The sequence below is a fragment of the Cryptomeria japonica genome, chromosome 8 (assembly GCF_030272615.1).
Source record: "Cryptomeria japonica chromosome 8, Sugi_1.0, whole genome shotgun sequence".
Lineage (NCBI taxonomy): Eukaryota > Viridiplantae > Streptophyta > Pinopsida > Cupressales > Cupressaceae > Cryptomeria > Cryptomeria japonica.
The window spans coordinates 360,344,824-360,489,002 of NC_081412.1; the positions used below are offsets into that span (position 1 = coordinate 360,344,824).

At 37.1% G+C, this 144,179-nt stretch overlaps 1 protein-coding gene across 1 annotated transcript; it reads left to right on the plus strand.

The window, feature by feature from the left end:
• Window positions 1-22,871: 22,871 nt before the first annotated feature.
• Window positions 22,872-112,374, plus strand: LOC131066305 (uncharacterized). Its single transcript, XM_058001035.2, has 9 exons — window positions 22,872-23,393; window positions 77,110-77,223; window positions 77,378-77,446; window positions 77,700-77,719; window positions 77,822-77,874; window positions 78,126-78,156; window positions 78,277-78,352; window positions 111,622-111,761; window positions 111,894-112,374. The coding sequence occupies exons 1-9, from the start codon at window positions 23,180-23,182 to the stop codon at window positions 111,936-111,938; spliced, it is 762 nt and encodes a 253-aa protein (XP_057857018.1). The 5' UTR covers window positions 22,872-23,179; the 3' UTR covers window positions 111,939-112,374.
• Window positions 112,375-144,179: the final 31,805 nt, after the last annotated feature.

Sequence of the window (144,179 nt, forward strand, 5' to 3'; positions counted from 1 at the left end):
GCCAATCAATAGTCGGTGATCTCCTATTATTCTTCAATGTCTTCAAAGCTCCTAATTGGAGTTGAGTATGATTGATGAAGCCTTGATAAATACTTGATTTGTTGATTGTAGACTCCACATAACATGCACTTTCACTTCATAAGAAGCTCCTTCAATTGCTTGTAAATGGATCCCTCAAATGATGAAAGGAAAGGCTATATGTATGAAGCCCTAACTTTGTTTTTGATCATAGGTGGACTTATAATCAATATAATTTCACAATTCTCTAGATTCAAACTTTAAAATATCGCCAGAATATGCTCTCGAAATTCGGGGAGAAAATGTCGGGACCAAGAGGCCGCCTCTTGGTCCGACCAACTTTTTGTCAAATTTTTGGGGAAGCAAGATATTGTGATTCTAAAGTCAATTCCAGGAGAATGTGGAGATTCGAGGTGTCTAGATATGTGAAATCGGGCCTTGAAGGTTGAAATAGGACTTAATTAGGGTTTTTGATGAAATAATTAATTGGAAGAATAAAGTTAAAGGCCCAATTTTATGATATGTAGAGTGATAAAAGAAGACTTTGGATTAAATTAAATTAATTAATTAAATGCTTAAAGGAAATTTGAAATGAGAGATGCAAACACACTAAGGCGAGTACTAACCTAAGCGTGAAATCATACCACCCAATTAAGGGTGTACAATTTATGACGCTATAGTTCTCCTTCGTCACCAAGAAACCCACCCCTGTAGTAGCCCTTTCCAACACAGATTGGAGTTCATACAACCAATATTTTGACACACACCCCTTTAAAACCCATTCTACATCTTCTTTCATTCCCACCTCTACTCCCTATGCCACCACCATTGAAATGATATCAACAATTGTTTGATATATATGCTCAATTGTCATGAAATATTCACGAGGTAAAACCTCCATAATTTGCAAAAAAGTGTGATCATCAAATTTCAATAGGTTCTTCATTCTCTTCTCATTGATTTCCCCATAAAAGCTAACTATTGTCATGGTGTAACTAAAGAATAGGTGGCATGTATTCTGATTTACATTTGCCACCCATCAGGTCCACAATGAACACTAGAACACCATTCACAGGCTTTAATACCAATTTGACACCTATCACATCAATCAATTGCCACTTATTTCCATAAAGGACATTCTAAAATGGTGGCATTACACCTCACTTCACATTGAGCTCCAAATTACAAAGATCTTCCAACGTACCCTTCATACCATCATCAAAATGTCCAATTTTGAAATCTTCAAAGGTTTCTAAAATTTGGTTGGCAACAAAAATGAACTTGTTTAATTTCGATGCATCAATTTATCCTTTCTTAATACATTTATGATAATCAAAAAATCTCCCTCTTGGTAAATTTTTGAAAGGCCCAATTTTTTCCATATTTTCAAAGCTTCAATCATCGCCTGGGCCTCGAACTCATTATTTGTGCCCTTCGCAAGCTTCAAGGCACCAAAGGCTACAATATTTCCCTTCCAATATCTCACCACAAATCTTGCCCCCAACAGTTCAAGGTTGCCTTTTAAGGACCCATCAAAATTTAATTTATACTATCCTTCCCTCAGTTTAGTCCATTCCACCACCTTCACCTGATTAAATTTCAGATTAAATTGAATAGGCCCACTCACAAGCCGAACATGTTATTGATGTTATAAAGTGAGCATTTGGTTAAAACAAATTGGCCTCCGTGTTTAAATTGAGGCTTAGTAAAATATATCAAACATTGCACTTATAATATATAGGAAACATCATGCATTGATATCAAGAATCTATTTTTCAAGCACGTGCAAGTATGAAGCATAAACATATTAATGAAATTAAAGAGATCAATTCTCATATCATTCAAAACATAAAGAATAAAATGATAACCACAAAGATCAACATGTATGCTAACTTACCATATAATTTAAATGTGAGTTCTATATGAACTAAGTGGTGTGTGTTTAAGGTTATCATCATGACCATCCTTTACCAAATGGCTAGATCTCTTCTCTTCAACCATGTCCCCATCTTCAACTCTCATTTACACTCAATCGAACTTAGTTGCATGTTAATAGGTTAGTCCAAAAATCATAGTTGAAACATGTTGAGATAATGATAACATCATAATTAATTCATCTTTTCATTTGGATATACATTGCTGTGTCATAATCAAATAATCTAAAGATAATTACCTAATAATATATTCCAATTTTTTACATTATTAAATAAAGTAAAAGATGAGATCTAACAATAACATAGTAATTAAATTACATGCATTTATGAAATAAATCCACACATTATTTTTTTTTAACTTTAGTTATTGAGAATAAGAAAATTATCTCTTTTTTTAGATTAGTTTTTTGTCATTCTTTCAAAAATCTTACATGCTTTTTATTAATTTTTCTCTATATTTTATTTATTTTCCTACATCATGGTTCATATGGTCTATGCTATAGGTTTGATCTATTTTCTTGTGTACACACAATGATAAGAAAAGGGATGGTCTCAGAATTTGATAACAAGGAAAAGTGATTTTGAACTAGAAAATGTGAATATCTAGAATTTTGATTTCCCACTCATTTAAAATTTTGATCATAAAGAAATAATGGAAGAAGTCTACCTGTTTGGAAACGTTATTAAATCCTTTTTTGGGTAGTTTTATGATGAGATTAACCCATAAATGCCTTGATATTGACCCACTCTTTTGAGTCCTCTTCCTCGCCTTTGCTAACCTACTCTTTACTTCATGTGTTGACTTTTCCCTTTACCCAAGCCTTTTATTAATTTTATTTTAATTAAAGAAATAAAATTGAAAAACATCTCCATTATTTACTCATCTCATTAGTGGAGGAATAAATTAAATCAAAAAATAAATTCAATTCTATCTCCACATGTCTAATAAATCAAGAGTGTTAATTTAGGAGTGAACGATAATTGAGTTATCTCCCTCCTTTGCCTCCCCAATTGATTAAGAGATTAAAATTAAGATAAATAAAAAATTATTTTCATGCAACTCAATAGTTTGATTTAGTTTGCTAATATTTACCTTATAAAAATCCCCAATTTAACTCAAACAACAAAATAATATTTATTTTCTTTTAGATAAGCACTAAAAGGGAGTAGATCCCTATATTGATTAAAAAAAGAAGTTAAATTATATGTGATATGGTAACTATCCCATTTTCCAGTGTGTTTCTATGCTCGAGTTGTTGAGTAGGAATAAGATCCCTTAATACACTTAGATAGTTTGCAAAGGGAGTCATCTCACAATTCTCAATACATTCCCTATATATTTATAAGGCTTTGACAATGACCTACTTCTTGGAAACAACTTTAGCATCAAAGATCTCAACAATGTAACCACACTTGAAGGTTGCATTAACTTTTCTAGTAGCCAACATTAACCCACATGAATATTCTCCCTGACTAAAAGATTAGAAAACTTGGTTTGTGGCTATGAGAACCAGTAGCTTGTTGAATATTTGTAAACATGACTTCCATGATAGCTCTATCATGGGCATGATTGCTATTTGCTTCAATTTGCCCAAGAATGGAGTAGATGACACCCTAGACTTCATCATATTCTTCTTTGAAGAGTCGTTTGGTTTGTTATTCGAGGGTCTTCTCTAGACAATTGGATTTCACCTCGAAGGTCTTGTGTCTTTCCATATTGCCTTGTTGATCCTCTCCAACTCAATTGGTTATCTAACTCCTAAGTGTTTTCTGTACTATTTATTTTATGAACTCGACTTGTTTATATAGAGGAACCCACTTCTAATGTCTTGTTAACAATGCCAACAACATGTACATTTCCCATAAGTAAGAAAAAATTCCTTATCATTTCAGGAGATTGTGTCTCAGAAAATAGATCTTATTTGAAACCCAACAAGGGTGACAATGTAGGCGAGAATCTAATCTCCCGTTCATTTCCTTGTCCTAATTGTCAAGCCTTTTTCACTTTTGTCACCTCTATTTGTAGCCTTATCAAATCATCTAGACATGGCTTGTCAACAAAGTGCAAAAAAATATCCTAATGAACAACCTTTTAGAATGAACCTTTGGAAAATAATATCTTCACCTTATACGCCCTCCCTTGTGAATCCCAACAATATGGTTTGGTATGTTTGATGACACACTCAATCGTCATAATATGTTTCATTCAATTTTGTACTGGTGAATGTTAATCTCATCCAAGTCCATCACATGGGTGATCTAAAGGGACAACTTGATCTTGTTCAATGATTCACATTAAGTCAGCCCATGATGTTGGAGAATTTGTTATTAACTCTCAATAACTTGCATCAACTCCAACACTAGCAATGAAATTTGTAGCCTTATTTGACTCACTGTATACATTCGTAATACTATAATCCTAATTAAAGTCAAAGATCTTTTTTATTTTTGATATTCAAGGTTTTAATTTCAAATTTGAGATGTTTCATTTTGTCACCACATTCACACAAATTTGGGAATCATCTTCAATATCAACCATGCGAATTGCTTTCTCTTTGCACAAACACAATCCTCTGGTCAAAGCCTCGATCTCTGCCTAGTTGTTAGTTGTGATTCAAATTGATTTGAGAAGGATCTAAATATAGTTCCCATTGCAGTCTTGAATGATACTTACAATCCCAACTGCCCCCAAGTTTCCTTTAGCGGTACCGTCAACATTTAATTTATATCTTCCCTCTTGGGGAGCACCCCAGTGTGTCACCAACCTTTTATTTGGCTTCCTAAAGATATTCCTAGTCAAGGGCTTTAGTTTAGTCCATGCATTTTGAATCTCTCCATCCCATCTAGAAACATATTTTATTTTCCTATTATATTTATTTTAGCATTGACTACCTCACAGATTTCATCCTCAATTTTTGAGATTATTGATTATATTGGCAATGCTTTGTCACTATTTACTCTATTGTTCCTTTCCTTCCATATTTGCCAAATTGTCATTGAAAGAGGTACATAACTGATTTTCCCCCCACAATAAATTTTGTCCAATGTAGGGTTATCCATTCAAAAAGTTGATAAGTGTTTTATTCTTCATCGTAGAGCATACAATTGAGGAAATTAGCCAATTCCAGCATCAGGTTGTGAATAGGCATCATAGTAGCAAATTGTTGGAGTTTTCCTCATTGGATAAACACACTGGACATACACTAGGGCTATCCCCACAATATTCAATCTATCCCCCGTCAATATGCGACCATGAAGAGCTATCCACATGAATACCCATGCTTGGGGAGCAACACTTGTGTACAAGCAAAGTCCCGTCGGCTAGTCCTTTCTATCCATATGTTTCATTTGTACCATATACCCCAATCTTATCGTGTACTCTGTTGACTTGGAGACATACCAAATGATCTCATCCTCTTTTGATGATAGAGATAATTTCCTTTTTTCTTCAAAATTTCTATCAAGGTTGGTCCCACATCTTTTGGAATGTTTAGCTCTATGACCGATCAACACTCAAAGGAATTGATACCCACATTTAATACTTTTACATGGTCCACCATGTATTTTTTGTTGCATCTTACTTCATCCATTATCCAATCATGATTTTTGAACATGTTAATGATGGCCTCCTCCCCATTTCACAAATCGTGTCAAAATCTAGCATGCTTACCATTACCAACCTTCTAAGATAGGTGTTCAATAATCAAGCTTCTACGCTCCCAAATAAACTTCCAGATAGCTAATCCACCAAAGGAATTAGCCATATTTAATATTTTTCTAACAACTTTACTATCCATATATTTCCTTCTCATTATTTTACACCACAACTTTTTTAGGTTCCTTGAAAATTTTCCAAGCTAGCTTCACTACTAAGGCTATATCCTGCTGCTTCATTCTCCTTAGGCATGTACCACCTTCTTCCTCTATCATACACACAATCTCCCAATTTATTAGTTGGATGTGTTTGTTCTCTTTTGCCCCTTCCCATAAAAACTTCTTCAAGAAACTCTCCAAATGTGTTGTGGCTTTGCTTGTAAGTTTGAAGCACAACATTATATATATCAAGATGGTGGAAAAAACTGTATTGATCATTAGAATTATACCTTCTTGTGAGAGCCACTTTTTCTCCATGCCATGACCTTTGTTTGACACCTGTTTATTACTTCTTATAGTATGAGGATTTGATAGCACTAGCGAATAGGGGCACTCCAAGATATTTAGATGGAAGTTGGGATATTGGACAACCAAGGATCTTGGCCATTTTCTTTTGATTGGATTTCTTGGTTTTAAAAAACAATACCTTTGATTTCTCCTTATTTAACAACTAGCTTGAAGCTACTACATAGTCATCTAGTGCTCCTCTAGTCACATCAACCTCCCTAATTGAAGCCTCTACATCAAAATGGTGTGATCAACAAAATGAGAATGCATGACAAGTTCCAAAGTTGCATCAACAATAATTCCCTTCTATAGTCTTTGAGATTGTAATTGTTTGATATGTCCCAATTGTTTCAACCATCATGAGAAATAAGAAAAGTGAAAATAGGATCTTCTTGGCATATACCATTTGTGGCCTCAAAAAAACTAAACATCGTTAGATTCACGACGACAAAAAATCTTGGTGTAGATATACAAGGATTGATTATTTAAATCTATTTAGTCCCAAAAGATGAACTTTTTCATTATCTTAAGTAAGAATTCCCAATTCACTTTATCATAGGATTTGCTTATTTCAAGTTTAACCACCATACCTTTGATTTTCTCCACTATGTATGGTTTCCGATGCAAGGATTGTGTTGTTGATTATGTGTCTTCCCAGAGTAAAGGCATTTTTCTCCTCTAATATTAGTTTCCCCAATACTTTTTTTAATCTGTTAGCTACCTCCTTTGAGATGATCTTATATATTATATTACATAGAGATATTGGTTGATAGTCTAACATGGTTTCACATTCTCTTCTTCAAAATTAAGACTATTATAATGTTATTTAGATCTCAAACAAATATATTGTTGTGCATATCATCGTCCACAAGTCTATGAATGTCACATCTGATGAAATGCCAACAAACTTGATAGAATTTGGTTGGAAATTCGTCTGGGCCAAGGGTCTTCCCTAGGTGGAGCTAGAAGGTGGCCTCCCAAATTTTGTCTGCTAAAAAAGGGTCCATCAACATTTTATTTTCATCCTCTATTATGACCTTAGGAATCAAATTCAATAGCTCCCCCCACAATTTTTTTCTATACATGATATGCCTCAATAAGAGCATGAAAATAACCAAAATTCTCCTTGATACTTAGTCTATCTTTGAATTAGGAGTCATCTATTGTTTTTTTTCCTTGATCTTATTCACTACTCATCTTGCTTTAACCGATGCATGAAAATATTTTGTATTCGAGTCTCTTACCTTGATCCAGTTTTCTCTAGCCTTATCACTCCAAAATATTTCTTCCCTTGCTAGCAATTTGGTCAACTTTTTCTTCAATTTTGTCTCCTTCATATAATCTTCTTTAAACATACCATCTCTAATGACTTTTTCATTTTATCAATTCAATCTCAATGAAATATATTCTTGAAAATCTCCTTATTCCAAATATGTAACTTGTTTTTGATGAATAACATTCTTTCATAAAATAATAACTTGTTGTACCTTTGTATATGTTGTTGTATTCCCACCACTTTCCTAAATTGTCTATCAATAAACTATTCATCCACCACATGTTTTCAAACTTGAAGTATCAATTCTTGAATTTGTGACTTTGTCCAACCTCCATTTGCACTAGATAGTGATCAAACACATGTATTGGTAGAATCAATGGCGCAAGCAACATCTTTACTCATCTAGAATGGTTCTAGAAGAAGTTGATCTGGTCTTTTAAAAATATTGGTAAAACCTATTTTTCGATTTGTCCAAGTAAATCTACCATAATTTTGGAACACAATCAATGACCTCAATCTCTTCAACAAACTTCCTAAAGTCTAACATAACTCTATTGAGTTTTGTTAACCACTACTTTTCTTCGAGAGATCCAAGATTGCATTGAATTCTTCCCATAGAATGTAATTTTAATAATTTAACAAATTGATTCTTCCTTTGATTTCCTCCCAAAGTGAGGCCTTTTCTTCCATTCGGGTGGGCCATAGATGTTGAATAAAGGGAATTCCAAATTGGTCATCTGACACCAAATTCTACACAGTATCCATCTTTTTCTTGATTCCATTAGAGAGGCATTGATGGATCCTATATTTTCTATAATTCCTAAGCCTATAGAGAGTCCATTCATATTTTGAAAAAAATCCCTTCTTAATTCTTGAAATACTTGAGAAATTTAGTTCCATCTTCAACACTTATCTTGGTTTCTTGAAATAAAACAATGTCTTCGAATATTTTTTTTAATTGATGCTTCACCAAGCACTATTTGTCAGGGGTCGAGAGGCCCCTAAAATTCCATATGAGGATCCTCATTTCTCCCCAAGGGAGGCCTTTTCTCCCTTGGTCTTTTTAAGAAAATTAGTTACATTGATCAAGCCTTTCTCTGATGTTTCATCTTCCCTCTTTTGTTTGTTTCACTTCTTGCCCCATCCCTTCTTTGCTTTCCTTAGGATCTTTTTCATAGATTGATTGATGTATTGGGGATCAATGGTCCCAAGTTCATCCTCACCTGAAAATTCACCATCGTAATCCCATTCTCCTTTTGGCCGACCCTTTGGGATTTCACCATCACGCTTCCCTACATTGACAGGTTTGCCACTATTTGGAATATCTGAAACTTGCACAATTATATTGTTATTGGAAAACATCTCATCTTTCCTTTTCTTTCCTGGTTTAATGATTCATTTATTTTGGTTCCATACATGTTCCTTTGGCTTGTTCTGATAACGGTAGTGCTTGTTTTGACATAGTCTTTTTACCAAAGATTATTTCAAGATCTTGTTCGTTCCATCTGTTATAAGTCAGTGACATGTTTTGGATTCCATTCTTCAATCTTCTTTGGTGGAATTCAAAAACTAATCTCCATGTGATCCCTCTTTTCTCGCCTTAGGTAAAAAAACTTCTCCTCTTCAATTTTGATTTTTTGTAACCAAAATTCTCCATCTCCGTAGAGCCTTATTTCTTTTGGTATTTTTCTAATAGCCATGAGTATGACTACAAATAAGAGTCACCATTCACAAGATCCACATTGATATCCATCAATGTTTCTATGGATCTTCCAATATTTTGCAAGCAATCTTCCAACCAATACTCAGTTGGCAAACTCTAAATTTTTATCCATATAGGTTTATCATATGGTTCCAAAATGGTTGAGTCAAAATTAGGACCTACCAATGTTGCATATATAAATATATTTTCCTAGACACCATAGACCACCTTGCAGGACTTTGTCCTTCTTGTCTTCATTTCTAAAGACAACTATGAAGAATCCTTTTGGTAAAAACTTCATAATTTTTTGTAGATTAGAAAATTGCAATGCTAAGATCATCCTAGGATAACCACCAAATCTTCAAACCATAGCCTAATCTAGCCTATCTGATGAAGAGCGTAATACGAGAGTAAGAAGCATGAGAACTTAAAATCTTCAAGCATATTTTTCTCGCACATCAAACATGATGATCATAATGAGAATAAGAGCATGATAAACAAAGTGAAATGAACACAAAACAATCTCTCACATTAAACATGAAGATCATAATGAGAATAAGAGCATGATAAGCAAAGTGAAATGAACACAAAACAATGAAATCTTAAGCATGAAACTATCAAAGCATTAATAAAAAACTCCCTCAAAGGTCTCAAGTCTCCTTCAAAATTTTGGTAGAGTTGCCCTTAGAAATTTGCAAGCACGAGACAAGATAAAAGAAGAGCTTAAGCATAGTGATTAACACAAAAAGGGAGACAAATATTTGAATATATAGACATGGAGGGAATTTAATCAATGTCTGAGTTCAAATTCAACTCGGAAGGAATGGATGGTTGAGATCACACAGGAGAAACCTTGCCAAAGATAGGGAGAGAGTGGAGAATCTGGTGGAAGGAATTGGAAGACAAGTGGCGGTGATTGTCAAAAAGTGGAGAGAGTGGGAAAATAGGATAATTAAATAATAAAATTATTTAATTTCATGAGAAAGGGTAATAGTAAACAAATATTGCAAATGTATAGAAGTGTAGTAGTTTTTGGCATTTTCTCATCTCAAACCTTTCGATTTCAGCAATGTATAAACTTTTATTATTAATATAATGGGTGTTGCCCCTCTGCAACTTTAACTATTAAAAACAAAAATGTAAACAAATATTCATCTTTTTACCAAACTAAGAAGTGAAAGGATGAATAGATTTATTTATTCGACCATAGAGGAATAGTTAGTTCATTAAATAATTAAAAATATTTAATCATAAAAGGACTTTATAATAAAATGATGGGAATAATTAATTCATTAAAAATCAATTAGTCATGGGATAAATGATAATTAATTAAATAATATAAAATTACTTAAGTAATGTGAAGAGGGAGGACGATTAGTATGTTTATTAAATAATGAAAAATAATTTAATTATGGAAGAAGATCAATGGTTAAGGAACACTAATTTTTTGGTGTCTACATTTTGCCCCTCTTTTAGGTGATGCGATTTTGAGCATTGTCTCAAAGAAGAAGAAAAGATTAAGAGGAATATGTCCCAGTGTGGCCCAAAGGATAAAGATAAGGAGATATAATTCCCCCTTGAGAGATTGGCTGAAAAATAAAATTTGAGGTTAATCTCTCGAAAGAAAAGAATGTTATATGAAAAATAGAAGAATGCTTAGCTCAATGAGATGCAAGGGTTTGATTAGTCATATGTGTTTGGTTGGATAGAAGAGATGGTTGGAGCGATTTTTAGATTGATTGATTGATTTGATTGAATTATGTGGATTTGTTGGACTGATTAGATTGGTTTATAATGATCAAGTTTGGTCTTGGGAAGGACACATCTTGTATAAGACAAATGATACATGAAAATGTCTGATTTCAGGGAAGACACATCCTGTATAAGACAAATGATATATGAAAACATCTAGTTTTAGGAAGGACACATCTTGTATAAGGTAAAAGATTAATGACAATCTAGTTTCAGGAAAGACACATCTTGTATAGGACAAAAGATAGATGATCAGATGAAAATAGTTGATAGGAAATATGAGCAAGTAGAAGAAGAATTAGTACTAATAGAAAAAGGTTAGAGAAAAATGGACAAATCAAGGGGATATGAAGAATAAATTAGAATAAAATATAGAATGGATTGATAGATGCAAATGAGATGGGCACATAGGGAAGATGGGGATTGTTAGCATTTTTATAAACATGCTTATTTTCATCATTGGGCATTTTTGGATTTTTGCAAATAGATAAATATACACCAAGGCATGAAATGACCTAGGTGAAGATGATATCACTTTACACAGACAAACACATAATAGGAAAGGAATGATTCCATCCACCTTGAGGCCTTAGTGTTTATGGTCGAGGTATGTGCAACGATAATAAAACATGATGATCCATGTGCAAAAATGCATTAGGTGACCTTTAATTTACAAAGGATATAAGACCATGTGAAATAAAATGTGCCAACACAAACAACAAGGACACTTGCCCCAAACTTATGAAAAACATCCCACAAATATAGCATATGAAAACCCATGCCAAGTTCCACCCAAGTGCTCCTCTAATCACGAGGATATCCTTGAGTAGCATAAAAACCTGACATGAAAAAGATCAAACAAAGAAAAGAATCAATTACCAAACAATTCAACAACCATTTAGATCGTCTTGCCAAAAATATATGTGCTTTAGATATATGCTTCAGATAGGTTAGGGCTAGATAGATTGATGTTTGGATAAGATGTTGATTGTTTGAATAATAGGATGATGATCGATAGGATGTTTGTTCTAGGATCGTGATATCTATAAAGGTTGATAGTGTGATCAATATGTAGGATAAATTCGATGAGGCAATTGATCAATTCAGGTTATAAGATAATTTGGCAGTTTGTTGCAGATAAAAATGTTGGAAAGTGATGCTTGTTTTAGCCCAAAATGTCACTATCGTAACAAAGAGATAATTTATTCTAGAGTGTGATGGTGATAAAGGGAATAATGCAAGTGTAGATTTATTACAATAGGCAAATAAGTATTACAATGATGTTTGATTGCATGGTGAAAGGATGTGGATTGAGAACTCTCTTTTTTTTTTTGAATTTTTTAGGAAATTTTCAGGACTTTTTTTTGCTTTTTTAGAATTTTTAAACATTTATCAAGATTTATTCTCAAGAAAGATTTATTTGTTTTCCCCCAGTGTATAGTTGAGAATGGAACATTATCAATGGATGAAGGAACTGGTGGGATGCAAATGGATAGCAGAAAGGTTGAAGCTAGGTTATTATGGAGTCAAAGAAAATTTGATTTTCTAGGACTAGCCAATAATTGGATAACACGTTTCAAAAGTATATGCCCCTACATTTTGATCAAGAATAAGAGAAGGATTTGGATGGGATGGGGATATGATGTGAGTAGGAGAAGAAAGATCAAGGTGGTAATGGATGATGGAAAGAAGAAATGAACAAGGTAAGGGATATGGATAGAAGGGTTGGGATAAGGTGAAGGAGATAGGATAAATGATGTTTTTGGAAACATTGGAATTGTCAAGATCAAAGGTTACAAAGGGAAAATGGATGTAGGTAGGATGATGGATAGTTGATGCAGAATAATGGCAGATGCAGTAGGTAAGATAGTATGGATGGAGCTTGCCCCCAAATGTAGAATGCAAGAGGATTATGGATTACTCATGACACTTTTTTTCCAAATTTTCATCATGGTACTCACCCAAGGCACCATCAAAGTGGTTTTCACCAGAGGATGAATTATTTCTCTTTACTTTTTTTATCTTTTTTTTTTCATTTTTTTCTTTTCTTTTGTTAATGTTTTTGCTTTTTTGCTTTATTTTTTATTTTTTGGGAATACTTTGGATGGAGAGGGATAAGGATAAGGATATGTATAAGTGGATTTGGAAGATAACATGACACATGATAGGAGATGGAGGAAGGACTCAAGAATCAAGTCCCTTGAATAGAATATTTGGAATATGTGCTAAAATGTACCATGGATATTAAAGGTATGCTCAAATACATTGGTAGGGAGATGAGATGGATGAGGAGATGTGAAGGGGGATATATTTATGCAAAGAATTGGATGAGAGGGATGGAAGGTTGCAAAATAGGTGTTGGATAGTGGATGGGGTGCTGGAAGAATTGTGTATGAGTGGATGAAAATGTCGGCAAGATCAACATTGGCACACACCTTGAGGATCATGGAGTGATGGAGAAAAAGTGGATTTTGAATTTTGAAGTGTTGATGGAGAAGTGGATGCAAATTTTGAAACATAAGGACTCAAGATGTATGAAGGGGATGGAGGAGGATTTTTAGATTTAGGAATGAAGGAAGCTTTTGAAATAGCAATTTTGGATGCCAACTTTGAATTTTTTCAGGATGTAATGCTTCTATGAGAAATTTGGGAATCCACATGGTTTTTGACTTTTCTTTTTGCCTGATGGATCTTTGTGGCCCTTTGAATTTTTATTTTTTCTTTATGGGCCTTTGTGGCCTTTTGGATTTTTATTTTTTATTTTGGATCATATTTTTCTTTATTTTTGCATGTCATTTAGATGGGACATGTGTGATCTTGATTGTATGTGGATTTTTAGACTTAGAGATTTTGTCTGGCATCCAAATTGCTTTCTAGAGGAAAGGTGTTCATGGATGGATAGGAGTGATGTGGAGGTCTTTTGGATGGATGGGTTGATGGGGGTAGAGGGTTGGAATGCTCTCAAATGTGTGCCTTTGTTGATCTTATTTAAGACAAGGTAAGTAAATTGCAAGCTAGGGGTGATATGGATAGTGGATGGAGGGATATAAGGACCCAAGATGGATGTAAGGGATGAAGGCTTCAATTTGGAGGATGGGGAGTGTGTATGCTTGAGTTTAAATAAAGGGATGTGGGATTTAGTAGGGATACCAATGTTGTTAGAGTGAGATATGTAGCCAAAGCCATGATAATTGGGATTTGCTTTGATATGAAAGAGGTTCTAATATAACTTGTTTATGGATGCCTACCCATTTTCTATGACAATGCATGCTTTGAAAGATATTTTTACCAATGGGATACTGATTTATTTTGAAACAAGATGCAAGTTCATTTTGAGAGGGATATGGTATGGAATGAATGATAAGCTTATGGAGGAAATCAGATTGGATAAAAGTGGAGGAACACATTTTACAAGTAAGGTGTTCATGAAAAGCTCAAGGGTAAAAGTGATGGGATCTTGAGGAATATTAGGATCATGAGTGGTATTTAGAGGTATGGTGGGATCTTGAGGTGGATACGAAGGATTATGACATGGAGATGAAGGGGTACTTTGAACTTGACATGGAAGTGAATCATTGGATGGAGTGAAAAGGGCACTTTGCTCTTGATTTTGAATGAGATCATTAGATGGGATGCAAGAGATACCATAATATTTCTTAGGAAGTGGATTATGAATAGGATTTGGATGGACAATTTTCTCTTGAGATGAAATGGGATCATATTGAATGGAATGACAAGTGGTAGTGGGTTCATTATGAGGTTTTGGGAAGATGGGATCTTGGTCAACAATTGGATGGATTGGAAAAGATTTGGGCTCTTGATCTTGGTTCATTTCAAAACTTATTTCTCTAGGGAATAGATCCGATTCCAACAATGGGGTATGAGTTTGGAAATGTATGGGGGATTCTTGAATGGAGTCAACATTTTTTCATGATAAGAATGGACTTTGAAGAGCGGGTTTGATTGGAGTATATGATGGCATTGGATCTAAATTTCTGAATCATAAAGGGGATTGGTTTCAAGAAAGGAATTTTGGAATGAGTCGTTGCTATACATAGGTATATTATTTTGATCATGCTTTGAAATGGTGTCTTGCTCATTTGGTGAATTATTTAGATGTTCTTTTATAGTAATGTCACCTTGATCAATAAGGTCTAGAATGAGGTTTTTTGATTTTATACAATTAGGAGTTACATGTCCTTTGGTCCTATTATATTCACAAAATAAATTTTGTATCTTTCCACCATGTTGGTTTGATACGAGGTTTGTAGTTCGGAACAATTTCAGGTAATGTAATGATGTTTACATCTTGACCAATTTTCTTAGGAAAGATTCAATCAGTTCTCGGAGATTCAATAAGGACCCAAGATGGATGTAAGGGATGAAGGATTCAATTTGGAGGATGAGGAGTGTGTATGCTTGAGTCTGAATAAGGGGATGTGGGATTTAGTAGGGATACCAATGTCGTTAGAGTGAGATATGTAGACAAGGCCATGATAATTAGGATTTGCTTTGATATGAAAGAGGTTCTAATATAACTTGTTTATGGATGCCTACCCATTTTCTATGATAATGCATGCTTTGAAAGATATTTTTACCAATGGGATACTGATTTATTTTGAAACAAGACGCAAGTTCATTTTGAGAGGGATATGGTATGGAAGGAATGATAAGCTTATGGAGGAAATCAGATTGGATAAAAGTGGAGGAACACATTTTACAAGTAAGGTGTTCATGAAAAGCTCAAGGGTAAAAGTGATGGGATCTTGAGGAATATTAGGATCATGAGTGGGATTTAGAGGTATGGTGGGATATTGAGGTGGATATGAAGGATTATGACATGGAGATGAAGGGGTACTTTGAACTTGACATGGAAGTGAATCATTGGATAGAGTGAAAAGGGCACTTTGCTCTTGATTTTGAATGAGAGCATTAGATGGGATGCAAGAGATACCATAATATTTCTTAGGAAGTGGATTATGAATAGGATTTGGATGGAAAATTTTCTCTTGAGATGAAATGGGATCATATTGAATGGAATGATAAGTGGTAGTGGGTTCATTATGAGGTTTTGGGAAGATGGGAACTTGGTCAACAATTGAATGGATTGGAAAAGATTTGGGCTCTTGATTGATTTATTTCAAAACTTATTTCTCTAGGGAATAGATCTGATTCCAACAATGGGGTATGAGTTTGGAAATGTATGGGGGATTCTTGAATGGAGTCGACATTTTTTCATGCTAGGAATGGACTTTGAAGAGCTGGTTTGATTGGAGTATATGATGGCATTGGATCTAAATTTTTGAATCATAGAGGGGATTGGTTTCAAGAAACGGATTTTGGAATGAGTCATTTCTATACATAGGTATATTATTTTGATCATGCTTTGAAATGGTGTCTTGCTCATTTGGTGAATTATTTAGATGTTCTTTAATAGTAATGTCACCTTGATCAATAAGGTCTAGAATGAGGTTTTTTGATTTTATACAATTAGGAGTTATACGTCCTTTGGTCCTATTGTATTCACAAAATAAATTTTGTATCTTTCCACCATGTTGGTTTGATACGAGGTTCATAGTTCAGAACAATTTCAGGTAATGTAATGATGTTTACATCTTGACCAATTTTCTTAGGAAAGATTCAATCAGTTCTCGAAGATTAGTGTATTTTTTGTGCTAATGTTTAGAGAAGATTTTCTATGGGTTTGTTGTAAATTTTTATTTCACTTGATTTGAGACCTAATGGAATGAGGCATAAAAGAGACTTAGAGGCCTTAGAGATGAGATGAAAGCTATAAGAAATCTAAAGACTATTTTTTGGATTTTGGAATGTTATGATGTTTTTGAGTTTTAGGGGATCTTTTCAAATGTTTTTGAGATTTTTGGGATTAGGAACATGCAAAAGCAAAGGAAACCTACGACTCTCAAAGGAATATCTAGACAATGGATAATGAAACTTGATAATGGTTGATTAGTCAAACTTACACTAGAATGATGAGTGTAAGCCCAACGAATATGATGATAAACTAGAATGAACCAAGATAGAGGCCAAATTGATTATGAGAAGGATTCAAGGTCTTTACAACAAATTATTAACCCAAGGTTTTGTTTAAGAAAATTGATCTATATGTGAGAAAGTTATGATTGATTCTAAATATGCAAGGAAAATGCAAGGAAATGAAAGGTGCAATCCTACTAGTCTCAATTAAGTCTGAATTTGAGATCAATTTTGGTCAATGTTTCAAAATCTTTTGGTACAAATTAATTTTGAAGCAAGAAGACACTTGACATGCATTAGAAGACAAAGACATTGTTTGACATGGACTAAAAAAACTCCATAATCTAGAGTTCACAAGAGGGGCCTAAAGGAGCCCACAATCTACTAATATATCATATCGAATTTGATAGATCCTCATAAGAAATCACTTTAATACTTAAGGCGACAAATGATACTACTTGATAGAGCTCGTGTTAAAATAAAATACCTATACACAACATACATATAAAGGTCTGATGGCAGGGGCCTGGCATCATATGCTCAACAAACACTGGTGAACCTTTCCTCTTACCCTAAAGATCTTATGAAATAAGGAATTTCTATTGTACTCTTGGAGGTACATCGAGATTATCTACGGGGTACGATCTACACTCCTTGAACTATCAAGTATAGGGTTGGCCTCTAATAACAAGGGTTCTTAGTAAGGGCTCCAATATTGCTAGCACTTGATATAATAATTGTTGAGACCTAGTTTTATGCTTTCACCATCAAAACTAGATCGTCACCCACATGTGTCTTGCATCACTAGGTAACACATAGAAAATGACTGATGGGTCTTCGCCTCCTTGACCTACAACTTTCACTCTTCATCCTTTCTATATCTCACTCTAGTTGTGTGCTTGAGGTTGAACCCTAGGGTGATGAGGTCCCCATAAAGGCCTCCTACTAAAAGAAAAAAAAGTGCCATTATGCATTTCTTGTGCACCCCCAATCCATGAAGGTAAGGCGAGAGGGTACATGCATAACAATGGCTCCACCCTAGACAAAAGCACAAGTGTGCAAACACATGGAAGACAAGGTTCATTTTAGAGCACCAAATCGAGATGTTTTATAATTTATGAAGCAAGCAAAGATAACAAAAAACAATATAAAACCCTACAAGACCACATATTAAAATTTTCAAATAAGAACCCCTTCCCACACTTTGGTCCTACAAAAATATTGTCAATAGTTTCAATAGGGGTCTTTGTGGAGCGAAACAAGAGTTACACCAACTCATTGGCACCAGATTCGGGTAACAAACAACTCTACCAAAAGCAGTAATCAAAATCCTAACTATAAGGCCAAAATGCAAGACTGAAATCAAGAACATAGGTATACCTTTAAAAGTTCCTCATTGCTTATTAGATGCACGATAATATTAATAAATAGTGATACATTATGCATCAATACCAACCTTCTTCATCAATAGTACCACTTTGCTAATCAGATGTGCCAAAATGCATATCGGAAGTGCCATAGTCCATCAAAAGCACCATTCTATTTCCAGAGAGCCATAAACCACTATTTCACAACCAAAGACCTGCAAATACATCAAAAACACAAAATAGATTAAATTTGGGACATGGGGTCCCACGGGGCATGCCAAAAATGTAGACCAAAAAATTGCAATGCTAAGATCGTCCTAGAATAACCAACAACTCCTTGAATCATAGCCTAATCTATCCTATCCTATGAATAATGTGATACGAGAGTAACAAGCATGAGAACTTCAAATCTTCAAGCATATCATTCTCACACATTAAACATGATGATCATAATGAGAATAAGAGGATGATAAGAAAAGAGAAATGAACACAAAACAATTAAATCATAAGCACGAAACTATCAAAGCATTAATAAAAAACTACCTTAAAGGTCTCCATAGTTATCAAGTCTCCTTCAAATTTTTGGTAGAGTTGCCCTTAAAAATTTGCAAGTACAAGACAAGATAAAAGAAGAAATCAAGCATATTGGTTAACACAAAAAGGGAGGCAAAGATTCAAATATATAGACATGGAGGGAATTTGATCAATGATCGAGTTCAAATTCATCCCAGAAGGGATGGATGGTTGAGGTCGCGTAGGAGAAACTCTACCAAAGATAGGGAGAGTGGAGAATATGGTGGAAGGAATTGGATGACAAGTGGCGGTGATTGCCAGAAAGTGGAGAGAGTGAGAAAATAGGATAATTAAACAATAAAATTATTTAATTTCATGAGCAAGGGGAGATAGTAAACAAATATTCATATTTTGATCGCACTGATGAGTGAAAGGATAAATGGATTTATTTATTCGACCATAGAGGAATAGCTAGTCAATTAAATAATAAAAATTATTTAATCATAAAAGGACTTTAGAAGAAAATTATGGGAACAATTAATTAATTAAAAATCAATTAATTATGGGATAAATGACAATTAATTTAAATAATCTAAAATTGCTTAATTAATGTGGAGAGGGGGGATGATTAGTAGGTTGATTAAATAATCAAATTTTTTTAACTATGGAAGAATATAAATGGTTAGAGGAACACTAATTTTTGGTGTCTACATTTTCCATGTATCTTGTTGGTTGAAAATTTTGTAAACTTTTTAGGATTACAAAATGATGGTTTTAGCGACAATGCAAGAGATTAAATCTCTCCTAATTATAAGGGAAGGCTCCCCCTTTTCTTATTAGTCTAACTTTTTTAAAACAAAATTCTATTTACTAATCCTATTCTAAGTTTGGGTGTTACTCCATCTCATTCTCGATCTTCAGAATATATGTTTATTCTTTTCTCTCTTTTCAGAAAGGATATTGCAATTTAGAGAAAGAATGATTTAAACAACTTCTAAGTTCCTAAGAAATAACTTAGGAGCACATATATGAAATTTACAAATAAAGAAGCAAAGTTTATATGAAAGCACAAAGTCTTTCGTTGCTTCTCGGGACGAGAAAATATTGATGAAGCTCAAAGTCTTCAACTCACTATAATCTTATCAACCTTTTTCTTTTCTTTGAGATAACAAAATAAAGCTCAAAGTCTGTATGATGCTATTTTTTTGTATACAAGTTTACAAACTAACACTTAAGTTCATATACTTGCTATAAGACAACAAAATAAAGTGCAAAGTCTTTATGTTGCTATTTTCCAATAAGTCTATTCTACCAATTTAGAAATGTAGCACGAAGTCTAGACAACCAAATTTATTCTACTCTTTCACAATATTTCTACAAACTGCTTTTACTCAATCAATTCAATTACCATAACAAAAGTGACATAAGAACACTCTCACCATAGAACACAATAAACTCAACACAAATTTTGAGTGCCAAAGATGTTTTTTTTATTGATTGAATCAACAAAATCACAAATGAACTCAAAGTTTCAGCTTGCTTTTCACTTCGACAAAGTCTAGTTGCATATAGATAAAATATGAAAATTACAATGAGCTCCCTCACATATATAGGAGAGTGGCTATGAGGAAAAATAGGAAAAGCTCAACTAACTACGACTAAGTCAAAAGTAGAGTTCTATTTGACTTAGGACTTGTGTAATCCTACATGTAAAACTATATATACCTAATGACAATTAAAGTGTCGATTGGAACTACAAAATGACACCAATCTAGAAATGCATAAAAATGGCCAAGTGTTTGGAGACACATCCTTCTTCAAAAAATCTTCATATTGTTTCAAGGTAGCTTGTATTTCAAAGTTATCTGGTTCTAATGTGCAAAATTCGGTGTCTGGAGTGAAATGCAGTACTAATTTGAAGAATACCCAGAGTTGGACAAAAAGGACCAAACATTGCAAATAGAGGTTACTTTGGTGTAATTCGGGGTTATAACTCCAATTTACACCAAAAGGGTGACTTTGGTGTAATTTGGGTTTATAAACCCGATTTACATAAAAAAGGTGACTTTGGTGCAATTCGGGTTTATAGACTTGATTTACACCAAAAAGGGTGACTTTGGTGCAATTCGGGTTTATAAAAAAATTAACTCCTAAAATATGATAATTTATCAATCTTTTAGATTGACAAATTGATACTCAAATCAAGACGATTTCTCGAGAGCTTGACTACACATGGGGGGGTTTGACAAGTGCCTCGACATGCATGCTTGGAGGGTGTGGGCTATGAAATGGAAAAATTTCGTAGGGGTTATCCCATGTTTTCGCTGAGTTTGAAATAGATATAACATATCCTCAATTCGCTTCTTGATTTTCGCCCATTCCATCTTAGGTCCAATCAATTTACAAATGATCATAAGTTCCTCTAAAAAGCCTAGATTAGGTTTGATTTCCTTTGTCAAATCTATTGTTTGTATTCCTTTACTGTATAATCTTGACGCCGTCTCTCCTTTCTTAGCATCTTCACAATTTTTTGCAATGTTTTTATTATTATTAAGATTCCTTGTAAATTCCTACTCTAATTTTTGGCTATCTCTCTACATTGTGCAAGCCTTTTGGTGGTTTAACATTTGATATTACTTCTAAATTTTAAATTTTGGGGTTTTTTTTCCTTTAAATTTTAATTTTAAACAACAAAACAAATTTATTAAATCATGAAAATTGATATATTAGTCAACTAAAAATCACAAGCCACTTAATTAATTGATCAAATTAGTTTAGTTGCTTCTAATTGTGACTTTGCCTAGTAATTATTTTAAATTTGGATAATTTATTTTTTTATTTAAATTTTGCATAGGAAAATTAATTAAAATACTATTATTATATTAATTTAGTTTGGTTTTTTTTTTTTTTTTACCATTTCTTATTTAATTAATTGAATACATACTATGGCTTATAGTTTATTCATTTTTGTTTAAATTTTGGATATGAAAATTAACTAAAATACTATTATTATATTAATTTATTTTATTTTTTCTATTTCTTTTTTAATTATTATTTAAAGACTACATTTAATAATTTAATAATACATACCTTAAATTATAATTTATAATTTCATTATTAATTTGATTTAATAAAGAGATTTCAATGTACCAAGAGAAGGAATCGTGATAAAAGTGTAATGGTGAAATATGCAAACCCATGTCCTTTGCCTATTAGTTTTGTGTCTATTTTGAGGTAATGCCTCAATAAATATACATAATGACAAATTACATGAAACTTTGCAAAGTTAAGCTCATTCCACTAGTTATTTTTTCTATTTACATTTCTTCATATGTTTAGCTCTACACCATTTATTCACACGTACATACTTATATATTTGTCTTGTGTACTTGCTCGTCACACCTAGCTTTGCACTTGCTTCCATTTAATCATTTGCTACTTGGATTTGACTATAATTCAACTCTAGGTGAGAACATAAATGTAGATATAAAATTTAAAATTTAAATTTAACCAACGTGCCTTTTTTACTATTTTACTTTGAGTTGACTTAATATACCCTTCAGCATGATTTGATATTATGTACTAGTATTTAAAGACATTGCATTTTAATAATTTATCATCCCAACATTTAAGCTATCAATAATTGTATAGAGCAATTAATAGTGACTCATTTCAATGTGATGTAGTAAAAAGAATACATAATCTACATCCTGAGTGCTTGCATATTATGTCTTATACTCTTCAATTTTAAAGGTGTTGATGAAGGCATAGTATCCTCACATCTTAATCATCAATAACCCTAACAAGATATCAAAACCATTATAGTCCCCAATTTTTAGAAAACAAAGAACAAAAAATAATACATTAGATAAAATTATAAGATATAACTATGAAAGTAGAAAACAAGCATATATTAATAAACCCACAAACTTATCCACATATACGTTAATCTAAATTAATTATACTTATTTACTTACATTGCTCATATAAGACAAAATATTTTCCTTTCTCATTATAATATTAATATTAAACAGAAAGTTTGAATTACTATCCTTAGATTTTGACCTTACAAGAAGCATTGTGAAGGAACAAAAACATCATTTTTAGGCATTTATGAGAAAGAAAAAGGTTAAGAAAGGTCCTTTTTATTTGGGTCTGCTGGTGGACTCACAGAATTGAAAAGAGTGTCAAATATTGTAAAAGAAGAAAATTGGCCATCAACGGTTACCAACCTAGTCCAGCACAGCAGAAGAGGCAACGAGAGACGTGTGTGTATCCAGAGTACGGGACAGAGTAGTTTCCCATTAAAAACAAAAAAGTACCAGGGAATAGCAATTGGGTGTAAGAAACGGCCACGCTGTATTAAAAAAAAAATATAGGGAGTAGTTCGAAGGTTTGAGAAGAGGAAGGGAAAATAATAAATCTGGGGCTGTTCTGGGAGGGGAAGAGGACGAGCAAAATGACACTGGGGAAGCAGAAGCAGAAGCAGAACCAGACCCAGAGCCTGAGCCATAATCCACAGGCGTACGGAGATGCAGCATATTGGGACAGGCGCTATAGGCAGGACAATGGGGCTTTCGACTGGTACCAACAATTCTCCGGCCTCGCCCCCCTTCTCCATCTCTATCTTCCCCACACTCATCGCATTCTCATGGTTGGCTGCGGGAATGCAGGTACATAAAACTTTAACAATCTCGACAGCAAAATTTATCAATTCTTCAGGAATGCAAGTTATATGTGTATACTGGTTGTATGATTTCAAAGTAAATGAGTTCTTTGCTAGTAGAGCTGTGGTTTCTGTTCAGAGAGAGAGACACCACCCATATAAAGTTTACTGCGCTGTCAATGCGATTCCCACCGATATAGGGCTGAGTATCAAAATGATTTTAGATCACACTGAAACTTTTGCTGAAGACTGTGTAGCAATTTTACATTTTGTTAAAAGTTAAAAACATTTTGGATCACATTCCATGATCCATCATCAGAATAGCTTAGGCAGTAGAATGTGAGGAGTGCAGATTCTAGCCAAACCTTAATAAAGTTCAGGTTGCTAAGGTGGGGTTTTCTTCTTGTTGCGCCTGTTATCAAACATGTACCACTCGAACTGTTCAGTCCAAGCGTGTCTTCAAATTGGAGAATATGTTAATTAACTTGGAATTTTCACGGATTCTAACCACTAATCTAGACCTGACTTACATTGAGGGCTCTATTTTTGAGGTAATCAGTGGTGAGGAATTTACACGAAGTGATCATATATGAATCCACTTTCTGTTTTTGAGTGCATATATAATAATCTAACATACACAATTGGTAGAATTTGAGTCAGAAGCATTTAACATTCTTCAATGCAAACGCGAAGGAACGTGAGTAGGCATTTTGTCCCTCCTATACTTTGTTCTTGTTCTACAGGAAGTTCAATTTTTAAGTGCCATTACTTCCGATCCCAATAGATATTTTGGGAAGAACGTATTGAATGAGAAGTGCCAATGTATTGATGGCAGAAGTGGGAGCATCCAACACACATACAATAGAAATTCACAGTTTGCAAAGTGACAAATAGAAAACAAAACTAGATTATAAGAATTATATTTCAGTAAACTGTTTATTGAACAAACCTTTAAGAAAAGGCGTCTGAATACCTCTGCTAATAGTAGAGTGGGATTTTGTCACAAAGTAATCTAAATTAATTGAGGTGTGTGCGTATATATAGTGCATATGATACACATAATGAAGAAAATTCGAATGGGTAGTTGTTATGGGTCAACTTTCATTTTTTACAGTTTTGAATTTGTAGTTGAGGTTTTGCCGTGCAAAATTCTAGTGCTAACTTAGAAAGCTATTGTTTGGTTTTCAAAGCACTTGACACAAAAAAATGAATTGGTGGGACAAATCAAATGTTTGACATTTGCTGTTGGGTGGAGTTAAACATAATTGTTACTGGTATGGATGTGTTTGGTGCTGTTGGCACTAACGTTGATGCTGTTTACATTATTGGCCTTGGCACTAGAAGGGCTTCTATAAGGACTTATGCCACCATTGATGATGGTGCTAAGACTTACAGTGAGATTGGGTGCTGCAACTGATGCCAATGAAAGAGATGTTGGATAAATGAGCCACATCTGCATAGTAATAATGAGCCTACCGTAAATCCTGAATCACAATGACAAACAGTAGCTAAATGGTAGAGCACCCCAGCATGCGGGAGGTCCTAGGTTCAAGTCTTAACCAGTCCATGAAAAATAACAATTTTAGTGCCGATGAGACTTAAGCATACAGATCATATCACTGGTGTTAAGATCACACCTTGATTTACCAACTTCTATTTTCTTGATTAATGGAACTTGGTTTATTACTTTTTTATATTACCTTAGAAGGTAGGTACTTGTCATAATTGTTTGGAGATTTATGTTCATAGTCATCAACAACCTTCACTATATTTATACTACATTTCAGCCCCTGTAAATATGGAAACTAATGTATTTCTTTCGTAAAGATATGGAGATCTTTATATAATGCACAGGCTTAAGTTAAATTGTTAATCTAACTCCTAGCACCTGTTCGTAGATAGGTTTTATGATGTTACCTTTATCTCATACTTGGGAATTGGAAGTGTATTTTTGATTCATTTTTTTCATGTTTCTTACAGACGTTTTATTTCAACAGAATTTTCTTGTACATGCTTTACACTTTTTAGATGTGTTCAAGAAATGTATGTGTTTACTATTTTTTTCATTTCATTAAGTTTCTTTGGTGTTGATAATTTTTCATTAACAATGGAGATTGTGATTAATAGCTTAACTCTTGCTTCGTAAGAAGACACTTAAAGAGATAATTTCTTATATGATTAGGACTTTTGGAGCTTGACCAATACTGATATTGAAGCCTCAATTTTGCTCTATATTCTGCATGCTATATTTTTTTAGTTCTTTAAAAATTGTAGAATTCGTCTCCAACTAATAGGTTTAGGTTGTAATTGCAAGACTTAATTTTTCTCTAGAAATTCTAAAATTTCTTGCCAACCACTAGTTCCATATTATAATGCCTTGATCTTTGTTGGGCATGCTAGTATCCAACCACAAAAATGATTGTCTTTTGGATACTATCAGCAATATAATTTGCAGCTTTTAGTGTGACACAAAATCAAATAGATGTGTGGTAAAACTGCTCTTAAAACTAGAAGAAGAATTCCCTTCCCTTATAAACAAAAACTAACACAGTCTAGATAATATGGACTTGCTTCTTGACAATCTTTAGTATTTTTTTGGGTGGTTGACAGTCATGCTAAATAAAATTAAATGTGTATTTTTTTGGTTCACTTAGAGAAAAAGATTGACATGCTTTTCAAGTCAAGGCAAAGGCTTTTTATATTTTGTGATTGAAACTAAATCCTTTGACTACATGATTGTGTTGTTCAGCTAAAAGCAAAGTTTGAATGCATGTTGAGATTAAACAGACTTAAGCACATGCATCAGATGTTAGAAGCTAAACATGATAGTTGCATTCAAAGCTACAAGAAACCGACCTAACACCCACTACGATATGAAGATTTTAATAGTTGTTGAGTTTCAATGGGAATGCTTCAATGGTAATTTAGAAGCAAAATAGGTTTACTAAATACTATTGAATGAATAATGAATTCTAGATTAATAAACATGAATAATTGGTGAACAACAATTCTAGCAAGAAGCAGGTTTGGGAGTTACCATTAGAAATCTAAGTGCAAATGACACACATTTATAATGTTTACAAAGTTGTTGCATGAAATTAAACAAAAAAGATAATTGCTACTTTTACTCTAGCTACTGACAAAATTTTGACTGGCAATTCACTAATAGTCTATAATACTATCCAATGCAATTTTTACAATAAAATCTTATCCTAATACTAAAACTTAAGTTTTACAATCTCAAGTTAAATCGTCTGTACAAATTATTACAAACTCAATTAAAGATCACCTTTTATATGGCAAGAGGTTTAAAGATAGATTAATTAACAATACTTAACTTAGGACTATAGATAGAGCATGCTAAAAATAGCTTTGGTTAAAAATAGCAAAACTCTAAATATGCTCTTCTCCTTGAAAATGATATGGGGAGATATTTTTAGAGCGGGCTAAAAATAGGTGGGTTTGAATGAATTTGATGAAGCTTTTTTCTATGTTGAGCATGGTAGAAATTTGAAAATCTTGATATTGTTTGATAATTTCCTTGATGCTTTGAATCCGAGCCTTTTTTTTCTTTGATTAACCCTTCAACAACCTAACTCAAATCTGTGAGTTGAATGATCTAAAATCTTTCTTTATCTAATGCCATCTTTGCTATAATTCCCCCACTTTGAAATATATTTTAATAATAAATAATAATAATATAATTAAAATACACGAGAATAAAAATAAAAATTATATAAAAATATAAAAAAAATGTAATTAAATACAATTAAAATTTGATTAAAATTAATGAATGGTCAAAAGGCATGAAATGATAAGTTGCGACTCCCCCAAATATGAGGTATAAAAGGGAGAAGAGAACTCATTTGAAGGGGGGATAATTTCGGAATTAGAAGTACAGATCTGATTTAAATTAGAAGTTCAGATTTGATTGTGAAAAGTTGTCTCTTTCAAAGGGCAGAAATATTGAAGAGTTGCACTCTTAAAAAAGGTGCTAATGGTGAAAGGGTGGTCTCTTGCCAAAGGGCATACATGATGAAGAGGTATGACCTCTCCCTCTCATTGAGAGATATAAATGAAAGGAATCAAAAGCCTCCAGTGATATCATCATCAATCAGATCAGATCAGAACTGTTATTAAGTTACAGGCAGTAACATCCTTGTTCATGGTGGTATGCATGGGGATGTGCTTAATATACGAAGCCTGATAATGTTCTTATGCAGATTTTAATAGTAATATTAATATAGACTGCAATATGTATGATAGTCATACTTAATTTCATATGCATTCATAATACATGAAAGATTATTATATTATTGGCCCAGTCTTAATTCATCTACTAAGTCCTATGAGGGGACAGGCTGGTGTGTGTAGGGAAAGGTGAGTAAAATCATCAGAAGTGATGGTGAGCCCAAGATGGGTAGGGATGTAGTCCTGGGCCTTGAGGGAGCCTCGTTGTAGCTGGTGTCAGCGCCCATGACAGTAAATCTCCATCCCTCATTAGGATTAGGAAAGAAGCTAAGATTGGATTTAATACAATGAATGTTGATTGTGTATTGAATACTAATTCATGTAATAGTTTAGGAAATATGAATTGAAGCATAATAGTGTATAGTAATGTGTGTTAATTCATTGGGAAATGGGCAGCCTCCTAGTAGGGGACATTATATTTGCAAATCTTGAAATACACCAATGACAACTTTTCACTTTTTGTTCCCAAAACCCTTGGTGACACCTTTTACAATGAAGGTTTGCTCAACACCCTATGTGCCGCCACTAATAAAATTTTGCATACAGTAGAAGCCAAGGATGCTTCACTGAGACTTCACTCTGCTCCCATGGATAGAAGGATGTCGCCCTTCACATAGTTGTGTTAATTTTTACTGATCAGATTAACAATTAATGAGCAGAAAACACTATGCACAGCAAGAAGAACACACAACACAAATATACCCTGGGAAAACCTCCCTCTTGGAGGAAAAACCCAGCAACTAATGTCTCAGATCAAAACTTTTATTATGAGCAGATTACAATAACAACATGGATCAGATTACTTATCTGATATAGCTCTCAACCTAGGGCAGAATTATGCCCAGTCAAACCTTTGATATGAAAACCCTAATTACTGAACTTGAGCTCAAGGATTTGCCATCATAATGGTGTATGATTGCTGCACTTGATTGCTGCTCTCAGTCGCACAGTTTCTTCCAGCAATTAGATCATCGAAGTTTGCTCAGATTTCTCAGCAAGACATGATCACAAGTTCGCATAAGTCTGCTGCAAATCAGGTTCAGATTTGGATCTGAAGTTAGGAGAATGGCTGCTTGGATTGAGCACAAAGTCGCCTGAACAATGATGATCAGATTCACACCATATGAGAGCAATTCGCTAGTGATAGCAAGGCATCATATTCTCTGAAGATGATAGTTCGCATGAGGCAGATTGCTTGTATGACTGAATTTGATTGCTTGATAATTTCACATGACAATGGAATGCTTGTTTTTGAATGTGTAGATTGAGTTTTGTTATATACAAGACTCGATCTCTCTTTCATGAGTTGGCTGGGCCTATAAGGCCGACTTCTAAATATTATCTTTTATTTTATTTCCTTGCTTTTGGCGCCACCTTTTAATTTACAAACACCTTTTAATTTACAAATAAGGTACAATTGGGGCCACACTTTACATAACATTGACTTAGGGCCCAATTTAAAATTACAATAGCTAATCGCTCACATATTACTTAAATTTTAATTGCCAATGGCAACATTAAAAGTTAGCATAGTAGACTACGATACCAGCTAGATATTTCAACAAGTTGCAGTACCCTACCCAACCATTTATTAAGTTCAAGGTTGCCCCTCAAAACACTTTCTCGACATTGGTTTTTGTAGTGTCAGCATGACATCTTCATTTAGAAAATTGTTGTTGTCATTCAACTACTGCAATATAAAATTTGTCAAAAAGAAATTGAGAAAATATATCTTAGATGTGTTGTGCGTTGCACACACTCCTCGTCCTCGACAGGGTCCCCCCTTTCTCTTTTCTGATTTTCGTCTTGCCCCGGTGTGGGATTTTGATTTTTTTTTTATCTGCCATTTGAGATGCATCAGGTAGTAGTGAGGAAATGATCCTGCAGGAGAGTGAGCCCGCCCTGTTCCTTAAGTCCTGAGGAGTTCGTAAGAGGTCAGGAGTGATCCCGTCCGTAATGAGAGGGTTGAATCAGGAGCCGTGCAAGGAGATGGGGCATCTGTTAATCTAAGTTGCAGGGCCAAGGGGTGAATTTGCAGAGTCTCTCAATTTTTAATTTTCAAAATTCTTCCAAGGGAGACTAAATTTTGCATATTTGAAAATCGGCTAAGTGGGCAAGAATGTCAGTTGTCCATGGGTTTGCAAAAAGGCCTTTTAGGTCGATTTTGTCTTTAACGTTAAACTTTTTGAAAATGCCTTCAGGCCGAATTTCAAAATATAAGGGAAGGCGTCATTTTAGAAGGTTTGCAAAGTGAGCCTTCGGGCCGAATTTCGAAATGTATAGTTAGGCGTCACCTTTTAAAAGTTACATTTTATGCTTTTGGCCCGAAAATGTCAAAACAAGTGAAGGGGCGTTTAAACTTAAAACTTTTGCAAAAATGGCCGAAACCTTGAAAATGCCAAAACAAGTGAAAGGCGTTAAATTTCAAAACTTTTGCAAAAATGGTCGAAACCCCGAAAATGATAGAAAGGCGTTAATCGTCAAAACTTTGCAAAAAGTCCTCCCAGCCCGAAAATGGGCAAGCAAGTAAAATCGCGCAAGAGAAGTAAAAGGGCGTTTTAACTTCTAACGTTTGCATTTAATGCTTTTGGCTCAAAAATGGGCAAGCAACTTGAAATCGCGCAAAAATATAGTGAAGACCTTTAAAGTTTGCATTTTGTTCTCCCAGCTCGAAATTGCGCAAAATGTATAGTGAAGGCGTTAAAAATAAAACTTTTCGTAAAGCCTTTTCTAGCCGAAAATGCCAGTATAGTTAAAAGGGCGTTGAACTAAAACATTTCCCAAAAGTCCTTTTTGCCCGAAAATAGGGAAAGGCGTTAATTTTTTTTAAGCTTGCAAAAAGTGCTTTTGGCTCAAAAATGGGCAAAAGTGAAAATCGCGCAACATGAGAAAAGGGCGTAAACTTAAAACACTTGCGAAAAGTCCTTTTTACCTGAAAATGAGGCAAAGCGTCATTTTTATAAACTTGCGAAAAATGCATTCAGCCCAAAAACAAGCAAACAGGAAAGTCATGCAAAATTTGGGTAAGGCGTTCAACTAGAAGGTTTGCTAAACCCTCTCCCAGCCCGAGATCGAGTGAAGAAGGGGTGTTTTTTTAACTTCTAAATTTGCAGATGCCTTTCTTTATGCCGAAATGCGAAGTTCAGATTGTAGTTGAAAGGCGTTAGATTTTGCATTCCCTTCCTTTTTGCCGAAATTCAAAATCGCGTGAAGAACAAGGTCGGGGTTTTCAAACATAAAAACTTTCCAAGCGCCTCTTCGTGCAGTCCGGTCGCCCGAGTTTTAGAAGAGTTGAAATGCGTTAAACCTGGCAAAAGGCCCTTGCACTCCGAAGTCGCGAAAAAAGAATGTAGTTGAAAGGCGTTAGACTTTGCAAAATCGCCCAAGTCTCCGAAATTTCAAGAATCGCAATTTGCAAAAGGTTGTTTTTGGCCGAAGATCATTCTACGTTGGGCAGTCCGCCAGGTAAGCTTCAATTCTCTCCTTCAAATCTATAATTATGCAAAATTGGTCATGATGTTTAACTAGATGATATACATGGGTGAAAAGTGAAGTTTTGTAGGTCATAATTTTTAAAACATCAAGCACAACATGCAATAACAAAGCCGGCTAGGGAAATTAACCGTTGAAATAAAAAAATTCAGACTTAGAGAAATTTTGAATATTTTAAATCTGAACTTAAGCAAAACTCTTTTCCAAGTGCGAAAGATTAGCAATCATTAAAACATCTGAACCTTGAGTCGCAAGATTGAACATTTGCCCTTGCTGCCGTAATCCCTCGGAAGCGGCGTTTTTGGAATCCGCTCCAAGCAGCGAAATTTAAACAAGACCGACTTAATTTCCTGTTTCATAGTATTTCATTTTCAAATAATCAAGCTCTTTTTATTGAAGTGTCATGCTTTTTCAAATTCGATGTTCCCATTGATCATTGGTTTTATGCGCTAATGTCGTCCTCTATCTTGGCTAACCCGTTCTGTTGCTTTATCTCGTCTCGTAATCCGTGTCCGATTGTGCAGGATAAATGCCTAGATTGACGGTTGTATCCTCAAAGACACCCGGTGCAACCGAAACATCACGGGTTTCCAAGTCTGACATTCCCCGAAGAGGCGAGAAAATGAAGTACCAATACCAAAGGGGAGGAGTTAGGGAGTCAAAGGTCCAGAGTGTATGGGAGAACATAGGTGACACGGATTTGGGCCACATAGATATTCAAGATTTCAGGAATAGGGTATACTCTCCAAACGCCTATGGCAAGCCCAGGCGGATGATGGAGAGTGGTATTGCTCAGGTAGCAGGTTTCCCTCCGGCCGTGCAGAATTATGAACTAGTGGTTGAGGCTGCTAGACATTATTAGCCAGAAACTAGATTAGTGGTGCTAGAGGGGATGGTGCTAGCTGATTTCACACCTGAAGCCATTGGGGAGGCATTTGATATCCCATTTCCCGATAATCCTATTGCTACAACTATTGATGAGGCGCAGGCCGCTTATGACATGAATCCTGCTAAATGCAAGACGTTGGTAAACGAAGAATGGTACAAAGAAAGAAGACCCCAAGCATTAGGATCAGTAAAAAGACCCCCAGAAGTGATTTTCATAACGAGTATGGTGATATGGTCACCTTACTCAGCCGGGTCATGGGACTCCCTCAATCTAATTTTTTTGAAGAATGGATGTTCTACTTTACCGAGTAGGTCTTTGCTGGGAAGTTCAAGTTCGACTGGGCTCAGATCATCAACGACAATATCCATACACAGCTGATCGAGCTTGAAGAAAATAAGTACTTTACCATGACTTCCTACTTGATTTACATGCTTGCCCGATACCAGCCACTGACAGGGTTAATCAAGAAAGGTGAGATCAGGAACGGGCCGAATCAGGTAAAGGTGTATGAATGCTACCCTCAACTGCATTATTATGACATTGCTCAAAGGGAAAAGAATAACATTGCATACGCAATTGGTCAGTATGAGCGTGTCAATGATGCCTTTACAATGCGCCTAGTTAGATTAATGCAAGGAGGATTGCACATTAGGCTCTTAGAACAGGCTATCATTTTGATCCAGAAATATGGTGCATGGTTTATCCAATTCCCTAGGTTCACTTACATCAGAATAGCAGGCTTTGAGGGAGCACCATTCCGGCTTCCACGTTATCCAACAAACAAAATAGTCCTCATGGAAGTTGCAAGACAGGCGCACCCAACAGGGAGCCTATTCAGAGATAAGAAGCAATCCGGGTTCACCTTCCCCATGATTTTGGGTACCCTTGATGTGCATTTAAAGAATTCGGTGCAAGCTGAGGAGTCGTTTGCTGAATTGGCGTCCTATGGCCTACAAGAACATTTCCCTAGGAAGTGCTTCGATCATGATAAATTGGTAAAAAGAGCCTATGGCAAGCGCTACAGGGCGAAGGCATCAATTGAGGATTATTAGAGCAACTGTTCCGATGACTTTGAGGTCCGACGGCGTGAGTATTCTAGGCTAAGTGTCCAGCAAATGCGGCTTTATGAGTACCGTCAGGTCCCAGATCAGGTGACAGATTATGGTAATTGCTTGCAAGTCTGAGAATTTGAGGCAGTTAAATACCTCTTGCCAGACATTGATTGGACTCAGGATCCAATCATTGATTTTGAGGCAGTCATGGAAGCTCCAAGGAGGTATACCGATTATTGGCTATCCCAACAAATTGAGAAACTGACCCATGAAGGGACCCAATTCATGTACAATTTGATGGGCAGTCTCGATTCCTAGTCTTCGGAGGATGAAGGAACCTCAAGTGCACCAAAGGAAGAGGTTGAGAAACCTAGAAAGAAGAGGAAGAAAGCCAGAGCCAATAGAGGGACTCGGACATCAAAAAGAACAAGGAGAGAAAAGATCCCTATCAGGAGGCCAAAAGTTAGTTCATCATCCAAAGACCCCAGTTCGGAGGATGATGTAGTTGAACTTGACTACATACCTGCTCCGCCTTCACAGAGTGATGTTGATGCATTCGAGGCAAATAATCCTCAGGCACAAGATGAACAAGATGCAGAGGTAAGGGTCGTTGGCCCTGATGAACCTAGAAATTAGGTTGAGGAGGGAGAGATTGCACCTAATCAAGAGGCTGGTAAGCATGAGCTCACACAGTGAAGTAGGCATGAATTGGAATTGAATTGCGGCGGTAAGGATGGCATCACCATTGAGGGAGAACAAAAGGAGGATGAGACTCAGGAGCCCGACAAAACTGAAGAGCAACCATCACCAGAGGATACCCGACAGTTGTTCAACGAGGTAGGAGAGAACTCAGCCATGAGTAAGGGATTGGATACTGCATCCATTCCTTCTATGACCGATCAATTGTAGGTAGGCAGTGAGCCAGTTGAAGCCTCCAAGGAACAGAGTGGGAATTTGGCAATTACATCTGGACAGACCATCCCTCAGGACTGGCTAATTGCTCGTGTGCAGCGAAAGGCAGCCGTCAAGCTACCTATCAACGTGGAGGATATCTTCTCTCGCATAGGAGAAATAAAATCCAAAGGTAAGAAAAAGCCCAAGACCTACTCCAGGATCACTAAGGATGAGCAAAGGAACCGCACCATTCATATTGCCACCCCATCTGCAAATAAACTAGCGGTTCGGATTGCATTAGCTGATTATAGTTTTGCGACCATCCCAATAGGGCGAGCCACTAAAGAGCAGGAAAGGGAAGAGTTCAAAGATTCTGTGTAGAATATGCTCAGACAGCTCGACGAAATGACCGCTGAGAGAGACATGTACCGAGTTCGTGCCGAGCAAGCTGAGGGGTACATTGATCACCTGCTGAGGCCGCTGCAACATGCCGCTGAATCCCATGTTCCCCCATTGGCATTAACACAAAGGACCACAACTGAATTTGACGGAGTGCGTGATACCGCCAAGGCCGTCAGGGAATGGATTCAAGGCATTAAGGAAAAGGGAGAACAAATCTTCAAAGATCTGCGAGAAATGGCTCTCCATAGGGAATCCACTCTTATCAAAATGTGTAAGCTGAGGAAGGAATGTTATAACACTCATGAGGTGATTGCCAAGGCATTGCCCCTCATAAGGGCTCTATTTTGGACCTGCTCTCAAATCCCCACACTTTATATTATCCTAGATCGCTATGATGTCAATACCTTCAAGGAATGGTATTGGATTCTTAGCATGAAGAACGACATGAAGGATAATATCAACAAAATGCAAGATAAGTGCGATGACGCTTTGTCAAACGTGAAGGATCTTGGTGAAAAGATCCTCAGATCAATGGTCCCTGGCTGGAAAAGTAGTATGATAGGCAATGAGGCGCAACCACAGTGGGAGGACAGGCTGAAAACCAAGATCACCTACTCCATGGAAGACCTGGAATTTGCTAGTGGGCTACAAGCAAATATATCGTGCTTTGAGAATCATAGATCATACTGGAGAGAAGAGTTGGAGAATGTAGATAGCCTCCATTATAAAATGTTTAATCCTCCTATGCCTCCAACAACCGAATTGTTCAAATTGTGCCTAAGATTCCACGACTACGTTCGGGTAGAGCGTGCAGCCGATTGGGATATCTGAGGAGAGTACTTGCGCGACGAGGTCGAATTTGTTGAAAAAGAGTCCACAACAAGAAAAGAAAAAGTGCTTTCCTAAAATATATGTTTCTTTTTAAATCTTAAAATGCACTTTTTCAGGCATAAAGTTCATTCCTAACTACCAAAGCTGATGTAAATTTTGAGCTCCGTGCATGTGCACTTTTTGGAGCAGCTTTTTGGGTAGTTATTGATTACCTTTTTGGTAGTTATTGTTTCCCCTTTTGTTGTTGTTGAAATTTTGTCTCCCATTTATGGGTATGGGTAGTTTTGATAGAGGATGAATCTGGCTTGCTTGTTTAAGTTTAATCTTGGCCATTCATCCATTTTTGGGAACTCTATATAAAGGAGTTAGTTTCTCCTTTATTTCAGGCAAAAAGTTAAAGATTGTTGCAAAAACACTGGCAAAATATATACAAAATTTAATGGATGTTAAAGCTATGTCTTTTTTACTGTGAGTGCATGGTCCTCTTCTCCATCTATTTTATATTTCTGCAACTGTATTTATTTTCAGACAGTTTATTTATGCATGTATTTGATGAGATCTTGGTTCATACCATTAGGAAATAGTTGATTATTATTCCCTCTGCATGGTTAGTCTGAGCCCCCTTTTGTGCTAAGTTCGGTTGTTAGATTTGAATGAATGGCTGTAAGAGTCCATCATTTGTATTTAGTAGCTTGAAAATTCAAAATCCTTAGATGATTGCACTAGTTTTTACCTAGTTGTGCTAATTAGCTGGCAAAGTAATTTTTAGTTATTTTAAGACTTCCGTCTATGTGTTCAAATATGCTGTCTTAGTTAAATTAGCTTGCTGTTCTTATTTACTCTTTATCCTTATCTCCCCGTTTTTTCCATTTTTATTAAAAGAAGCGCGCAAGTCAAGCTGAAGTAGCATCAATTAGAAGCAAATAAGATGAAATAGGATTGTAAGATTTTAGGGAACCTGTACGAAACCAATTCCATCTAATTGTAAGTCCCCTTTGTGTTTCCAACAAAACACATCAACTACTAAGCTATCCTGCAGTCAAGACTTGACAACCGAAACATTGAGGTCATCCCCATTGATCAAATTAACACAACATTAGGGATTTCCTTATCTCAAGAGAGGATAGGATTCTTATCATTTCTATTCTGTGTTGGCCGGATGAAGTTTTAGTTCCGCGACTTTAGACACCTCAACAAGATGCTATGATGAATCATCATGTTTGTATTGGGAATTGAGACCTTCTTCAAGGACATAATTGCCTTCTGGTATGAATGCTCTTGTTGAAAGATATTTTTGTACAGTAATGTTCTATTATTTAGTTTGATGGGCAACCTAATATGGAAGATAATGAATATTGAGGGCTTTTTTTTAAGCCGATGTTCATTTTTGAAACTGACATTAGTTCTATCAATAGCAGATTTCTCCTTCCATAGATGTTGGTCAGCCTCTTATATTTAGTACAATGTCCTGAATTTTAGCAATATAAAATTGTGAACTTTTAGCGAATTTCTGAGTTCTTCCAAAGGCTTCTTCATGTGTTGGCAAGAACTCCAAATATTCTTGGAGTGGTCAGGGATGGTCAACAGTGACTTTGGTTTATGGTAATAAGCTCAATTGGCCTTGATGAATCTAGTGATGCTTTCAAAATAAGTTTTTGACCTTTTGTGTCCTCTCCGAACTTCTTGGAGGAGTAGTCCATTTTTAGTAAGTCACCCGGTTGACCTTGATCATCATCTCAAGTCTTCAGAGTCACATTGGTATGATCAAAGTTTGTTTTTGATGCAGTTTTGGAGCTTTTTGTAACCTGGGTGAGTTATTAATTAATACTTCACCAATGTCTAATGTTGACAAATAATAGGACAACTTAGTGTAATAGCTTATTGGAAAGGTGATTAAGTGTTTTAAAAGTTGGATGCTGAGATAAGGGGGCCTTTGCACATGAAATGGTATTATTATTGTAAAAAAGGTCTTTGTGAGGGAAATAAAGTGCATTATTGCATTTTTAATTTGTATAATTCCCTTCAAAAATCATTTTGAAGATATACTTATGAATGATATTGTTATGCTATTGGAATTAACTTGAGTTCTTCCAAATCTTTTGAGGGCGAAAACCTCCTAGCAAGTTGGTGTGGTTTCATCCAGGAATCACCATTGCTACAAATTGAAGATTCAGTAGTTTGTAGTTGTGGAGATTTTTGACATGCAAATTTTAATTTTGTTTGTGATGAGATTGATGAAGTTCTTGAGGGTGAGTTGAAGGGTTTTTTTCGAGGTTGGCTATACCATTCCTCATGCTAGATCATAATATTCTTACTTGCGAGGCTGACAAACTTGGGATGCAAATAAGGGTGTTTTAATATAATTTCATTTATGTTTGGTTGCTATCATCCTTTCATTCATAGGTTGTATAGTATAAGGTAGAGTGCAGATTTATGGAGCTGTACCACATGCTGATTTTTGCTTGTAAGGGGGCACCTGGGTTTTGAGGCATCTATCATCTTGAATAGAGGAGCCTAGCTTGTTAGAAGACAATCCATTCAAATCTGAGCATTTCTTGTGGAGTTATCATGATTTTAGGAGGCCATACTTGAAATTGAAATAAACATTTCAGTATAAGTTTGTGTATCTATTTTCCTATAAATTATATTTCATATTTTGTGTGTTTGGTGGAGTTTGAAGTGATTTTCTAGTTGTATGCTTGTGGGTGTGTTTGTATGCTTCTTTTCTAAGTGTTGAGAGCATCAATAGCAGTTTGTCATTTCTGACTTGTCCAGTTTGGTGGACTTTGAAGTGATTTTCTAGTTGTATGGTCGTGGGTGTGTTTGTATGGTTCTTTTCTAAGTGTCGAGAGCATCAATAGTAGTTTGTCATTTCTGATTTGTCCAAAGTACAGCAACAAAAATGGAGTTTTCAGACCTGTACCAGCCTTTTATTTCATCCATTCAAGGTATCAAATTGTTTTTTATAGCTGGGTTATTGGGTAGATGTTATTTGGCACTATAGTGGGGTGTTTCTGCAGTTCATTTACACCAGCACTTCATATCAGCAGCTAATCCTCTTATTTGATATACACAATGCACATGTGCTAACTTGAAATGCTTCAGATGGTTATACCACTGAAAGCAACCATTTCTATGCACTTTATTTTGTAACCACTAGATGGTAGTACTGCCAGCAGGTTTAAATTTGTTATTTTGTATGCTTCGGATGGTTATACCACTGAAAGCTATCATATCTATGCGCTTTATTTTGTAAGCACTAGATGTTAGTACTGCCAGCGGCTTTAAATTTGTTATTGTTGATGTACTTACCCCATCGAACAAGTGGTTTGCTTGTATTAAGCTTTCCCATTGGATAAATGGATGTGTCAATGAGCTTTCCTGTTGAATAAGTGGATGTGCCCCTATGCTCACCACTAAATTAAGTGGAAGATGCTTATTTACATTTCTTGTAATGCATATGCACCCCACTTGATAAGTGGTTTTGGCTGGTTTTCTGTATGGTGCTTTCCTTGCAGCATTGCATTTTAGTTGATTGTAATTTAGAATGCTGTATGATCTAACCTTGCCCATATTGGGATCTTGGTGATCAAAAAGTGGAACAGATGTTGCATTGTAATCTCAATTCAGTTGATGTGATTTTCAAAAAGAAAAATCTAGGGTGGTTATTACATTTAGATGCCCGTTAATAGAAGAGTTAAACTAATTTTTGTTGGGAATCTGAGTTATGTTGTCGTTGATGTCAAACTTGTTGGTCCAGATGCGGATGTAGTCTTGGTTTGGATACAATCTTATCTTGTGCAAACTATTGTTGGTTACAGTTGGTGACAAGTGAGCTGTTATTATGTTGTCATGTAAGTATGAAGGTTATTCTATTTTGTATTGTTGGTTAAGAATGTCAGAAATTGGTGTTGTTGTTGTTGAGTTTGATTGGTGCCTCAGTTGAAGTTTGTTGTGGAGGATGATCAAAGATGTATGATGTCAATCTGTGTTGTTGTTGAGTTTGATTGGTGCCTCAATTGAAGTTTGTTGTGGAAGATGATCAAAGATGTATGATGTCAATATGTGTTGCCTAGTATTGCTATTGAGTTTGAGTTGAGGTTGTGTTGTCATTGATATTATAGTAAGTTATATAAAGTTGTAGGAAATGTCCAGTGGTATATTTGGTCTGGTATTAAGTGTTCAAAATCTCACATTGTCTAGTGAAGATGTTGTGCTTACATGAGGAAGTCTTCGGAAGATTAGTGTAGTAGAAGTTTCAATATGCAAGAAAGAGTTTTTAATGCCCGAGTGGAAGAATGTTTTTTTTTGGATTGTGAAGAGTATGGTGTGCGGATTTGGATATAATGTTAATGTTATGTGAATGGTGTATTATCAAGTTTGCAGGTCCTTTGGTTGCTCAGATGATGAGATTAGTTGTTGTTCTTTGACGCTTAGAGTGTCGTCATACTGGTCTGAAATTTGCTTGGTGGCTTTTGGATATGTGTACGTAGGTGTTGTAGTTTGGAGGACATGCTTATTTGGTTCGTATAGTGTTCCAGTTCGATTCTCTAGTGTTGCTTTTGTTTCGCATGTGAGTTATGCTGGTCTGTGCTTTGAATGATTAGTTGTGTTGGGTCTTAGTGTACCCAAATGGATTATCTTGTTTGGATCATGCTTTTTGGTCCGGATATGCATTGGAGCTTAAGTTGGAACATTGTTTTGTGTCTCACCATGGTGTGTGGAGATTCGCATTAGGTAATTTGCATTGAAAGATGTTTTTGGGCTGACTGATTGCTTAATTTTATTGTTTATTTACACTTTTCATTTGGAATTGGCTTTGGAAGATGTGTTAGGGTATGCAGCTTGTTGGAATCAACTTAGAGGGATGCGTGGTGCTGTTTTTAGGTCCTCTCTTTCTCCTGGAGTGGACCGCATTGGATATTATTGGTTTGGATGGCCTAATTCTATTTAAAATTTTTTCTATACTCTACTTTGGGCCCACTTAGTTGAGAGTTTTAATGAATATCTTTGTATATAAGGATGAGTATAGTGTATGTTGAGAAGTACAAAAGTTTGGGATGTGTTTGAATTGATGTGAAGTGGATGTGAATGATATACAAATAGATTTGATTGAAAACGTGTTCGATAGTCAGTTGAGAAGAGCCTTGGCAGTGTTCGGTAACAGTGTTTGATGTCAGATGTATTTGCCATGATATTGGACACTTGACACAGAGATTCAAGGTTAATTTCATGATCAGGAGATCTTATTCATTTTCAGTTCAACTATTCCTGCTGGAAGATAGTGTGTCTCTCTTGGCAGCTCTTTGTATCTTGTTCTGAAGTGGCGTGTTTCAATTGTGCAAGTCCTTTGTATCTTGCCCTATGATTGTACGCCTTAGCTTGCAAGTCCGGAGTAGTGAGCTCCCTGGCCTGTGGCCTAATCATTTGTAATCATTTATATCTATATTGTGAGTGTGCTTCTCATCGTGGCTTTTCCCTTCTTGGGTTTTCCACATAAATCTGGTGTTCATGAGTTAATTGTGTTTTATGTTTTCATGATTTCATTAGAGTGATATGTTGGTAGTGGTTTGATGTGATGTCTCCATCTAAACAATTAAAATACGATAATACCGCTCTAAAATAGAATTTAATAATAAATAATAATACAATTAAAATATAAAAATATATATATATAACACCAAATAAATGAATATAATGAATTAAATAAAATCGTAATAATAATAATAAACAAGATTTAATATATAATTTATAATTAATTTCATATTTGTCAAATAATAATATAAATTTTACAATATTATATTATTGACAAAATAACCATATAAATATTATAATAATACATTAGTGCAAAAATAGTATTATAAATACTGCAACAGATAATCAGGTCAGAAATAAAGTGTTAGTATTCAGTCCACTGTGCATCCTGGACCCACCAGCCTGAAAACAATGCTTTAGATTGTTAGTAATTGTTCACCACCGAAATATATTATGGAACATTAAAGGTAATTTCATCCTTTAAGTCCCTGCCTTCAGCAGACAGAGGATGTCAGAATGTCAGAATAGTGTCAGTTTTGGTCCCTTAAACTACATCAAACAATAAGATGTTACATCAGATTTGGGAAGCCTTAGGGAATAATTGTGGGAATTTGGAATTGCCTGGAGCGATAGTGAAATAGCAAACAGTTATCTATGTATGGTGAATCGATAAGAATGGTTAGGATTATTGGCTAGACAAAAGATAATAAACAATAATTGCAAACACAGCCATTTCAATGTTAAATTTCAATCCACAGAGATGGAGATATAATTGTGCAAGCAATGAAGTAAATCGATACCCTTTATCATAGATGCGATCTGTACACTAAAGCAATCTGTATATACAAACAGTCATATTATTACCAATGATAGTCAGCGATTATCATAAAGAAGGAAGCAGTAGAAATCTGGATGAATTAACAATAAATTATGAAGGGGTGCGATATTAGGAAATATTAATTAATCATTGGTCAAGGGTATGTCTATTCCCTATAAGATACAAGTATTCAAATGCACAGATGTAATTGGCCAAGTAAGGGAGATAATATTATCATCAGTCCAAATGGGTGATACAAAGAGGATTCAATGATTCATGATCAAACTAACCATCAATTGAATGAGTCAATGAACCTTGTCGAACAATAGTTAACATCCGATTTGACTTGATATTACAGCCAGTCAGAGATAACTATGATCCTTAAACTTGGCATAACGTGATTTCCTCAGCAGCATATCGAATCAATAAATCCTTAGATCATCGAGGCACAAGAAGATCGAACATGTCTATAAGCTAAAGCAAATCCGTATTTAGAAGTTGACTAGTTGAATGATTAATCATAAATAAGACAGCGATTTAGAATAGGTAATGTTGAATGGCGATTATGATAAACAAACTGTTTGAAAAGACTTGAACGGGAAGACACGATTTTGAGTGGTGACCTTTAGAAGTGAAAGGTATAAATAAAGGAGAAGAATAGTGGTAAGAGGAGATAGAGCATCGGATCTGACCTGGGCTTCAGAATTAAAGTAAGGGAATTAAGAGGAGGCTACAGCAGATATTTATGTCCAATACATGATCAGATATAATTATTCTATTTGACTCAATCAGCACTCAGAAAACATATATTAATTGAGAATCATTTATAATTACCTTGTGATGTGGAAGCAGGTTATAAAGGAAGGAATACGACGTGGGGGTCTCTGACAGCGTCTCTGAGCTGACAGAGATATCAGAATTAAGGAAAAAAAAAGGATTCAGTAGAAATTCAGAATTATTAATATTAGATTAAGCTTGCCAAAGTGCTTTGAGGGTCCCACACGATGAATATTTATATTCCTATAATAAAAGAATTCTAAAACAGTGTTTGCAGCATTTAGAAAAGGTTTTGGGGATTTCACAATTATTGATTGTGTTTTTAGCAGCAGCTCCACTATAGGGAATGGGATCCATTTGAAAGACTTTGGAATTTTGGTTGTGGTTTTTATTTCAACCTCACCTAAGCTTTGTAGATTATTGATTGTGATTTGAACAATCAGCATTACCAAAAGGTCAATGATGATCTAAGAGTAGTGAACAACATGTTGAAGATTGAAGATTTTGTTTGGGAAAAGTATTTGTGTTATTTTCCATTCTCTACTAATTGTGAGATATATCTCAAATCAGAAAATCTATCTCAAATCAGAAACATATATCTCAAATCAGAAAATCTATCAAGATAAGTACTACTTTTCCAAACTAGCCTAAAAACTTTAAGTCGAATATCATAATGAAATATACTCAAGTTTGATAAAATTATATTAATTAATGTATTACAACTCTCATATTAAGTTGGATTTATTGTCTCAGGACTAAATTACAGCAAATTCCAAAAGGGGACATTACATTTGAAGTTTAATAGATCAGAAATAAAGTTGAGTTAAGAGATCTGGATTGATTTCTTCCCAATTCAGGTGTGCATCAAGACAGCAGGGTTGCACCCTAAGACACTAGGTGCACATGCCCATGACTATAATGTTGTTTTTTTATAAGTGTGTCTGCCTTGATGCCACATGTGCATATAGAAATGAATTCTTTTTTCATTTTGCAACTGACTTCCTTTATTCGCATGTGCCACTATATGCCATAATTTTGTATAACAAAATCCTTTTTTTTGTGCCCTAACACTTTTGCATGCTTTTCTATATGACTCTGATTCTGTAAAACAGAATTCCTTTTATCCTTACAAACACTTGCATCTGAAGCATAGGTTTGGTTTATGCTTAAAGCTTTCAGTCATGATGCCCTTGTGCATGCATGTCAGACAGTATAAGTGCAATTTCAGCAAATAAAAGCATGTTTTCTGCCTTGCATTTTGCCTGCCCATGATAATATGCATTTGCTTTTGAAACATCACATCTCCTGTCTAGGGCATCTGACGACAAAAAAAGACCTGCAAATATGATGGAATTCCTGATCTCAAATTTTTATTCCTTCTCATTAATGTGTAGTTCTGATGCACACATGCCAGACCGTATAGGTCCAATTTGAGCAAATAAAACATGTTTTCCTGCCTTCTATTTTGCTTGTCCATAATAATATGCATTTGCTTATGAAACATCACATCTTCTGTCTAGGGCACAAGGTCTGCAAATACGACGATGAAAACAACATAGACCAACAGGAATACCTTTTTATTCTTCCTTGAATGAAATATAGTTTTGAACATTTTCCTTTAGTGCCTTTCTGCAAAACACTTCAATTCATCCACCATTTCTTGATTCAGAGGTTTCATTCTGAAACAAAGCTTTGTCCCCATACCTTACATTTTATTTCAGATCTTCTATTATGCTGGATGAATCTTTTTGGATAACCGGTGGACAACAGAGAGGGGGGGGGGGGTTGAATCAGTTGTCAACAGATTATAAAACTTTAAGCACATAAAACCTTTTACCGGAATGCATAAACCAAATACCGGAATAGCAGATATAACAATTAAGCATAAACATAAATCATAGAACAATTACCAACCATCCATAGCACATAACACTGAGATTTGTACGTGGAAAACCCTGTAAAGGGAAAAACCACGGTGGGAAGCCTACCCACAGTCAGACAATACTTCTGCAGCAAGTATGTGATTACAATAAGAGGGGCCTGCACATGCAGGAAGGCCAACAACCTAGAGCGCACTGCTCATCACAAAAAGAGCCTCACTAACTACAAAATAAATCTAGACTACAATCCGGAAAGATGAATGAACTGCAAGAATAGCATCTCCTATGCTTGAGTACAGTTCCGGTTAAGCTCAATATCGGAGGTCTTAAACCTCTTTCACAAACCCAATTCGATCAACTATGATCGACCAAAACCTCTGCATATGATTACAACTTTATTCGCACACAGATAATCCCATGACCTTGACCTACCACATGATCTACAAAGGGATCTTACATCATATTTATACCAACCCAGGACCTAAACAATTAGGTCAGCCACCTAAAAGATAATACAATAGATCCGTTACATAATCCCGCAAACTAATGATAAACCAAGTTTGTCTAAGACTGAAACAACATAAACCAAACAATAAATCCAACCGGTGACACATCGGGAGCATCAACCAACATGTTACATAAATCAGTCCATAACCTAGCAGAATTACCACTGAACCCAAAATAGGTTGCCATAAGCCAAATGAAACACCATGAACAACTGGAACACGAACATGATAACCATCAACATCCTGATAACCTTCTAGAAGCTGCACCAACACCACTTATCGGATTCACCAAAAGATTTTCATCAAAGCGCTGCCGGTAAAACCCTTACCGGTAACCAAAAGGCTTACTAGAACAAATGATAGCATTCAGATCATCAAATCCCGAACCAACTGAATGTGATACACATCAGGAACACATGAATAACCAATCCAAACCAATTCCAACAGCCGAACCAAACCCGGAGACAAATCTCCAGATCAACATGATAATCCAACCACTCTACCGGAAGCCGGTAGATAGCAAAACAGCTAGTGTTGACATCAATGATAAACATCAATGCAACACATAATCAATTCCTCCAAATTGCCAACAATCCCCCCCTTTAGCATTGATGGCAACACTAGATGTGAAAAACATCCAAGTGCCAAGAAGTGTCAAACAAGTCTCCCCCAATGGAAGAAATCCAACAATCTCTCCAAGATGATATGACAATGAAGTTCTGAACCAACAGACCAAACTAACCTTGTGAATGATATCCCTGTTAAGCTTTGTTTTTCACATAAATATCTCTCCCCCTTTGACATCAATGCCAGAAATCTGACATAAACATCAAAGAAAAGTCATAAAACCTCTGAACCACACAACTGACTACTCCCCTTGAGTAGTAGCACCAACACATCAATCCAGAATGAATGATAGCATTGATAAATGCATACCGGACTGATGCCAATCAGCATCACTCAAGTTTCTACTGGAGGGGCAGAAACTCCCAATCTGTCTCTGAAGTACTCAAATGATTCCTTAGGCAAAGGTTTAGTGAAGATATCTGCAATCTGTTTTTTAGTGGTCACATAAACCAGTTTGACTTCATTTGCTTCCACCTTCTCCTTTAGAAAATTATACTTGATAGAAATGTGCTTAGTCTTAGAATGAAATACCAGATTCTTTGATATGTCAATAGCAGCAAAGTTATCACAGTGAATAACTACTGATTCATTGCAATCTACCCTTATATCCTTCAACATTTGCTTCATCCATAGAACTTGTGTACAGTTTGTAGCGGCAACAACATACTCAGCTTCAACAGTAGATAAAGAAGTACATGACTGTTTTTTGCCGATCCATGAAACAAGTTTCTTTCCAAGAAAGAAAGCTCCACCGGATGTGCTCTTCCGGTCATCAACATCTCCAGCCCAATCAACATCTGTATATGCACATAGTGTAAAGTCATCATTTTTAGGATACCACAAACCATACTTAGTTGTTCCTTGTAAATACCTGAAAATTCTTTTCACCGCACTCTCATGATTCTTTGGATCACTCTGATATCTTGATACAATACAAACAACATTCATTATATCCGGTCTAGTCTGAGTCAGATATAAGAAACCTCCAATCATAGATTTATACCTTGTAGGATTTATTGGAGCTGATGCATCATTCTTTGTCAATTTTTCACTTGTAACCATAGGAGTACCAACCGGTTTGGAATTTTCCATACCAAATTTCTTCAACAACTCTCTAGCATACTTAGTTTGATAGATGAAAATACCTTTATCATTCTGAGTAATCTGCAAACCTAAGAAAAATTTCATTTCCCCAATCATAGACATCTCAAATTCATTCTTCATATTTTCAGAGAATTCCATACATAACTTATCCTTACCTCCAAAAATGATATCATCAACAAAGACTTCAACAATCAATGTCATCATCAGTGATCTTATAATATAAGTTACTGTCAACATTACCTTTAGTGAAACCAAGCTTCAAAAGATATTTGTCCAATCTAGCATACCAAGCTCTAGGGGCTTGTTTCAATCCATATAAAGCTTTCCTTAACCTGCAAACAATGTTTTTGTCATTTGAAAATGAAAATCCATCAGGTTGCTCAATGTAAACTTCCTCTTCAAGATTTCCATTAAAAAATGCACACTTAACATCCATCTGATAAACCTTGTATTTCTTATGGGCAACATAAGCAAGATATAATCTCACAGTTTCAATCCTAGCCACCGGAGCAAAAGTCTCATCATAATCAATTCCTTCCTTCTAAGAATATCCTTTACATACCAATCTAGCCTTATTCCTCATAACTTGTCCATCCTCATTCAATTTACTCCAAAAAACCCATTTAGTTCCAATAACATTCTTATTTTTAGGCCGGGGAACTAAAGTCCATGTGTTGTTCTTTTCAATTTGATCTAATTTCTCTTCCATAGCTCTCATCCAACATTCATTTTTACAAGCTTCAATAATTGATGCCAGTTCAACTTGAGAAATTAAACATACCTCATCAATTGCCAACCTTCTTCTTGTCATTACTCCTTTGTTCTTGTCTCCAATGATCCGATCTTCTGAATGATTTAACCTTACATACCTAGGAGTCTTCTGACTTTCTGTTTCTCTGCTTTGATCTTCAGTTACCGTTGAATTTTCTGATACTGCCGGGGTCACTGGTTCAACATTCTGTTATGGTACGAGTGCTACCGGTTTAGTTATGATCATCTCCACTTCCGGTTCTCTCTCATAAGTTCTGATTTGACCTTTGTACAACTCATCCACCTTGACATTAACACTTTCCACAATTCTCTGCAATCTTTTGTTATAACATGTATATGCTTTGCTTTCATTAGAATAACCAAGAAACATCCCTTCATGATATCTAGGATCAAACTTTCCAATGGAATCATCTCTTTTGATATAGCATTTACTACCAAAGATTTTGAAATACTTAATTGTAGGTGTATGACCAAACCATAACTCATAAGGTGTCTTACTGACGTCTCCTTTGATATAAACTTTGTTAAATGTGTATACTGTTGTGCTCATAGCTTCTTTCCAATAGATATGAGGCAAATTAGCTTCCATCATCATAGTTGTGGCCGCATCCAAGATAGTTCTGCTCTTTCTTTCCACAACACCATTCTACTGAGGTGTCCGGGGTGTAGACAACTGTCTCCTTATCCCATGCTTCTCACAACAACTGTTAAATTCACCGGATGTGAATTCACCACCCTGATCTGACCTTAAGCATTTAATCTTCAACCCTTTCTCTATCTCAACTTTAGCTTTAAAGATCTTAAACTTTTCAAAAGCTTCAGATTTCTCCCTTAGAAAAGTAACCCACATCATTCTAGAATAATCATCAATGATTAGCATGAAATATCTATCACCTTGAAAACTCTTTATTCTAGCAGGACCACACAAATTAGTATGAATAAGATCAAGGACATCATTAGATTTGTCTTGTATACTCTTAAAAGAAGTTCTGACTTGCTTTCCCATTTGACATTCCTTACATACTGGATTATAGGGCTTCACAATCTTAGGTATATCTCTAACAACCTTAGTTGAACTGATCTTTACAATGCAATCAAAATTCACACGAGACAACCTCTTATGCCATAGCCAACTCTCATCAACTTGTGCAATCAAACATGTCTTCTCACCTAAGTTCAAATGAAAGATGTTACCTTTAGTCTGAGTACCGGTTACAATCTTCAATCCAGATCTGTTAATGATTTTGTATTTTCCATCCTTGAACTGTAATTAAAATTTCTTATCCACCAACTGTCCTACACTCAAAAGATTATGCCTTAAACCTTCAATACAATAAACATTATCAGTGTTATGCTTACCATCCAATGATATAGGTCCTCTTCCTCTGATTATACATGCTTTGTCATCTCCAAATCTAACCAGACAACCATCAAATTCTTGCAATGATAGGAACTTCCTTTTATATCCAGTCATATGATGTGAACATCCACTGTCTATCAGCCATTCATCCATGTCTTCAATTTTAGCAGCAAGGGCCTTTTCGTCATTTTGAATAACAGGTGCCAGAGCATCTTCCTTGATAGCCAAAAATACCCATTCCTTTCCACTGCCAGATCCACTAGCCGAATCTTGTGTCAGTTCATCATCAGAATCAGTCACACCTTCCTCATCCGCATAGTAACATGATTTGTCTTTGTTTCTCCTGTATTTATGCTTGTTTTGATAATCATGGCTAGGCCTAAAAGATCTTCTAGCTTTCTCTTCAAATCTTTAATTCCTTTCAGGTTATCTAGATGCAAAATGACCTATCTTATTACATGCAAAACATTTAAAAGGTGATTTTCCTTCATACTTACTTCCAGCAGGACCTTTAGGTACTCTTCTAGCAAATAGCGCTTCAAGTTGCTCAAACTCATCATCTTCTTTCCTCATTTCCTCTAGTTCCTTCGTATATAAAGCTTTCCAATCACTCTTGTCAGTTGATGATGCAAATGTGTGAAAAACAGATTCAGTCTTTGCAGTTCCTTGAGGACCAAATTCTTCAAGCTCAAAAGTAGATAACTTTCCAACCAAAGTATCCCTGTTAACAGAAGTGTTAGCCATTGTTCTCAGGTCATTTATTGTAGTAGCCTTCATCTTGTAAGCCTGTGGCAAAGCTTTCAATACTTTAGAAACAATCTCATCTTCGCTCAGAGATCCACCACAACATTGAATTCCCATAACAATTTCATTAACTCTTTCCATAAAAGCAGTAATCCTTTCATTTTCTTCCATCTTCAGATTCTCATACCTCACCCGGTAACCATCAAGTTTAGCAATTTTAACAGTAGGGTCACTTTCATTCAGAGCCTCCAACTTATCCCATATAGCCTTCGTAGATGATTGGTCAGTTAATCCCATAATTTGCTGATCAGATAGTGCACTTAAGAGTGCTTCTCTAGCTCTACAATCATTCTCAATGTCCTTATCCAAGGTTGCTAGAGGAGGATTGCCAGATGGCGGATTATGAGGAGTATAACCTTTCTCCGTGACCTCCCAAATTTCTTTTCCAATAAATCTCAAAAGAGTCTCCATCCGAATCTTCCATACCCTGTAATTTGTCGAATCAAGCTTAGGGGTTTCTCTCCGGAAAACAGATGTAGTTGAATTATTAGTTGCCATAGGATCTTCCCCAAGCGGTTTAGCTTCTGCAGAGAGTACCAAGCTCTGATACCAATTGTTAGGATAACTGGTTTACAACTGAGAGGGGGGGGGGTGAATTAGTTGTCAACAGATTATAAAACTTTAAGCACACAAAGCTTTTTACCGGAATGCATAAACCAAATACCAGAATAGCAGATATAACAATTAAGCATAAACATAAATCATAGAACAATTACCAACCATCCATAACACATAACACCGAGATTTGTATGTGGCAAACCCGGTAAAGGGAAAAACCACGGTGGGAAGTCTACCCACAGTCAGATAATACTTTTGCAGCAAGTATGTGATTACAATAAGAGGGGCGTGCACATGCAAGAAGGCCAACAACCTAGAGCGCGCTACTCATCACAAAAAGAGCCTCACTGACTACAAAATAAATCCAGACTACAATCCGGAAAGGTGAATGAACTGCAAGAATAGCATCTCCTATGCCTGAGTACAGTTCTGGTTAAGCTCAATACCGAAGGTCTTAAGTCTCTTTCACAAACCCAATTCGATCACCTATGATCGACCAAAACCTCTGCATATGATTACAACTTTTTTCGCACACAGATAATCCCATGACCTTGACCTACCACATGATCTACAAAGGGATCTTACATCATATTTATACCAACCCGGTACCTAAACAATTAGGTTGGCCACCTAAAAGATAATACAATAGACCCGTTATATAATCTCGCAAACCAATGATAAACCAAGTCGGCCTAAGACCGAAACAACATAAACCAAAACAATAAATCCAACCGGTGACGCATCGGGAGCATCAACTAACACGTTACATAAATCGGTCCATAACCTAGCAGAATAACCATCGGACCCAAAATAGGTTGCCATAAGCCAAATGAAACACCACGAACAACTGGAACACGAACATGATAACCATCAACATCCTGATAACCTTCTAGAAGGTGCACCAACACCAGTTATCAGATTCACCAAAAGATTTTCATCAAAGCATTGCCGGTAAAACCCTTACCGGTAACCAAAAGGCTTTCTAGAACAAATGATAGCATCCGGATTATCAAATCCTTAACCAACTGAATGTGATATACATCAGGAACACATGAATAACCAATCCAAACCAATTCCAACAGCCGGACCAAACCTGGAGACAAATCTCCAGATCAACATGATAATCCAACCACTCTACCGGAAGCCGGTAGATAACAAAACAGCTAGTGTTGACATCAATGACAAACATCAATGCAACACATAATCAATTCCTCCAAATTGCCAACAGAATCTTCTTAGGAAGTTCCTAGCTAGAGAGTCAATGGGAGAATCTCAATAGTATTAATCATTTAGCATCCTGATTATCCAAGTATTTTGCTCTCAGCACCCTACTCTATAATATGTGTTTTCTTGTATAGTCTCTAAGTCTTTGGTTGTCTCTGAAACTTGGATGACACATAGTTTACGTTGCTAACATTTTTCTTCAAGCCCTTTCTGTAATAGTTTCTTTTTCAATCTTGTTCCCGCTTCTATTATTCTTGGATTCAATATACTCTTTGGACCAAATACAATACATGCATTGGGAGGGCTTGAAGACAAGCTTTATTAACTGGATTCTTCGTCTAAGTGAGCCACTTACCTTTCCATTTAGATAATTTTTCTTGAAGTTACTTGACCACTCCTTTCTGGAATTTCTTTTTCATTTTCCTCCCCATCTTAGGCATTCCTAGATAAGTACTTGCCAGGTCTACCTTTTTTGAATTCCATTATTCAAAGGTGGATTTGCTAATCATTTATCTAGGAATACCTAATTGAAAGATAAAATTAAACCACCTAGGTATTCAAGAACTAAGATTTCTTTCTGTATGTAATCCATACTAAATGGAATCCGTTTTACTTTATTTCAGAAATAGAAAACTATCTAATCTGATCTAGCATAGAAATACACAGAGCCGGAATAAAAAATAGAAAGAACTTGAGCTATGGAATGTACTAAGAAATGGCTAGAGGATTATCCATAGGATTTTGGGCTGTTGCATTCTAGCGGTGCTTGTGTTTGGGGATTTGATCCATAGGATTTTGAGCTGTTGCATACTAGTGGTGCTTGTGTTTGGGGATTTGGCATCCATGTTCGAGGTGTTGATGCTTATGCCCAGGGACCTACTTCTTGTGTCCACTCTGGGATCTTCCTCGTGGCCATACAGCGCTCACATTGGCCTTAATAAATTAAATTTTTGCAGCAGAAGTCTATGGGGAGAAAAATTGTTTGTGTGGTTTTGGGAAACTACCCTAACCAGTCCCCAGTTTTGGATTATTTCAGCCTCTATAGCAGCACGTTGAAAGGCTGGAGTGTGTAAGGTTGTAAGGTGTTGGAGTGGTGTGTGTAGAGATTGTGAACTCGAGAAAGGAAACCCTAGAAGGATTTGTACTCTAAGGTGGTATGTGTAATTGAATGGAGGGTAGATAGGAGATGAAATGTCACCAAAATATGCAAAGGGAAAGGCTAAGGGTGTGGGTAAAATATTGAGATTTGAGATAGGGAAGATGTAAATGATCTAGCAATGAAAGAGAGTTAGGGCATCAACAGGAGACTAAACAATGGAGGAATGGTACAGAGAAGCTAAGTCATGGAAAAATGGTGTGGAGAAGAGAAGAAATCCAACGGAGATGTTATGGAATGAGGCCAAGTAGAGCTCTCAATCCTGATCTTCAATGGTGTGCATTCCTATCCTTCCAACAATGGTGTATTCTGGAAAAACTTATTATGATTATGTGTGCCAAGAGAAAGGGTGCAAGGACAAGTGAACAAATGAGGGTTACACCAGGTTTAAGGGATATCTGGAGTGAATGAAAGTTAGAGAACAAGGTATGAATGAAAGTTAGAGAACAAGGGATATCAGTACCTAAATTTGAATTTTTAATAGAGACATGAGCACCCAAGGGCACTGTTGTCCTTGCAGGAACAGGTTTCTAGACTTTAGGAATTGGTAGAGGGAGGGATCCTAAGGCTTTTTGTCTGTTTTTTGCATATTTGTGGCATGTGTATATGTGGAAAAATGGGCTGAATGCTGCAGATTACAATTGCAAAGTAGCTAATTTTTTATCTTACACTAAAATGGATTTTGATGCAGATCTGAGCATATGTTGCTATAGATTTTTTCTTGGAAATACTAGCAATGCATACTAATTCCTCTATGATATACCAGTATTTTCTAGGATTGAATTGCTCCAAATTTATATTCAAAAACTAAGCAATCTAATTCAAATGAGATCTGATTATCATTTCTTTTCCTACCTGTTGACGTGTATTTTGTACACAATCAAACACAGAATAAAATACCCAAGGGTACCTTATCCTCTCTTGAATAAAGCCTCTGATTGCTGAAGATGTCGCAAAAAAGGATCAATCAGGATGACTCCAAGGTTCTTTGATGTAGGGTCTCTACGTGTGGATAAGCACCAGTGGTCGTTGTGAATGCTGTTTCATCAAGGGGCCTTACGTTTCCGTACAGGAACAGGATTTCCTAAAACTAACAAGTTCTCAAAAAGGATCAAAAGATAGGGTTTGCAAGAGATGAATTCTAATTTAATCCTAGGAATGACTCAATGTAGGCCAGACTTGGTAAGATTCTACCAATTTCAGTATTGCCAAGGAATAACAACTCTACTGAAGTTGATGCGATCTTCTAAGATGATTAATGATTTTCAATTCATCAAGAATCATAGACACTACCATGAAGGTACATATCAATAGTTCAATAATGACTGAAGGTTTAAGCAATCCAAATATCTCCAGTTGACCACACAAGGCGTCCTTACAATCAGCAAGAAGCTAGTGGTTTGGAACGTGAATCTCACCAAAGATCAAGCTCAACACTGAGTCCTTCAACTTCAAATACTACTTCGACCAAAAATGATTTAAGAAAGTAAGCAACCATGAAAGTAGCCACAAGAATTGCAATAAAACAGCATAACTTCAATATTTTATTGATCTCAAAGCCAAAAATAGACAACAATTGCTCAAAATCTTTTCTTCAAAACTCAATCTTGCTACAAAATAACTTCTAACTATCTGACTCTAATATCTATTTCTCCTCTTCTCTATCTATATTCTAATTTGCTAATGACAAAATGAAAATGAATGAGGGTATATATAGCATCCTCAATTACAATGAACGGCCCAGATCAAAAGAAGATCAATGGCTGAGATTTTGACACCTAAACCCTAATTAGGGTTTTATTACAAAAGTTCCCCTTTTATTGAACAATATTAAATGCATAGCCAAATATTTAATTGGCACAAAAATTTAGGAAACATAGACCAATGATAATTAAGGTGCCACATCATCTATAACAATCTCTCTTCTAGAACCTTGTTCCCTTTCCAATGCTCCTTCTTAGCATATGCAGTGAATCTAGACACAATTCCTTCGATCTCAGCAATAGGAATCTCTGGAAGATTCCTCATTCGTTCCTCCAAGTGGATGACCTGATCAAAAGCCTTGAGAAGGGTTGCATCCCATCCAGGCTCGAGTTCCTTGATTTTCTCAATCAGGAGCATAGTAGCGAACATTTGATCTCTTTGCTCATCTGTGATAACATTCTCATCTTTGCAAAAGATGACCTTGACCTTCTCCTCCAACTCTTGAAGATTCACGTCTGTCTCATCTTCAATCCTTCTGCCAAGAATAGAACATAACACCTCAAACACCTTGTCCTGAATTGGATGGATGACCTCCTCAACTTGATTGCATTTGGTACTAATGTCTTCGAAAAGAACTTCCTTCATCTGAAGTAGAGTTGACCACTGGAGTAAATTATGAGCTCCTCCATCCATTATCTTTTCTTGTGCTAAGATCTTCCTTGGTGTTTGCCTGATTACTTGCAAAACAGGAATGATAACATCTTTAGTGTGAGCAAAGGCGGCTACTGTTATCATTAGGTTGTGAATGATCTCAAGGACCTGGATAGCTCGATGGGTAGTCTGCATCATTCTTGTTGCGAACTCAATGGCCACGGTATGGGATTTGTCAATCCAAGAGCTCATAAGCTGGACCAAGCTCTTAACTCTTTCTGCCTCACCAACTGATTCAAGGGGGAGTGCTTGCACAGGAGATACTGCTGGATCCTGACGTCCCAAAGGCTGATTGAGATGGCTAAAGTAGCCTCTCCAAGCACCGACCTCTCGCTCAAGCTTTCTATTCTTTTCCATTTCTTCTCTAAGCTTGTCTTTAAGTGCCTCAAATGAATCAGTTGCCTCATCCAGTGTCTGCTCGGCTGTGAGCGGACCAAGTTCAAATGTTTCTACATCATACTCTTCTGCAAGGATTTCACCTTCGTACTTGTCCACTGCTGGTGTAGCTATCTGCAATTTCCTGGACCCTGTCTCATCTCTGATCATCTTGGACATTTTGGTGGCCTTCTTCCTTTCTGTTACTCCCTGAGAATTTCCAACAAGGCTTTCTAAATCAATCATATTATCTTCGTCTTCGATCACAATCACCCTTGTTAGCCTCTCCTTTAACCAATCTGGAATGGCGGACCTTGTCTCTCTGACTTGTATCTCTTTAGGCACTAGTCCCTCTTCTCGGAGAGGAGATGTCACTTCATCATCATTCTTGTCTTCATGTAGCTCATTGACTTGATGAACGTTGAGGTGCTTGCCTTTCTTCATGTTTATCATTCTGGACCATTGATTCCATAGATTCCTCAACTTCAAGTACCCTCTTCTCTTGTCCTTGACTTGTCCTTTTTTCATGTCGGGAAGATGTGCCAGATGAGTGATCTCGATGGGCCTCTTGCTTCTTCTTGGAGGGTTCCCTTTTCTCAGGTCTTTCTTTCCTCTTCGCGCTTCTAGGATGAGGATTGCCTTCACTTACGCATCTAGGGTGAGGATTGCCTTCACTTGTGCTCCTAGGATGAGGATTGCCTTCGCTTGTGTTTGCTCCCCCTTCCCCTGGCCTTTCCTCCAAAGTAAAAGTCATAGGTATGTTCTGTTCTCTCAACTTTTGATGTTGCACATCAACCCATCTGCGAGTACAAGACAAAACTGGAGCCATCAAAGCTTTTAAGTCAAAAACCTCAGGTTCATTCCAATCTATCTTTACTACTTTGTCTTCTCGGTCATAAGATGATTGGAGATGTCTGCCACTGTCCTGAGCTTGATCAGCCACTCTGTAAACTTTGCATTTTCTGATGAAATCCAAAGGTAACCTGGAATGCATCTTTCTTTTCACTTCTAAATCATCTGAGAGATTCATCAAAAAGTGCTCTATCTGAAATTCGTGCTTGTACTTTCTACCAACTGTTTCTTCTATATATCCATAAGGATCAAAGTTCTCTCTTAAGGCAAAGAACGAAAATGAATATAAGGCCAATTCTTTCTCTGCATCATCCATGGCTAGAGCATTAGGACATACCTCAACTGAATTCCCTAGTATGATAGGCACAGGAATTCCATTTCCATGCCTGTGTCTGAATGCCTTTGCATAAGCTGCCAACTGCCTAGTCACCTCCAGTAACACTATTCTGTCTGTCGGATATCTTGGCAACATATATGGAGGTGAAGGACACCCATGAACTCTAATATATGTAAACTTTTGGAATTGGATAAACCAAGCACCATACCTCTTTACAAGCTCTTGTGCATCTTGAGATATCCGATTGTGAATCCCACCTTGCAACATCCTAGTGATGTTCATCGTGAAGGTATCATTAACTAACTTGTAGTTACTTCCAGGTGGGTGATGCAAATGAACATAAGATTCACAAACTCTGACTTCCTCGGGCCCTCTTCCGATCACTCCTCTGTGAGGTAGTCCTGCATATTCAAAACTCCTGATCAAGGCATATATGATGTACGAGCTCATGTGGAATGATTTGGTAGCCTTTAGTCTTCTCAACTGCACGTCCAAGCAATGGCTAATAATTCTAGCCCAATGAATTGTTCCTTTCCCTTGAACTATCACTTGGATGAAGTAGAACATCCACTTCTCAAAATAGAAGGCTTGAAGAGCGCCTGTAACTCGATTGAGCAAAGTTATCAAATCTCTGTATTCCTCCTGGAAGTCGATCCTATGTGGTGTGTTGGGAATCTTGCTCAGGCGAGGACGACTTTTGAGTAACCAATTCTTATTGATGATGCTCAAGCAAGTGTCTGGATCATCTTCGTACATGGATCTAGCTCCTTTCAAGCTTTTGTAAATCATATCTTTATGTTCTGGCAGATGGAGAGCTTCACTGATAGCCTCTTCTGAAAGGTAAGCCAAAGTGTTTCCTTCCTTGGACACGATTGATCTTGATTGTGGGTCATAATGGCGGGCACACTCGATCATCAGCTCATGGCACTGGACTGCTGGAGGGAAGCCGGCTGCCTTGATAATGCCACTTTCAATTATTCTCTTTGCGACAGGTGATGGCTTTCCAATATAAGGGACCTCTCGAAACTTCTTCACACTGAAGTTTCCCAAGTTGGTATCTCCAATGTTGCTCCATTTTGACACGATCTTGGTCTCCAATTCTTCATTCCTTTGATCTTCCTTCATGAGAGCTGGACGACTAGTGGATGCTCCCGCCTTTGGGGTCGCCATCTTGACACCTACACAACATTTCATAATGAGTAATATATTTTGCAATTTAAACATATAGAGTAGAAAGGAGATTCAAAGATTTCAATTAGGAAACTTCATGATAAATCTTTGAATTATCATTTCCTAAATATGACTACGTAATTTGAAATTCAAAATTTCAACATTTGAACAAGGGAGATCTCGCCATACCTCTTCTTGAGAACTAACTAAAAAACGATGCAAAATAAGGAAATTCGCTAGGAAAAAGGTAGATCGAAGTCTTTTAGCAAAATGCGCCTCCCTTTTATCCTCACGTGCATCAACTCCACCACCTTTAGTCTTCAACGCCTTGAGGAAAATTCGCTCCAACTCTAACCTTCAATAAAATTCGCTCCTCTTAAATCAAACTTCGCACTCCTTCTTGTTCTTCCAAATCGCACTTTGAATGAATGGATAAATGATGGATTAACATCGCTCAAAATACCTCTCTTATATAGGCGCTCACCATTGCAATCTCATAGGCCGACTTGGAAAATAGGCCAAAAATAAATAAAAATTAATAAAAGGAGAAGGCCGACTTAGCAAAAAACATTAAAAAAGATACCTTAAGCGCTCCATTTTTAAATTCAATTTAATAAAAAAATTAATTTTAAATGCCTTTATAATTGAAAATTTCGATTTTTTAAGGCTTCAAAAATTAATTATTAAATGATATGCGCTTTTATTAAATGTCAATTTGATTTTAAAATATCTTGGAGTTTTAGCGAAATTGGCATTTAATGTGTCTTAGAGGACATTGGCGCCTAGGCATGGTAAAAATATCACTTTGTTAAGAACCTCGCTTTGGTCCCTGGGAGAGGGACAGGAGCGCCTTTTCGTTTTTGGCCTTGTATTTCTTGCTTTTCACGTTCAAAGTCTCTTCCTGGACGTCCAAAATAGCATTTTTATTGGGAGCCTTGAGTTTAATTCATTCCTTCTTTGGAAGGAGTGTGCCTTAAAGCACTTTCGCCCTGGTCCCTTGGTGAGGGACATGAGCGATCTTACCTTTTGTCCTTAGTCCTTGCCTTCCAAATCGCCAATTCATGTTGGGGGTAAACAATGATCTTCATTCGTCCCTTCAATGCATGTTTCACTCGCTTTCTCAAGACAAAATGAGCTCTTCCAAGGATTTTCGCCCTGGTCCTCCAGTGAAGGACAGGAGCGATTTTTGTTTTTGAGCCTAGGATTGTTGATTTTTGGGGTCAATTCCTTGTTCATCGTCCTTCGAAAGACATTTCCCATCTTGTATCACCTTGTCTTGGCGTGGCTTTGGAGGAAAATTGTTGATTTTATAGAAATCGCCCTGGTCCTCCAGTGAAGGACAGGAGCGATTTTTAGTCCATAGCACCATATCAATATCTAATTACCTTCAAGGCATAAAACAATCATTCCTTATTCCATCTTGAGTCTTGGAAACGAAAGTAGCATTCCAAAATGTTAGGCTATTAGGCAAATTTGAAGATTTCGCTCTGGTCCCTTGGTGAGGGACAGGAGCGCCCTAGCCATTTTTCATCGAATTTCGTGGTCTTTGCAACTTCATTCTTCCTTGAAGCACTTTAAATATCATTGCCATCTCGTGCCTTGGCCTGGATTCGTCCCAATTTGGGAAGGAAGACTTGATAATGTGTTTTTCGCCCTGGTCCCTTGGTGAGGGACAGGAGCGCCTTGGTCATTATGAGCTCACTTGTGTTTTGCTAACTTTCAAAATTATCTTCAATGGATCGATTACGCCTTCCTCCATTCATCTCAAACTTGAAACTCGCTTTACCTTTGCCAAAAATTTGTCTTGTGAGAAAATCGCTCTGGTCCCTTGGAGAGGGACAGGAGCGCCTATGGCAACTTGGGTTGATTCTCTCCTTTGTAGGCCACTCAAGTTATATTCAACGAATAAAACATACTTCTCTTGACCTCCTCAAATCGCGAAATCACTTAAATCTTGTGAGGATAATGCAAATTCGGAATTCAAGCTCCGGTCCTTCAGTGAGGGACAGGAGCGATTTTTGTCCTCAAGGCCAAATCATTACAATTTTCATCTCAAATTTCCTTTGCTGGGGAAGATATCATCTTTGTGCCATCTGTGAACGAGAGCCCAAGTCCAAAAAGGTCCAAGAAGGTGTGTACAAAGAAAATCGCTCTGGTCCCTTGGTGAGGGACAGGAGCGAATTCATCTTGCTAGACAAAAAGTTCAACCTTTCATCGCTTTTGACTAAGTCTGGGTGTTCTATCATGTTGATTTCATCCATCATTGTATCCTTGGCGCTTCAATTTGACCAATCAAGGCCAAGAATGACCTAAGTAAACCATTTCGCCTTGGTCTTTCAGTGGAGGACAGGAGCGAATTCACCTTAAACTTTCAAAATTTATCATTTTCGAGTCTTCAAAATCTTCAAAACCTTCAATTTACATCCAATTATATCCCCTGGAGACCCTGCACAAAACAATTAAAGGAAGTTAATAACCAATATGCACCAAATAACATTTTTGCCTTGGTCCCTGGGAGAGGGACAGGAGCGATTTCACCTCTATAAGCCAAAATATCCAAAATTTAGGTCTTCAATCACTTCACCAAGCAGGGTTAGGTCACCTTCGAGCCAGGGATCGGTTATCAAGCCTTCAAAAATTTGGTCCAAATTTACCCGGACAAAAATGCACAATTCCATCCTCAAAATGCTAACACTTAGACATAGCTTGAATTTTCCCTCAAAAAACCCTGATTAGACTTAACCTGAGACATATCTGACTTCCTGACAGGCTCATCCTATTTCAAAATTGCAAGCCTCGGGAGGATGCATAATAATCTTCAAAAATTTGACTGGACTCGGCTTAAAAACATCCAAAAGGAACCTCTAAGGCTTAACCCTAGTCCAGACAACTCACTCACTTACTCAAAACCCTAAAAGCAGAGAGAAGAACAGGCAAAACAAAAGCAAAAAGAGGGGTTCCCCATTTGTATGGGGCGATGTGTGAAATGGTCACAACACTACCTAGATCAAATTTCAGAATCCATGAATGTAGATATAGTCCTTCCCTGACAATTCCTTCCAAGGGCACTGTTCTTCTTTTAGGAACAGGTCTGTAGATTTCTGGGGTTGTTAGAGGGAGGAATCCTAAGGCTTTTGGTCTGTTTTTTTGTGTCTTTGATATTTAGGCTGGAAAAGTGTCTGAATGATGATTAAACATGAGTAATGGATTGGATGCCAAAATGAGTGCAGAAATATAAGATGAGAATTACAAAGAAGGTACTCTTTGATCTTACACTAAGATGGATAGATTGGTTACGATGCAGATCTGAGCATATGTTGACAGAGACTTTTTCTTGGAAGCACTAGCAATGTACTGATCCCCCTATGGTACACCAATACACCAATTATTTCTAGTATTGATTTGCTCCAAAACTAATAAATTGAGCAGTCTAATCCATATGAAATTTGATTAGCATTTCTTTTCCTGGATCAAATTGTAGAGTCCATAACTGTAGACAGTAGATATAGTCTTGCATTTTTCATAAACCATGGTCTTCCCTGAAAATCCCTATCTGTTTCCTTGGCAATTTTAAAATGACAAAGAACACCCCATTACTGGAAATCCTACTAATGCTTTTCTACTCAGAAATTTATTAGCCAAAATAAAATTATTACATAATTCAACCATCCCGAGTGAAAAATCTCAAAATTTGCCAACTGATGTTTTACTTGCTAGAGCTTTTACCTCGGTTTTAATCAGTTCATCATCAGAACTGTTGGGTCTTTAGACATTTTATCCCCCTTTAGATACTTCTCCCTCAGTCTTCACACTTTGAGCTTTCTGTTGACAATCTTTACTTTTTTTGAAGGCCTTCCTTTCCTTAATGGATCTTCCTGATATCCTCTTAACTCTAGGTGTGATGAGTTTTGCTCCAGTCCTTAGTATTCCTACATGATACTTCTCCCTCAGTCTTCACACTTTGAGCTTTCTGTTGACAATCTTTACTTTTTTTGAAGGCCTTTCTTTCCTTAAAGGATCTTCCTGAAATCCTCCTAACTCTAGGTGTGATGAGTTTTGCTCCAGTCCTTAGTATTCCCGCATGAGGTTTTCTGACTTCCCATTTTTTATTTCACCTTCTTAGCCCTTTTCTTTCTTCTCTCCCTGCGATTGAAGAATCTGTTTGTTCTATTTCTTATTTGCATATGCAGAGCTTCCTTTGATGCCCTAGGCAGATAAGGGTGGTGAAATCCCCATTTGGGATGTGGTAGGGAAGGAATGACAGTGTTCTCTCTTTTTGAGCCTTTTCCTCTACTACATGCAGCAAGACTTTGTTTCAATCACTTTCTTCACTGCTTGTCTCCTTTCACTCCCATCTCTTGTGTTCCCCAAAATGGATTAAAATCTAAATTGTTTTGTTGAATTGTCTTTACACTCTTGTTAGGGCTTTCCATGATGTAATCCAAATATAAAAAAATGGCTTGTAACTTCATGGCCCATCCGTAGCTTATTTTGAACAAATTGACATCGTTATTTTGAAATATCAAACAGGTTGAATTTCATCTTTGTTTTGGGTAAAAATTTCTATTGGGCAGGCCATTTAAACGGCAACCAAGGATGAGTTTTGAGGACATTTTGAGAAACTGTTACAGCAATGTCTTGTGGGGCCAATGTTTAATATAAAGTTTAAACAACTTATGCTCCATAAAATTCCTTTTGGTTGTATCATGTTGATAATTGTCATCTTAGTACTCTAGATAATAAATGTGTAGATATCCATCCGTGTTTATTTTGTTTGGAGTGACAATCTTTGATATGTTGTACAAAGGGTTAGATTTTTATATATCAAACATGAAGATGTGTAACGACCCCGAAACCTAAACTCATAGGAAGTAAATACTTCTACTTTTACACAAGATAAATTTCATTAAAGCAGTAAAAGCACGACAATTTTTTTTTCAAAACATAAAAATATTTCAAATAAAACACTTAAAACATTTTTGTCTGAGTACATTATGAAAGGAAATCTTTTTTTTTTTCATTACATTGAAAATTATGATACAAAACATGACATGAATAAAATTTAGCAAATATACCCGCTAGAAAAGTATTGTATTTGTCTTGCAAGCCTTAGCTAGTCAACTACAGGAGGGAGAGCATCATTCAGGCGCTACACCTCCAACCACAGACCAATGGTCTCCCACACATCTTCCTACTGGAAGTGGCCCTACCCTTCACGAGGAGTATAGACAAGTGGACCTATGTGGTGCTATATGAGTACTGGTGTCGTGTGCTACATATCTGAATCCGACCATACTACTATAGACTATCCTCTAACTAAGTATGACCAATCTAGATGATCTATGTTCAAGCGACACTTGTGAACTGACTTGTTGTATGCAGTGACTAATACGACACTTTGGCCAAAGTTTTATTTTTCATAAAAGTCATTGTTCACTCACCTCTTACTCGACTTGGAGACTATCTTCCTAGGGTTTGGTAAATATAAATAGCAAGATGTAATATCCCTACATAAATTTTGCTAGATTCCTAAATCTTCTCATTTTATCTTTTTGCACTTATTCTTAGTTTTTGTAAATAAATAACCTGTTATTATTTTTATTCATAACCTATTAGTTAATATCATGATTATTGTTTGATAAATTATAAATATTAAAATCACTTTATAATAAATTATCCATTGTAGTTGTTGGTTGAAAATTTTGTACACTTGGGGAATGTACAAAATTGTGGTTTCAGCCACAGTGTGTGAGTATGATACTCTCCTAATTAAGGGAAGGCTCCCCCTACCTATAAACTATTCTTAAACTAAAAACGGATGAGACAATAGTTTTTCTTGATTCTTCTTCACATAAAAGTGATAGCAATTGAAAATAACAGCAGTAACAACTTATAAAACAAAGTGAGAGAAAGGAAATGAAGTTTCTTGAAAGCACAAAGACTTCCGTCACTTCCTTCGGGACGGGACATCCTTCGGGACGGGACAACAATATCAAGCTCAAAGTCTTGAATACGTGAAATCCTATCTACCCTTTTCTATATTAATGATAACAAGAACAAAGTATGGCAACACAGTCTGGAATATCTTATTTTTCTCTACATAAAACAACAAGAACCAGTGTGAGCTCAAAGTCTCCCAACTATTTCTTATCACAAAATCTACTTCTACTTTCTCTCAAGAACAAGTGTAGACACAAAGTCCTACAACTTCTCTCAACAAAATATCTACTCTAACTAATACGAATCTCCAATACTTGCAACACAAAGTCTGCAAATCAAATTTGATTAAGCTCTTATAGAAACACTAGCAAGAAAGATAATATTGAACACAAGCTCAAAATATTTAGCACAAAGTCTCAATCCTTGAGCAATCTTCTTCTATTTCTTTCAACTTCAATTTACATATAAAAAGCACAAAGTTTTTCTTGCTGTAAATTTTAGCAGAGTTTACTTGCTTGCATTTCAAAAGATAAAGATTACAATAGACCCCCTCAAGTATTTATAGGAAGGAGTCTTGAGAAAAAGGTGGGAGGATCTCAACTAACTTGAGAAATTCTTTCAACCACCACGACTTACTCAACTACTAAGACTTATTCAAAATTACAAGTCCTATTCTAATTTGACTTGTAATCAACCAACTTGTAATTACAAAAATGCAAGTAATGACTTAGCTTGCAATTTACAAGATTGCTTTTACAAGTAAGCTTTGTCAACAAGAAAACTACAATACTAAAATTACAAATTTGAGACTACAACTAAGTGTTGAAAAACACTTATGTTACAGCATGTTTGGCCATGAACCCTTCAAACTTCTGGATGATCATTTGCAGTTCATCAGGATTCGGTTCGTGAGTAATCTTCGCAATGATCATGGTTTTCACAACAACATCGCTGCAATGAAAGATTGTGATGCTGTTCTTCTCAAGAGAAGACTGGATTTCTTGCAATAAGATTTGGTATTTCACCAAAGCTTGAATCGACACAGTTGAAAATTGTTCATTCCTCCATTCATGGTGAATCTTCATTTGTAGATATGAGAGAACTTTTTCTGGCAACAATTCTCCATTCCGATCCATAATATTACAAGAGGCTTTCTCACAACAAGAAACAACATCTCGCAACACTTTAGTGCGTAATTTCATGGCATCATCAATATCCTCAATGAGTGACTTGAGAACAAGGACTTTGTTCTCCAAGAGTTCTTCAATTTCTAGATACATGACTCTGGAAGGAATAATGTCATGTTCTGGAAGAACATTCAACTTTTCTTGAGGCATCTTGTGCCAAACTGTCAAATTGCCTTCAACTCTTTCCAGGTTCTGTTTGAAAACATCAGAAGGCTGGTTCAATTTTTCTTCAATGGTCTCCAACTTGATCATCATTTGGAACACATCTTTCAATACTTGAGTACATAAATCATGAAGCTGATTTACCCAAGAACCCAGCGCTTGTACCTTTTGAGCAGCTGTTTCAACTCCTTTGACCGATTCTTTTGCATTTGACGAAGTTGAAGGATTGTCCCCTTCATTAGAAGACTTGGTGATCCTTTGAATTGCGGCAACAAGTTGCACATTTTCCTCTTCTAGCTTATCCTTCTTCGCTAGAAGTTCATCATACCGCTGCACCAATGAGGGTACAGAATGTTGAGGATCATGTTTGACCACTTCATGCGTTTGTTTGCCCAACTACACCCTTGTGATCCTGTAATCAGCAGCTTGCATCTCTTCCCGTGGCTTGTCTACAATTGGCTCAACAATTTCAGCCACCTTCATTCTGTTACTATCCACTGTTACCCTTGAAATCGTCTTAGCTCTTTTGGCAACATTGGGTTTTGATTGCTTGAGATGCTGGAAATCAAAGATGTCAGGAGAGATTTCTTGCTTCTTTCTTTTAGGTGTAAAAGAACTAAGCCATGGAGGTAAAGCTATCAATTCTCCTTGAGCAACGATTGAAAGTGAGGGAGAAGCAGTTTCTGTTTGAACAATAGTCGTCATCCTGGGAGAAGTTACTGTTTGAACAACAACTATAGACTGCTTATTAACCAAAGGTCCTGATGACTGCATCATGAACTCATCAAAACTAGAAGCAGAAGTATCAATTTCTGACAAAGGGGCATATGCATTCTTCTCTGTGAGAGAAGTTTGAGGTATCCACCCTTGTTGTGCATTCTTCTCTTTGAGAGAAGTTTGAGGTTTCAGCCCTTGTTATGCATTCATCTCTGTGAGAGAAGTTTGAGGTATCAACCCTTGTTGTGCATTCTTCTCTGTGAGAGAAGTTTGAGGTTCCAACCCTTGTTCCAGCCTCTGCGAGTAGGTATGGTGGATCCACGCTCTGCGAGTAGGTATGGTGGATGTCATGTGAGAGACTCCATGACTTAGCATTTGTGTGTATTCACCCTCTGAGAGTAGCCATTGTGGTCAAACATGACGATTAGGTGATATGCTATCACAATGAGGTGATAAGCTTCTTTCATTCACATGAGTGTAGTCATTATGTTAGTGATCACGATGAGTGATGTGACTTTTAGAGATTAAGAAGGATTCCTCCCTAGCTAAGAGGGAGTGTTGATGATATAGCGTTGGTAGAAATCCTACAGGTCGACTCAGCAAGATCAAATGTGTGAATGGCCTATTGGCCTTACACATTTGATGAATCTATCAACTTATATTAATCCTTTAATATCTTTTTAAGTCACATATGCATTATCGGGTTTAATGATTGAACATACATTATTGAGTTTGACTTATCGGATTTGTTTCAAAGGGGCCGACTTTTGGTTAAAGTCCACCACTCCTCATTTGAAGGCATGCGATGCTTCATGAAGGTCATACCTCCTTGATGAGAGCCGACTCTTGGATATCTCCTTTCGACGGATATATATGGACGTGGTCTTCCCTCTTTGGAACAAAGATAAGATAGCAAGTTCGATCATAATCAGGCAGATCGAATTCATGTACAAGCAGATCAATTGATGGTGAGAAATTTATGTAACGTGCTCGGGGGTGACGATAAGAGCTTATCGTCTATGGCTGGGAAGGCAACAGATCTGATGTTTGCCTGTGGTTAACGAGCACTACCTTAAAATCAACACAAAGTAGTAAAAGACTTGTCTTTTCCATTTCGGGTTTTAAAGACCTGATTACAAGTGAAGGTTTTTCCCATTCCTTTGAGGTTAAAATGAAGATGATCATTCAAATTTTTTTCCTTATTCATCCGCATTCATTATCCTTGTTCACACTTTCCATTCTCATTATCTTTTCCATGTCAAAATTCCATTTTTCACACATCCTTTCATTTTTTGTATTACAAGTATACTTGCATTCGGGGTTTACAAACCCGATTGCGAATATGTTCTACCCCACTTGCATACTTGTAACACATCTCCCAAGATCTGAAATTGACCAAAAGCCAAGTTTCAAGTGTTCCTATTTATTCACCATTTTCCTCTCAAAAGGGATAGAGTTTTTCCCCATTGAAAATAAGAGATATGTTTCATTCGGTTTATCTTGATGTTGCTTTGACACTTCTAGATCTTTGTCGCAGCGCACCAGGTTCTTGTTCAATGATTGATTTATCGTCATCTTCCTCTCAAAAGAAGATGAAATATAAATATGATAAGTACCAAAACGAGATCTCTCCATCACAGAGAAAAATGCATTAACCGAATCTTCATGATGACGTGGCTCCCTTTGAAGCTGAAATGTTAGGCTCCCTTTGAAGCTGAAAAACAAGCTCCCTCTGAAGCAAATATCAACCTTTTGACCTCTTCGTCCAAGTTTACTGCTGACGATATGTTAGACTCCCTTTGAATGCTGATTCTTCCTCTGCGAAGAAATGCAAGCAATCTTCCTTCCTTGAATAGAGATTCGTCAGTGCCTGAATCTTGGGTAGAGTGACCACTAATGAAAAACATAATTCTAGCAGCAGTGCCAGGCACACAAGTCCCAACAAGCCCCGCGACCACGCTGAGAGCAGTGCCAGGCACACAAGTCCCAACAAGCCCCGCGACCATGCTGAGAGCAGTGCCAGGCACACAAGCCCCAACCAGCCCCATGGGCACACTGAGAGCAGTGCCAGTGCAATGTGCAGCTCTTGCATCTGTCTGCGCCGCCCACGGATCCTTCTGCAACTCTTCCAAAACCAAATTCAAAGTGAATTCACACTGGGAAGCTGGCAACAAGAATCGGGCGATGCTCTGAGCAGAGAGGCCGTCCTTGACGTTGATTACATCTTCAACAAACTTGCAGATAGCGTCAAGCGTTCTATCAATCTGCTGCCGCAAATTAGGATTGGGAGCAATACTAGACATACTGAGCCAATTATGCCCAACCATGCGACCCTCATTCGGATTGGCAATCTAACCAGCCTCAAACTCTTCCAAGGCCTTAAAAGCGCTTTGAAACTTGGGTTCCATTGCCTCGACGAATTCATCCATAAAACCCATTCGGTTGACATCGATATACAATCCGAGCTCCTTGTGCTGATAAAGCCAATCCAAGTACCAATTCCATAGGGCTGCGGGCTCCGTCTCTAGCCCTTTCTTCTTCTACAAAGAATTTGTATTAAGCATAGAAACCTTTCCAGCCACAGCAACTCAAGTTCGAGTCACAAGCTGACATCTTTCAACACTGACAATGCCGAGCTTTAAAATCTTGGACGAAATCCTGTGACTGGGCAGCAGACAACTTTTTGCACAGGTTGTTGTCTGCATTTTCCCATGGAATTTCAGACGCAAAGGATTTTGGGCCATCATACTTGTTCTCGAGGCCTGGGGAGATTCGATCCCCTGATTGCCACCTAATTTGTTTAGACGCCTGATCGACGCCACTGTGAAGGGCGAAGGTTAGCAAGTGTAATCGCTGCATTATCCTCTGTAGTCACCTTTCGATCTGGAAGAGATCTTAAATCTGCAATTGTTTGTGATTGAATTTCCCTTGAGAGCACAAGATCTACCTTCAAGTGGTTAGGCTCTATAGAAGGAACCCGCTTTGATACCATGTTGATTTTAAGGTAGTGCTCGTTAACCACATGCAAACATCAGATCTGTTGCCTTCCCAACCATAGACGATAAACTCTTATCGTCACCCCCGAGCACGTTACATAAATTTCTCACCATCAATTGATCTGCTTGTACATGAATTCGATCTGCCTGATTATGATCGAACTTGCTGTCTTATCTTTGTTCCAAAGAGGGAAGACCATGCCCATATATATCCGTCGAAAGGAGATATCCAAGAGTCGGCTCTCATCAAGGAGGTATGACCTTCATGAAGCATCGCATGCCTTCAAATGAGGAGTGGTGGACTTTAACCAAAAGTTGGCCCCTTTGAAACAAATCTGATAAGTGAAACTCAATAATGTATGTTTAATCATTAAACCCGATAATGCATATGTGACTTAATAAAGATATTAAAGGATTAATATAAGTTGATAGATTCATCAAATGTGTAAGGCCAATAGGCCATTCACACATTTGATCTTGCTGAGTCGGCCTGTAGGATTTCTACCAACGCTATATCATCAACACTTTGAAACTTCAACTTTTGGCAAAAGATGATGAAGTCTTTTCAGCCAAAGGGGAAAAACTCACTTTTTCATCTTACTTGCAATCGAATTCTAAAAACCCGAAGGCAAGTAAAGAGGGAAAAAATGGAAGGGGAAAGACAATGCAATTCTTAAATTACATTCAAGACTTGGATAGAAATAGGAAGATCTCTCTCAAACCCGAATTGAAACAAAAACAAAACAAACAACTTCATGATGATCAATCAAGGAATTTCAAAACAACAAAAATAAAATAAAGACAAAACTGAAAACAAAACATACCTTGCTTGATCAAGATGCCCTCCAAAGAGATGGAAAAACTTTGAAAGAAACAATCAACTCCTTAAATAGAAGGCAGAACCAAAACGTTGAAAGCCTAGCCACGTTTTTAACAAACTCGGATTTCAACAAAAATCACCAAAAAACAACATCCAAGGAGGAGGAGGAATGAGTCAAATCGCCTAGTAGACCACGTGTTGAAGCAAGGAGAAGAAACGTTTAGGTTAATGAGACCAAAATGCCTCCATACAAGCTGCAAAAACAACCATGAAGGGGAAAAAAGTGGCTCCAAAACCAGCAAAAACACCTTGCAAAAAGGGTAATACGTGGCACATAAACCAGCAAAAGAGGGATAAGAATCACCACGCCTCCTTCATGAATGCATTCTCCCACAAAAATCGGTTTGCAATTCCTCCAAAATTCGGATTCCTTGGAGAAAAACCAACTCGGGTTCTTGGAGAGAAGGAGCAAGTTTAAAATACAAGCAAAAGACATGAAATTGGGTTTTCAAATCCCCTTTACAAGTTTTAATTTGCTTCACTTTTAAACTCATAAGGCAAAATCGGGTTTGTGAGAGAAAAGAACAAAGAAGACATGTCAAAATAACTTGTAATAGGGAAATAAAATCCCCTTTACAAGTTTTAATGACTTAAAAAAAGAACTTGCCATAGGGAAATAAAATTCCTTTTACAAGTGACTAAAAACATTAAAACATGTAATAGGGAAATAAAATCCCTATTACATCTCAAAATCACTTAAGTAGGAACTTTTGAAAGAAATTACAAGTTCTTTTTAAACTTATAATTTTAAATTCACTTGTAATTTGTCCAAAAAGTTCCTACAACTTAAAAGACATAAAAAGAAAGGGGGAAATAAAAAGTAAGTTACAAGTTTTAAATAAAGTGTACTTGTAATTGTTTTAAAATTTTAAAATTTCCCTACAACACTAAAACAAGAGAAAAATAAAACTTGCAATCAAAGGAAAATTTTCCACCTACAGTCAGGAAGAAAAAACCCAAAATTGAAGAAAAAACATAGCAAACGAACTCAAAATGCGATGAAATATGAAACGTGGATCGAGGATGGACTGAGGATTAAGCTAGTCCAAGGGCGAAGCAAAATTTTGCCTCGGGAAGTGTGCCTCAGAGTAAAATTTTCTTTTTTAACAATTTTTTTTAAAGGGGTTGTCTATTTTTGTGAATACAAAAATACGGACAACAATAGTTATGTTTACATGAGTAATCTTTGATTGACTAAAAATGGGATAGTGATAATTCCTAATGTAAATGAAACCCAATGGAAAAAGGGAATTGGACTTCTTAATCACTTCACTAATTTAATAGTTACCTTAATGAATGTGACCGATTCATGGTCAAAAGACATGAGTAATAGTCACGGGTGTGTCTCTCCCAAAAGGTCACAAAGATTGGGAAGTTTAAATAGGCTGCAATCTCCCTTGGCAAAGGGACAGAGAAAATCAGAGGAAAAATGGAGCATATGGATAGGAGAAAAGAGACGTCAGTAGGTATGGTAATGGATGATAATATGGTCTGCTGTTAATACAATTTTAGCATTGTTAATTCAATCAATATTTTTGATATAACTTAATATCATTAATACAATTCAATGTAATTAATACTAATAATTTAAATTAATATGGTTATTACAATTAATACAGAGTATTCATACAAAGTTAATTCTATCAATAATATTAATGCTGGTATTTATAATACAGTTGATACAATTTAAGAATGTAAAATAATATTAATAAGACATGTTTTAGATAAGGATAAGTGGTTAACATAATCTAATATAACACTGCTAAACAATACATTACTAGTATAGCATGGATGATATAAGGTTGGTATTAAATATGATATAAAAAGGTTAATGGAATATATCATAATGATGTTAATAAATTTCTGTTTAAACTTATAAGGGAGAAGTGGGAGAGTTGTAGGAGGAGAATGGTGTATGAGCATTCTTCTAGATTCGCCACCTCAAAGTGGGACAAGATGAGCCCATAGAGGCCAAAGGAGTACAAAGGGTACGGTCTTTGGGTCTAGGAAGAGATGGTTTCTAGGGCACTCTTTGCAATCTTTTCCCTCTTCTCCACCATGACTCACAAATACAAGAAGTAAAATTGTTAAGTTATTAGGATGATGACTAGATGAGGGTCAAAGGCCACCTATAGTAGCTTCCCTACTATCTCCGCATGGATCAATTGTTGATGTGAATCAATCATAAGAGGTGAGAGGTTAATATGATGGAGGGGAATGGTTTAAAACCCTCACTAGGTACACCACCTCATGATGATGGTTAAGGACCATCGGTTAAGGACCACCTGAGGCCATAGAGGATAAGGTCCTGCAGTTGGGCGTAGGGTAGAGAATACTTGGGGCACCTCATCATATCTTCCAACTCAACCCCCGTTATGGTTGAGTTTCCATGTGATTGTTGATATTGGTTTATACATATCCTAACTCTAGATTTGGATTTATTTCATGAGTTATATCTACATTGTTGTCAAATCTCATTGCAGGTTTCGTAAAAGTAGGCTTATCTTATTCTTAAATGAAGATTATATCCCTAACTATGTTTGCCCTTGTTTCATTTTGGATTTGTGAATTTAGGACAAAAACTAGGGCATTTACAAAAAGGGACATTACACAAGACCAAAGACATGAAAGAACTTGCATACACAAATACTTAAAGGTATGGACTTTCCCTTTGCAACTATAACCTGGAATATAGAGTCACTACCCTAAGTCCATCTTAAGTTTGTTTTAGGTTTATCTTTTATGCATGTCTTAGAGTCTACAAGAAAATAATAATTCCTTGGCTAGGATTCTTTGACCCACTGGTCTCTTTAGAGCTCCTAGAAATACAATTGACATCCCTTGCCAAAACAAAGAACAACTACACACCCATAACATTTTTGCCATAAAATTACTTAATAATCTCATACTTTGCAAATATTTCAAATATCTCTAACTTTGTCTACCTATCAAAAACACTCTTACTGAGTTAATTACAATGGTATTCATTTCAAGAACGAGAATACACGTAATAATGAACTAAGAAAACACAAGCATAACTTAGGAATTTACACCAATCTCATTTCTTAATTATAACAAGCTTTCTCATCATGAACACTTCATAAAAATACGATTATCCTCACATTCCAAAAGTTGACATAACAAGTAAAAGATATAAGCTATCAAACAAAACATAGAACATGCCTGATTGCTTTGGAGACCAGCGAAGGAAAATGAATGAGAGTCTCAGAGTCCTTCCTTGAAATCTGCTTTACAAACTTTCCAAGACTTATCCAAACGAGAAAAAAACACCAATGAAACCCTCTTCTAATGTTTCTTCTCAAATGGAAGAGAAGTCCTCTCCCTCTCAAGACTACCCAAAAAGACCCTTTTAAAACCCAAGACTATTCTATTTACCGAAAAATTCTGATTTTAAAATTATCCTTTCCCTCCAAAAATGAGGGCAATTTAATCCCCATAACCAACTGATAACAAAAAGATGGTTATCACATTTAAAAACATAACCGAAAATATTAAATAGATTCCAACCAATAAAATTCAAAGTTAGAATTTAAATTAATATAATTTTCTTCCTAGTTATCTTGCCAAAATAATTGGCATTAAAAATTAAGATATTGAAAATACATACTAAAAACCCATTCCCTAATATGCGGGTTAATTACAACCAAAATAACCCCCACAATACTATAAAATAGGCTTATAATGCAATTCTAAAAGGTGCTATTAAAAAAGGTGGGGTGGTTTATTAGTTTTAACTCTCACCCCATGGGAGTAGGGTGTGCTTGATAAAGTCCCCACTCCCTTGTAAGTTGGGCACAAATAATAAAAATCAATTACCATGTGAGTAGGGTGCACCACCTATGGTCCCCCTCACACTTAACACATACCATGTACCTCTCACATAATTACTCACTTCTACCAAGGGTTGTTAGCGCATTTACCTAATACCACTACGTGGTATTTCCTGCATTACCTCACCACTTACGTGGTGTTGCCTTGGATGCCCCACCACTATGTGGTGGTCTAAGGACTTTAATATGCCCCCACCACTATGTGGTCAAAGTTATATTATGCGCCCCCCCCTTAAAACTGATTCATAATATATTTGATATATATATATATATATATATATAGATAGATAGATAGATAGATAGAGAGAGAGAGAGAGAGAGAGAGAGAGAGAGAGAGAGAGAGAGAGAGAGAGAGAGAGAGATGGTCTAAGGACTTTAATATGCCCCCACCACTATGTGGTCAAAGTTATATTATGCCCCCCCCCCCCCCTAAAACTGATTCATAATATATTTGATTTATATATATATATATAGAGAGAGAGAGAGAGAGAGAGAGAGAGAGAGAGAGATTCGGGACCAAGACCCTGTAGCTTTCCTAGTAGCACAGACAGAAGCACGAGCAGATCCATACTTTCATGATCCACAGCCAGTAGTAGCAGCAGTTCCACCGGTACGAGTAGCATACCTATGAGCATATCCAGATCTAGACCCAGTCCTTTCTTCTATAGATCCATCAGAACGTAGATCCATCAGTGGATCCAGTAGCATATAAGCTAGAAGCTAAGGGTGTAGTACCAGAAGCACCGATAGTAGATGCAGTGTTTGATCCAACATCAGCACTAGCCCTACTATTCTAAAGGGATCCAGCACCATAATAAGTAGAACCAATTATATATATATGCATGTAAAATAAACTATCAGTTTGATAAAAAACAATAATTTATATTATTAATTACTTACTCATAAATACATAAAAATATGTAAACATATACATATATATATGTAAAATAAACAATCAGTTTGATAAAAAACAATAATTTATATTATTGAATACTTATAAATACATAATTTACATTCATGTATTCTTACGTATGTATGCACGTGTTATTTATATATCTATTTGCTCACAATGTAATGTCACGTTCCTAAAAACATATACATATAACTATAGATTTATTTATTTTACGCATGAACATATACTTATTGCTCTTATTACTGAAACATCCAAACGGCGAAATAATCAAACTTACAACGACGATCTCACATCCTACACATTCTGACTCAAGATCGTCTTTAGGGTTTATGAAGACTTTAACCAAAATAAGGATAAAGACCTAAAACTAAAGACCAAAGTACTTTCTCGAACTCACTAGCAATTAAGTGCACAATGGACTAGAGATGGCATCGACACAATTCCCACTCATCTATATTCCTCTCCCTGTTCTTTTTCGGTGATGCTGACATGACAACCTCTTCTCCTGGATAGCACTTGGTCAATTCAAACATGTGATTAGACAACATTCAGTTTTAGGGTTAGGTAAGTAAAATTCATCTTGCGTAATCAAATATACATCCAAATAAGCATTTCTGAACTATGCCATTGCAACTTCAAGAACATAATTAGAATTAAATCGACATCTTAACTTGTCGTTAACAAACATTCATTCATAATCACGATTCACAACAATTACACACCATTTACCATGATAGTAAAAAGTAAAATTTTCCAAATTGGAATGAAATACTATGTAAAATTTGGGGATGTGACAAGATGAAAGTACTTAAAGGATGTTTGTTTTGGCGTTTCTGAAATATACATGGCAATTTACTATTTTTTAAATGATTCCATCTCAAAGTAATAGTTTTGCATTCTTACATTTCAATCTTCTATGGACATCATTGGAATTCAAAATTTTCCAGTCTTCTGTTTTCAAACACATTGTTATTTTGTCTCTTATGTAAGCATCAAAAGAAAAATGAGTGCAAATAATTGGCCTGTTCGTAACTAGTGTAGAGATCTCCAATGATTTTGGAGGAGTTCAAGTTTGATGAGATCTTGGGATATTTATGGTAGTGTTATGATTGATTCTACTTTCTACTCAATACTTTACTCAATGTGGATGATTAAACATATTTATGTATTCTTATAATGGTTTGGAGTTTATTGAGTATTCATTTGATTTTATGTTTAGTTCATCATCATCAACAATGTGGAATATCACAATGTTACTATCTTTTGTTTTATTTTATTTATTTGGCCAGGAAGAATATTATATTAATTTTGTTCGTGATAGTTTGGCACCCATTTAATTTCTTTAAATGAATATTTATTTTGGTGTTTCTGAAATAGACATGGTTTCTATAAAACTCCAGTATACAAATGAGAACAGCATTCCTCTTCCTGCACCCACAATTTCTGGTGACTACATTTAGATATAATATGGCGATAACCTTATTCATTTATTCACATATCCTAATTATAATTGCATCATCGTCTCTATGCTAGTAACCATACCCCCATGTCTCTAGGTACCTCTGCCTCTTCCTATCTTGTAGAGGAAAGGAAACCATCTCAAAGTGATCATAGTAATCAGAATGAGAAATGGAAACAGATTTATATAACACGCAATTTGAGAAATTTTAGAGTTTTTCAAAATTTCTTTTCATACATTAATTAAATTACCATAAAAATATAAAAATAATAAAAAAATTAACTAGAGTTATTTTAAATATAAAAGAGAAATCAATTATATGTATAATCCAATGTAACTGTTTTTAATACACACACACACACACACACACACACAGACAGATATATATATATATATATATATATATATATATATATATATATATATATATATATATATATATATATATACATGTATATGAAATATCATACTAAAAGCTAAACCTGTACATGTATATGAAATATCATACTAAAAGCTAAACCTAATAAAATCTCTACCAAATGCGTCTCAAATTTAAACAAATGAGTATATGCAACATTAAAGGACAATATGATGCAACAGGGTTTTTGGAAGGGCAAGCAATAGTTTAAAAGTTTTAAACTGTCAAAACAAAATGCAAAACAGGAGTACACCTCCACCCTCTAGAAGACAGCTTTCGATGGAGGTTTTGATGGGCATCCTTGCAGAAAGGGAAATTGCCACGAGAGGCCTAAAAATGGCTTTTAGGAATGGAGATGCCATTTCACCCATTAAAACAGGAAAGGGGGGCTTCCAGATTTTCCAGTCTCAATGTTGTCCAAAGACATTCTTTGCTAGTCCCTTATGCAGCACCGAAAGAAAGATGAATGCTAACGTTTGGCCTGTTTACAACTTAGTTAAATTTTGGAGGAGTTTAAGTTTTTATCAGATTGTTGCGATATTCATGGTAAGCTTATGATTGCTTCTATTCTCATATTTTACTCAATGGTGAATAAACATATTGATGTAGTTCTTATAATGGTTAGGAGTTTATTGTGTTTTCCTTTGACTTTACAGTTCATCACCACAAATAATCTGAAGTAGCACAAAGTTGCTAACTTCCATTTTGTTTTATTTCTTTGGTCAGCGAGAATATTATATTAATTATTCTGGTAATGATTTGACATCCATTTAATTTCCAAATTGTTTCTGAACATACAATAATATTCTATATTTCATATTATTTATGCAAATTGAATAGCCATACTTTTCCTTTGCTTTATACTTGTGGTATTCTGGTTATTATTTCTTTATGGAATCAATACTTGGTAGTCTTGGCGAATTGCTATCTGTGATTCTAAAAGCTTGTATGAGTTTATGTAGAATGTGTATGCCCTCTGTATTTTAAAAGTATGTTCTAATGTGTTTTCAGTTGTGTTCAATGCTTTGTGGAATTCCTTTGATCTTTCTTCCAAAGAACAATAATTCTTAATCATCTGTAAAATTTAACTTATATGCTATTATTTTTGGTGTTCAAAGCAGTGCTTTCAGAAGACATGGTTAATGATGGCTACAAGGAAATCGTAAACATTGATATTTCCTCTGTTGTTATTGAGGCTATGCAGAAAAAGTACCAGGATTATCCCCAGCTAAAATGTATCCTTTGCTTTCTTTCATAATATTTATATAAGTTTTTACCTGTCAGTCATCTATATTTTGTGTTTTGTGTATCTATGAAGATTTCCGAATGTGTATCCTCTCTTTAAAATGTTTCACTCACTCCACCATGCTTTCCTGAGTAGACACACAGATGCAACAATGGATGTCAGAGATATGTCAGCCTTTGGAAGTAGTTCTTTTGATTCTGTTATTGATAAAGGTATGGGCAGAGTTATGCTGTTGTAGCTTCTGTCTTCTTCGGAAAAAGGCTTGTACTGAAACTTCACTTCTCATTGTCAATGATTTGAATTCTCTTTTCTTTATGTATGTGCTTGAGCATTTTGTATATGCTCCTGCTAGTGGAGCTGAGTTAGGGAGAGTTTGAAGTTGAAGTTCATACTAGAACAATGTTCTGAATTGTCTTTTGTGTGATTATTATATTCAATGACATGTACGCGGCTCTTATTCACCAGGAATGTTAGATTCCCTCATGGTAAGCTTTTGGTTATCCCTGGCATTGTCTTGATTGGTTGTAAAAAAGGATAAAATGTTGATGAGAGATATCACTCTAAAATTCTTCTACTGCCTTCTGCAGTGTGGATCTAATGCTCAACAAAGTGCTAGGAAAATGCTTGAGGAGGTTCGCAGGTATGCATAGTGTAGAGTTTTTAAGTAAATAAAAAAATAAGTGATTAAAATGGCAAGAATTGCAAAATGATAAACCGGGAATAAAACAGGTTAAAACCAACAATTCTTTGAAAAAGCAAAATAAATACTTAGTGTGAATAATCATGATTGATCAGAAATTTTGGTAACATGGAGCATCATTATATTTTGATTTCACTGGAGTGCTTTTGTTTTGAATTTATAAATTTCTAAGTATATAATTATTGCTACAGGGTTTTGAAGCCAGGAGGTGTATATATTCTGGTAATTTGTGCTGTACAATTTTTTGGCAGGCAGTTAATTAGTTCTGTTAATGAATGTTTTCACTATCATTCTATAAAATGATAACCTGGAAAATTGATGCTTGATCTGCTATTTTTACAGATTACCTATGGTGGTCCTCATGTCCGAATTCCACATCTGAAATCACCATTGTGGAAGATAATTCTTCATGTTGTAGGTTTGTAAAATTGAACAAAGCTTCAGGATTGGCCATTTTTTTAAAATGAAAATATTGGAGTTAAACGATAATGGTATATAGTTATGTTGGATAGTACTGCTACTTAACATGTTCCTTGAGATGTCATGTTCGTTTTCTGTTTCCATCCTTATTTTCAATTGGTGAGTCAGGGGTTGCCAATGGTCACCCACTCATGGAAAGCAGTATAAGCAGCCACATCAAAAAACTATAAGTAACTTAATGAGTTAAAATAGCACCATCAAATACAGGATTGAACTCTATTTATGTGTTTTTAGTATCATATATAAGGTTTCCAGTTATATCTCTTCCAAAGGTCACTTTTGATTAATCTAACCCACATTTATCCTTTTAGACAAAATTGCAAACCCTTCATAATATTCCAGATTCATATATAGTTACTGTAAAATGAAGCATTTTTGTGCCAGACCTGATATTAACAATTTTTTTTCTTTTCTGCTAACCATACACAAGATTATAAATGGCAGATATAAACATAATGTTTCAGACCAGAAACAAATTTACATTGTTTTGATGTTGATGTAGGCCTTGGCCTTTGAGAATGCCAGTGAGGGAGATTAATTGCCCATTTATGTTGGTGCAGATACTAGACCTGCATTGCCTTGATATGCTCCTCTTCTGATAGCTGTGCAACCTTAGTGGAGAGTACCAATCCAGAGCCAACATAGTCTAGTATCTGGTTTGACATGCTTTGGAAGGGATTTGTAAGTGGCCTACAGTTTTTTAGAATTGGAAAAGGTAGAGAGCTAGACAAACTCCGCACTTTACAATGCAGAACCCTTAAATCTTTGACATTCTAAGTAAAGTCCACATTTTGGCACTGCCTTGCAAATACTTTTGTACCATTTGTATTCCATTCCTCAACAGATTCATCTCCTCTTCTGTGCAGAGCTCCCGAATCTCATAGGGGGGGGGGATTTTCATTCTTAGGATTGCATGTCTCACCCAAACCAAACTTTTCCATTATCCAATTACAAAATTCTGTGGTGTGTACTATGGCTGCCAGATTATTTGCTGTTTGAGATTCACCCAGGATGCTTCTAATCATTGCTTATGTGTCACTGCTGTCAATCCTGAATGATTTTCACTATCATCAATCTGAGACTGCTCTTGCTTATGTGGAGCACTGTAATCTATTCTATGCTATTGCTCTGCATATTCATAACTTCACACTTGACTTTGAATTCGCTTGTTTTACTTTGTTATTTACCATTTTTTTTTGGTAACCACAAGGTATCCCCGCAACCCAAGCCCAGTGCCCAACTTGCCTTACCTTGGGCTTCTTACTGCCAAGTTGGGGTTTAGGAGGGGGCGAGCTTGAGGCGAGACTAATCCCTGGGGATGAACCAAGCAGCCCGCCTGCCAAGCGAAATCCAGGCCTCGGAGTCGAACCTGGAACCAATGGGGAGCAAACCCATGGCCCAAGCCAACTCCGCTACCCGTGTGGACTTGTTAATTACCATTTATGTCCCTCTCAAAGGATTCATTTAATGACTGTCTATGTCGCAATAAGGGCCTCTTGAAATCTTCAATGGCATGCCGTGCCATTCTTGAAGTGGGTGGATTGATGGGAGGCCTTAGTCATTTTGATGATTGCCTTTGATGTCCCAAAAGCTTTGATTTTTCAATCACAACTCCTTACCCTCACCTTTCCTAATTGAATTCTCTCTCTCTCTCTCTCTCTCTCCTCTCCAAAATATTAATTTTCCATACCTCTAGTCCCCTTCAAATGCCTTTATGTGGAAAGACAGCTCTAGATAAAAAGTTTTTGCATTTTCTTCAATTATCCGAGCATGTTGTGAATAATCAATAGATCAATTGCATTTGTTGGAGTAATGTTGAAATATTTTACCTTAAAAGTTATATGCTTAGGCCCTAGTATCTTTGAGGACGAATTTGATCTTCCAACTAGGCAAATCTCCTTCTACAATGACCTTCCTTGCCTCTCCCAAAACTAGTTTTGATGCTTTGTACCAATGATATATTGTTGGATCTCTTGTTTGTTTCTTCTAGGATGAGGTAAGAGCTCCCCTTCAATGAAGATGCTGCTGATCTCTTAGCATGCATCCTGCCCCAACCATCCTTGGGTTCTCATGAGAAACCCCATTGGAGTTTATTTTGATTGTTCCCCTTGGCAGGGCTTTGCATATTGCTTTTCTTTGTTTGTCCTTTTGTTGCTTATCCCCTTAATTTGTCATTTGTTCCTACCCTTGATAATTATGAACAAGAAATTTGCTTGCCAATTCTTTTGTTATTGTTGTTAAATTGCTAATAATTTTATTGTTTATTTTTTAGTTTTATGATATTTTGAGAAGCATAACTGAGCTCGATTCTGGCATTTATGTTTCATTGATATCTTGGGAAAAGTAGGTATCTTCTAGAGTAAAGACATAAAAAGGTATTGTCTGCGCCTTCCACAGAAAAATGATATGTTTTTTTTCATGTTAACCCTACTTGTTCCTTGAAAGCCCAGGGTTGGATACAATTACATTTTGCTTGGTATTTATCATTTCCTGTTATAATTTTGGTCTATGCAGTGCAAAAGGAAATGATAATGATCATAGCAATTTGTTGCACTGGCACATCCAAATGATGTTCAGAGACACCCTGAAATATTTTTCTCACAATATAATATATATTTTAACACTCATACAATTTTGTACATATTTTCCACTAAAGATTGGAATGTAAAAGTGGGAAACTAAGACATACATTATCTTAGAATTGTTGTGCTTTTGTTCCAAGGAAGTAGTATGGAATCGCCTTGCTTCTTCATCAATCACTTTGCTATCCTCACCCATTCTGATCAACGTCCAGGTTGGTGCTCCTTTTCGTCCTATATATTCTTCTGAAACAAATGTTCCTTGGGTTTCTAAACTCAGATGGTTGCTTCAATTGCGTCAGAGAAGAGTCGTTGAAGAGTCTAACACTATTGGCAAGGATGTTGTTTGATGCAGGAGCATCCAAGGGGTTTAAGAGCAATCTTGCATCATCCAAATATGTTGTTTATAATTTAGTTAAGGTTTGGAGAATAAAATTTAATGCAAGCTACTGTAGGTCTCTATATACATAGGAAAGTGTTCAAGGACATAGGGGGTTGAAACTATTTAATATTTGTGGCCTATAGCTAAAGGAAAATGTCAAATATTTGTGGCCTATAGCCCTTCATCAAGTTCTATTGGAGTGGGAGTTCCTTGGTGTGTAGACAAAACGTCAAATGTGAGATAGCTTGGCACCTAGATTTGTGGGTAGAGTGTGTGACTAATGTTCCTGGCACCTAGATTTTTGGGTGGATTTGGGGAAGAGGAGTCAAGCTTCCACATGTATTGAGTGGTTACAAAGAGAATGGGAAAAGTCACCTCTTTACTTTGGAAAATTGAAGAGACACCACCATAGGTGCCCATTTGGGGAAGTTCAAGAACCATCTATTGGCTATGTTGATTTCCTTGATGGCCATGTGTTGATCTCCAAGAGGGGTGGTGGGATTTACTAGAGACACTCAAATGCTATATATTGGGGCTTGGGTGTCCTTCAATACAAGGCTCAAATAGCAAGGCTTGTAGCTCCAACTTGCAGATTTGTAAAGTCAATTTGGCTAATATTTTGTAAATTTTGAGATATGGTATTTCTTTATTTTTTTGGAGTAATAAGAGGCAAGTATTTCCTCTTGCATTTTCTATGTTGTTGTTGTGTTGTTGTTGGGTGGAGTAGCCCTTGATCAAGTGGTATCAGAGTGGGAGTTCCTAAATGTGTAGACAAAATGCTGAATGTGAGGCAACCTGGCACCAGGATTTGTGGATAGAGTGTGACTAATGTTCGCGAGCATGCAGATAGAGTGCTGAACGTGAATCAGTCTTGCACAAGGATTCAGAGTGAGTGAGGAGTTGTAGAGTATTGTTCCGGAGTGTGCAGACAGAGTGCTGAACATGAGGCAACCCTACACCAGGATTTGTGATGGAGTGTGTGTATGAGCAAGTTGCAAGAAGTGCTACGTAGAGAAGTTGTGGATCAAGTTTACTTGAGTGTGTAAATAGATAGCTGAAAGTGAGGCAGTTTGCATTAGGACTTGATAGCGTTGGTAAGAGGATTTGTGTAGAGGTTTCGAGAAGTTGAAGATGGAAGAGGAAGAAGAAAATGACATTTGTCATTGGATGGATTTCGAGGATTCCTGTGTGTTGACGTGGTTAAAATGGGATTGTTACGACTCTCTCCGGTCAATGCAGAATAGAATGTTGCTGAGTATCCTATCCTCTCTTGTGTAAGGAATTGTTCCCGGTTTGCATAAGGTTTCAGGAATATGTTCGGGCAAAGTGCGTGGCAAACCGGGACATCTGGAAAGATTACTTGGAAGGGGAAATTGAACTTTTAGAAAAAGAATCTACCTTGGGAAAAGAGAAAGTGCTTTCCTAGAGTTAGTTATTTCTTTTCAACTATCCAAGTTCATTGCAGATTTTGAGCTTTGTGCAAGTGCACTTTTTGGGTAGCAACTTTATGTTGGGTAGTTATTAGTTAGTTGGTAGTTGGGGATATATTTGTTCCTTATTAATAGGTATGGGCAGCCATGCCTTGGAGGATGAATCTGGGCCACTTGTAAGATTAAATCTAGGCCATTCATCCAATTTTGGAAATCTATATAAAGGACTATTTTTCCCTCTTTTTGTAAGAAGTTCTAAGATTGTTGTTGAAACTTTGACGAATTTTATACATAATTAATGGAAGTTAAAGCTGTCTTAATTTTATGTGAGTGCATGGTCTCCTTCTTCACTATTTAATTTTCTATTATGCATTTTGTTTTCAGATAGTATTTTCAGGTTAGTATTTGATAGAAACCTTGGAGTTCATACCATTAAGGACTGGCTGATTGCCATTCCCCCTGTATGGTTAGTTTGAACCCACTTATATGCTTAGTTCGGTTATTAAATATCAAATGGGTGGATGTAAAAGTTCTGCATTTATGTTTAATGGCATGAAAATATAACTCCCCTTGAAGATTGCATCAGATTTTATAGAATTGTGCTTTATTAGCTGGTAAAGTTGAATCTGGGTTTTGAAGGTTTCAGTCTATTTTCCTGAATATGCTGTCTTAGGTAGATTAATTAGCTGTTTTCTCTCTCTTTCTCCCTCTTTTTTCCTTTTTTTAATCTAAAACTTGAAGTCCAAAACAACATCATGTTAAAGAGAAATTCAATGAAGTCAAGACTGTAGAGTCTTAGGGAACCCATACAACCGAAATTGATTTTGTCTAACCACGTAAGTCCCCTTTGTGTTTCTAGCAAAACACATCAAACAACTGAGTTATCCTGAAGTCATGAACTGACAGTTGGAACCTTGAGGTAGTCCCCGTTGATCAATCAAAAACAGCATTAGGGATTCCTTACACAAGAGAGGATAGGATACTCAGCAACTTTCTATTTTGCATTGACCGGAGAGAGTCGTAGCAATCCGATTTTAGCCACGTCAACACAATTGGCGCTAGGAGGAGGGCCCAAGTTTAATAGAATCAAATCCTTCTCTCCGGAGAGGTTCGAAAGGGTTCTAAGATCCACCCTTGAACGAGAAAGATTTGCTGGATTTCAGTTCTACAAGCGTAAAAATTACCGCAGGGTTGCAGACCCAAGTGAACCCAGTTCGTCAAGCCAACAATTTGCTGTCCTAGTGAGCGTAGTTTATACAGTCCCAACATATACCGCTCAAATAGCCCCTCTAGTTCCACCCTTTCAGCCACAAATGACCCACCAACAGCCTGCTCCAAATGGTGCGACATGGTTGGTCGACAATCTGTCCCCATTAATTTTCACAAACTACCATGATATGCCCAAGAGCCCAGATAAGTTCTATTCGATCTTCCATCCAAATGACTTAAACAAAACCGTGGAGGAATACATAAAGATATTTGAAGATGCTCTCCGCAATAGGCAGATTGAATATGCAGATGTTGCATGTAGGCTTTTCCCTTACTCCTTAGGAGAAGACACTTTTTACTGGTTTATCCACCTACCGGTATCTTCCATTAACTCTTGGGAAAAGCTGAAAACAGCCTTCACCGGCAAATATGGGATCCCCATTACACCCATAGAGCTGTATAGACTGTTCGTAGAGGTAAAGAGGCAGGGGCATGAACCAATCAGCTCCTTTAACAACAAGTTTCACAAGGCCTTTACCCGGTTGCAAGATCCTTATGTGGTAAGTGATGCTTTAGCAAGGGAAATCTATTGTTCAGCCCTGGAGTACCTAACAACGATGTTTGTCCTACAATCGCAGCCTACCCCAACCACATTAACAAAATCATATGCTAAGGCCATGGAGATCAGTAAGAACTTAGGCCAGAATGTTGCGGGACCCTTACTCCAATTAGGAGCGCCTGCAATGCCCAACCAGATTCAGGGAATCAGTCAAGCTTTAGCTCACCAAGTGCCCATCATGAATCAAATCTCGCAACCAACATATCAACCCCCATAGCCTGCAAATCAATTGGTGCTCCATCCTAGACCACCTATATCTCAGATACCTCCCAGCCAGCCCGTGTATCTGCAAAACACTACTATATCCACCAGGACGCAGGAAGAGAAGGATGAGATGCGGGAGTTGACTGATCAGATGAAAAAGCTTTCTACTGAAGTCACTAACCTGCGCAATCAGAATAATCAGTTGCAGAATGCACAAAGGAATCAGCACCAAGACCAACACCAAAACCAGTACCAAAATCAGAATTATCAAAGGCCGAATAGGACATGGAATACCCGTCCTAATAATGGTGGAGTTCCTACGCCACTAGACAACCTGCCAACATCTGAAAACAGACCAACATACAAGGTGTTTCTGGGAGAGGCTGCTCTATCCAATTGGTGTAGGTTGCATAACACCAACCAACACTCAAAATTACAGTGTGACGAATTTCAGGTGGTAGCAAACATATTCCAGCGGGAAGTTGAAAATACAGCGTCTCAGTTGACACCTCCTCCTACTGGATATGAGATAGTTCCTTCACCTAGGTACGATACAAGCCTGGTTCTAGAGACCTATATCCCTCCCTTCTTCCCTAATCAGGAAGAAAATGAAGTGGCAGTGCAAGCCAACCCATAGATGTGAATGCATTCCAGCAGTACCAACGCGGCAACCGGGGGTACCATAACAACAACAATTAGAACAACAACAGTGGTCCATATGCCACCTCCACATCTCCAAAGGACATTCAAGTCCCTCCAGGCCAAAATGCAAATAATAACCTAGGTTATCCAAGGGTGCCACAACAATACGTAAACCAAGGTCCACCCCAGAAAGCGCAAGCTCCCCTTAAAGCACATATCTTCCCAAACCAGTCAACTACTGCCCCAAACTAGAATACAACCACTCAACCATCTCAAGTAGAGCAGCCTTCCGATAAGTCAAAAATCAATAGGCTGGGCCAACTGGTGGCTGAAGAGTTCAGGAAGGTCAAAATTAGTTTGTCGCTCGCTGAACTAATGAAGGTTTCTGAGGTAAGAGACGCAGTATTGGGCAGCCTTAGGAAAGGTTCGCCAGTTCAGACAAAAAAGGGTGATGAGAATTCAAGATAGAGAGCTCCATCGAAGCAAGTTGTGAAAATCAACAATGAAGTAAGAGAAAGAGGACCAACAAATGCTAGAGGTGCAACGGTGAATTATGTGGCATAAGTGGAATCTCTGGTTGATCAGTCCATAAGAACTGGTTTTGAAGCCAGAGCCCGGAGAAGAGCTCAAGATAACCCAGTGCCAGAAAATGATATAATCCCGATAGAACCCACCATTAATTTGTTTACAGAAAAGCTAGAACCCCCACCTTTCTTGTTGACGCTTAGGATTTTTGGTAAAAATCTGCATAACTGTTTAATAGATTCAAGACCTTCAACTAATGTTATGCCTCTATCTATATGCATTGCTTTAGGCCTAACCCCCACCAAGACCATCAAAAAAGTGACACAGTTAGACAAAACTAAAGTAAATGTGGTGGGTGAATTAAACAACATTCATATGTAGTTAACAACAGATCAATGCATATAGATGTACATTGATATCCAAGTGGTGGACATTCCTGGGGCATATGGTATGTTGTTGAGCAGAGATTGGACCCGAGTCCTCAATGACTGGCTGCACTCAAGCTTTACCCACATGTGGATGCCATGGAGAGGTGTGGCAAACCAAATCCGAATTGAGTTTGAACCCAGGCTTAAGCTAATGTTCATGGAATATAATCAGACCAATGAGACTCTATTTTTGGAGTTTGATATGGGAACCTACAGGCCTGATATGGGCCCCACAAATGAAATCTTGCTGGTTCAATGTTCAGGACCAATTCCAAATTTAGAAAGAATCACAGAAGACACTAAAGTGCAAATGGACATGATGATGTCTCATCATCAATTGAAGAAAATGAGTTGTTCAATAGCTTCAGAGACTTTTTGCAAATGCGCAAAGCAAACAAAGCACTTGAATCACGAAATTTCCGTTGAGGACCTGCTTCTACCTAATTGGTGTCGAGTTCATAATGCTGCACATTCTGAAATTACGTGCTCGTTGTGCAGAACCTCATTGAATCAAGTGCACAAGAGGCACTCAAATGTACTAAAAACTCATGTGCCACAACACAAACATGTTAGTCCGCCTAGAAGTCCCGAAGATGAGGTCCTCCAACGTAAACATGATGAAGTACAAAAGACGGAAACTCAAACCTGCGCATTAATGAATCCGAATCAAGGTTGGACACTAAGGTTTGACAGTTCAAAATCTAAACAAGCAGGGGCAAGATTAGAGTTGATAAGCCCCAGTGGTGAGACTTATTTGGCTGCCTACAGATTGCAGTTTCACTGTACCAATAAAATAGCAGAGTATGAATCCTTGGTTCATGGACTGTTACTGGCCATTAAAAAGGAAGCACACATATTGCATTGTTTCGGAGATTCAGAGGTGGTCGTCAGGCAGGTTAGAAAGCAGTACACGTGTCATGACAAGAGGCTAAATTGTCATCGCAACTGCGTCTGGGACATAATGGAAAGTTTTGATGCTTTCAACATCAAGACCATTCTTAGATCACAAAATCAGGTTGTTGATTCCTTGGCTCAGGCTGCAAGCTCATTGGAGCCATTAGCAATGCAAAGCTTGAAGAAGTTCACTGTTGAACTAACTTCAATTCCCTCCATCCCAGACAACACTAATTTTCAGGTTTTTGATGACAACAAACACATATTAGATTTCATCACAAGTTCAAATGTGTTTACAACACAAATTATTGATGAAGAGGAACCTCAAGAAGCGGAAATCGGCATTGAAGGTGTCCTCAACCTCAAGACAAACACTATTCCTCGAGGGATGGTAGAGTTGGAAATGATCTTTGACTGGGATCAGCTGAAGTCTCGTAAGGAAGGTGATTCTGAAGCGAGCATATGTGACAAGATCAACGTAGGCACAAGAGATAATTAGAAGAATGTGCTAATAGAGAAAGTATGCACGGCCCAAGAAAGAGAGGGAATTCTCAAAAACATGAGATAATTTTTGGATGTCATCGATTGGGGGTATGAAGACTTGAAAACTTATGATACCTCCATCATAACGCACACTATACCACTCGGACCGGATTCAAAACCATTTAGGTAGAGGCAGTGACCAATAAATGCTCTTTTGGAGCCTGTGATTTATCAGTAACTTTCCGGTAAGACATTCTACGTGGGTGGCAAACCTTGTCCCTTTAAGGAAGAAGAACTGTGAAATCAGATTGTGCATGGACTTCCGCAATCTGAACAAAGCATCAGAAAGAGATAACTACCCGCTGCCCTCCTTGGATGAGGTGTTGCAAATTGTCAACGGATCCCAAATGATGTCATTTCTGGATGGGTATTCCGGATACAACCAGGTAATGGTTGAGTACGAGGACAGATTGAAGACAACATTCACCACCAAGTGGGGAGTGTTTGCTTATCAATGAATGCCTTTTGGGTTGATCAATGCAGGTGCAACATTTCGGCGCGCCATGGACATCGCTTTCGAGGACCTGCTAGGCAAGTGTATAATCATTTACATGGATGATTTGATGGTATTTTCCAAGAAGAGGGAAGACCATGTAAGTGATCCGAGGAAAGTTTTTCAGCGATGTCAACAATTCGAGGTATCTCTAAACCCCCAAAAATGCATGTTTGGAGTAATTGAAGGCAAGTTGCTCGGTCATGTTATCTTAGATAGAGGGATCTCAATTGACCCTGACAAAATCAAGGCCATTTTACAGATCAACCTTCCCGCAAGTAAAAAGGAGCTGAAATAATATTTCGGGAAGATAAATTTTGTCAGAAAATTTATAACCGGATTTGCAGAAATAGTGCGGCCCCTCAATGACATGCTCAAGAAGGATGCCTAGATAGAACGGACCCCGGTGACCAAAAAGGCTTTTGAGGAGATCAAACAAACTATTGTCCAGGCACCAGTTTTGGTAAGCCCGGATTATTTACGACCCTTCTACATCTACTCTTTTGCTTCTGAGCATACCTGTGCCACAATTCTAACTCAGAGGAAAGACGAAGAAGGGGAACACCCAATAGCATTCATGAGTACCCCGTTGAAGGATGCAGAGCTGAGGTACCCCAATATAGAGAAGCATGCCTATGCATTGGTTAAGGCCATCAAGAAGTTCCGACACTATATATTGAGGAATAAGATACATGCCATAGTGTTGGATGTTGTTGTGAAGACATTGCTGATGCAAAATGAGCTGGGGGAAAGCAGAGGTAAATGGGTGACCATCATCCAAGAGTACGATATGGAAATCTAGCCCATGAAGTTAGTTAGAGGCCAGGCTTTAACACAGACCCTCGCGTCAGAATGTTCGAGGATCGTACATCAACAGTACCTACTTGAGCAAGTCTCGCCCAATGGATGGTATGATGACATCACGTTCTGTTTGCTTAATTAGAGGTGCCCATCACACCTCAATCCAGTGCAGAAAAGAGCTCTAAGGATGAAAAGCAGCCGCTTTATGCTGCAAGGAGTTGTCTTGTACCGGAAGAACCATGAGGAGATTTACCTAAGATGCATAAATTGAGGAGAAGCAAAGCATATCATGGAACAGTTCCACATGAAGTATGGAACTGGACATGGATTAGGTTTGGCAACAACCCACCACATATTAAGGGCAGGCTATTATTGGCCTACCCTATTCAGGGATACTCATGAACACGTGAAGACCTTTCACATTTGCCAAGTAGTTGCAACCAAGGAATGGACCCCAGCAATGCTGCTGCAGCTAGTCGTGGAGGTGAAGCCGTTGGCTCAATGGGCGCTCGACTTTATTGGTATGATCAATCCACCTTCCTCAGCGCAACACAGGTACATTCTAACCGCTTCCGATTAATATACGAGGTGGTCCGAGGCTCAATCTTTGAAACAATGCAATGTTGATGCTGTTATTAAATTTGTAGAGGAAAATATTATTACACGCTTTGGATATCCACATGCTTTAGTTTGTGATAATGGTCTTGCATTTGCATCATTAAAATTTTCCAACTGGGCTTTTGATTACGGGATTATGTTAAAATTTTCATCCAACTACTATCTCCAAGGGAACAGTCTAGCTAAGTCCACCAACAAGAACCTGCTATAGGTGATTAAAAAACTGCTTGACAAGAATCCTAAGGATTGGCATACCCAACTCAGGTTTGCCCTTTAGGCAGACCGCACGAGACTTAAGTCAGCCATCGGAACATCACCGTATCACTTGGTATATGGACTAGATCCCATTTTTCCCGTGCAATTGAGAATTCCCACCTTGCAGTTCATGCTAGTGTATCTAGGGATTGATAACAATGTTGAAGCCAGATTGTCCCAACTGTTATATTTGGAAGAGAAGAGGAACAATGCAATTGATAACTTCACCAAGCATCAGGAGGTGGTCAAATGCTGGTTTGATAGGAGAGCAAAGGTGAAAGCCTTCCACATTTATGACCTCGTCCTTTGCTGGGATAAAGCACGAGCGGAAAGGAGAGAACGAGAAATTTGATAATCTATGGCTCAGTCCTTTCCAGATTTCTGAAATTTTGGGAGAAAATGCATTCTGATTGAAGACCCTAACAAGTGAGGACGTTCCCTTGCCTGTAAACAGTTAATTCCTTAAGTATTACTTCCAACCTTAGGTTTCTTTTGAAGCCTTTCCTGTGTAAATATTAGAATAGTCTTTTCGTTTTCCTGCTCTAGTTTAGTTTTCTTTCTGCTTTAGTTTAGGTTTGCTTTTGAAAGGGGTTGGTCTTCTGTCATTTTGAAAGGAGAGTTTGCATTCGTTGTATGGCATTGGTGTAAAAAGTCAGAGTTTGGTGACCTATTGTTTCTTTGATCTTAGATCTGGTAAGACACTTAATCACCAAAACGCCCCATAGAGAGGTATGATCGATCTAGAAAACCTTTCATCTCAAAATCTTGTTTTTCGTCAAAATTTATCCTCAATATCATGATTATTGCACAATATACTTAACAATTTGCATGGAATGAGTTACTCGTCAAAAGGACACTGTGTCAATGTCAAAATCTGAAGCTCCGCTTCAGCGACCACTATTATGCTCAATCCCACGTAGGCTTCATTGCCTACAAAGCCGCAAAAGGTGAAAAGTGAAAAGAAAATCAACAGGAAGAAACCTGAAAAGCAATGAAATATCAAAAGAAGCTTGGCTTTGGGAGTGCAGACACCTTTGTCGGTATTGAAAAGAGAAAATCTACAGGAAACAGAGCAAAATCTCCGTGAGCTTACAGGCGATAACTCCGTCGGGGCTATGAACGCTTGCTAGCAGCGAGGCTCTATCCAAGTTGCTTTTGGAGTATGAGTCCCCAACGTAACTTGACACAGTGAAACATTAGTGCTTCAACTATTTCTAAGCTAGAATGAACCTCATTGCACACACTAGCTCATCCAATAACACATGATTTGATTTGACCTGCAACATCATTTAGTCTTGAAAGACTTTTCTCTTTGTTTTTCGTCCAACCTGTGGTGGCTAACGAAAGATTCTGGGTTCGATTCGGACTAACGTCTTTGAAATGATTGGAAACATTTCTCCAGCAGAGTCATCATTTGTTGTGCCTTGCACACACTCCCTATCGTCGACAGGGCCCCCCCTTTCTCGTCTTGTTACCTCGTTGAGGTCCTAAGTGAAAATTTTGTAGCTGAGCAGAGGAGTCGCAATAATGAAGGTTTTGAGCATTGGGAAGGTGATCAGACCTGAAGTTGAGCTAGCCTGAGTGCCTAAGATAAATCAAAAGATCTCACCTTTTAACCAAATAGGCCGAGATTTTGAAAATGTAAGATGAGGTTGAAATCTCTCAAAATGGTTAAATTGCAAAGGAGGTGTTTTAAAATGAAGATAACTTAAAGGACCTAGGCTCCTGAATTTCAAATCTAAATTCGCACAATTCGGCCAACTTACCTGAAAGTTTGAGGACAAAGGAAAAGGTGAAGGCGGCCTAAATTTGCGCAATCTCACTAAAATGGTCAAAGGAAGGCCTAAATTCGCGCAATCCCACCCAAATGGCCGAAAGAAGACAAGTTCGCAAATGGCCTCAATTAGTCGAAAACTAGAGCTAAGTCTAAACCACAAAAGGGGTCAATTAGCCGAAACTAGAGAAAAGTAAAAATCACGCTATTGAACTTGATTAGGTCGAAAATCATAAAACAACAAAAATCGTGCATAAAGGTCCATTTAGGCCGAAAAAGACTAAGTTCGCGCAATCTCTCATTTAGCCAAAAATGAACAAAACTAAGTTCGCGCAAAAGGCTCATTTAGGCCGAAAATAAGGAGACAAATCGCACAATCTCACCAAAAAGCCAGAAAGGATATAAAAGAGCTAAAGTTGCACTTTGACCTCAAAAGCCGAAAATGACAAAGGAGCTCCAATCGTGCAATTCGGCTCAATAAGCCGAAAATTCAAAGAGCTGAAAGTGAAAAGCAAGAGTCTAAATTGCACAAAAGAGGTCATTTAGCTGAAAATGTAAAGAAGAGTTAAAATCGCGCTATTGAACAGGTCAAAATTCTGAAAATCAAATGGCCAAAAAAGACTCATATTCGCGCAATAGGCTCTAAATCGGAAAATCAAAAGAAAGGAAGCTTCAAAGTCGCGCAAAGGGTAAACACTTCAATGTGTTTCATAAGCCGAACATATCAAAAGTCAAAAACGCCTTCCAAAGTTGGCCATTCTTAACTAGACGACCGATTTTATGCCAAATCGAAGGGCATTTTAACTTGTATGAAAGGAAGCAAAATCGTGCCCTTGTGCTTTCAAAACCACCACAACAATACCTAAACCAAAGCGCAAGATAGGAAGTTCGACATTTGCCTTAAAACTCTATGCAAGAAATCAAAACGCGCATTTCCTGAGAAAGTGTTGAGTTTTGCTCAAATTTCATTGCTAGGCATCAAGTCCATTCAGCATTTGCAATTGGCAAACTTCTTCAATTCGCTGCCAGGTATGCTGTAAATTCTACCCTCCAAATGGTTAAAATGTTGCAAAACTTCATGGTAATTAATCTAGGGTTAGAATATAAATGTAAATGCGAGAGACTGTGAAGAATATAACTTAAGAAAACATCATCACAACCCACAACATCTATCATTTGTCAAATTCGGCCTTCCATCCGAAAATTCAACCACAAGCTCATAATTTTGTATTGCCGGTGGGAAACCAGCAGCCTGCACGATGCCGCTTTCTACCATTCACTTGGGCTTTCCGTATGCATTTGGAGCATACACCCTTTCTCTGAAGTTTTGAATGTCTATGTGCCCAATGTCTGTATCCCCAACATTATCCCAATTGCTCTGGACCTTTGACTCCTTGATCACCCCCTGATACTGATATTTCATTTTTACAAGCTTGCGGGGAATTTCGGCTCTAGAAGTCTATGATGTCCTTGGTGCGTCAGGTGCCTTAGAAGATTTTGCCACCTGATTAGGCATCTATCCTGCACTTCCGAACACTCATTAGGAGGTGACTTTGATGCGAAAACACAAGTTAGCAGTGCGAGAAGACGGCGTTAGCGATAAAATTGATGATCAGCGAGATAATTTAAAACTTGAAAGCACGCTTAAAACAGGCTATTTAAATAATTTGAATTTTGCGTTTTAAATGCAATCTGGGTATTGAAGATCAGTTGGTTTTGGTTAGTTGTTGGTTTGAGCAAATTTTGAAAATGTGGTTCCCTATGTTGCTGACGATTGAAAGTTGTAAATGTTACGGTATGTGCGATTCAGCGTTTAAGTTTTCAATTTTGCTTGTGTTGATTTGAATGTGCGTTTTGAAAAGATGATTTTGTGTTTGGCAATTGGACAAAAATACCTAAATTTGCAATGAAAGGCCAAATTTGACAAATGATAGATGTTGTGGGTTGTGATGATGTTTTCTTAAGTTATATTCTTCATAGTCTCTCGCATTTACATTTATATTCTAACCCTAGGTTAATTACCATGAAGTTTTGCAACATTTTAACCATTTGGAGGGTGGAATTTACAACATACCTGGCAGCGAGTTGAAGAAGTTTGCCGATTGCAAATGCTGAATGGACTTGACACCTAGCAATGAAATTCGAGCTCTCCAATCCAACTGCGCAATTTTATCTCATTTCAGAATGCTAAGTTTGGGTTTTAAACGCTAAAGTTACTTAGCAAAACTCGACACTTTCTCACAAAATGTGCGATTTGATTTCTTGCATAGAGTTTTGAGGCAAATGCCGAACTTCCTATCTTGTGCTTTGGTTTAGGTATTGCTATGGCGGTTTTGAAAGCACAAGGGCACGATTTTGCTTCCTTTCATACAAGTTAAAATGCTGAAAAAAAATCGGCTGTTTGGTTAAGAATGCGTGACTTTGGAAGGCGTTTTTGACTTTTGATATGTTCAGCTTATGAAACACATTGAAGTGATTACCCTTTGCGCGACTTTGAAGCTTCCTTTCTTTTGATTTTCCGGTTTAGAGCCTATTGCACGAATATGAGTCTTTTTCAGGCATTTGATTTTCGGTTTTTTGACCTATTCAATAGCGTGATTTTAACTCTTGTTTTACATTTTCGGCTAAACGACCTCTTTTGTGCGATTTAGACTCTTGCTTTTCATTTTCGGCTTATTGAGCCAAATTGCACAACTGGAGCTCCTTTGTCATTTTCGGCTTTTGAGGTCGAAGTGCGACTTTAGCTCTTTTATATCCTTTTTGGCTTTTTGGTGAGATTGTACGATTTGTCTCCATATTTTTGGCCTAAATGAGCCTTTTGCGCGAACTTAGTTTTGTTCATTTTCGACTAAATGAGAGATTGTGCGAACTTAGTCTTTTTCAGCCTAAATGGACCTTTATGCGCGATTTTTACTTTTTTTATGATTCTCGGCCTAATCGGGTTCAATAGCGTGATTTTTACTTTTCTCTAGTTTCGGCTAATTGACCCCTTTTGTGATTTAGACTTAGCTCTAGTTTTCGACTAATTGAGGCCATTTGCGAACTTGTATTCTTTCGGCCATTTGGATGAGTTTGCACGAATTTAGGCCTTTTTTCGGCCATTTGAGTGAGATTGAGCAAATTTAGGCCTTCTTCACCTTTTCCTTTGTCCTCAAACTTTCGGGTAAGTTGGCCGAATTGTGCGAATTTAGATTTGAAATTCGGGGGCCTAAGTCCTTTAAGTGATCTATATGTTAAAACACCTCCATTGCAATTTAACCATTTTGAGAGATTTCAACCTGTTGACGTGTATTTTGTACACAACCTAACACAGAATAAAATACCTAAGGGTATCTTATCCTCTCTTGAGAAAAAGTCTCTAACTGCTGAAGATTCGCATAAAGGATCAGTTAGGATGACTCCAAGGTTCCTTTTAGTAGGGTCTCTACATGTGGATAAGCTCGCCGTGGTATGATGTGATTTGCTGGAATCACAAGGGGACTTACATTTGGTGATTGAATTTCCGATCTACTTTGCTAGAACACAAGCTCTCACTAACTTAGATTTGAAAAAAAATGAAAAAAGGATAAGGGCGAAGAGAGGATCTAATCCTAATACTAAGAATGTAGGAGCAATGACTTGATTTTTGATGAAACTCTAACTAGATCTTGTTTTGACATCAATGGAACATCTACACAAGACTAGTGCGATCTTCTAAGGGAAGCTTTATGATGTTCAAATCATCACCGCAGGCATAGATACCATCCAAGTTGATGCATATCAATGAAGAAGCGACAAATTGAAATTGAGCTTAAGCTGAACGATTCCAGTTGACTACACAAGGCGAGTCTGCAATCAACAAACTGCTAGTAGTATGGATATACAAATTCCACCATCAATCAATCACATTTCCTCCATTCATCTAATCATCTACCATCTAAGATTGAAGACTCAACAAGAAACCATGCAAATTGCAAGAAACGACACACTTCACCATTACTTCAATGAAAATGGAGTTTGTTTACAATCAATGGCAACAATTTCTTGCCTTGTCCTCCTATTCTACTCTAATTGCTATTCTATCAACTATATTCTAACTCTTCCAACTATTTACATGCTATCTCTAACTTATTGCTAATTAGCCTTTACAAATGAAATGCCTGGGCTTATATAGTACCCACAATACAATTTGATGGCTTAGATCAATTCAAGATCAATGGCCAAGATTTTACAATGAAAACCCTAATTAGGGTTTGTTACAACCATTACATAACATTTAATGCTTGACCAATGAAATAATTGTATTGCTTGGACACATGTCCCTTCTATAAAAATCGACCAATGGATAGCCGGGGTAGGTACATCGGAGTTTGTGCCACCTTCCATGAGTTAAGTACATTGAATCTGGACATGTTGAGGTGGACCACACTGACTGGAGGAGTGATGACTGGGATGCCACCTCATCTGACACTTGTAGCTTGCTAGATATTCAATTTGATGTCGTTGAGAGGCTATCTTTAATTAACTCTTGTCCTAACTCCTTGTGTCCTTGATGTGCAGGATGATGATGTACCTCGCCTTGGAATGCTGGATTGAAAGAGGTCGCCCATGTCCTGGCGAAGACCGTCCTGGCGAAGACCGTCCTTGATCCGGCTTGATTTTCCTTAATGAGATCTCCATTTGATGCCTACACAACATTTCAAAATTAGAAACATGATTTTGCAATATATAACATAGATTAGATTAATTTTTAGGAAACTTCATAATAAATCCTTGAGTTATTATTTCCTAAAAAAAACAATTGGGCTACTGGAATTCAAAATTTCAAAAATTCAAATTTTAAGGCAATGACGATCAAAATTCAAAACAAGGGATCACATCGCCATACCTCTTTTGAGAGCTTAACTCTAACATGCAAAACAAAGAATTTGCCTAGGCAAAATTAACGTTAGATGGCCTTGACGCGATCTTCAAGCAAATGTCCTTCCTATCAACTTCGCCACCCTTGGAGTCTTTGATGTGTTCTTCAATGTCTTTCGCCTTAATTCAAACTTCAAGTTCGCACTCCTTTGATGATGTTTGCGCCTTCCTTGGATAGAAACTCGCACTTTGAACACAATTTCGCACCTCCTTTGTATTCTCCAAATCGCATGCTAATGAAGGATGTTAAATGATGATTTGAAATGAATAAACCACCTTCCCTTTATAGGCGCTTACCTTCATATTGATCTTAGGCCGACTTTGGTAAATAAGACAAATTTAAAATAAACTTAAAAGGCCGACCCTTGTAAAATGAAACAAATTTTAAATCAAGCGCCCCATTTGATTTTTTATTAATTAATAATTAATTATTAAATGCCTTTATTATTTAAATTAATAAATTTTGATTTTTATAAAGGCAAAAATAATTAATAAATATCAAGCGCAAATTTTAAATGCCATTTTTAATTAAATTTGCAATCCATCGATTTTAGCATTTAAAATAAATTTAAAGAAATGTGTTTGAGTGCCAAATTTTTGAAAATGAAATAACACATACCTCATCGCCCTGGTCCCTGACTGAGGGACAGGAGCGATCCATCAATTTGGTCTTGATCCTTGCATCTTTGACGTCCAAAATCTTGATCCTTACGTTCAAATCGGCATTTTAGCTGGGTCCTTCAAGTTTGATTGACTTGTTTGTGCGAAGGAATGTCTTTAAGATGTGATATCGCCCTTGTCCCTTGGAGAGGGATAGGAGCGATCCATGTGTTCTAGCTAGAATTTGCCACCTTTCAACCTTTGTTCCTCGTTCATTATCTTTCAAATGGCGTCCTCGATCTTGCCCACCCTTGCATTGTCTTGATTTTGAAGGAGCATGAGTGTTTTAATAGAAATCGCTTTGGTCCTTGTCCAAAGGACAGGAGCGATATAGGCTCCTTGGCTCAATTGATAACATTTTGACGTTTGGAACCTTTGTAAATCACCTTCAAATGACACCTTAGACCTTGTGTAATCCCGAAAAACCTTGACTTGGCATGAATTTGAAGAAAAATGAAGGATCCTAAGCAAATCGCCCTGGTCCCTTGGAAAGGGACAGGAGCGATATAGCCTCTGTGTTCACTTTGATGATCATTTTACGTTTGAAGTCTTTGTATATCACCCTCTCATCATGCCTTGGACCTCTTACGACCTTGCAAAACCTTGACCCCACGTGATTTTTGCACGAATTGGCCAATATAATAAACATCGCTTTGGTCCCTTGGAGAGGGACAGGAGCGAACTTCAACACTTTGAGCTTATGCTTGCGTTCTCTAACTTGTAATTGCTATCATCGTGTAAAACGTAGTCTTTTTGATCCCCTTGGTCGCTTCACACTTGCTTAACTTTTGAAATCTATGCCTTTATGGAAATATCGCTCTGGTCCCTTCCTGAGGGAAAGGAGCGAATTAGATGTCTTGGTGCAAATCCTTCATCTTTGGCAATTTTTGATGCTTTGCGCTTGATGGAGATGTCTTAAAATGTCTTTGCCACCTTGTACTTCGCCTTGAAGTGTCTTGAATTTGGAGGAAAAGGCAACATAACTAAGATATCGCCCTGGTCCCTTGGAGAGGGACAGGAGCGAATTTGTACTTGTAGTCTCCATCACACTTCGCCAGCTTCCAAATTTATCTTCAACGGTCTCGTAATGTTCCATTCCATTCATCCATGCCTTGGGTTTGATTGTAATTTAGCAAGAAATTTGTCTTAGACAAAAATCGCTCTGGTCCCTTCCTGAGGGACAGGAGCGAACTTAAGCATTTTGGTCCTTTGTTGGCATTTGGTAATCTTCAATTTATCTTCAATGAGTTCATTTCACCTCCTTCCTTGCCTTCAAACATAAAACTTGCTTGATCTTTGCCCAGATCGTACCTTATGAAGAATTTCGCTCTGGTCCTTCAGTGAGGGACAGGAGCGAATTTGACCCTCTAGGCAAAAACTTCATCATTTCATTGTTTTTGATCAAGTCTGGATGTTCTATCATGCTCATTTCGTCCTTCACCATGCCTTTGATGTCTCGATTCGTCCAAACAAGGTCAGGAATGGCTCAACTAAGCATTTTCGCTCTGGACCCTTGGTGAGGGACACGAGCGATTCGCCTTGGTCCCTTGGAGAGGGACAGGAGCGCTTTTCGCTCTGAACCCTTGGAGAAGGACACGAGCGAAATTTGACTTTTCGAACTCTCTATCAGGATAAATTTTATGGAATATAACATTTAAGTATAAGTGACATTTAAGTTATATTCCATATATACTTTCAGGATGTTTGAGAGTGGTTTCAGACCTCCAGGAGTTATATTGCAAAATCTAGTTTTTGGAGGTTTTTTCAGTTTCCAGACTTAGTCAAATTCAGGATCAGGACATTCCAGACTTAGCCAAATTTCAGGGTCAGGACTTCACTCAAGCAGGACTTGCTATCTTATTGATCCCCTGGGCGACGTTCAAAATGCAAAGGCTAGCTAACAAAACCCTAAAAAACCTAAAGAACAAACCCTAAAAAGCAAAAAAAACATGGGTCCCCATTTGCAATGGGGCGATGTGTGAAAACGTCACAACACAACCTCATCTTACATTTTCAAAATCTTAGCCTATTTGGTTAAAAGGTGAGATCTTTTGATTTATCTTAGGCACTCAGGCTAGCTCAACTTCAAGTCGGATCACCTTCCCAACGCTCAAAACCTTCATTATTGCGACTCCTCTGCTCAGCTACAAAATTTCACTTAGGATCTCAATGAGGTAACAAGACGAGAAAGGGGGGGCCTTGTCGATGACGGAGAGTCTATGCAAGGCACAACACTGTGCTTGTGAGAAGAAAGAGAAGATTAAGAGATAAGATGATAGAGATGCAGCAGTAGTTGAATGATATAAGACCAGAGATTGAAAAGTGAGAAGCAAAGAAGAAAAAAGGTGTGGGTAATTTTCTTTCTAATGATGTTTGGTTGTAGGAAAGAAGGAAGATGCAACAGAGTGCCCAATGGAGTGTGTGTATGAGAAAGTTGCAAGAAGTGCTACATAGAGAAGTTGTGGAGCAAGTTTACTTGAGTGTGCAAATAGATAGCTGAAAGTGAGGCAGTTTGCATTAGGAATTGATAGCGTTGGTAAGAGGATGTGTAGAGGTTTCGAGAAGTTGAAGATGGAAGAGGAAGAAGAAAATGACATTTATCACAATGAATAACCGTAGGCTCCAACGATTGTCCAAAGAATCCTGCAAGGAGCTTCCGAAGCCATACTGCTTTGCGAGGTGCCACACATGCTGCAATGTATTCTGCCTCTGCGGTGCTCAGTGCCACTGAAGACTGCTTCCTGCTACACCAAGAAATCATAGCAGATCCCAAACTAAAGCAACAACTAGAGGTGCTCTTTCGATCAGTAACACTCCTTGCCCAATCAGAATCAGAATAGCCTTGCAGATTCAGGTCCACATTGGAAGAATATTTCAGGCCATATCCAATTGTGCCACACAAGTATCTCAAGATATGCTTGGCTGCAACTAGATGTATCTGCCTTGGTTCACACATGAACTGACTAAGTGCACTCACTGCATAGCAAATATCCGGTCTAGTGTTAACTAGATACATCAAGGATCCAATCAACTGTTTGTACATAGTAGGATCCACAAGATTTGAACTAGCTGCAGATTCACTCAACTTCTTCAAGTTAGTTTCTATCGGTGTAGACATGGACTTGCAATCTAACATCCCAAATCTCTTCAAGATGTCAATGATGTATTTTCCTTGACTCAGGATAATCTCATTAGGCCTTTGCCACACTTCCAAACCTAGAAAGAAATGCATGAATCCTAGGTCCTTCATCTCAAATTCTGAAGTCAACTCCTTCTTGCATCTAAAGATGAGATGTTCTTCCCCAGTAAGAAATAAGTCATCAACATATAGAACCAAGATTAAAGCTTCACCATTGACTATCTTGAAGTAAAGATTCAGATCGACGTCATTCTTGTAGAAACCCAAACTCACCAAGTATTTGTCAATCCTTTTATACCATGCACGAGGAGCCTGCTTAAGACCATATAATGCTTTCTTCAATTTGCATACATGAGACTCTTTCCCATGAATTATGAAACCTTTAGGTTGCTCAATGCAAACCTCTTCTTCAATCACACCATTGAGAAAAGTTGTCTTCACATCCATCTGATGTAGCTTCCATCCTTTAGTTGCTGCAATGACAATGATGGCCTTGATGGAAGTATAGTGAGCAACTAGAGCAAATGTTTGTTCATAGTCTATTCCTTCTTTCTGAGAGAAACCACATGCCACAGATCTAGCCTTGTACTTCTCAATGCTTCCATCAGCTGCATGCTTAATCTTGAATAGCCACTTGGAAGATACAATTGACTTTCCTTCAGGTCTAGGTACAATATCCCAAACAATCATTCTTAATAATGGATTGATATTCTTCATCCATACCATCTTTCCATACTTGCCGATTTGAGGCTTCCTCAACACTGGAAGGTTCAGTCTCAATAAGATTACACATCAATGCAACATAGCTAGAGAATCTTTGTGGTCTTCTACTTTCTCTGAATGTGCCTCTAGGAGCCACAAACTTTTCTGCCTCCTGCATAGTGTTCCTTGCCCAAAGAGGTCTTTTTCGATTCACAATAATATTTCTAGGCCCATCAGTAGGATCCAAGGGTTCAATTGGATCATCATCCGCTTCAAGTTCAGTAGACTCCCTCTGAATCTCAGGAGTATGATCATGTCTTGAGGAGTCTCTTGATCATCTATCTCCATGCATGAACCTTTAGATTTTTTGAATGCAACATCTTCCTCAAAATGTAACATCTCTGCTAACCTCTATCTGTTTTTGACCTGGAATGTAAATCCTGTAGGCTTTAGAAGTTTCACTATAGCCCACAAAAATTCCTCTCTTGCCAGAAGGTTCCAACTTGGTTCTCTTATCTTTAGGTACATGGACATATACTGGACAACCAAAGATTCTCAAGTGACTGACTTCAGGCTTAACTCCTGTAAAGGCTTCTTCTAGGGTCAAATTCTGCAGTATTCGATGAGGACTTCTGTTCTGAACATATACTGCTTTCCTAGATGCTACAACCCAAAGAAATGTTTGAAGGTCTTGATCATGGATCATGGATCATGGCTTTTGCGGCTTCAACAACCCCATTTTGCTGTGGGTTGTAAGGGACACAAAACTCCCTCTTGATTCCTGCCTCAATATATAAATCACGAAAGCTTCTATAGGTGTATTCACCTCTATTATCAGACCTTAAAACTTTAATTCTCTTTCCAGACAAGTTTTCTACTTGAGCCTTAAATTCTTTAAATTTACCTATAGGACTTCATCAGACTCTTTAGACCTTAAGAAATAAATCCAAGTCTTCCTAGAGTAATCATCTATGAAAATTACATAGTACAGGAATCCACTTAGGGATGCCATTGACATTGGACCACATAAATCAGAATGTACAAGATCTAATATTTCTTTTGACCTACTTTCATTGCTATGAAATGGACTCTTAGTATTTTTACCCATGGCACAACCTCTACAAGTACCATCATGTACATGACTAAGTTTAGGAATACCTTTAACCGTCTTCTCCAATGATGGAAGAGTCTTGTAATGTAGATGACCAAGTCTTCTATGCCATAGTTCGCTGGAATTGGAAGAGTCATGTAGAAGAGCTTGAATTGGACGATTGGAAAGCTTGTACAAACTCTCATGCTGATTCCTGATAACACGTGCAGTCTTGATGTTGGAGTTGTTTGGCCATGCAAGAACTCTCCCTTCTGAAAATGCTACTTGATAACCTTTGTCCTCCAAGGCTGAAATAGATACAAGATTCCTCTTGATTCCTGGCATGAATAAGACATCACTTAGATGAAGGGGAATTCCAGACTCTAGGTTGAGAGATGTAGCACCAAATCCTTTCACTGAATAGTGTGCATCATCTCCAATGATCACTTGAAGGTTAGACTCCCTTTCCACCAAATCTGAAAGATGTTGTCGATAGCCTGTGATGTGTCGAGAAGCTCCACTATCAATTAGCCAGGTGTTACTATTCGTGGGAACATTACTTGATAAGGCAGATATGTAGAGGAATCCATTAGAGTTGTCTTTTGCTTCCTTTTGAGTTGATACTTCATTATTGTTTGCCATTTGTTGCTTAGGCCTTGTCAAACAATCTCTTGCATGGTGACCAAACTTGTCACATCTAAAGCACTGAATGTGGGAGAGATCTTTCTTCTTCTTCTTTGCATCAGGTGCAAACTCTGATCTTTGATCTCTATTCCTCTTGAAGTTGCCTTTTTTCCAATTTCTTCCTTTCTTCTTAGTAGATTGAGTGGTAAGAACATGATCGTCTTCATTTTGAGAGCCTTTGACAATTCCCCTTGCAGCCAACCTAGATTCCTCTTGGATGCAATCAGCACGAAGACAATCAAACTTAGGCAATTTGGATCTCCCACATACTTTGAATAAATAGCTCCCAAGAATGAGGAGGGCCATTCAGTGCTAACATGACAAGATCTTTATCCACAACTTGATCTCCAATGGCGCTTAGTTGATCCCTCAACTTTGAGATCTTCATGAAGAATGATATGACTGTTTCTCCTTTTGCCATTTTGACTTGATGAAGTTGTTGCCTCCATGCAAGAGCCCTACTTGTGTTGATGATCTCATATAAACCTTCCAAGGTTTTGAACACGGGGAGGCTCCTCAGCCGCTTCGGAACTATCTCTGTATCGGACGCATCACGGGATAAGGGGTTGGCACTGGTAGTCGCAATTGGAGTGTGAGGTGGAGTATTGGGAAGGGAACCCCTTTGGATGCGGCTGAAGCAGTGCCCACTTTGTTTCATGTGTTTGTCACTTGTCTCAATGTGGCAAGTACAAAACCATCCTTTGAAGAGTTGGTAAACTTGCTTCAACAAGAAGAAGCAATCCATGGTGAGACATCAATTTCCCAAGACAATTAGGCCCTTGCAGCAAAGCAAAGGGAAAACAACTTGAACGTTGGAATGGTCTATCAAAGTCATCAAAACAAAATCAAGAAAACTCTTTTACAAGGAAAAAGAAATGCCTCATGTGTGGAAGAAAAGGACATGATCTCAATGATCGTTGGTACAACTCCTATGCAAATAATGAAATCTAGTCATAGAAAGCCATAGAAGCCTTCCAAGAAGAAGAATCCGCATTGGTATAAAAATCCAAATAAACAACATGCTTATGCTACATCCATAGGAGATTTTGATGAAGAGGATTTCTTGTATGCTACTGAAACAAAGACCTCTACTTTAAACAGTTCAGTCTGGTATGTAGATTGTGGTGCATCCAGACATATGACAGGTGAGCAAGAGTGGTTTTGTGATCTCACTCTGTCCACCTCCTATCGGAAAGTATCCCTTGGTGATGACACATCATATGAAGTTAAGGGATTGGAGATATATCTTTGTTCCTCAAAAATCACAAGTGCAAAATTACGAAGGCTCTATATGTTACAAGGATCACAAAGAACCTTCTTTTAGTTAGTCATTTACTAGAGCACAACTTGAAAGTTGAATTTGATTGCCACAAAGGTGAAAAACTTTCTCATTATGGATAAGTTCAGAAATGGCGAAGTTGTCATTCGTGCTTTAGAGGTTGGCAAGATGGTTCAACTTGTTGATGTCACATATGAAGATAAGGCCCTTGTAGTGAAAACAACTGCATCCACAACACTTTGGCATCATAGTTTTGGTCATCTTAGTTTTGGTTATCTTCTTGCATTGAGCAAGAGAGGTATGGTGTGAGAACTTCCTCCAGTGTAGAATTTGGAAGTTCATTGCTCACATTGTCTTGTTGGAAAGTATCGGGGTCCTTTTCTTGCAATAGAGAATAGAGCCTCAAGTCCCGTAGAATTGGTTCATGCTGATCTATGTGGACCGATGCCACCAAGTCATAATAATGCTAGGTATTTTCTACTTTGTGGATGATTTTTAAATATAAATGTGGGTTTATTGTTTGGCTCACAAAAATAAGCACTTTGGAAATTCAAAGAATTTGAGCCCTTGCAGAAAGATCAAACAGTGGGGGGGGGGGGGTGGGAATCACAAGTAAGGAGTTTTCAATGATCTTCCAGTGAATGGGATTCAAAGTCAGTTGACCATTGTTTACACACCTTAATAGAGTGGTGTTGCAAAGAGGCATAATCATACTATTTTTGAAATGGTGTGATGTATGTTGAAAGATGCAGATTTTTCTCCTATATTTTGGACTGAAGTAGCTCACACAACAGTGTATCTGTTGAATCGATCACCCACCAAAGTGCTTGAAAATCTCACTCCGAAAGAAGCTTGGACTAGTAAGAAGCCCACCATTTCATATTTTAGAGTTTTTGGATGTACAACTTACATGCATGTTCCCAAGGTACAAAGGACAAAATTGGATGGTAAGTCTTTGAAATGCATTTTCCTTGGGTACAATTGAGAATCAAAAGAATTTAGACTTATTGATGCATTAACAAAGAAAGTGTACATTAGTAGGGATGATGTTTTTTACGAGGAAACAGGATGCAACACCTCTTCCTCACCATGTACTACTAGTTCTGAAACACTGAAGATCATTAAACCTGAAGATGATGATCTTGATGAAAAAGCACAAGAAGAGGCTTTGTTTCCATTGGATAAATTTCCCCCTCTTTCATTGCCTCCATCCTCATCTCTCGTGCACATAAAAAATTCCTAAGTGGTATCATGCTAGGATGAAGGATGCTAAAGGTGGTGCAGTTACAAATCCATCTGTGATTGGGCCCCATACTCACAAAAAGTCTCATGAAGAGGTCAATTTGGCTCTCATGTGTATAGTTATTTAGAGTTCAGAACAAGAAACAATTCATCAAGGTCTTGAATCACCACTTTGGAAGGAAGCTATGGATGCAAAATATCAGGCCTTATGTTGATCTTCTGCTAGAGAAGAAGGCTATTGGATGCAAATGGGTCTTGAGGATCATTGATAAGTACAAGGTCTGAATTGTGGCTAAGGGCTATGCATGGAAGAAAGGCATTGAATATGATGAAAATTTTGCCTCCATCTAGACTATTTGCATGGTCTTGTCGATGACAGCTCAATTTGGTTGGGAAGTTCATTAGATGGATGTTAAGGCTGTCAGGAGTGCCTTTCTTAATGGAGATCTCAAGGAAGAAATCTCTATGACTCAACCAGAGGGATATGTTGCACGTGGCCAACAATATGAAGTATGCAGACTTATTGAATCCTCTACAATCTTAAATAGGCTCCTCGAGCATAGTACATCAGGATCAATGAGCATCCCCATGGATTCGTTAGGAATCCTTATGACCCCAATAATCTACCTTGAAGTGCAAGGGGGGAGATTGTTATCTTGATTGTGTATGTCAATGATCTGGTCATCACAAGAAGTTCACCACAGATGATTGATGCTACAAAGAATGATCTTAGATCGTTCAACATTATAGATCTTGGGTTCCTGCATTATTGTCTTGGACTTGAAGTGTGGCAACAGAAGAATCATATTTATGTTTCTCAGGTGAAATTTGCTAAGACATTGCTTGAGAAATTCAGAATGGAAGATTGCAATCCTCTGTTGACATCCATGCAGACAAGTTTTGCAACTTTTCACTGCTGTTATCCATCACTTAAGGTGAATGCTACTCTTTATCATCAGTTGACTGGATTCTTATTTACCTGACTTATATCAGGCCGAATATCAACTATGCTATCAACTATCTTTCTATGTTTATGCAGAAACCTAAGATTGTTCATTGGAAAGCAGCAAAGTGTTTTGTGATACATCTGCGGTACAGTGACATATGGCTTGGAATGCAAGTAGAATGCAAATTTTTCTTCATGTGTATACATGGATGTAGATTATGCAGGTTCAGTGGATGACAAGAAGTCTACTCCAAGCTTCATTTTGTTTTTGGGATTTGGTCTGATATCTTGGGAAGCAAAAAGCATACCACTATTGCTCGCACTTCCATAGAGGCAGATTATTGTGCCACAAGTGGAGTTGTTTGTGAGGCAATATGGTTACATCACATTTTGACAGGTATGGGTGTTCCTGAGACAGGTCTTGCCACTTTGTTTTGTGACAATCAGTGTGTGCTGAAGCTTTTTTTGTAATCCTGTTTTTCATGAGTGTACCAAGCATATTGAGGTTTAGTGTTAATTTATTTGTGAGCTTGTTCAACAACATAATGTCTAGCTCTAGTTTTGTTTGAGTCGAGTGGTGTGCAGACATATTCATCAAATCTCTTGCAGTTGTGAAGTCCAAAGCTTTTCAAACTTTCTTGATTTTTCTCTCTTGGGCATATGATGTAATAAGGACGGATTGTTAGTAGCTTTTTATTACACAATACCAACTAATTGTTGGTTGTTGTTGGTTGGTTGATTATAACCGACTTGTCTTTGTTTTATTTAACATGTGTTTTTGATGAATAAGAAAGGTTGCTTCTTGCTCAATGTCTTTCAAACCAACATATGAATTGCTCTATAATTCTTTGCGTTGTCTTGAATTGGACAACATATTTGAGGATCTACTTTCTAAATGCACTATATAAGGATGACATCATCAAATTGTGCATCCTTCATTTGCTCCTCACAATCCACAACTTTCGAAAACATTGCCCTTTTAAGAACATTGCAATCACATTGATTGATAGCCTTTTTCTTGCATCCTTCCATCCATTGAAATGATGGACACTCCTATTTGTTTCTGTGACACTCTAATGGGAGCCAATGAACTTTCTATTATTTGACCTCCTTGACAATAAGGTGTTGCACATCTTCTCGTAACCTGGTCCCATGTACCCTTTTGGAGATTCATTTACCTTGCAAACCATATCTTTCCAATACAGTGATAAAAAGCCATTCAAGGACCTTGCAATTTTTTTATCAACAGACTCTTTAATATCATTTTGAAATGCCCTCTAATGATCCCTTTTCTCTCTTCACATTAGTGGGCTTTTCATTCCTACCAAAAAGTTGGTGGTTCTCTAGTTCAACATCACAGATGATGCAATGATATGGAGAAGTAGATGGCTTCCATGACTCGCTTCCTCTCATGAAAAGGATTGCTTGTTCGAAGGACAACTCTTATATCTGCATCCTCTTGTTATTTTATAAATTTTGCTATTTTATGAGGTAGCATAGGTGCACTATTCTTTTCTGGATTAGGCTTTGATTCCCCTTTTAGAAATGACCCACAAATGGCCTCACTCAATTGTATGAACTTGTATACCTTTGATCTCACCCATTGTATATTCAAATGTAGGTTAAGGATCACGAGTTTGCTTTTTTATTAGGTTATTATATCAATAGGGTTTTAGGCTGATTTCAGGTATGATTCATTTTAGAATTGAAATTTGGTTCGAATCATCTGCAGATTTAAGCAAGGTTCATATTTTTCACCATTGAAATGTTTGGAATCGTCACCCAACGGACTTGGATGACTTTAGGGCATGATGTGCAATTCATATGCAATTCCATAAATGATTTCAAAGCATTTCTGTTTTGTCTTTTTGAGTCTTTGATCCTCACAAACCTATACAATATCATGTTTTCCATCTCATTGGTTTCATGCGCGACAAAAAGAAAGAACAGTGATGAACATTGAAAAACATGATGGTTTTCTTCAATAGTGGCAACCGAAGAACATAGGAGACCCGAAATATGCCAAATGCAACTCTCCCTAGATTTTTCAACTTGAGCTTTAAGTAAAAAATTGCAACATTGAAGGAACTCTCTGCTTGATGTGATTTCATATTATGCGACTATCTCATAGTCTTGCTGAAGAATCTTTGGTGCATCCCAACCTTTAATTTAAAATTCAGTTATATCCATATCAATATTAAAATTTATAATTTATTTATATTATAATATTTTAGTTTTATGGTTATAGTTAAATATGTATATTTTGCCATTAAGATGCATATACTATGTTATTAAATTAATTTTGATTTATAGACATTTCAGCATATTAATATTGTTTATTTATATTAAATTAGATGTATAATTTTTCTGTTTTTTGTATGGACATACCCAAAATGTATCTAAACCCCTATTTTTTGTTGTATTGGTGTACCATATTTGTACCTGAGTCCAATTTGGTAGCTTGTCTTTTTATTTAATAGGTTTCAACTTTCATCTATGTTTGCATGTTTTTATTCCTTGCCTCTAAGTTCTAACAAGTGGTGCCCTCATGTCTACATTCTTGCATTTCTATAGCAAAACGGATGCAAAGGAGTTGATGTTTATCATTTTGTTTGTGAATCAAGGAAATAATTCTCACAGTTCCCACACAAATGGAACAAAACCACGTGACAAATTCAATAAGGCACCATCAGTTTTCCATCTTTAAATTTTGAAGACCACCTAGATTCCTCACTCTACTCTCTACTTTCTTGGATTGATCTTAGTCACAAGAAGCTCACAAGAACCTTAATTTTTGTTTTGCTTTTCAAAAGGTGCAAGTGTGGTGGGATGCCTTGACATCCTTGGGATACTAGGATAAGGATATCTTTATTTGCATTTGACCACCATCAATAAGATGAGATCACGAGTTTGCTTTTTATTCAATATATCCTTGACATTTATTTGTGTTTGCATGTTTTATTCCTTGCTTCTAACAAGCGACATCCTCATGTCTATTTTCTTGCTTTTGTATGGCAAAATGGATGCCGAGGAGTTGATATTTATCATTTTGTTTTGTGAAAACGTTTTGGTTAAGTGGAGTTTGTGTGAGGAAAGAGTCTTCCTAGTTATTGCAAAGATTGACTAGAATCATATGTCACAAATTCAGTTGGGTGAGCTTCACTGTACTCTTTGTGATAAACCTTTATCTCAGTCACAGCAAGCTCATGGAACTCTCCCCCTATTTTTGCTTTTTACTAAGTTACTGAACTTGGTAATGTTTTAGGGATTCAGTCAATTTTTTTTAGGGGGGGGTTGGGTTTGTCAAACTGAAACATATAGAAATAAAAATATTTACATATTTGCAGTCTAGTAACAAAAATATACATATTTCTTAATATTTTTAATGTTGCTTTTCAAAAAGAATTGGCTACTGCATGATTTTATCATGAATAAATTGGTGTGATTGCTAGGGAAATGCTGACAATGATGTCATAATCGCATCTGGTTGGATAGCAGTAAGCATGAAATTATGCCCAACAATGTTTCCTTTAGGGTTAGGGATTTGATTTTATGACTTGAAAAGCAAAAGTAGTAAAAATTGTGTAACTTGTCGTGGAAGTAGAAAAATGCATCAAAATTCATCGTGGGTTCTTTGTTTGTCTGGTCTAAACCCATAAGGAAGTTTTAAAACCTAACTGCACCCTGGCTGCACCGAAGTAGGATCTGGACCCAAAATAGATTGTACCTAAATCAACAAGGTTGTAGAGCCAAACTAGTAACCAAGATTTTTTAAAAGGTACAAGTGTGGTGGGATGCCTTGATGTCCTTGGGAAACTAGGGTGTCCCCAATTATTTAAGCAAAAGGTGAAGGGATTCTCCAGGTTTTGTTTGAGGGACACCAGTTCCCATCCTAGGATGTCCAAGTTGGTTGTCAAGGCCTTGGAAACACGGGCCTATGAAATGGAGTTCCAATCCTAGAATGTATGATGGCATAGAGGATTTTGAATTGTTATCTGAATGTTACACATGCACATGTTACAGGGTTAGTTCAGAAACAACTACCAACATCTGTGAACCTGGTTGCTTGCCATCCATGCTTTGTGATGGATTGCTCACCATCTTCACTTTTATGTTATTTTTGGCTCTGTACCATACTACCAAGTCATAGTCTCAGCCGTACAAGTTTTAAATGCCATTTCAGATAATCGGGCTTGTATCCATGCATTTTTACAAGTCCGGAAAGATTGATATGGACTGTTTTTATCATCCACATCCTTTGGTCCTTTGTTACAATTTCAAGCCTTGTTTAATCCACAATGGAATGCTCAGTTTGTACGAAGTTCACAGCCTACAAGGGTGTTCAAGTGAATCATGAATCTGACTTTGAAATTACAGATTGTACAAATTCTTCCAGAAAACATTCGAACTTGTTCTAAGGATGCTTGGTGTTGAATAACCTTCTCAGTTTACCCACATGATTTTGTCCAATGTAATTTGCAAGGCGTGAACTTTCAGTTGCTAAAAGGGGCAAACATGCATTAGGGAGGATAACTTGCTTGGATTACCAAGCTAATAGGATGCAAAGCTAATAGAGTATTGTACTCAAAATGAAGACTATGTGAGCATCAATTTATTTTTATAAATTTTGTAAATTTTTCTTTTAGAGGTACGAAATACCCCTTCAAATCAATTAAGTTGGTCTTTTGGACAGGAATTTCCTAGTGATTGGAAAAAATAGAAAAAAGGAAAAGAAAAACACTAGACTAAACTGCAGAACTATATTAATATAAAATTTCTCTTAGCATAATAGATTTTCCAACAGAGAAATGTCATGCTGGTTAAGCTGAGGTATAACTTATACCGAGGAAGCAAATATTTGTAAACTAAAGATTTCTTTGTTTCTTCTTGTTTCCCTATATTTTGACTTAATATTTATATCTTTAGGCATTGCCACTAGTATTTAATTATTGTATTCTTCTCTCTGCAATTTTCGCTGTATAGTTCCTGGTGATGCTATTCCTGTAAGCTGGATTTATTACAAATTATATTTTCTCACTATTGAATGGAGTATGGATTGAGGGTCTAGGAGACGTGAAATTTAATTAATTAAAATTTTCAATAACTAGTTGTATGTGACTGTTTATTGATTCTTTATATCGAAAATAATGACAATGGTTGCTCTCTGCAGCTAAACCAGGGTCTCGAAGAGCATTGGAAACTACATCCTTGGCAGTAACCGAACCTGTTCCAGTGGATGATGATGGAAGCCTTGGTCCAGATTTTGACACTGAGGACCCCGATTTGCATTATGTTTATGTTTGCATTGTGGTGAGTTTATGTTATTTCTATTCGTCTGGAAATATGTAGGGTTTGTCATGTTGCTAGTTACTCATGGCTTGCTGTTGAAAATTAGGTGCTAGTTTGTTCATATAATTGAGAATGTTTATACCTGTTATTCAGGGCCCAACTAAGGACATCAGAGCTCCAGAAGGAGAAGATGAATAGAAAGCATGATATTCAAAGCTTCCTTTAAGAATTGTATATAAACGCAGAATAAAAAAGAGACTAATGCAGTCAGTTCCGTTGCGTGACAATAAATCATCCAACTTTGGCTCTTGCTGTGGCAAAATTTATGGACTGCTCTCTTGGAGAACGATATTTGAGCTTGGTATAAAGTTTTCCATGCCCAAGAATGTAAGAACTGTATTATCATGTAAAGAGTGACCAGCTAGAATGTATAATCTTTACTTGTTGCTTATTCCAAGCTAAATCTTGCATGTTGATTTAGGGGGCCACATTATCCTCCAGTTTCTAGGTTTATGCATAAATTGGCAAATCATTGGAATGCTTGACCTCATGTTATTTATCTCTTGGAGTTTGTTGTGCAAGCATTAGAATCATGCTTGTTATATTTTATCATGCTTTTCCGGAGTTTGCTGCATTTCTGGAGTGTTAAATGTGTCCACTTATTTTATTTTGAAAACATGTTCCAAAAATGGGGTTAAAGATGGAATGGAACTCTTTTTTTGGTCAGTAAACGGCATAGCCAGAGATTTGATATTATATAGAAAATTAACAAAATTACAAAAGAAATAGCAGAATTTCAATCTGCCATTAACAGTCTTTCTTAAAATTAGATAATTCAAAAGTATATGTTCAACCTAGAAGCAATCCTTAGAATCATAGAACCAAAACTTTCTAGCAGGTCTCTTGTCCTGACATTAATAATGGAATGGAACTCGTATATTAATAATGGCTGCATTTTCATTTTGCCATTATGAAATACGCATAGCCAGAGATTTGATATTATATAGAAAATTAACAAAATTACAAAAGAAATAGCAGAATTTCAATCTGCCATTAACAGTCTTTCTTAAAATTAGATAATTCAAAAATATATGTTCAACCTAGAAGCAATCCTTAGAATCATAGAACCAAAACTTTCTAGCAGGTCTCTTGTCCTGACATTAATAATGAATGGAACTCTTACTTTAATAATGGCTGCATATTTCATTTTGCCATTATGAAATACTTACATTAATAATGGAATGGAACTCTTACATTAATAATGGCTGCATATTTCATTTTGCCATTATGAAATACTTACTAACTAAAATCCCTTCGTGCGCACATGGAAAATTATTTCCCCTAGCGGTTATGATTTGCTTGAAAATTTGACAACAAATAGTTCAGAAAACTAAGACATGCTTTGACCATAAGATATTGAACAGATCTCAATAAATTTGGAGCATTAGATATTCAAATGCTTTTTAAATGTTCAATTTGATTATTTTTTATTGCTGTATCAGTCCAACAGGTGTTGGAATCAATAGAAATGCATGATACGATATCAAGCTTACATTTCTAGGTTTATAGACAAAATATAATTTCTGTTATGAATATTGTAGAGCAATGGATTATGTCTACACAGTCCTAAGTTGATGTTATAGTCTGCTAGATAAATTAAAAAATTGCGCTTCATATTGCACTTGGTATATATTATTTATATAATTGAAATTGGATTTTTACCATATGGTTAATGCTTGTTGCCAACTTAGCCTTGACAAGTTGAACACTTCAATAAAAATCTACTTATGTCTAGTTATATTGCTGTCGGTCAGGGGAAAGCTACATGTGTGCCATCTATAGTTTCTATCGTCGGCTAATTGCAACAATTGGATTTACACGACGAGATTCTCCAACCCAAGGACACAACTCTATTGCAATCCTCAGTTTACTTTTTGCAAGGGCATAAACACCATAGGTTTATGTAGATAAGCGAAAATCTCCAAAAAAAAAATTCCTATTATATCCAATTCTTCGTGAATCTGTCGTGTGGATGATTTTTACCCCTAGTCTTATTAAAAAAGTGTTCAATGTTGTCATATCCCCGTGTGGACAGCGGAATCATTAGAAGAAAAACTCTAAATGTATATTTTCCAACTATTCAAGTTAATAAAATTATATTAACCGATTAAATGTGTTTGCACCTTAACTAGTGTTATTAAGGAAAGGATGCGATCATCCCCAAGTCATCTCTGGAAAAGACGCCATGCTTCCAAGGGGGTCGCGTGGTTTTATAAGGTATAAATGACGCACACCAAGAGAATCACGGGGAAGGAGGTGACAGGGAGAAATCGCAAGGAGAACCCGCAAACAGGTAACCTTGTTACTCAGCTATGATAATACTTTAGTTTCATGTTTAAACCACCCACGAGATAGCTTGTGAATGTATCAGGCTGGCACAATGCGGAGGGAGAGTCGTTGGTTCTTCCCAGCGATGAAGAACCAACGCCTAGTCGTATAGAGCAACCCCCTCCCCATCACCGACAGTCTGGCGCATTCCCAGGCCAGTTTGTTTGGGTATCACAGAGCATCCATGTGTTATCTTTATGTTTTAATATGCAAATTGAATTCCATCTGATTTTCTGTAACTCATCTCTGCATCAATGGGAATAAACATAATCAAAGTAATTGAATAGATTTATTGCTAATCAATCACAAATTTGTATCGATAAATGAATATTCTTGTCTTGTGAATTAATCAAACCTATAACATACTAAAGGATATCTTCCCTGTCAAATAATACAACCCGCAATGTTAGGTTCAAGTATAAATCGTAAGAGGTACTCTAAGAATCAACAGAAAGATAAAAATAATTCACAAGCAATACTTACGAACTAAGGAAAGAATAATAGTAAATGATAATCATGTATTCTGAAAATAAACCAGATGTAATTAACCAACTATCCAATTAACGAGATGAATAAATAATGACTGAGTAACACATTTTCTGGAATCGTTAATCTTTGTAGACATTTGTTATCTTTCTACTGCTTTCTATTTGTTAGCACATTTAGAATATGGGGTCCCAGCCAGGGAGCGCTGGACCCATCCTTAGGTAACCTTATGAGCCCTAAGAGACGGGATGGGTTTGAATGGGTAGTCAGTCGACCTGGAGCGTCCCCAACCTAATGAATGGGCATGTTTTCGTGTAACAGTTATGTAACTAATTTCACTATTATTGCTGATATATCTATATTGCGACGTCTATAACGTTGCAGGGAACCCTAGAGACGACTTATTGCCCAAATCAAATCTTTGGAGTAACGAGTCTGATCTTAATCATCAGGAAGGCAAGGTGGGTACAACAAGGTTCATTACAATGGTATCAAAGCCTCCTCCCTGCCACTCTGTGGAAATAGTTGATGCAACAGAGCCAAAGAACCCTTAGGGCCTTGGAAAGAGAAAGGAAAAAAGGGGCCAACAACATAAGTGAACAGGCTAGTAATGAACTTAGGGCCTTTATGGAGCAAACTGCTCAAGCACTAAGGGAACAAACTGAAAGAACCATGCAAGCCTTCATTGAATAGAATGAGAGGAACAACCAACTTGTCCTTCAGGCCCTCCAAAACATAACCATAATGCCAAAGAAGCCCAATCTTATCATTCTGAAAACCACCACCCCACCTCGTCAAAAGACACCAGCTCAAGGCCCACTCGCCCTTCATTCCTACACGAGGAGGTGCCCATAAGAGATGATAACCATGAAAAACCCATGGAAGATGTAGATAAGATTCTGGCAGCCTACCATAGGTTGGATCCCGAACTACGAGATCTTGTAACCTTCGAAGACTATTGTGATGCCAAACTAAAGACACTTGGTCAAAATGAAAGATATCCTCCAGCCCACAAAGAACTTCAAAACAAACTCAGTAAGGTGACCATCCCTAACTTTGATGGGGAGGGAAATGTATCGGTTAGGTCATGGGTCCAAAAATTGGATACCTATCTATCTCTCAGCCCCATGACTCATTCCAATGCCATTAAATTTGCAATACTTAATCTTTCTGGAGTTGCCCATGAGTGGTGGCACCATGGCCTCATCACCTAAGGACATCAGCTTATAAACACATATGATGAGTTCACCCAAAAGCTTATAAAAAGATTTGACCAAAAGCATCCCGAGTGGTACTTTCGAGAGCTCACCCAACTAAGGCAGCAGGGGACTATTGAAAACTATGCCACAAAATTCCAGAAAGAAGCAGTGATGGTACCGGGTCTAACACCAGAAAGGCTTACTTACCTATTCATAGAAGGGTTGAGGGGATCAATCAAAAGCATAGTAAGTGCACATGAGCCCCAAACATTAGATGAGGCTATACAAAAAGCTATGAAATTTGAAGAAAGCTCACCCAAGGATAAGACCAAATCCTTTGGTAGCTCTTCCAAAACTCCACCCAAGGACGGTAAACACGACCAAGAAGGCATTGTAAAATCTTGTACCTATTGCAAGGGAAAGAGAGAGAAGGGTCATATGTGCTCAGCCTCGGAGGATCTTAAGAAAAAGGGACTATGTTTTACATGCCTAAAACCATATGAAGGGAGAAGTCATAAATGCCAAAGTCGGGCTCACAGGATAGAAGCCCCATCATAAGGGGATGAGGAAGAGCCGCCCAACAAAAAAAATGAGATTGGGGGAAGAAGATCACGTCATAGTTGCTACGATCACCCATGCTGCTAAGCACAACCTGTTCAGAATCAAGAGCTCGCTTAAAGGGAAAAAGGTATTCACACTTGTGGATGGTGAAGCCTCCCATAACTTCATCGATGAAAGAGTAGTCAAACAACATAAATTACCCACACAAACTTTCAGAGGGTTCAAAGCAGCAACAACCACAGGGGCAAGAATACAATGCACTAAGTTGGTAACTAAGCTGGAGTTCACAATAGGTAGCTATCTGGTAAAAGAAGATCTCTACGTGGTACCATTGGACATAGATATCATATTGGGGACTCCATGGATTTATTCACGGGGATGTTTCACGTTCGATCTCCCAAACCAAACAATCCGATTTCAGCATGAAGGGAAGGAAGTTACTCTCAAGGGCTTACCCGATGGCAGTCCAAAGGTGGTTTCATGTAAAAAAATGGAGCAAATTTTCAAAAAAAATCAAGGAGAATGGGTGGCCCAATGCATGATACTTGATAAGAGCAATGCTCATGAGAAATCCATTCATGTGGACATCCAACCCATCATGAAAAAGTATAAAAGGGTATTTGGAGAAATTCCCCAAGGTTTGCCCCCCAAACGGGGGTTTGAACACACTATAGAGTTGAAGGATGGGGCAAAACTAGTCATCACCACCCCTTATCGCCACCCTCACAAATATAAGGAAGAAATTGAGAAAACCATTAAGGAACTATTGGCTATGGGACACATCCAACCTAGCTCCAACCCTTTCGCATCGTCAGTGGTACTTGTTAAAAAGAAAGATGACACTCTAAGGATGTGCATTGATTACAAAGCACTGAATAAGAAAACCATCAAAAACAGGTACCCAATCCCAAGAAAAGATGAGCTGATAGATGAGCTACACAGAGCTTGATATTTCTCCAAGATCATTCTTCGATTAGGATATCATCAAATCAGGATGAGGGAGAAGGACATCCCCAAAACAACTTTCCGGTGTCACTATGGACATTTTGAATTCTTTGTTCTACCTTTTGGTCTAACCAACGCACCAACAACATTTCAGTCATGTATGAATCATACTTTCTACAAGCAACTGAGATAATTCTTACTAGTTTTTTTTTACGACATTTTGATCTACAACAAGACTTGGGAGGAGCACCTCAAACATATTGAGGAAACAGTGAGGATCCCAAAGCAAGAATCACTTTATGCAAAAGCTTCCAAATGTGAGTTTGGAATGGAGGAAATCCTATATCTAGGGCATAAGATTAATGTCGAAGGAGTTAGCGTGGATGAGGAGAAGATAGCCACTATCAAAGAATGGCCTAGACCTAAGTCCCTCACACAATTAAGGGGGTTCTTGGGGTTGTGCAGTTACTACAAAAGGTTTGTACGGGGGTTCTCCAAAGTGGCAACCCCTCTCACCGATCTAATTAAGAAAGGAGCTTTTGCTTGGAGCGAAGCAACCCAAAGAGCTTTCGAGAGTCTAAAGGAAGCTATGAGCTCATGCCCCGTCCTTGTTATCCCTGATTTTTCCCTTCCTTTTGAACTACAATGTGATGCCTCCGGAGAAGGGATTGGAGCTATCCTTATGAAAAACAAACACCCCATAGCCTTCGAAAGCCGTAAGCTGATAGAAACAAAAAAGCATTACTCCGTCTATGATAAAGAGATGCTAGCCATCATGCATGCACTAGCCAAATTCCGCCAATACCTGGTTTGCACCAAATTCCATGTAAAGACAAATCATAACAGCCTAAGATTCTTCTTAAACCAAAGGGATCTAAATGACAGACAACAAAAATGGGTCAGCAGGATACAAGCTTATGAGTTTGATATTGAATACGTTAAAGGAACAACCAATGTGGTAGCAGATGCCTTATCAAGGAAGCCACAAATAAATACCATAACTCCTATAAATGCTGATTGGAAATATGATGTTTTGGCAGAATATGCCAAAGACCCTTTTGCTAGCGAGATCTTGAGGGACCCATCAAACCATGCAGAATGCAAAGTTGTGGAGGACCTTATCCTATATAAGGGCAGGATGTACATGGTGCCCAACTCTAAACTCAAGGAAGTAATAGTTAAAGAGTACCACGATAATCCATTGGTAGGACACCCAGGGTTCTACAAGACATATAAACAAATTAGAGAACGATATTCTTGGAAGGACTTAAGAAGGAAGTCCAAAAATATGTACAAGAATGTACACAGTGCCAAAAGAACAAAGCGGAACTCAACCACCCAACCGGGTTGCTACAACCATTGCCCATTACCGACCAGAAGTGGGAAAGCATTTTGATGGATTTCATCACCGACCTACCCAAGGCTGAAGGAAAAGATTGTATATATGTGGTAGGGGACCGTCTCACTAAATATGCACACTTCTTTGCTATATCAAATAAATTCCAGGGATCTCAAGTAGCAAACGTATTTTTTAGGGGAGTCTTCAGACTTCGTGCGCTCCCCCAGAATATCATAAGTGACTGAGATAGTCGGTTTATGGGGCAATTTTGGCAAGAAATCTTCAGGATGGAAGGGACTAGTCTCACCCCGAGCACTAGCTATCATCCCCAAACTGATAGACAAACTGAAATCATCAACAAATGGATTGAAGGATATCTAAGAAATTATGTCATTGGGCAGCAGAAAGCTTGGACCAAATGGTTACATTTAGGGGAATACTGTTATAATACTACAAATCATATGTCAATCCAAATGAGCCCATTCAAGGCACTTTATGGTTATGAACCCACCTCTTTTGGATCACTAATTACTCTAGAAAGTCAAGTGCTATGAGCAAGAGATTTTATTCAGGAAAGCATGGACATCCTAAGGACTCTAAAAGATCACATACATCAAGCCCAAAATCAACAAAAGATATACGCTGATCGTAATCGCACCAAAAGATAATTTGAGGTAGGAGACTTAGTCTTCCTACGGTTGTAGCCTTACAAGCAGTCTTTGTTGAAATCTAGTGGGGCAGAGAAACTGAAGCCACGGTTCTATGGACCCTACCCAATCTCAAGGAAGGTAGGGGACGTAGCATATGAACTAGAGCTTCCCCCAGACAGCCGCATCCACAATGTATTCCATGTGTCTAGGTTAAAAAAAGCATTAGGACAACAAATATCCCCATGCAAGGAGTTACTTTCGCTAGATGATGAGGGAAAGTTGACACTAGAGCCATAAGCCCTTTTAGACGTAAGGGAAAGGAGAATAAAGAATAAGAGCATTGTAGAATAGCTGATCTTATGGAAAGGGTTGTTGGAAGAGGATGCAACTTAGGAGGGTGAAGAGATCTTCAACCACCCAAATCTCCACATTGCTTGAGGACAAGCAATGTAAGGGGGGAGGACTGTCATATCCCCGTATAGACAGTGGAATCATTAGAAGAAAAATTGTATGTAATTTGTACATAAATGTATATTTTCCAACTATTCAAGTTAATAAAATTATATTAACCGATTAAATGTGTTTGCACCTTAACTAGTGTTATTAAGGAAAGGATGTGATCATCCCCAAGTCATCTCTGGAAAAGAGGCCATGCTTCCAAGGGGGTCGTGTGGTTTTATAAGGTATAAATCACGCACACCAAGGGAAGCACGGGGGAAGGAGGTGACAGAGAGAAATCGCAAGGAGAACTCGCAAACAGGTAACCCTGTTACTCAGCTATAATAATACTTTAGTTTCATGTTTAAACCACCCACAAGATAGCTTGTGAATGTATCAGTTTGTCACAATGCCGAGGGAGAGTCGTTGGTTCTTCCCAGCGATGAAGAACCAACGCCTAGTCGTATAGAGCACCCCCTCCCCATCACCGACAGTCTGGCGCATTCCCAGGCCAGTTCATTTGGGTATCACAGAGCATCCATGTGTTATCTTGCATTAAATATGTTTTAATATGCAAATTGAATTCCATCTGATTTTCTGTAACTCATCTTTGCATCAATGGGAATACACATAATCAAAGTAATTGAATAGATTTATTGCTAATCAATCACAAATTTGTATCGATAAATGAATATTCTTGTCTCATGAATTAATAAAACCTATAACATACTAAAGGATCTCTTCCCTATCAAATAATACAACTGGCAATGTTAGGTTTAGGTATAAGTCGTAAGAGGTACTCTAAGAAATAAAAATAATTCACAAGCTATACTTATGAACTAAGGAAAGAATAATAATAAATGATAATCATGTCTTCCGAAAATAAACCAGATGTAATTAACCAGCTATCCAATTAACATGATGAATAAATAATGACCAAGTAACACATTTTCTGGAATCGTTAATCTTTGTAGACATTTGTTATCTTTCTGTTGCTTTCTGTTTGTTAGCATATTTGGAATATGGGGTCCCAACCAGGGAGCGCTGGACCCATCCTCAAGTAACCCTATGAGCCCTAAGAGATGAGATGGGTTTGGATGGGTAGTCAACCTACCTGGAGCATCCCCAATGTCTTGAATGGGTCTTGTTTCGTGTAACAATTATGTAGCTAATTTCACTATTATTGTTGATATATCTATATTGCGGCATCTATAATGTTGCAGGGAACCCTAGAGACGACTTATTGCCCAAATCAAATCTTTGGAGTAACGAATCTGATCTTAATCATCAGGAAGGCAAGGCAGGTACATCAAGGTTCATTACAAATGTATTATTTATGTTAATTGAAATTGGTGTATTACTATATGGTGAATGTTTGTTGCCAACTTAGCTTTGGCAAATTGAACACATAAACTTATGTCTAGTTATATTGTTTTATGTCTAGTTATATTGTTGTTGGTCAAAGAAAAGTTCCATGTGTGCCATATATAGTTTCTAATCCTCGACTAAATGATGCAACAATTGGATTTAGACAAGAATATACTCCAACCCAAGGTCAAAAATCTAATACAATCCTCAATTTATTTTTTGCAAGGGTATAAACACTATAGGTTTATGTAGAGAAGCAAAAATCTCAAAAGAAATTTCAATTATACCCGATTCTTTGTGAATATGTCACGTGGACAATTTTTTCCCCCAAAATATTCGCTTTGTTAAAAAAAAAAGTTCATTGCAATTTTCAACATTTTTTTTTGCCATATAAACATCTAAATTGTATCTGAAACTTTAATCGATCTCTCACCAACTTGTGAAATCTCAAAACAAGCAAAATGGGAAAACATTTTATCAATAGCGTAGTTGCACAATATTTTTAATGCACAACTATAAATGAGATCTTGTTGGGACACGCACAGAAGGCACAACTAGTTGTAAATTTGCAGGTAGTGAGGATGCGGTGTGTTTGAGTCAAACATGGACAATTTTTTGTTGTAAAATTGTTGCAAACTGCTTGTTATGGCTACTGCATTTGTTGTCTTTGTGCGTCATGAGAAAAATCCTTTCGTTGTCGATTCTTTGGGCCTACCCTCCGTGGTGCCTCCCCTGGCCCCTACCCCTCCATTTTCTGTCATTGTGGCATTTTCTGATGCAGCCGCTATTGTTGCTCGTGACCCTATTTTGATTGGGGTTACAGGGACTTTTGGCTTGTCCTCAACGACTCCTCCCCTAGCGTTTACCCCTCCACCCTCTCCTCAGGCTGTTTGTTGTTATGGAGGGTGGTTTGGCTCAGGCTTCTATTGGCGTTGGTGTCCCCTCTCCTTTTCTTCTAATGGTGGGTGAAGCTTTTCTCGTGTGGCCGGTTTTGTTGTTGCTCATCCTCCCAAGGAGAAATCTCATCCTCTTCCTTGTTCCAAGACTTCCCTGTGGTGGTTTGTGGACAAGATGTGGTAGAAAATATTGGTTTCTACCAACGTTGTGGGTTGGTGTACACATTTGCTGGGTTTTGGCCTTCTCACCCTAACCTCCATTGTTGGGAGAGAGATTCTTGGAAGTCTTTGGTTGCATTGAGATTTACCCTTGTGCTAAAGGTTTTTTCATTTCTTCCTTTGCTTCTTCTGATGATCGAGACTTGGTGTTGGGTAAGTTGTGGGCTTAGGGAGTTAACTTTCTCTCTTAGTCAAGCCGTAGACACCTTTTAACCCTCTTACTGAACCACTCAATGTTCATCCGGTTTGGGTTCGCCTTCCCAACCTTCCCCTTCATTTGTGAGGGCATTCTTGTTACGAGGCCATTGGTAACACTATCAGTCGTTTCTTGAAGGTTGATGATTCCACATCCTCCATGTGTCATTCCACCTTTTCTCACATTTTAATCTACATTGAAATCTCTATGCCTCTCCCTGGGGATGTGGTTCTAATGGTTGGGGATAGGTCATGGACTCAATCGTTGGATTATGAGGGCCTCCCCTTTCGCTGTCGGAGATGCTTCTCAATGGGTCACTTAGCTTCGGATTGTTGTCTCTCACTCCATAAAGGTGTTGCTACTTGATGGAAAGATGCTACTACTGATCATTTGACTTTCATGGCTTCTGATTCAGATGATTCTAATGACTCCTCACATGCGGATGATGACAACTCCTAGGATGAGGTTGTGCCTCTTACTATCGATGTGGCCTCAGCTGCCCCCCTAACTGCTACTGGTGTGACCTCCTTTGGCCTTGAGGCTTCTTCTCTTGTTGCTCTTGTTTTGTAGGAACGATATGCTCTTAGTGTGTCTACTCTAGATGTTGTTTCGCAACAATAGTATGCTCTAGTTGCGAAGAGAAACATTGAGGGGACCTCCTTGCTTGATCCTTCTTATGATGTTCCTAATAATAGTATTGCTCGGATTATTGTTTGCAGCAAGCGGAAAGAGAAATCTTCCCCCCTCCCCCCAAACTCCTTTGAATCGAGCTTTTGATGTTTCTCCTCACTGTTGAGCTAAGTCTTTTTGGTTTGTTTCTAGTTTGCATGCCCTTAACAGTGGTCTTCTAACTTGCTGTTAAAGGCTTGTCTAACCTAAGTTTGTTTAGGGTCAACACCCTTGTTTTGCTGTCTTTCTTTCTTTTTTGCCTACGGGTTGTTTGTATATAGGGCAAACACCCTTGTTTTGCCGCTTATTTTAATTAAAAATATTGTTGCAAATATATTCTATAACTTCATGCTATATAGATAGTATTTACACAAAATTCAACCAGCGCATATAAATACATGAATAAATTCTTAAATGAAAATTTCAATTTGCACACCACAAGGATAGTTCAATATATTACTTATGTTCAATGAAATTAGTGTTTTACCACATGGTTAATGTAATGCCACTAAAAAAGAGTATTAGTAGTCAACATAAATCAACATGAATTCACACCATTTAATAACATACCAACAAAGATTTAGCATATGAAACATAGATGGGAAACATAAAGACTTTAAAACATTTTACTTTCCTTATGATGCTCCCAATACCATTCGATCTTCCTTGTCCTCCTCCTCTTCATGATCTTGTTGCTCCAAGATTGACAAATGAAGATTGGGAGATGGTTGGAGTAGTGAATGTGGATTGCTCTCACATTTCAATAACTAAGAATGCATAGATGGATGTTGATTTTGAAATGGTAAGTGGAGGATGATAATGGATAGAGATGTAAGATGGAGTGATTATGAAATCAAATTGACAACATAAGAATGCAATGGAAGTGAATGATTTGTAAAGGGAGGGAACTTCAATTTATAGGATTTGGGGATTCAAAATGGATGGCCAAGATTGGAAGTTAAATGAAGGGTTGATATTGAAGGTGAGGAGATGAGTTGGATTGAACTCATAGCCTTGTGACAAGTGTTACAAGGGGTAGGCTTTGGGAAGAGGAAAAGTGTGCTCACACATCTTTTGGGAAGAGCACTTGTCATGGGGAAGAGGTCAAGATGTGCTCTTACATGTGTGAGAAAATATTGGAAAGACCCTAAGGCTAACAAGTGGAAACACTTTTAGCAAAGTGTAAGGGCTATAGGGAGGGGGGGTATGACATGTAGAATAAAAGGGAAAGGTGTAGGGTGGCTCCATGGGGAAGAGCAATCTTACACGTGTGAGCACCCATGAGTCAAAGGTGAGGTGGGGAGGAAGTGACTTGTGTATGCAAGTCATTTATGAGGGGAGTCACGTGTGGAGTTACATGTGGACTTGGCTAGGTGTGTAACATTTAAAAATAGGATAAATGTTAATAGGGATTAGGATTAGGTTAATTAGCTTGATGAAGGGGGTTAAAAGGTGGGTTTTTAGGAATCACCAAATAAATTTAATTAATTTTAAATTAATTTGACTAATTAAGATTAGGGGGGAGATTGAAATATTTACCTAAAGTTGCGGTTGATTTATTGAAATGAATCAAACTTTAGGAGAAATGAGATATATATAATTAATTAATAAATTAATTATATTGATGGAAGGGGGAATTAATTCAAATGCAATTTAATTAATTTAGGGATAATAAAGGGCTAATATGATTAAATTAATTAATTATGTAGCACAAGGTAATTAATTAAATATTAATTAAATTAATTTTATGTGTCTACATTTTGCCCCTATTCGGTATAACATCATGAAGTGATGTTCATGATGTTATATCAAAGAAGAATAAAACATAGTGGATAGAAAATGATAAGGACTAGTAGCATGATGCCCCAGTCACTAGTTTGAGGAAGGATGATGAGGAAGTAGTGACATGCCCCCTCGAGAGGACGTGCAGGTGCCAAGAACATGGGTGTGCTCTTGAAATGGATAGGACTATAGGATGAAAGAAAAAAGGGAAGGGATAGGGAATGTGTGGATGTGAGGATGGGTTGAATGGAAGGCTTATGAATGAAGAGGATGGGATTGTTATGCATTATGTGGAGAAAAATCCTAGGTTTGATATTGCAAAGGATTATTGACACCACTAATTAAAGAAATCGAGATGTTATGAAGATCCCATGCATGGACTAGACTCTTAGACAATAGGTTATTTCAATGTATGCAAGCGTACATTGCAGTATGATCGGATATATACAATATATGAGTTGGATGACATCCTCGTGCACTCAATTCCTTTATGGGGACTTGATTGGAATATGCAAAGGATGGGCCACACAACTATACCAACATACTCAAAGTGAATACAATACTTGTTGGATCAGACACAAGAAACCATCAAATATGTCATACCACAAAAACTATGCCCCAATGTACACCAACCTAGGCATACCAAGATATAGGATTACCAAGGTAGCCATGAATAGATATAGTCCTAGGACAAAAAAATAAAATCAAAGAGAGAAGATAATTCAAGAAAATGACTCTATTGGACAACAAACATCTCTTGCCAGAGTAGGACATGGATTTGGATAAGCTACCGGGCATGGGAAGGATGCATCTCGATGGGCATGATGATGAGATAGATTGATGGGAGGCAATATATAAGATGACCGGGAGAGATTCTATTCAAGAGGATCTCTACTTGGATTTGTTTGACACATCATGGATAGGTGTTTGGATTACGAGCAAGTCGAGATAAACTCACATGGATGGGAATAAGCTCTGATTTCTGGGGAAAGCTTAGGGTTATGGGGATCATAAATATATTGGATAAGATGGGAGGGGGATTATTGATTGAATAGGATGAGATGGGATGGGGAATATGATTGGATATAATGGGATTGAATTGTAGATATAGGATAAATAGATTGGGACCAATGACAAGGGAGAACCAAGTATTGGTAAAAGAAGGGAATGAATGGGAGAACCAAGGCTAAGGATAAGAATGGAATGGAATGGATGGTACAAAAATAATCCTCCCAGATGACACATATACTTCCATATTCTCTCCCATCCACATCCCAAGTGCCTGACCTAGCCAAGGAGCTTAAGGACTTGAAAAAATTGATCAACGACCTAAAGGAAGGGACTCACAAGAAGACTTGTAAAACACAATCCTTGTATTTCTACAACACCTGCACTCACCATCCAAGTCCCTTACAATACAATCCTCTAAACCATAATCCTAATCCCCTTCATAATCCTAATCCTCCATTTAATCCAAATTCCCTTCATAATCCTCATCCTCCACCTAATCCCCCAATCCATAATCCCAATCTTCCATCTAATGCTAAACCTCCACATAATCCTCATCCTTAAAAATCCACATTATCCCCATCCTTCAAGGCCATGTTTCAAAAAATGGCCCAAGAATTAAGAGCAAAGGACACAAAATACCCACCCCGAAACAAATTTGTGCAATCTCCCCATGTCATACATCCACCTCCAACCCCTCCAAATCAAGACAAACCCCAATACCCTAAGCTTCATGATACTACCATCCCTCCATCTACCCAAGTTGCGCAATCCATATCCTCCTCCATCACACCATCCCCATAACCCCAAACATGTCAAGAGCTTGTTCCAAAGCATGCTAGCATAGATTCCTCTCCACTTCAGGACCAAAGAACCCCTCCATCTCATGATACCTCTCCATCTCAAAATCCAAGTCTACCATCCACTCCATCCCATGACCCCCTTTCATCTCGAGATCCAATTATCCCTCCTAATCCCCTTCAAGATCTCATTCCTCATCAAGATAAAAACATCCCTTTTATCCAATACAATGATTCCCCTATGTGTCAAGATCAAATCACCCCATCACATAATCCCATTAAATTTCAAGAGGAAATTATCCCCTCTATCCCATTGCATGATCCCCTTCCATTTCAAGATCCAATGATCCCTCCCACTCTACCACATGTTCCCATCCCAAGTCAAGATCAAAGTATTCCACCATCTCCATTTCATGGTCCTCACCCATCTCACAATCCTAATATTCCTCCTAACCCCCCACATGATCCTAATGCTCTATATGATCCTAATCCTCCACAAGATCCCATCACCCCTATCCAAGCCATCCATGAATCTCATCCCTATCAACTTGCCTCTTCCACCTTTATCCATCATGGTTTCCTCCACAAGCTTACAATTCCTTCCACCACCTATCCCCCTCAAAATGGACTCGCGACTTGTTTCCAAATTAATAAGTGTCCTACGGGAAAAATAATTTGTGAAAAAATGAATTATCAAGGCAAAGGGTTAGGCGTCCATGAACAAGGCATATTGGATTCCCTTCAAGTCAATGAAAATGAAAGTTCATATGGCCTTGGCTATAAAGATCATGCTCAAGATGTTGGTATATCTTTCAATCCTCCTAAATCCAAAATTCCTTCATATAAATCAAAATCACACCATCCCCCATCTTCCACATACATTTTGGTACCTTACATCCAAAAATCCATTCCTTCCTCATCCACATTCGTTTTGGGTCCTTAGTTCCAAAGCTAAATCCTTCATCCCTTCCATCAATCTTGGGTTCTTACATCCCTCCATACATCACTCCATCACCTCAAATTATCCCTAAGGAAGATCAATAAAGGTTCATATCCTTGAATCCCTTCCCGCACACTCCTTCCACCATACCCTCCATAAAATATATAATTCATCCATCCTCATGCACCCATACTATTTCTATTGGAAGTAATTTGGATGCCAAATGTAAAATGCATAAAGCCAAAAATCTGCAAAAATCCAAGGATCAACATGTCCCATAAAAAAGACATGCTCAAGAAAAGAAAAATATGATCCAAAAGAAAGAAAAATACAAAAGGCCACAAAGGCCCAAAAAGAAAAAATCAAAAACCATGTGGATTCCCAAGCAACTCATAGAAGAAATATATCTCAAAGTAAAATCAAAATTGGCATCCAAACTTGTTAATTTCCAAAAGTTCCCTCCACTCATAAGTCCTCTAATCCTCCATCTTCAAAATCTATTTTAGGCCCTTACGTCTCAACATCCACTATCTTAAGTCCATCATCCCCTTCATCTGTTTTGGGTCCTCATGTCCCAAAATCCACATTTGATCCTCCATCCAATTTAACATCCTCTCATTCAAAACTCCACCACCCTTCAAGGTGTATGCCAATGTTGATTTGCCCAACATCTCCATCCATTTATCCTCAAGTCTTCCACAACCCCATCCATTTTCAATAATCCCATCCCTTTAATTCAAGCTTTCACATAAATACTTATCCCCTTCATCTTCCATCCATTCCATCTCCCCATCCATTTATACCAACATCTATGAGCATACCTCCAGTTATCTTGGTTCAATATAACACATATTTAAGGGATATCTTTCCATGGAACTAGATGCTTGAGTCCTTCCTTCATCCCCTATCACCCATCCACTATCCTCCAAATAAAATTATCCTCATCCCTCTCCATCCAAAATATTCCCCACCCCCCCCCCCCCAAAAAAAAAAAAAAAAAATGTGTAAAAATAGAAAGAAAAAAAATCCATCCAATGGTAAAAACCACTTTTTGTGGCGCCTTGGGTAAGTATCATGATGAAAAATTGGTAAACAAGGATAATGTATAATCCCCCCATCCTCTTGCACCCTATACTTGGGGGCAAGATTCATCCATGCCATCCTACTATCCACATTCTCCATATCCCTTATCCTCTATCTACATACTATCTACATCCATCCTCCTTTCCTATCTTTGATCTTGACCATCCTATATGTATCCTTGATCTCTAATTCCTCATCCTATCCTAACCCATCCTTCCTATCTTTGATCTTGATAAAAAAGATAGAAGAAAATAAATAATATCCATGCATGCTTAGGAAAATAAAATCCTTCATTCCTCAACCATCCATATCCCTTACACATTATCCTTCCATCTCATACATATTTATCCACCATCCTTCCATCCTTAATTCTATTACCTCTAGTGTGGGGCATTTCACTCCTTTGCAACATAGTCCCTAGATCCTCATCCAATTATCCTCCATCCTTTAATCCTTTATATCATATCACTATCCATAAACTTCATCCCTCCATCTCCTATCCAATAAATCTCTCCATCCATTCCATCCTTTTACCAAGCCTTGGTTCTCCCTTGTCATTGGTCCCAATCCTTTTATCCTATATCGACAATCCAATCTGGTGCAAGAGCACCTAGTGAAATTCATTCCTCAGGAGGATACTTTGTGAAAAACACTTTGTGTCCTTGTTTTGATCATGTAATAAGGTCTTATTAGACCCTTTTTTGGTTGTTAGGAGTATAGGTTAAGCCATTAGATCATAGGGAATATCATAATGTGCAAAGTTACAAAAGTTACATTTGTTGTCAATGTTGTCATCAAATGCCAAATGGTTGTTTTGTTAATTGTAATTCAAAATATGGTTACCAACAAATGGGAAAGGTTGGAGAAACATATAAAAGACTTGTTCCATCGACCAAAACAATTGGTTGGTGGATTTGATGAAGTTGAAAGAAGAAACAATCAATATAGTATCTCAATTTCATGCAATCTGAATTGTTTTTGTTGCTCTTTTGCTTCACACGTACCTGCACACATTAATGGAGGTCTGAAACTGATTGGAAATGATTTTTTATTTAATTACCTTTCTTTTGCATCTGATTGCATCAAATTTGGTTAAGCTTTGAGGGAGTTATGGTCATTTTAATGACTGTTATTTTTTAGATTTTTCTAGTAACAATCCCGTTGCAGCGAATTGTATGGTCACGTGTGGTTTTTTGATGTTGTGAAACCCATATGGTTTGATAGAGGAGTTAGTCTAATTTATTTTTCAAGTGGTTTGACTCAATTTCATTAGGATTTGAAAATGTTATAAGCGTTTTACTAAAAACTGTCCAGAAACCCTAGTTCTAAGGGTTTGAGGAGAAAAATGTAAATAGAACCTCCATTCCACCTTTGTGAGTTTCTAAAACCAGTGGAATGGAAGGGATGGGGGTTCTACAGATTTTTTTTGAAGCATTTTTGTACGAAGAGAAGGATGGAGCACTTTTGGCTCAAAATTAGCCTAACATCTTCATGTGTTAGGCCTAGTGAGCATAGGTAGAAGTGAGGGTTTGGTGTTTAACCTTTGGTTGGTGCAAATAGATGTTGAAATATGCATAATAGGTCCCTATGTGATGTGTCTCAGCCTTTTGAATTTAGTTTTGAGTTTTGGCACTTGATTTGTTGGCTCTTGATTTGGAAAAGTGGTCTAATGAGACGTAATTGCAGAATTAACAGTCCTTTTTAGAGGTGTTTTTTTACAAAAACCCTACCTACGTATTGGATATGTTTTATATCTTCCAAATGGGTATTTGAAAATCCAATTTTCCTATGGAGATCTGTCTTGGATAAAAAGTTATGATCCAAAAAGTCGGTTGGCAGGGCTACTAGGAGTGTGGTCTAGTTGTGAAGCAACCCACCATGAAACTTGTTGGAGACCATTACCAATGCACGGAAGGTTTTTGTATTGATTCCCTAAGATATTTTAGAAGTCTTACCTTGAGTTATTGAATTATTTGGAAACCTACACCAAGATTGTGTCAAACCGGCCTATTGTCAAGTAGCCTAGTGAAGGGATAGGTGAGTTGGGAGAAAGATCTCAACTTTGTCTCTTTTATGAGTCCTCTTTGGTGATTTAATTGTGTTGTTTTTTATCATATTAATCTGATCTGCATCAAAATCCCATTATATCCAATCATATTCCCTATCCCATCCCATCCTATTCAATCATTAATCACCCTCCCATCTTATCCAATCCATTTATTATCCCCATCACACCGAGCTTCCCCCATCCATATGAGCTTATTACCATCCATCTAAGCTTATATCGACTTGGACGTAATCCAAACACCTATCCATGATGTGTCAACCAAATCTAAGAAGAGATCCTCTTGACTAGAATCTCTCCCAGTCAGCTTATCTATTGCCTCTCATCAATCTATCCCATCATCAATGCCCATCAGGATGCATCCTTCCCATGCCTGGAAAATTATCCAAATCCATGTCCTACTTTTGGCAAGAGATGTTTGTTAGCTAATCGAGTTTTTTTCTTTAATGATCCTATCGCTTTGATTTTATTTTTTTGTCCTAGGACTATACCCATTCATGGTTGCCTTGATAATCCTATATCTTGGTATGTCTGGGTTGGTGTACATTGGGGCATAGTTTTTGTGGTATGACGTGTTTGATGGTTTCTCATGTCTTATCCAACAAGTATTGCATTCACTTTGAGTATGTTGGTATAGTTGTGTGGACAATCCTTTGCATATTCCAATCAAGTCCTCGTAAAGGACTTGAGTGCACGAGGATGCCATCCAACCCATATCACATATATCCAATCATAGTTCAATGTACGCTTGCATACATTGAGATAACCTATTGTCTAAGAGTCTAGTCCACCCATGGGATCTTCATAACATCTTGATTCCTATAATTAGTGGTGTCAATAATCCTTTGCAATATCAAACCTAAGATTACTCTCCACATAATGCATAACAACAATCCTATCCTCTTTGTTCACAAGCCTTCCATGTAACCCATCCTCTCATCCACACCTTCCCTATCCTTCCCCTTTTCCCTTTCATCCTGTAGTCCTATCCATTTCGAGTGCACACTTGTGTTCTTGGAACCCGCATGTCCTCTCGAGGGGGCATACCACTACTTCCTCATCATCCTTCCTCAAACCAGTGACTTTGACATCATGCTACTAGTTCTTATCTTTTTCTATCCACTATGTTTTATCCTTCTTTGATATAACATCACTTCATGATGCTATACCAAAGAGGGACAAAATGTAGACATAAAATTAATTAAATTAATATTTAATTAATTACCCTGCATCGCATAATTAATTAATTAATCATGTTAGCCATTTATTATCCCTAAATTAATTAAATTAAATTTAATTAATTCTCCCCTTCCATCCATATAATTAATTTATTAATTAAATATATATACATATATATATATATACATACATACATACATATATATATATATATATATATATATATATATATATATATATCTCATTTCTCCTAAAGTTTGATTTATTTCAATAAATGAAACTCAAGTTTATGTGAATATTTCAATCTCCCTCTAATCCCAATTAGTCAAATTAATTTACAATCAATTATATTAATTTGGTGATTCCTACAAACCCCACCTTTTAACTCCCTTCATCAAGCTAATTAAGCTAGGCCTAATCCCTATTAACATTTATCCTATTTAAAAATTTTACACACCTACTTAAGTCCACATGTGACTTCCCTCATAAAAGACTTACATGCACAAGTCACTTGCTCTCCACCTCACCTTTGACTCATGGGTGCTCACACATGTGTGAGAATGCTCTTCCCTATAGAGCCACCCTACACCTTTCCCTTTTAGTCCACATGTCATAACCCCCCTTCGTATAGCCTTTACACTTTGCTAAAGGTGTTTCCACTTGTCAGTCTCATGGTCTTTCCAAGATTTTCTCACACATGTGTGAGAACATCTTGACCTCTTCCCCATAACAAGCTCTCTTCCCAAGAGGTACTCACACATGTGTGAGCACACTTTTCCCTCTTCCTAAAGCCTACCCCTTGTGACACTTGTCACAAGGCTATAAGTTCAATCCAACTTATCTCCTCACCTTTGATCTTAGCCCTTCATTTAACTTCCAATCTTGATCATCCATTTCAAATTCTCAAATCCTATAAATTGGAGTCCCCTCCCTTTGCAAATCATTCACTTCATTTTACATCTTTATGCTAGCTATTTATCCACTTCCATTGCATTCTTATGTTGTTAATTTGATTGCATAATCACTCCATCTTATATCTCTATTCATTATCATCATCCACTTACCATGTCAAAATTGACATCCATCTATCCATCCTTAGTTATGCAAATTTGAGAGAAATCCACATTCACTACTCCAACCATCTCCCAATCTTCATTTGTCAATTTTGGAGCAACCAGAGCATGAAGAGGAGGAAAAGGAAGAGCAATGGAATAGGGAACACCATAAGGGAAGTATTGTGCATTTATTTGTTTATGTCTCTTATATGCTTTTATAATAATCTTTCTTGATATGCTTTGAAATGGTTTTTGAATTCGTTTTGTGCTTATGGTTGGGTTCTTTTAATAAATTCATATTGATTACTAACACTCCTTTTAGTGGCATTACAGTTAATGCTTGTTGCTAATGTAACCTTCATAAATTGAACACTTTAATAAGAATCTATTTATGTCAAGTTATATTATAGTCAATCAAGGTAAAGCTACATGTGTGCCATATATATAGTTTCTAATCCTCAATGAAGTGACACAACAATTAGATTTACACAACGAGATTCTCCAACCCAACGACACAAATCTAATACAATCGTCAATTTTCTTTTTGCAAGGGTATAAAAACTATAGGTTTATGTAGAGAAGCAAAAAACTCCAAAAAAAATCCAATTATACTCGATCCTTTGTGAATCTATCTCGTGAACCATTTTTTCCCAATAGCATTTCGTCTTTTTAAAAAAACATTCACTACAATTTTCAACATTTTTTTTTGGATTTAAATCACATCTAAATTGCATCTAAAACTTTAATCAATCTCTTGCCAACTTGTGAAAGCCTCAAACATGCAAAATGGGGAAATACTTTATGAATAGCATAGTTGCACAATATTTTAAATGCACAACTATAAACGAGAGCTTGTTGGGACATGCATAGAAGACACAACTAGTTGTAAATTTTCAAGGAGTTAGGAAGCAGTTTGTTTGAGTCAAAGATAGACATTTTTTTGTTGTAACATTATTGCAAATACATTCTATAACTTCATGCCATATAAATAGAATTTACACAAAAAATTCAACCAGCGCATATAAATAGATAAATAAAGAGTTAAATGAATTTTCAACGTACACATCACAAAGATATTTCAATTGAAATTAATAAGATAAAAAACGTTAAGTATATCTTATTTTGGTTAGAGGCTTCCATTATGACAAGTGAATGGTCAATATTCTAAGGTTATATCTTTGTTTGTTGTTCACACTTCATATTTTGTGTCTATTTTATAATGGTTTGATATTAAAAAGCTACCATTTCTATCAATACTGTCAATATATTGTAACACATTGTTTTAAGTTTGTGTCTACTTATACATTGAATGTTAAATAAAAAAATTCAATGTGCATATCACAAAGATTTTTCACCTTAAATTAAGATTAAAAAAACTTTAAAGCTATTTTATTTTAGTGAGGTTTCCAACCAAAGGGAGAATTTTACTATTATGTCAAGTGAATGGTCTATATTTTGACATTATATTTTAGTTGCTTGTCTACTTCATAATTTATGTCTATTTTATGGTGTTTATTTTTGTGTCTATTTATCTTAATTTTTTGCGTAGCTAAATTGATTGTGAAAATTGGTTGGTAATTTGGTCCAAACAACATTTGATGGTCTGTCTTTTTCTACAGTGATAACCTTGTGAATTAATTGCTGGAAAGAAATAATCCATATTCTTGGCTAAATGGCTTCAATTTAATGCTAATCTAGGCTCTCTATCATATCATTTCTTTGCAATGTCATAGTTTCATTTTGTTTTACACAGTCTCATTATTAGAAGTGAAGAAGTAATGTTATCTATAGGCCATCTTTGTCTTTATAACCTTTTATCATTCTCTCAAGTTATAATACAAAAACTCTTGGTTACATGAAAATGCCAGCTTGATCTTTGAACTTTATATGTAACCTAGTATTGCACCAAGATGTCCAATCCTTGCCATTGCAATTTTGTATATTTATTTTGATATTATCCATATCTATTCTAAAGTGTCTTTCGTGTATATCTTCCAATACTTTATATAAGTCAATATTTTGACTCAATTTGAAAGCTTGGTTTAATAAAAAAGCTTTTGAGTCTTTGAAAATACATAATTCATGCCCACTTGACTCTACTTGTTATGAAAAATGGTTTGTCTTTTATTGTTTGATTATATTTTTATTTGGATAATATATTTTTTGAAGTTTCCAACTTGAAAATTTTGTAGTGATAAAATATTTTTTCTTTTATCTTATTGTGATGCAAACATGCCTATTGTAGTTAATTTGAGGTCTTACTAAATTTTTGAAGTTTTCACAGTTTGTTATGATAGTCCAGTCTCTATGATTTAACATTCTTTTCAAATTAATAATAATTTGGAATGTAGTGATGTTAGTAACAATTTACTTTCCTTTGGGCCAACTGGATGCAGGGGAGTGTTGAGAGATCATAATGGCATGCTTATTTCAGCAGTGGCGCTCCCCTTGGGAACTCAGTCTAACCACCTAGCTGAAGCCATTGGGGCTTTTCAAGGCCTGAATCTTGCGAAGCGACATAATTTCAAGAATGTATGGATTGAGGGTGATTCTAAAAATATAATACAATATCTTAAAGGTATATCTAAGCTCTCTTGGAATTTGAAATTATGGATTAATGAAGTGAGGGATATTATTTTCTCTTTCGATAATTGCATTATATCCCATATCTATAGAGAGTCTAACGTTGTTGCTGACTACCTTGCTAACAAAGGGGTTAGTAGTGAATGCCAAGTCACATGGACCAATGAGGACAGGGTGGAGACTGAACTCTACATGCTAATTATTCATGACATAATTTGAGGCAGTAAGGAGAGTGAGTAAGATTTCTTTTATTACTTGTCGTGATTCTAGAAAGACCGCCTTTGCTATAAATATGAGTTGTGTTGGTCGCAGGCAATGTAATTATGGTGCTATTATTCTGCATGCTTTGTGGGTGGTTTTCCCTTCTGCCTGTTATTTTTCCTACAGGGTTACCGCAATGTTTTATGTTTTGTCTCTAAGCATAATGAGGGGAGCTAGGAAGCGGGTTGAGCCTCCAAGCTGTGAGCAGTTGAAGAAGAACCATAAGATATGGAAGTTGTTGGTGAAAGGGAATGTCACCTCTTACATTGAGAAGTTGCAGGGGGTTAACAAGGATGTCACTACTTATTTTGATAAGCACTGGAAGGATGGTACCATTGTTTTACATGGGTGGAAAATCACTGTGGATGAGAATTTGATCGTTGATGTAACTAGCCTTTCCTCTCATGGCATGAAATATTATAGAGACAGGACTTATACTGACATTGCAGTGCAAAATTTCTCTAAATCGGACAAGGAAAAGGGTAAGCTGGTGAAAAAGACGACCAGTTATTATGACATCGGTGTTCTCAAGGACATCTGTGCCCAACTCCTTAAGGTAATTATGGATTACTTTACTCTTGATGGGCGTTTCACTAGGGTTTATGGCCACCATTTTGTTTTGTTAAATAAATTTCGTCATAATGTTAGGTTTTCTCTTCCATTTTTCTTGATGTCTTCCCTTCGGGCTAGCTTCAGAGATCGTAGGGAGAACCCTGTTAAATACCCTATTCTTCATGAAGGATTGTTTGTGTTAATTGATAAGTATTCTTGGGCCCTTCCTGCCTCTTCTTCCTATATCCCTATTTAATCTGATGATAATACCGGTGTTGGGGAGTCTGAGTATGGGGACTCCTTCTCAGAGTTGGAGGATGAGACTTTCTCTCCTCCCAGAAAAGCTAAGATTGAGATTTCCCCTAAAGCTAAATCTGTTCAGGGAAAGGGCAAGAAAGGTTTGAAACAAGTTGTTATTTTCTCCTCCTCTACTTGTACTGGTAATGATGCCTCTGCTTTTGATGGTCATGGAGGGAATTATTAGGATAATATTGCCAAACAGAGAGTCAGCTTAGAGCTTGGTAGCCAGAGCTTTGGAATTCCCCCCTCATTTTGTAATTTGGAGGCTAATACAAAGGGGGATGCTGCTCAGAAGGACCTTCATCCTAAGAGAGCCGAGTTGAGTGATAAGAGGGAGGACTATAAGAATATCTTGGGCTTGGATAGAGATCATATTATTGATTTTTTAGCCTTTTCAAATGACTCTTCCATGAACTCAAGGAGGTCAATTTTAACCAAAGGGCTTTGGGGAGCAAGCTAGAAGCTATGCCTATTCCTACCTGTCAAGATAAACAACATGGTGATGGTCAGTGGATTGAAGAAGAAGAAATTTGTGGTGCAGTTGTTGGCATTGATCACATGAAAAAGTGGTTTGAGGATCGATTCTCCATTGTTGAGGAGAATTACAAGAAAATCCAAGTTACTCTCAGGACCATTATGGCCAACAATCATAGAATTGTCAAACAAACAACGAATTCCATGAAAATAATGGGCAATAATCTTGATGGTTAGGACAAGGTGTTGATCAGTGTGGACGAGGATAAAGATAATACACAGGCAGAGTCTGGTCCTTACAAGCAGACTAGAGGGAACCTGAAGAAAAAAGGTACTGCACAAACTTTGGAATACAAAGAAATTAGGTCTGTTGCTGACAATATGAGTCTTCTAGAGGATGAGGTCACTGAGACCCTTAAGAGCCTTATGTAATTCCTGTTCTTAGTTATTTCTATTTTGCTGGCCTGTGGGTCTCGACTAGTTTTTTGTAGTTAGTTTGGCTTTTTGCTGGTTCTTTGGCTGCTTTTGTTGGCATTATGATGCATTTGTATGACCGGTGGAATGGTTGTCATTGTTGGCAACATCAACTTCTAAGTCTCTATAGTCCATCGGTAAAGGAGTAAAGGGTAACCAGTGAAGAACAATAGTCCTTATTCCTATCGGCAGTGAGTAGACCGGTATACAGGGGTTAACTGACTAAGTAGAAAGTAGTCCTTACTCCTATCGGCAGTGAGTAGACCGGTATACAAGGGTTAACCGACTAAGTAGAAAGTAGACCGGTATACAGGAGGTAACCGGTTAGGCATAATTGGACAGTACATAGGCGACAACCAACATCACAAGAGTCTCAACCGACAAACTTAGAAACATCCAGTTGAACCGACAATCTTCCCTTTTCAACCGACGAGGTTTTCAGCATGAACAATTGTATTGACTGATATTCCCAAAATAATTTTTGGAGAGAAATTTGAGGCATGATAATAGATTTTTGAATCTGATTTTTGGAGGGAAAGCTAGCGCTAGAACCAAAGGCTAATATATTCAAATCTTTCATTCTGATTTTGTGTGTGTTGTCTATGTGAAAAAGATCTGTGTGAATGTTAACATGGCGAACAAAGTAGAGTGCAATAGATAGATGTATGAATAGGTGAAGCCAACACCGATCAGAAGAACAGAGCACGCAAAGTGGATCTATGAGACAGAGGTAGTGTCATCAGATAGATCAATCATCTTTGTTGCCTTCTAACAATTACAACATTGTAAATCCCTTAATAGGGTGAACCTTAACCGGTTCTTCATGTTAAATATCTTAACAAAGTCACTTCTAATATGAAGTTGTAAAATCCTCAAGCAAGGTGAACTTTAACTGGTTCTAAGGTATTCTTAACCGGATACTAGTCACTTCTAACAAGGTGATGTCTCAGAAAGAACTAGTTGTAAGCTCTTAACAAGGCACTTTTTTTCACTGCAGTAAAAGAGATTGTGGGTTATCCCCACCATGGTTTTCTCCCTCTAACCGAGGGTTTCCATGTATAATTGCTAGTGTTATGTGATTCTTATTTGTGCATGCAAATATCTTATCTTTGATGTTCTTTACTTTCATGATTAATGCAATGTTTAAGTTAATTTGGAAGGATAGTTGCAGACCGGTCAATTTGAAAGTTTGAATTGTGAATAAACTGTTTTGACTAATTCACCCCCCCTCTCAGTCACTGGTTAATACTAACAATTGGTATCAGAGCCTAGGTCCTTTGAAGAAAAGTTTGACAGGTTGAGGAAAAAGATCATAGAGGAATACCGGTATCAGATGTAGATTGATGAAGCTAATGAAATGATTGCTCAACTAAAGGAGAGATTGAGAAAATCACTTGCAAAAAGGAAGGAACTATCTCTATAACTAAATGAGAGTCAGGATATCATAGATCAACTCTTTCAACATAGTGGATCTGAAGAAGTAGAAGAAGCAGTCTCAAAACTGATGTAAAAGAACAAGAAGGTGATTGAAGAAATCGCATATCTAAAAATAGAGCATGAAAGTCAGGCCTTGAGAATGACTGAAATACTAGAAGCCAACAAGATAGAAGATGAAAGAAAAAGAGATGCAGAAGAAGTTTTGTCAAAAGTTGAAAAAGCCAAAAGGCTTCCTGAAGAAGCCCTAAGAGAAAATGATGCAATCATCATTGAAAAAGATGAAGAAATTTGAATTCTCACTCAGGAGAATGAAGCCATGCATGAGCATCTGCAGGACAGAGTAGGGGAAAAGGAGAAGATGATGAAAGAGATTGAACAACTCAAAAATGAGTTGAAAGATGCAAATGAGAGAAATGAAAAGCTGAGAAAATTTAATGAAAGCTATGAGAAGATAGATGAACAATTAAAATCTTAGAGGAGAACAAAGGAGACAACCGGTCTTGGTTACTCCGGTACTGGTCCTATGGAAACTGGAGAATCATCTAAATCCAAGAGGAAGAAGGATGATAAAAGGAACAAATCAGGAATGAAAGTTATGAATTTTTCTAAATCTTCTTTCAATTATTGTGGTAAACCGGGTCATAAGTCTGATGTCTATAGAAATCAACCGGTCAGTCAAAAGAAGCCTTTCACCTTTGATGATTATTGCTATAACTGTCACAAGTATGGACACAATGCTTATGAGTGTAGATCTAGATCTAGCAACATGTCTAGTACAAGAAGCTTTAATGGATAGTGATTTACATGCAATAAATATGGACACAAAGCTGAAGAATGCATGTTCAAGACAAATTCATCAAGATCACCATCCAAACTGGTTAGCCCTAGTAGAAAGAGTAATTAGTTCAATGCCACCTATTCCACTTGTGGCAATTTTGATCATGGTGCAGCAAATTGCAGAATGAGAATGGGTTAGAGAAATAATGTAGGACCATGGAAGATAACTGGTATGGCATGTATCATTTGCCATAAGATCGGTCACTTAGCTAGAGAATGCAGGAACCGATCCTTTAACCGGTCTGAAGACATGAACCAGTTTGGCAAGAAGAAAGGGCCAAATGACTTGAAAGGAAAGAAGACAGTTGAAGAGGTGAGGAATGAAATGAAAAAGACATGGACTAAGAAGAAAGAAAGCAAAGAAGGAGAGAATCATTATGAAACTAAGTCATCATCCACCGGTGATGATAGTTCCTCTTCAAACTAAGCATAACGATGCTCAGGGGGAGCACATATGGTAAGATCATTAATGAATCCCCTTGACTGATATGAGGTTATGTCTATCTGCATAGTTTAGATGCATAAAAAATTTGTTTAAAGCTCTTATTTGGTAAATGTTTTGAGGGTTAGTGGAAATGTTGTTTGTGTACCGGTATTGGTAACAAGCAACCGATAAGAAGTAAATCGGTGTACCTTAAGTTGTAAATGGTCAAAATTGTACAAACTAGCCATTGTATTGAAGCTTCGATAAACCTTAACGAATAAATAAAGAAATGATAACACATTTCATTTACCTTGCTTTCTTGTGAACATTAGTGAGCTCTTGTGCGACCTAAGGTGATTGAAATCTTGCTAGCGCTATTTGTGCAAAGTGATCAAGCAGTGTGATAATGGTGTTGGAAACCCTAGTGGAGAAGGTATTCAAACCCTGTTTTTGAAAAATATGTTTGAAGTTCATCATGGTAGCTTCTGTGTCGACTCCTATATTGGTTGAAGCAATTAAAGAACCACAACCTGAGTTTACCTGCATCCTATGAAGGGTGGAGAGATTGAGATGACTGGTGCCCTATCATCTATGCCCTCCCATGTGTTACTGGTTGAAGATATTCTCTCCTTCATCCATTGAAAGCTTGAAGAACTTGGAGATAAATTCATTCAAAATGAATTCAAAGGGTTCTATGATCATGGTCAGTTGAAGGCAGAACATATGCATCTGAAGACCAAGGGTTTGTTGAATGTTGTTGACATTCCTAATCAATTCCATGCTGATTGGATCAGGTATGTGTTAAGTAGAGTGCATGATCAATTTCTATGGCTGGAAGCTGAAGCACCAATCAAAATCACAAAGGATGTGATCCAAAGAGTAACAGGGTTTAGCGCAACTGGTGAAGCACTAACCCTAAGGACAATATCAACCAGTGAAGTCACTCGGTTAACTCAATCTTGGTGTGATAGGAGAGCAATGAAAATCACTCACATTGAGGACACAAAAGTGAGGTTTGCTTATGTAGTGATGGGATACAAGATTTATCAATCAAGCCGCATGAACTAGTGTGTCAAGTGGTGCTATCCATGCAGCTTATCGAATCATCAAGGAGGATGCTACATATGATATCTATGAGATGATCAGAATTCAATTCCTGGTGAACATGGATCGAATTAAGAAGGACAAGAAGCAATCATTCAAGTATGGTTCATTATTGGTATGTATATTCTTCTATGTGCAAAAATTCTTTCCTGGTAAGGGCAATGTAGTGTGGTCTGAAGATAAATCTATCATGGTTCAGATATGTGAAATGATTAGAGATTTAGGTGATAAGTTTGGAGAAATAATGTGGGGTTGTTTTAAAGAATTCCAAACTAGAATGCATAAAAGAGAGAGAATCCCAATCCTCATAAAAAATACAAGGGAACCATTTGTTTTCTTGTTGATACTGATTGTTGCATTATTCAAGCTGTTCAACCTAGAACCTTTTGGGTACCTGTTATGGGTTATGAGGTTGGGGAAGACATTACTAAAGTATATGCAAACATGTTACTATCTAAACCGGTAGACAAAAAAGCAAAGAGATTTGGAACTTGTGAGGAGGCAAGCTCCAAAATAAAAAGAGAATTCAAGGAGCCTATCATACAAAAGAGAGTAAGGAAAATGATTGACACATTAGACAAAAAGTATGGAGGTGAAGCATCCGGTGCCACTGCTTCCACCAGTACAAGTGAACAAACAGGGGCCAAATCAAACAAAGATGAAGAACAAACAGGAGAAAAGAAGAAAATGTCAAAGGCAAAACCCAAGGGTACTGCATCCATCAAGCCGACAACATACACAAAAGAAAAGGACTCAAATACTCCTGCATCTTCCCCGGGTAAAGGTAGACCGGTAGGAGTGACGTATGTGAGAAAGAAAAAGAATGAAGGGACAGTCGACACAAAGGCTAAAAAGAAGCCCAAGAAGGATGAAAAGGAGGGTGATAACACTGACACTCAATCTGATGTGGAAATAAAAGAAGTCAGAGGAAGTGGTAGAAATGTAGTAGCAAAGCTATAGGTTTACTCGCATATCATCCACTGAACTGTTTTATTGTTAACTTATTAATAAATTTATCAACTTCATAGAGAACTTACCAAAGAATCATTTAGTAGCAAAGCTTACATGCTACACTGCATTCTTCTATTTTAGACAAACTTTTCCTTTGTATAATTTGTGGGCTAAACTCTCTATTTTATTGCTCTCTATATGTCTATGCAATGGAAATCCTTCTATTTTTTTTTTTAAAGTAGCTTTTGTGTCTTCTTCAACATTTTTAAAAGTTTTTTAAATTCGATTTTTTTCTTTTTTTTTTCAAAAAATCTCATACTTCTAGTTTGTCATTTAAAAAAAAAAATTCCAAAAGATTTTTCTTTCTATGATTTTGTGTTTGAATGCTATTAGCTTATTTTGGAGAGAGAAGTGTTTGAAATAATTGCAACGTAAAATTAAATTTACTAGACAACCAAACTACATAGGATAAGCAACACATTTATAATGAAAATACAACATATCAAATTATGATTAATAAAGTATAAAAATTACAAAGAACAATGCTTTTATTTAATAAAATTGCATTAAATTGTACAAATTGGTAGAAAAGTTGTATGGGACTATGTACATGCACTCTGAGCAATGTGGAATATACCCAAAAAATCTATAATTATAATATGATATAACAAATTGTGATTAATGAAGTATAAAAATTAAAAAGAACAATGCTTTCACTGAACAAAATTGCATAAAATTTTATAAATTTAAATATTGTATGGGACTGTGTACATGGACTCCGAGCATTGTTTAATGTGTACCCAAATCTCTCTGTATTGAATCTACAACTTTCATGTTTAGATTTTATTGCAACTTTAGGGAACATTGGCAAGACATCACAATGAGTTCAACCATTTATAACTATATTTTGAAGTATGATCCTATGTTAGGGGTTTTGTTTAACCAAAGGACAATTGTTTCAACTTTGGCCTTTGGCCTTTTATGAACCTCAACACTTTTTGCACACAAAAGATATCAATGCATCATTTGTCTTATATTTTTTGGTTTTCAAGTGGGTGGTTTCTAAAAGAAATATTGAACTCATTGAATGTGACCAACATGATCCCCATTCCTTGGACACTTTGAAAAATAGTGAGGCCATCCTATAACTTATGTAGACCGATGATCATATTCCCTCTAGAGATCATAAGAAAAGTTTTCAAATCCTATTGAGTTCATCTACATATTTTGGAGAGCATTGGAATCTTTCAAATATCACATCTAAACTCACTGATATAGATACACCATTCAATAGTCAACTTCACATTCCATTGGCACCTAGACCACTTCAAGATGAGTCATCAGTCCTTGTTGAGGAAGATATAAACATAAATTTGGGTAGTGATGTGACACCTAAGCTGACAAAGATGATAGTTGCATTAGATTCTAAGTTAAAGACAAATATCTCCATGGTACTTAGAAATTATCCAAATATCTTTGCTTGGTCCTATACTAACATGCCTGGCTTGGACCCACCATTGTTGGTTCACCAAGTTTGTGGTTAGAAATGATGCTTAACAAGTCCATTAGAAACTATAGAACATGCATCCTAAATTGTCCCTCTTAGTCAACAAAGAACTTAAAAAATTGTTAGATGTTGGCTTCATTCGACCCATTAATTATCTAGAGTGTGTGTCTAATATTGTTTTATTAAGAAAGAAACCTGAAGGGATTATAGTATGTACAAACTTTAGAGACATCAATAAGGCTTGTCCCAAAGATGATTTTCCTCTTCCA

Coding starts and splice junctions, on each gene's coding strand:
- LOC131066305 (XM_058001035.2), top strand. CDS start 23,180: ATGACACTGGGGAAGCAGAAGCAGAAGCAGAACCAGACCCAGAGCCTG. Junction 77,447..77,699: donor TGATTCTGTTATTGATAAAG/GTATGGGCAGAG, acceptor CTTATTCACCAG/GAATGTTAGATTCCCTCATG. Junction 77,720..77,821: donor GAATGTTAGATTCCCTCATG/GTAAGCTTTTGG, acceptor TGCCTTCTGCAG/TGTGGATCTAATGCTCAACA.